Below are 115,242 nucleotides of genomic sequence, written 5' to 3'. Positions count from 1 at the left end.
CTGTACTTAAAACAATCGTTATAAGAACGCGGCACAGGAATGTACATGGAATGGCGATGTCTTGATGTCTCATTAGGGTGTATTGTAAAATATGGTGATGGGTTGATATACAAGTGGCCACGAATTAAAAGGTAAAGAAACTGCAGCCTATCTACCTTAGTGCAGTATACTAAACTTTTAAGGTTGGCTAATTTACATAATTCGGTTGGTGAATCAGTTCGGCGATATTTATTGAAAATAAAACGGGAAGCAAGTTTCTGAACTTTCTCAATTTTTAATTTGTTAGCCGCAGTGTAAGGATCCCAAACAATTTTGCCATATTCAATTACAGGTTTTACAAGGGTGTTATAAGTGAGTGTTCTTACATAGGGAGTTGCATTACGGATTTTGCGTCTTAGTGCCCAAATTGCTTTGCGTGCCTTGGAGCATACATTATCTAAGTGTGTATTCCAGTATAGGTCAGAAGTGAAGGATTAAGCCGAGATACTTATGCTGGTGGACTCTATTAACTGGTTTACCTGCAATGGAGTAAGGTTATATCATTATATTTTTCTTTCTAGTAACGACATAATTACGGATTTGTCAGAGTTAAGCACCATCTGCCACTTAGCGCACCAGTGTTCTATTGCATGCAGATTAGCGTTCAGTTCTTCTTGATCAGTTGGGGTCATAATTGTTTTATATACGACACAGTCATCAGCGAAAAGTCTGATTGGGACCGTGATAGCTTTTGGGAGGTCATTTATGAAAACCAAAAATAAAAGGGGCCCCAAGACACTTCCCTGTGGAACACCTGAAACCACAGGGGAAGAAGACGATTGAAAACCTTCGAGGTGTAGAAACTGTTCACGGGAGGTGAGGTAGGAAGAAAACCAGTGTGTTATTTTGGAGTTCCTGAATATAGCATTAATCTTTAGCAGCAACTTTGGATGGGATACCTTATCGAATGCTTTTGAAAAGTCCAAGAATAATATGTCAGTTTGGCCAAGGCTGTTTATTCCCTCGGAAAGATCGTGAGCGGTTTCTATGAGCTGGGTAATTGTAGAAAGGCCTTTTCGGAGCCCATGTTGAGAAGGATGAAGTATGTTATTATTTTCAAGATATTCCATAAGGTGTTTAAATACAATATGCTCAAGCAACTTAGAACATGTACAGACATGGCAATACCCTTAATATTAAAGACACATCTGTTCAATAGAGTCTGTGTTTATCAATTGTTATAATGGCAGGCTGTTCCAATCTGTTAATAATAATAACTGTCAGACTTTTCAAAGTAGTGATGTTGGCTAGCTTACTTGGCTGACTTATTAGCTGGGACACCATATATACCAAGTGTTTCTACGAAGATTTTAAGTTAAAATTTTTAAAAATCGGCCGCATATCACATTTCTAGTCCTTGAGCTGGTCCGCTCGAAGAGACAGACATTACTTGCAGAAATGGAAATGCATAATGGACTAACTATATATAAAAAAATAACTATTTAAGTTTTTAGCTAAATATTTTACGGCACATATTGCAATTTATAAGTTACCGTAACGACCGTAAGGCGCCTCTACTCGAAAATAATTCTATGGATGACATCATTTTCCAGATATGCGCCTCAAACAAAACGCCGTTTTATGCCTTGAAGCACAAAAGTAACTCGACCGCCTAAACGTATTTCTTCGCAAAGTTCGGAAATTAATATCTCGGAACTGGTGTGCGTCATCGTGAGAATTCGTTTTAATTGAATCCGCCTTCCCAACTTCCCCTCTACAATTTTCATATAGCAAATATGTGCCGTAAGATAGTTAGATACTTAATTAGTGCATTTTTATTAACCAATTGATTGTACATTTTGATTTCTCGTGCAGAATAATGTCCGCCTGTCTGAGCAATCCACATCAAGAATTGGAATTCTGCTATCTGCCACAGCTGGCTAAAAAAAAAGAAAAATTATCTGAGGTCTTCGGCAGAAACACCCGGTATCCGCATACGGCCGCTCCGGTGTGGCGATGCAAGCTACGTTGCTTGCTGTGCTTTGACATTTTACTCCGACTACGTCGCCGGCCTTCACCGCCGCGCGAAAGCTGTTGTGGAATTCCCCTTAACGGGGCTTCACTGTAAAGCGAAATAAACTATGACGTGCATGCCGTGGCATCGTGTGTGCAAGGCGAGCCACGTGGTCTCTGACCCTCAGTCCTATATATACGGATACAAATGGGTCACAGTTGCATACTTCTACGCCATGGCAAGCGTATCCGCATAACCAAAGCACACGCAAATGTACGCATTCCCCGCCTTCGTCTCGGAATTTGCGAGTCACGCAGGAAACTGACGAGGAAACGGAACCTCTCAAACTTGCGCTGAATTATGCCTGCCTCGGTGCGTAAAACTACGCAGGAGTTGGAACGTTGGCGCACTTCTCGCGGGGTGCGCGGTCGTTTGCGAAACGCCAATCCCCACTGGCACGAGGGATGGTTTCCGACAAGAGCGACCACCGTGGAAAGCGGTGCGCTTTTCCAGTGCGCACCGAATGCAGAGTGCGCACCAGCGTTCGCGCCTTTCCTGGATGTACCGTCACACTTTCACCGGCAGGTGCGGATACCAGCAGAGTTCTCTTGGCCGTTCGCAATGATTTAACGTTCGGCGCTCATGCCATGTATTGCGGCCGATGCATCCAACGAGTACGAGGTCTGTTAGAAAAGTATCCGACCTTTGGCCGAAGAAAAAAAAATGGCATAACTGAAGCGTTGGAAACCTAATAACCCTCAAAGTAGTCTCCTTGGGACTCCACACACTTCTCCCAGCGGTGCTGCCACTGTGGGAAGCATTCTGAGTAGGCCTTTTTCGGAATGGAGTTTAGCTCAGCTGTCATTGCAGCATATGTCCTCTCTTGTCTGAAATCGCGCTCCTTTCAATGGTCTCTTGATTTTGGGAAACAGCCAGAAGTCGCAGGGGGCCATGTCAGGAGAGTAAAGAGCCTGTTGAACTACAGGAGCCTGGTTTTTCGCCGAAAAATCTGAATCAAGTGCGAGGAATGTGCAGGAGCATTGTCGTGATGGGTGCGCCAATTTCCTGTTGACCACAACTGCGGTCTCTTGCACTGCACAGCATCACGTAGGCGACGGAGGACATCCGCGCCAATTTCCTGTTGACCACAACTCCGGTCTGCTGCGCTGCATAGCATCACGTAGGCGACGGATGACATCCCTGTAGTGATCTTTGGTGATCGTTTGACCCTGTGTTGTGTACTCGTGGTGTACCACAACGCGGGAGTCAAAGAAAGCAGTCAGCATCACTTTGACGTTGCTGCGCACTTGGCGGGCCTTCTTTGGCCTTGGTGACGTAGAATGCTTTCACTGTGACGACTGGGATTTGGTTTCCGGGTCGTACCCGTACACACAAGATTCGTCACCAGTGATTATGGTGTTCATGAAGTCGGGGTCACTGTTTGTGGAATCCAGCATGTCCTGTAAGACTTCAACACGAAGTTGCTTTTGCTCCACCGTGAGCAGCTTCGGCACGAATTTCGCCGAAACTCTCTTCACGGCCAAATCTTCGGTCATAATGGAATGTACAGAAAAAGTGCTTATGTCCACCTCTTCTTCACTTTCTCGGACAGTCACACGACGGTCCCGCATCACCACAGCGTTCACTTCGGCAATGGCCTGGTCATTTCGGCATGTTGATGGCCGACCGGAGCGTGGCTCGCTCTCCACCGATGTGCGCGGCCGTCTTTAAACCGGTTGTGCCACTCCTTAATCTGTGTGCTGCTCATAGCATCGTCACCGAAAGCCGTCTGAATCTTCCGAATGGTTTCCACTTGGCTGTCGCCCAGCTTCTGGCAAAATTTGATGCAGTAGCGCTGCTCCAGTCGCTCCGCCATTTTCCCTGTAATAAAAAAACGACGAGAGCACTGCGCACTACCCCACTCAAACGCTGCGTGGCAGCGACTGACGCTATCGACAGGCGGAAAAAAATTAGCGCATGCGCACGAAGGTTCAAGGTCGGCTGACGCAAGCGGGCTTGTTTCATATCCATCAGGTGTTAGCAAAAAAAAAAAAAAAGTCTGATGCTTTTCTAACAGGAGGCTCGTATGCTGCAATGGCAGTGAAGCGGGATAATTTGACCATTACGGCGATTGCGGCACACATACCACCTCGGGCTACATTTGATATGGATAGGCGCTGCAGGACGTTAGATGGAACATCTGGACCGCACATAGTGTAACTGAGGACTTCAACGCGCATCTCCCCGCCTAGGGCGGTATAGGAGGTCTTCAGACGCGGTCGACGCCTTTTCGACATGTATAGTACCTCGAAATAACCTGACATTTCTTAACGACGGGCAGCCAACCTTCTTCAAGAATGACCGATCGAGCGCACTAGACGTCACTATGAGCTCCGCGCAACTTATGTCTAAGGCGACCTGGTTCCCAGACATCGAAAATCATGGCAGTTACCACGTGCGGACTTACATCTCTTTGGGCTGTCCGACGCGGTACAAACAACGAAGGACGGTTCGCTGCACTAACTTGGAGGTATAGAAGGCTACAATTGAGGATTCAGACCTATCTGGGTCGTCGTGCGAGGAGTTTGTTGGTGCGCTAAATCGAGCAAAACAGAGTAGCACTAAACATCTGAAACCACCTCGAGCTCACTCAACGGCCGACATTGAGTGTGAGAAGCTCCGGGCGGACCTTCTGTTCCAAACTTGGTACCAGAAAACCGCTGTCAAAAATATGGAGCACTGTGCGCGGCCTAAAACCCCGCCAACTTAACTACATCCTTTCAGTACTGTTGCACTATCTCGTAACAACAGCGAGTTGGACGTGGCGGAGACTTTCTGCTCCAAGATCGTTGCCGCAGCGGTGCTCACATCTCTGCCCCAAGCTGCTCAGGATGTTTCGGCAACAGTGAGTACTATTGCAGCAGGCGAGCCTTTCTCGATCATGAAGCTGCTTGGCGCGTTGGCGTTGGTGAACAAGGCGACATCTCCTGACCCTGACTGCGTCAGCTATGCCGAGCTATCACGTTTAGGCGACAAGGCAAAGATGTGCCTTCTTACCTTATTCAATGCCAGCTGGGAGAGTGGCCACTTTGAACCTTGCTGGAAACGAGCTCGTGTTATCCCTGTCCTCAAGCCTGGCAAGTCTCCAATAGACGTAAACTAGTCGTCCGATCGCCTTTCTCAGTTGCGTCGGAAAGCTTGTGGAGAATATGGTTTGAGGCGCATGGACTGCTTGCTGGTGAGCATGTATGTGTAGCCTCCGCAAATGTCAGGGTTCATAAAGGGCCACAGAAGCATAGACAACTTGATTAGCCTTGTCAACTGCGTAAAACTCAACAAAGCGCGACGCAACGTCATTATCGGAGTATTCCTCGACATCAAGGGAGCATTTGATAACGGGACTCACGAGGCTACCTTATACGCTCTGAAGTTCGTTGGAGTTGGTGGTCGTATGTACCGCCGGATCTCAGTCCAGCTCACCGATCGGTCAGTCAACATGTCCACAAAAGAAGGTGGCGCAGCTCCGCACACAATGCATCGAAGAGTTTCCCAGGGCGGTGTTTTAAGTCAGACCTTGTTTGACGTCTCCCTTGTTGGACTGGAGAACTGAATTCCCACATTCGTGGAAATCTCTTTATATGCGGATCACATATGTATATGACGCTGTGGTCGCCACAAACGTGTGCTACGAGCAAGATTGCAGAAAGCTATCAAAAGTATTGAAAAATTTCTATTCGCACGAGTTCTAACGATGTCACAAGAAAAGTGTGCCGCAATTGCTTTCAAAACTATAGGCGTGATGCCTCATGGTACACGTTAGATGCTGGCACTCTCCCATTCACTATGTGTCAAGTCCTAAGTTCGAGATTTAAAAAAAATCGGGAACAGAGAAGCGATGAAGTCGGCAATATAAGCGGAAACTAAACCATATGCCACATAAGCGTCTGCATCTATATCCAAAAACCAACGCAAACGAAGCAGTCTATAATGTGGAGGTATTCTGCAAAGCTCGAAACCGGTACGTGTCCACACTCTCATTCCACGTCCGAGGTCTTCATGCTCACGCTCCCAGCATTGAAGCTCATCACGTGATGCTCAAAACGGACATCTTCGCGCTGTCAAAGACGTGGAGCCCGGAGCGGATAAATAATTGGAAGCGTGAGCGCGCAATGTAAGTGTTTTGGCATGGCAATATACAGGCTGTTTCAGCGACCACTTAAATTATTTTTTTTGTTGCCTGTGGTAGATAGCACAATTTTAGTCCATGAGCTGGTCTACTCGTATAGGCGGAGGTTGCTTGCATACACAAAAAAAAAATGAAATGCATAATCTACTAACCAAAATTCATTCATTAAGTTTCAACTAATTACCTTATGGAATATATTTACGATTTCTAGCGGCTGAGATGTCAAGGTGGATCCACTTGGAGCGAATTCTCTGAATGACATCAGTTTCAAGATATTGGTTCCCGAAGATTGCGGAGAAATGCATTGATGTTCCAACTACTTTGTGCTTCTGTTTTTTTCATTTCAGTGCCCCCCCCCCCCCCCCCGCACGCACACACAAAAGACACTGTTGCGGCGCAGCGAATTGTCGCATGGTGAAAGTTCGATTTGTTACTTCTTCTTTTGCGGAAAGTAATGGGCCACGGGACGCTTCTGTTCCGGATATTGTTATATTATTGCGATAGCAATTATATGGACACTCCAGGCGCATTCCTGCCGTCGCCGTCATGTTTCGTATAAAGTCCAAGGGCGATAACATCGTGACCGCGCGCCGCATCCTGTATGTGCGAGTGAAAGGGGGTGGGGGGATGGCATGGATCAGCTTACGATGGTGGCTCAGTCTTGTGTGCGCAAGGGAGAAAAGCGGGGAGGAAGCGCGGTGCCTTCTGTCGCGCGCGGTATATCGGGGGAGTGGAGGGTGGAGGGGCGGGCCTTAGGATTATGTGATCTGTGAATCTGTGATTGCGCAACATGTTTATTTGCCTTGTTTCACCCATTATATACCATGACTTTTTCTAGACACGTAGATTTATTGGAGACATATACGTATATTTAAATATCTTATTGCGAGGTTTTGTGTATACGTGCCGTGAATTTTGTTGCCAGTGACACTTTTTTGCCCTCTATCAAGCTGTTTCTTCACATTTGTATATTCCATCGTATCTTCGCATTTCTAATTTACGAGGACGAGTCAAATGAAAGTGAGCCAACCAACCCCGCGCAATAATGGTTCTGTTCATTATCTGCGAAGCATGCGCGTAGCACACAGACATCTCTCATTTACAAAAGTTACACGTAGGTGCGAGGATAAAGGTTCTTTAATGCTCTCATACACTGGGTTGAACATGGTTGCGTGCCATAATGGACGCTCCAAAAGTTCAACCGCGTGGTGTCGGTAGGTTTTTGACAGCTGAAGATCTTTCCTAAAAAGAATTTAGTCGCCGTATGGCTGCCGTGTACGTTGAACATTGCATTTCATTTGGCCACTGTGAAGCGTTGGAGCAAACGGTTCAAAGAAGTACGTGAAAGTTGCAAAGACGATCCAAGACCGGGCCAAAGCCACCGTGTAATCAATCACCCCCAACGCAACTGCAAACGATGATGAGCTGATTAGACAAGAACAGAGGATAAGCATCGATGAACTGGCTGAGCGTGTGAACATCAATCACAGTTCGTTTCATACCATAATTCCTTAACATCTCGGTTATCGGCTCTTGTGTGCGCAATGGATGACCAAGATTTTGAACCACCGCCAAAAGATGGAGAAGTTCGGCGCTACCTTGGGGACTTATCTGATCCGGTATCACAATGAGGGTGACGACTTCTTGTCTGCAATTGTGACCGGGAACGAATCATGGCGCCACTACTACGAGCCTGAAGACGGCAAAGCTTCCAGTGGAAACACTCGAATTCACCACTCCCAAAGAAAGCAAAGGCTGTCATTTCCGCCGGAAAGGTGTTGTTAAATTTTTTTTTTCGATCGTCAGGGACCTATATTGATAAAATTTGCTAAACCTGTAGAGACTATAAAGCTTTTCCGATATATTAAAACGCCGGATTGGCTGCTTGTCTCAATCAAGAACAAACGGCGTGGAAAATTGACGAATCGGGTCATCTTGCTCCACCAGAATGCCCGTGCCCACGTCGCTGATGTGGTTAATACAAAACTGGCAAAGTTCAAGTGGGAAACGCTGCAACATGCGCCATACAGCCCAGACCTGTCACCTTGCAATTTCCTCATTTTGGGGCAATTGAACAAAAAAAAAAAGCTAAGGGGAACCAGATTTGTATCGGACGATGACGTGAAAGAGTCAGTTACAGATTTATGAAGCAGCAACCCAAGGAGTTTTATGAGAGGGGAATCACGCGACTCGTTAGTCAGTGGGACAAATGTCTAAATGCTCATGGAGACTACTTTGAAATAAAGTACCCCGTTTGTCATATATTCGCATTGGCTCACTTTCATTTGACTCGCCCTCGTATATTTTGCAGAACTCCTGCTTTTTATATGCGCCCTTTGTTGCGACTATAATTTCGGTGCAATTACTTGCAATACACGACCGGGGACGGCTGCTTATGAGCAATAATTGGAACAAATGACAGCGTGACATTTCCCCTGGCCATTGTATATGTACAATAATAGGCGGTGGTCCCGGGTTCGAGTCCCGGACCAGGACGAATTTTTCTTCAACTATGAGGCTTTTCTTTCGAGGAACCCGTATGGGTTTCCTTTGTAGCAATTGCTACGAACGGGTGGATGTCTGATTTTCCCTTTATTCAATAATGTAAACAAGGTTCTTGACTGACAAAGTTTCATTAAAACATTTGTCCTCAACTTTTTCATTTCACGGCCTTTGTATTTTTCATATCAGCGGCATGCACTGCTTTGCTGGTTTCGAACTGATATAGTTCAAAAGTTCGTGTGATAGTTTCTTTACTTATCAAATGGACAAAAAACATGGAAGCATTGATGTCAGTTATTTCGGACAAAATTTTTGGGACATACGAGTGTATTATTTTATGAAAAAATACATATTTTACTTGTCTTGACAGTACGCAGCATTCAAGAATTCGTTTGCAGCATCTTTCGCAGTAGCAGTGCAGTTATTATTCATGTATTTGATCCCTCAACAAATTTATAAGGAGGATGCCGAGCTGCACCGTTATATATATGTGAACCACAAGTTTTTTATAAATTGCCTGGTAGATAGCACAATTCTAAACCTAGTGCTCATTACTTCGACAAGAAATCAAAGTGTTTAACTGAAAAATTAACTTAATTACGATAATTAAATGTTTCATTAATTACTTCATTGCACATATTTCAATCTACGAATTATGGTGAGTAAACAATTATAAATCGCGAAACAGAAAACGAGGAGGCGGGATTAAGAGAGAGGTAATCATAAAACATGTTTTTCTACATTTGTACAAAACACAGGAAATTAACTCTGGAATATGTCAATACAGGCAGAATGCCTTTTGGAGTCGAGCCTTGGGACAGTCTTTATTGCAGCAAGGCCGGGTAGGAAAAATGCGGAATGCTGCCTGGTATATATTTGCGGCCCGGAAAGTTGCACATGAATCAGAAGCTCTGGGCAATGTATAATGCTATGGACCAACTTACAGAGGAACAAAAGGTCTGAATTTGATATATTTGATATAGGGCTGGACTATGGTCCCCAGAATAGCAAAAGCGGGGCTAGAAAATAGATATAAATTAATTTTGGACCCGTTCAATGAAATAATAATAATAATAATAATAATAATAATAATAATAATAATAATAATAATAATAATAATAATAATAATAATAATAATAATAATAATAATAATAATAATAATAAACTACAGTGATGGCGGAAATTATGGAGAGTTGCAGGGGAGTTTCCGTCCCGCACCATGTTTAATTTACATAAGCAGCCTGCGTGCTATCATCGATGTCCGGGTGAACATCTACAAATGTACCCGTAGCCACAAGGCGTGCTACGAGGCTTCTACTGCGCTAGAGGGTGCAGCAGGCAACAGATCTTACGCGGAGAGACACGTGATGTACAGACACGCTAATTCAGACTGACTGACCAGTTTATAAAGCTGCATTGCTTACTTGAGTGCCAAGCTATATAAACGAAATTTAATGCCGCTCGCTTTCCCGCTCTTCCTGGATACCTCATCACTCAGCTTGACATTTCGTTGGCGTTCGCATTTGTCACGCCATATGTGTTTCTGACTGCAGCTTGTTCGTCCATAGCTTACTTCACCTTTCACATTAGGACGAATAAAAAAACAACAACAAATGGATGAAAAACAGCAGGGCACGTTGTATCCCCGTAGCAACTACTATAAGATGTCTCAAAAGCCGGCCGAGAGTGCGCGTACCGGCTGCATATTTTCTCGCCCGCAATTTTTTTTTCTTCCTTCGCTCTCTCCTCTCGCGGCCCCAGCAAAGGAGGAAGGAAAGGCGAAACGCACCGCTGCCTAAAAACTGGCCCTACTGCGGGGCAGCAAACGCGCGAAGCCGTTGCCGCGGCCGCGCTCGACTACCTCGAGCACCGCGCGCGCCGCCGCACCATCTCACCCCAAGCAGCGCACTCAAAATACGGGACTGAGGTGCGGCATCGCTCCGCCAGGGGCCGCTGAATGTTGTATCATCTCTCTATGTTTCATTTTTTTCTATCCTTACCCTCGGCCACCTCCAGCACACCAAACACTACGGACTTCCTCCTCTCCCACGCGTCCAAGCCAGCCAAAGCTTCCCGTGCGTGCATCCACCGCCGTTTGTTGTGTCTGCTGCTGCTGTTGCTGCTCCCCCTGGGCCGCCGCAGCCGTGCCCGTCGATTTCGTGTTTGAGGAGCCAGCCCAGACCGACGACGTCGCGACGCCGTGGCCGCGGCACCGTCCGCTCCTTCGCGAGGTTGAGCAGGGGGGCCTCATTGGGCTATACGTGTATCGTCGCGTCGTGGTACGATCTGCCTGCTTCTCGACGCGTCGCCGACCTTTCCTCCCATGGAATTATCGCCGGTCGTCGGCCTCTGACAGCTGGGTGTATTGTTCTTCGCGGCACGGTGAGTACACACTTTCTCCTCCCTTTGACGCGCGTCGCAACTCTTTCACATTGCCTTTCCCCTGCTCGTGTTTACGTATTTCGTTTCAGAGAAATATTTGACTCGCTTCGTAGGCGAAGGTTCTAGTATATTTAAGGGAGCAGCGTGTCGGCTCCGTGGGCGAACACGCCTACATCCCCCGAATATTCCCCGTTGTGGCCGAAACTGTTCGCCCCAAATATGCGACAATTTCGCGTGCCAACTTTTCTTTGCGCTCGTCACGGCCTGCACGCCTACAATTCCGCACCAAGAGAGGGAAATATTTGACGCGTTTCTTGTGGTGACAGCGAAGACTCCGAATCTTTTGAGAAGCCCCCCTCTGTCGCTGGAGAAAGGCGCTGTTTGTCCTCGAGCGGAAAAGGCGACTTCCGCAGCTGAGGCCAGCAGACTGGTGAAAAACAACGCGTGCAGTTGCTGGCCTCGCTGGGCCCGACCGACCGACTCGCATAGGAGGTTACGACCGCGCGTCAGCAGTGGCGGTGCGCGTGTTTGAGGATGCGGGGAGAGAGGGCAAAAATTAAAAAAAAAAAAATGTCCTCGGGCCCAGTATATCGCCTTGCCAAACGTCGCTCTCTCGTCGAGGGTCGTCGGCTTATTGCGATATGTCGCTGCCTACAGCGAAGCGCGCGCCGGATATGCGGCAGTACGTCGTTATCAGCATCGCACTGGGCAGTCGTGCCTGCCGTGCTTCCTTTCCGAGAGGGATGCAGAATGGAGAGAGGCACACGCGCGCCCTTTCCACCGATCCAGCGCGCGTGCAGAAGACGCTGGAGACTGCGGGCGCTAATGGTTTTTCCTGGTTAACAGATAGCGCGCAGCCGCAGCAGGGAGCGATTCTAAGTAGCGCACACTGCATTTTCTGAAGATATCGCTGCCGATTGCGATAACGAGATCGAGGTGGAGTATGCATGCAAAGGTGGCTTGTTACAGCAAGGCGACGTGTCATCGAGATATGATGATAGGACATTCACGCGCGTTAGCTGATTGTTGTACGAGTGTTACATGAAGGATGTCGGCAGATCAAGCGGTATCACCGATTGGAGGAAAGAACCGTGCTGCCGAATAAAGTGAGAGCTGCAAGCTAATTTCGGAGATATTCCTTCTGTATTACATTTCCTTCGTAACTGTAATAATGTCTAATAATAATAATAAAATTGATTGACTGATTGATTGACTTTTAATTTTTTTATTCCTTATTTTTTTACGCTACTAGCAATTACGGAATATTTCGAAAGCCGAACTCGTGCTCTCGCTTGGCGGCTGCGAAGTTTCGCGGAAGATGTGCAAGTTGAACTATAAGTGGGCCAAAATTATATAATGCATAGGAGTGAGCATGTCCGACTTCAGCGTCTCCCAACCGCAGGAGCATTCCTTGGAGGCATTAGAATCGAACGCTCAATCACTTTCACTAACCGAGCGCATCGTTTGTTGAATCGCGGTCAGCGGGTATATCCGCGTTATGTGGGGCAGAAAGAATGTAGGACGTCTATAGAGATGTTCTACTTCGAGCCCTTGGGCAAGTGTCTGAATAATACAATAGGAAACTTAATAAATATCTGACCATGACAGAAAATTTGCCGACGCTATCGCTCACGGCGGTTGAGCGCGTTTTGTGTGTGCGCTTGCGCAGTACCGCACAGCGCTTTAAGGACGGTCCCTTCAGCGTTCACAAAGCGCTTGTGTCACGACTCCAACGTTTATGAGCGCTACTGACCCTGCCTGCCAAATAAACCGAGTGGAGAAAATGAATTTGGGGTCTGCGCATTCGCAGTACCGCCAACCCAGATGTATGAGTCAAGACCAGAACATAACAAAGTGACACACTCGACATGGTCTGTCTGCTGAACGAATTGAACGTCGCCCTATCGAATGTCACCCCACTTTTATCTGCTGATTGCGCTCTCATCGTAATTATTGAAAACGGTTTCTGTTGCTGGGCGATTCTTGCGCACGTACAGACACATCCGCTCTGCGCGACCGTCTGCATCACATATATATATATGGAATGTGTGTGTGTGTGTGTGTGTGTGCGTGTGTGTGTGTGTGTGTGTGTGTGTGTGTGTGTGTGTGTGTGTGTGTGTGATGGCGTCGCCCAGCTGCGTTTTCGATTTAATTAGCATTTGCCGGTCCCGGCTGAGCAGTGACATGCTCGGCGTGTCGGTTCATTTCTGCGTTCCTGTTCAGACCATCTGCTCTCATACGTGGTGTGCGGCGCTCTTCTCAACTTTGCAAGCCTGCGCAGCGAAATTACTACCAGTCGGTGCGTGCACAAAGGTGGGTATAGACATTTACGGAAGGCCACGGGCGTGGTTCTCTTTCTGTTTTAATTAGTTAGCAAGCAGTCCGTTATCTATTAATAATTATTTTTGCCTTACAAAGCAATCGGCGCAGTCAGCGCGACACTGTTCTTTTTTTTTTTCCCCTCCGAGTGACTAAATTCTTCACAACTGACACGTATACGTACTCCTCAGCAGTCGAATACACACATGACGAGTGCGATGGTGGTCTCTGTGCACGTAGTTTCCCGAAAATACGACCGATCGGCGCCGTCTCTCACATTTAGACTTCGTCAATTTCATTCTGTTACCGCGCAGTTCGCTTATGATGAACGCGTCAATGCATTTTACTTCGATTTCACTCTTCTCGTGAAATATCCGCTTCAGTGGCGCAACACTATGCTACATGCAGCGTTGCTATTGTGGCATCGTCATCTTCACCATCATGATCATCATCATCCACTTTCATCGTCATCATCATTATCGTCGTCGTCGTCGTCGTCCGGTGTTAAGCAAAAAGTCAGGGATTCGGTGCCCGGTCGTCCCCGTCAATGGATCAGCGGCTCCATGGCCCTTCAAAAACTGAGTACGAGTTCGCGCATTCGATTAGTACAACGGGCCAGTCGTGCCGCAGACTAAACGTGAGAGTACTGAGATTTTCGTGCATGTTGAGGGACACTAAGGAGAAATTTTTTTTTACTTATGTTAGTACATTACCCTATATTACAATTTTTAAAAAAAATTAAAAAATAAAAGCCACCATTACCGCGGGTCGAGTCTCAGTAAGCCAGAAAAGGCACACAAGTTAAGGACGAGTGGCGACGCCACCTTGAAGTTCTCGCACCAGCCCACCGTGACGTCATGTATTATATGACGGCGTCTGTGCCGAATCGAGTAAATTTTTTATCGGTAAAGATGGGCTATATATATGCATACATCGCGGTGTAAAGGAGCCAAAATCGATGCAGAATTTAGTGAGCTTCAAGAGCCTCTACCGATCCACAACGGCCCCAATACGAAATAAAGACTTTTGATTGAAATCTGTGACTTCACATTGACGTGCAGCTATTACGGGCTATTGGCGCGGAAAAAAACGAACAAAATTTGTACCTTCATTTTCTTCTTCAATAATCGATACATTAACGAAAAATTTTATGAAAGCAGTACTTAGATATATGATAGTTTAGCAATCTAAGCTCGCTCAGTGTTTCCCGTTAGTGTTTCTTTAAGAAGGCGCAGTTTTGCCTGCACGTTTCCAAATAGAGTGATTAGAGAGTAAACTCACCGATGTCGCTGTGAGCTTGTATGATAACTTCAAGGTGCAGTCGCTAGGCATGCCGTTTTTATGGCAACTTTCCGCACTGATGCTTTGACGGACCGTTGGCCGTCTTTCACCACCCTGTCTAAAAAATATAATTTATGCCATAAACTATTTCCAAACTATGTGATTTCATTCATTTGTCGGAAATGCGCTGACTGTTATCGGTGAAAATGAAAACTAAGCTAGCTATCTTTAAATTTCGAAACAATTGATTTTAAAGCATTCTTTTCGTATATTCGGGCCATTTTGGCACTAGGGCCGTGCTGTTCGCGGGACTCGGAATAGGTTGTGTCTTTACTCCCTTTTAGGATGCAATGTGCTCCTTCTTTAGCGATAAGTAACTTACTGGAGGCGAGCCGAGCTGAGCTCACGCTGTCAAAGTCTGTGGAAACGGTCCGCGGATAGTGTTCAAATACAGATGTGGAAAACGGTTCGAATACAGTGTGATAGCGTGGCACACCAGCCAGCTGAACAGTCAGGTGTGAAGTCACTTTAGTCAGGTGACTGTCAGTTTAGCCAGGCACCACCGATTGTAACGTAGGACTAACGTAGATAAGCTTATCTATGCCCACAGTAGCTAACCCGATTAAACACTTTTTTAAAAAATTTGCACCCTTTGGGGCTTGTCCCACAACCATAATCGTCATCGGTCTTGCCCGCATTTCCTTTCTTTAACGTTGCGAGCCCGGTATTTCCAAGTCACGAACGGCATGCGCGTTATCAGCGTGACACAGCATTCTCGACATGAAAGTAGCGAGCGCCAAGCTTGCAAGAAAACAAACGCAAGCAAGACAGATGGCGATTATTGTTGCGGGACAAATATACACCCCAAATAGTGCAACCGTTTTAAGAGTGAATTATGGCTGAAACAGAAAGACAATTCACATGCTTTCTTATTACAAATCTATTTTATCTAAAATTTGTTTTGCAGCAGAAAAACGCTTCAGAAGAACTTCAGTTTGGCCTAGTTGGTGTTTACTGCATATCATATTGACCGCAAATAAAGACGGGGCAGCGGAAGAGAACACAAAAACGACAACGCCCGTGTCGTTTTTGTGTTCTCTTCCACTGTCCCCGTCTTTATTTGCGGTCAATATGATATGTTGTCTTGCAGCGCATGCTATCTACTGAACAGGGAGGTGGAATATACAGCGGTCGAGGCGGTTGCGATACAAGAAATCAGGGAGAACCACATAAAGCCAACAGACAATGGCGCCAATGAAAGTATAGGGCATGTTACATGGTTTTTAATTGAAATGTAGAAATTATGAGGCAAACTGAAATGAAAGTGGAAGAAAAAACCAATCTGCCGCCGATGGGAGTAGAATTTACACCCTCCGTATAAGGCGTGCGATGCTCCTACACTCCCAAATTTTCGCCCTTTGGGGCGTATCTTGCCACACAACGATAATCGTCATCTGCTTGCTTGCGTTTCCTTTCTTGAAACCGCTGCCCTCGCTACTTTCCTGTCGAGAATACTCTGTCATGCTGATAACGCGCATGCCGTTCGTGACTTGGAAGTAGCGGGCTCGCACGTTAAATAAAGGAAATGCGGACAATACAGATGACGATTATTGTCGTGCGGTAAGATAAACCCCAAAGGACGAAAATTTGTTCAAGAGTGTGCGAATCGAGGCATATGACGACGGCTGTTCTCGACCCGCTATCTTATCGGGTAATGTGTTCAAGACCTGACCGTGGAAGTGCGGAAAAATCTATTATGGAAAACATTTAGATGGAACTGCAACGCATTTCACGGCACCCTTTCAGCCAGCATATATAGAAACTCAAGAGATCAGATAGAATTCGTTGAACTGTAAAACTTATCAACAAGAAGAAAGTAAGGGATATACGAAATTATAACGTGGGAAAGATTGGGGAAGGAGTAAAAAAAGTAGCCGCAGCATGAAATCAGTTGCAAGGTAAAATGTATGCACTGAAAGATAAGCAGGGTAATGTCATCTGTAATTTTGATGATCTAGTAAAAGCAACAATTCTACACTGACACTGACTTGTACGGTAGCCAGAGCAGCCACGCTACCTTCATTCGAAGTAGTGATAGTAAGATCAGTAGAATTTTAAACTGACCTGTACTGTACCCAGAGCAGCCACGCTACCTTCATTCGAAGTAGTGATAGTAAAATCAGCAGAATTTTATACTGACCTGTACAGTACCCAGAGCAGCCACGCTACCTTCATTTGAAGTAGTGATGGTAAAATCTGTAGAATTTTATACTGACCTTGTTGAAATCGTACCGCTGGCACGAGTTGTTGGGGTCTCGGTGCTGACGCCCGTTATTGCCAATGGGTCGCAAGCCCCAAGGGTAGCGTTGGCCTGGCGGCCTGGGGCACTGGAAGCATCCGAAGGTCCCGGCAAAGCATGAGAAGACTGGTAACAAAACAACTTGTTTATTCTAACATAGCAAAAGAGCGGCCGGTCAGGACGACCGAAGTGGAGAGACGGGAGAGCACGTAACTCAACAGTACAAATCGGAGCCTCTCTCTTGGCGTCCGGGGGCAGCTGCTCTTATACTCCCGGCGTCGCGGTCCAAAAGGGAAGGAGGGAAGGTCACGGGATGAAGGTCACGGGACGGCGCAGCAGGAGCCCACGACGGCGCGAACTGTCGGGCCGAGAGACCTGCTGAACCGAGTGTAGTGACGCATCGCCAACCCTCACCCACACGACGGCGCGAACAGTTGAGCCGAGAGACGTCCAGGCTCCTCATTCGGGGAACTCCGCTCCCCGGCTGCCGCGCTTTGACAAGCGAGGGCACACACACACACACGCACACACGAAGACACGTGGCACTGAAACACGCCTGGACACGCTTGGCGGGTAGGCGTTGCGGCGGCGTCGAACAGGCCAAAATGTCAGCCGTTTTGAACAAAGCCCCGGCGTCCGTTGCATCCGCGCCGGCATTACCGCGCGTTGTAGGCGAAACGTAACAGACCGCCCCGCCGGGGGAAGGAGATCCCGAAGGTCAGGGGACTGCATCCGCTGTCCGGAGGGATGTCGCTCGATGATGCTCATAACCGAAGTTGGGCGTCCTTGGGCGTTTCTTGAGCGCAGCTCACAGAGAAGGCCTCGTTCTCACGTTCAGGTGCACACAGGACACTGCAAAGTGACTTCGGGAGAGTTGACATTTTTGTTCTCGTTTGCGGCAAGCGTTAGAACCACGCCAAAAGTCAACCGCTCAGTCAGCAAGCACGGCACAACCCTCACTAAGCCCTGCCAGGCTCTTTCCCCTTTTTTTTACTGCTGCCTAGTTCCTTACAGTAGTTTAGCAACACTCAGAACGCGTCCACAAATCGGAAAAATTGCACTAAAAAGCACATCATCACTTTGAAACACTACACAAAAGCAATAAGTTAAAAAAAATCCTGCCTCAGGAAGAAAAACATCAGTAACAAGCAATTTTGAGGCTGATTCCCACGTTAGGGGCTTCGACTTAAGCCATCGGCGTTACCGTTGAGACTCCCCTTTTTGTAACGCACCTCAAAGGAATATTGTTGCAAAGCGAGGCTCCAGCGCAGGAGGCGGCCATTTTTGGGAGAGATGGTCTGCAGCCATTGGAGAGGGCAGTGATCCGTTTCAATGATAAACCTCGAGCCGGCTAGGTAACATGACAATTTCTGAACGGCCCACACGATACACGCACACTCTTTCTCGGTGGCGCTATACGCCTGCTCACGACTGGTCAGCTTACGACTAGCATACAGGACGGGGTGTTCTACTTCTCCATTTTCCCGTTGGCACAGTACAACGCCCATGCCTCGCTCACTAGCATCACACTGAACAACGAACCCTTTTGTGTAGTCGGGCGATCGTAGCACAGGTTGGCTTGTTAGGGCGCTCTTTAGGGCGCTAAAAGCTCTTTCCTTCGTCTCATCCCAGACGACTGTTTGCGGCTCTGTCTTTCTTAGAGCATCCGTCAAGGGAGCCGCGATATCAGAGTACCTGGGGATGTACCTCTGATAGTAGCCGGCGACACCTAAGAACGACCGAATATCGGTCTTCGTGCGCGGTTGCGGGAAGTCTCGCACAGCGGCCACCTTTATTTCAGAGGGGCGGCGTCGACCCCGACCAATCACGTGTCCGAGGTAGACAACCTCGGCCTGTGCTAACTGGCACTTGGGAGCCTTGACTGTCAAGCCCGCATCGCGCAGGCGGGTTAGCACTGCCCGCAAGTGCGCCATATGTTCCGGCCAGGATGCGGAGAATATCGCTACGTCGTCTAGATACGGTAAAGCGAATTCTTGCTGTCCCCGCAACACTTTATCCATGAGGCTCGAAAAGCAGTATGGCGCGTTCTTCAAACCAAAACTCAAAACTTTAGGACGAAATGTCCCCATTGGTGAAATGAACGCCGCATACCTACTAGCCTCTTCTGTAAGTGGAACCTGCCAATAACCCCTGACAAGATCTAGGGTGGAAATAAACTGAGCGCTACTCACTCTCTCAAGGCGCTCCTCGATGTTAGGGATCGGATAAATTTGATCCTTAGTGATGGAATTAAGCCTGCGGTAGTCGACGCAAGGACGAGGTTCCTTGCCCGGTACCTCAACTAAAATCAAAGGGGAGGTATAATCACTCTCACCCGCTTCAATAACACCGAGCTGTAGCATTTTCTTTACCTCAGCCTCCATAATATCGCTCTGGCGGGGTGACACCCGGTACGCCTTGGATCGTACTGGCTCTGGGGAGGTAAGTTCTATGTCATGAGTAAGGACAGAAGTCCTACCAGGCCTCTCAGAGAACAGACCTTGAAACTCTTGTAAGAGCTGGTGTAGTTCGGTTTTCTGCTCAGGCGACAGCGATGCTTTACTTATTAAGTCACTAATGACTTGATCGGTGTCTTTCCTGTTCGTCACTGAGCCTAGTCCCGGAAGCTCGACCGGAAGCTCTTCTAACTTTCCCGCATCGGGAATTTCCTCTCCAGTATCTGGTGCCTTTAACGCTACAGGCTCAATTTTGTCCCGTTCGGGCGTGCTCTGAATACCAGCTTGCTGCGCCTCTGACCCTTTCTCATCGTTCAACAACGTCGGCCCCGCAACTACCGCCTTTGCAGCGAGCTCCCGAACCTTCGATCTGGTTAAGGCCTGAACGCTAGCCTCCCCAAACAAAAGCCCCTTCTCGCGCAGGAGGTGATCGGACCTGTTCGAAAATAGGTACGGGTACTGGGGGGGCAGCATAGATGACACTGCGGCCTCCGTCTCAAGTGCTCCGAAAGGTCCTTCAATAAGCACTTTTGCTACCGGCAGACACACGCTATGAGCTTCCACTGCTTGCTTGATCCATGCGCACTCGCCCGTGAACATATCGGGTTCTACGTAAGAGGGGTGAACTACATCCATCGTAGCTGCGGAATCGCGAAGCACTCGGCACTCTTTCCCGTTCACGAGGAGGTCTCGCATGTAAGGCTCGAGAAGCTTCATGTTCTCGTCAGTGCTGCATATAGACAAAAACACGACTTGTGTTTTTGTTTCTGGACACTGCGCCGAAAAGTGACCCGGCTTCTGGCACGTATAACAAACGCGCGCTTGCCTCGTCTCGAACCGCTTTCTGCGTTCGGCTTCGGCTGCCGCCGTCTCCTTACGTTCGGTCGGACACTGCGCCGAAAAGTGACCCGGCTTCTGGCACGTATAACAAACGCGCGCTTGCCTCATCTCGAACCGCCTTCTGCGTTCGGCTTCGGTTGCCGCCGTCTCCGTACGTTCGGTCGGACTGCTTTCACTCGCATCCGAACTACGTGTGTCCCCCTTTGCTCTCATGGGCGTGAACTTTGGCCTCTCAAACTTGGAGCCAAATTCACCCTTTTGACCGTCCTTAGCTCCGCGAGCCCGACGCGTCACAAACTCCTCGGCTAACTCAGCGGCTCTAGCCACCGTACTAACGTCTGGCCTATCCAAGACCCAGTACCGCACGTTCTCAGGTAACCGACTATAAAACTGTTCTAGCCCGAAACACTGCAGAACTTTCTCGTGGTCACCAAACGCTTTCTCTTCTTTGAGCCACTCCTGCATGTTTGACATAAGCCTGTACGCAAACTCTGTATATGACTCACTTTTGCCTTTCTCATTTTCCCGAAACTTCCGACGGAACGCCTCCGCTGACAGCCGGTACTTTTTTAGCAGACTCGATTTCACTTTGTCGAAATCCTCTGCCTCCTCTCTCTCCAAGCGAGCGACTACGTCGGCCGCCTCGCCGGGTAGCAAAGTGAGCAAGCGCTGTGGCCACGTTTCCCGAGAGAACCCCTGCTTCTCGCACGTTCGCTCAAAGTTAACCAGGAACAAACCAATGTCCTCTCCAAGCTTAAACGGCCGCATCAGGTCAGTCATTTTGAACAATACTCGTTCTCCTGCACCGTGTGCCTGACTTCCATTACGAGCGCGTTCCATCTCTAACTCGAGACGCTTCATTTCCAAAGCGTGTTGACGGTCACGCTCTCTTTCTTTCTCTTGTTGCTCTTTACGTTCGCGCTCATCTTTCTCTTTCTGTTCTTTAAGTTCGCGCTCCTGTTTCTCTTTTTGCTCCTCCCTCTCCTCAATGGTCTCAAGGCATTCCGACAGCTCGTCATCCTCAGCTTCTAACTCAAGAATAGCCCTTAGCAGTTCTGGTTTTCTGAGTTTGTCTGAGACATCCAGACCCAACTCTCTCGCAAGCTCCAGCAATTTCGGTTTGCGCAACGACTTCAAATCCATGGCTGCTCTGAATGCTGCTTTCTCTACTGCCTACTATTGTCTTGCCGCAAACTAACCCGGTAGCAACGACAACCACAATTACCAGCTCTGTTTCTAACACTAACAAAAGCCTGGCAAAACTCAGAAGAAGAAAGTCCCGCACTCACCAAACCTCGCAGCCAAGACTTCAGCGCAGTCGTTCCGCTGCAGGCAACCAGTCATCACACAGGGCTCGTTGCGCTGCTCCCGGATGGTCGTTGTGCTGCTCAGCATACAGTCAACCGCATCTCTTCGCTGCTGGCCTCCGTTGTCGCGATCCCACCGCTGGCAACCAGATGTTGAAATCGTACCGCTGGCACGAGTTGTTGGGGTCTCGGTGCTGACGCCCGTTATTGCCAATGGGTCGCAAGCCCCAAGGGTAGCGTTGGCCTGGCGGCCTGGGGCACTGGAAGCATCCGAAGGTCCCGGCAAAGCATGAGAAGACTGGTAACAAAACAACTTGTTTATTCTAACATAGCAAAAGAGCGGCCGGTCAGGACGACCGAAGTGGAGAGACGGGAGAGCACGTAACTCAACAGTACAAATCGGAGCCTCTCTCTTGGCGTCCGGGGGCAGCTGCTCTTATACTCCCGGCGTCGCGGTCCAAAAGGGAAGGAGGGAAGGTCACGGGATGAAGGTCACGGGACGGCGCAGCAGGAGCCCACGACGGCGCGAACTGTCGGGCCGAGAGACCTGCTGAACCGAGTGTAGTGACGCATCGCCAACCCTCACCCACACGACGGCGCGAACAGTTGAGCCGAGAGACGTCCAGGCTCCTCATTCGGGGAACTCCGCTCCCCGGCTGCCGCGCTTTGACAAGCGAGGGCACACACACACACACGCACACACGAAGACACGTGGCACTGAAACACGCCTGGACACGCTTGGCGGGTAGGCGTTGCGGCGGCGTCGAACAGGCCAAAATGTCAGCCGTTTTGAACAAAGCCCCGGCGTCCGTTGCATCCGCGCCGGCATTACCGCGCGTTGTAGGCGAAACGTAACAACCTGTACAATACCCAGAGCAACCACGCTACCTTCGTTCGAAGTATACACAGTGATGAACAGGGTACAGAGGCTCCTTCTATAGCTAGTGATAAAGTTAGAATGGCCTTGCAAGACATGACCCGGGGAAAAGCGCCAGGAGAAGGTGGAATAACAGACGATTGAATCAAAGGTGGGGTTGATAGCATGCTTGAAAAGTTTGCAGTCATTTATGCGCAATGCTACAAGACTTTAAGTGTACCAGACAGCTGGAAGAATGCCAACATTATACGAGCCCATAAGAAGGGAGACGTTAAAGAATTGAATAAATATTAGTCTCGTTAGCTTGCTTTCGATATTAAATAAAATATTCACTGAGATAATTTACAATTGAATAAGGGGAGCACTTTAATCAACCAAGAGAGCAAGCTAGCTTTAGGAAGGGATATTCTGCTATGGATCACATCCACGTCATCAGTCAGGTAATTGATAAATCTGCGGAGAGAATCAACTTCCCTGAATGGCTTTCATCGATAATAAAGAGTCATTTGATTCAGTAGGGACACCAGCAGTCATAGAGACATTGCGTAATCAAGGAGTACAGGAGGCATACGTGAATATCTTGGGAAATATCTGCAAGGATTCCACAGCTACGTTGGTTCTGCACTAGAAAAGGAGAGAGTTCTCTATCAAGAAAGGGGTAAAGCAAGGAGACAGAATCTTGACAGAATCTTTTGAATGTTATTCACAGCATCCTTTCCAGAAGTATTCAAGCTATTAGTCTGGGAAACATAATGAGTAAGGGTGAACGCCAAATATCTCGGCCACCTTCGGTTTGCAGATGACATTTTCCTGTTCAGCAACACTCCGTGGGGACGAATTACAACAAATGATTGAGGACCTCGACCGAGAAAGTGTAAGAGTGGGGTTGAAGATTAGTATGCCGAAGACAAAAATAATGTTCAATAGCCTGACAAGGCAAATCGAATTCATGATCGCCAGTCGCCCTCTAGAGTCTGGACAGGAGTGCGTTTATCTTGGTCAATTGATCACAGGGGACCCATATCATGAAAAGGAAATTTACAAAAGAATAAAAATGGGTTGAAGTGCATACGGCAGGCATTACCAAATCCTGACTGGGCGCTCACCGCTGTCGTTGGAAAGAAAAGTGTACAATCATTGCATTCTGCCAGTGCTAACATATGGGGCAGAAACTTGGAGGTTAACAAAGAAGCTGGAGAACAAGTGCAGAAGCGCGCCATCACTTAGGTGTGCGCCAGAGAAACCCGCACGGTCGATAATTAATCCACGGAGCTCACGGCCCTCCTCATATAGCGTCTCTTTTCGACGTTAAACTGCACGAACCAACCGTACGGGAAAACACGGCCCACTTGATCTGCGCTTGCAAGTCATTCATTATATTCACATTAGAAACACGAAACAACAGCCCTATAGTGCCCGCGCCGAACATTCGTCCCATTTTCGTGCCTTGAGCCGAGGTACAATTACTCGGCCCATGGACTAATACAGCGTGCGCGTCTCGCGCAACGAAGGCACTTTAACCTTCTTTGTTTGTTTGTTTGTTTGTTTGTTGTGTGCGTGTGTGTGTGTGTGTGCGCGCGACGTGCACTGCGCGTATCATTTCATTTATCATCACGCCCATATGGCGTATGTCGCATGCTAGTAACGCCTCCAGATTGTAACCTCTCCAGGATTCATTAAAGGTAGCTATCTTTCTCTCTCAACAAGTATTCGCAGAGAAACGCGGCGCGCGCGCACACACACACACTGTGCAACCTTGGCTGTGTACGATAAACCATCGGGAACCGATTGCCGCGGCACGGCCGGCGGGATACCGCCGCGTAAGTATAGTTGTTTACGGATGCCGACTCACGGCGTTGAGGCTTGCGCCTGCCACGTGACCTTAATAAGCGCATTTTCCCCCCTCTCACGTCCGCTCTCCTTGGCCTCGCATAAGGCTGATCTGAACGACGCAAGGTGGGCGGAAGTCGCGGCGGCGCACGGTCGTGTTATTCTTGTTTGTCCATTATGTACGTGGACGGTGTTTGTGCAAACAGCGTTCCCAAATCCGGAATTCCCAGATGAAAAGCACAAAGGCGCCGACGGCGTTTTTCCCCTTCCTCATTAAATGGCGCCTCTTTCCCCGAAGGTGTGATGTGTATACTATTTCTTCCTTACGCGCAAAGAAAGAAAACTGAGAAGGCTGGTGGACCGACGCCCTGTGGCGAGCTGGAAGGGGATGACGGGATGATTTCATAGCTTTTCATATGCCTTATTGCTGTACAGAACTACGAACGCGCAATCCCCGTGTAATCGCACGGCTGATACGGAAACCGGATATATATATATATATATATATATATATATATATATATATATATATATATATATATGCATGCTAAGAAATGCATGCTCGCCTTGCCTTAACGAGAAATTGGCGAATTCGTCGCCCTGGTTGACGACTTGATAAGCTGTACTCTTGTCGTAAGGCAGATTACGCGGGGTGATCGTTTTTAAGCTTCTCAGAATTTTTAAACGTTGCCTGTGGCAGATAGCATAAGTATTGCCATGGATTATTCGCAGATGTGGACATTACTGGCACGCGAAATCGGAAACACTTATTCCGCTAACTAACGAAAAATCACGAATTGTATTTTTAATTAATTACCTTGCGGGTCATATTGCAATTTACAAATTCTAGCCGGTGAGTTTCCAAGACGTGTCCATTTGAATTGAATCTCCACGATGACACCAGTTTCGAAATATTTCCCAAAGTCTGGGACGACTTACATGGACTTTCCAGTTACTTTTTTGCTTCAATGCATAAGATTGTCTCAAAAAGAAAGCAATAGAAACAACAGTGCATTTTTACGGCTCACTTCTAGGGTCACGTTATATATTACGTATCTCTATTATTACGGTATGCGATATCTATACGGGTCGGCACATAACATTTCGCAAATTGCATTTTCCTTCCTGTCCGGATGTCGCAGCGCAGGACGACCTTTTTCCAGCTTTCGATTTTAGACGGCGCCAGCTTGACGTAACAGTAATTTTTAAAAAAAGAAAGCATGTGTTGTGTTGAGAAAACTGGAGTCATATAGCGGTGCACCTAATTAGCAACAAATGAGATTTTGCCCGGCTGTTTCGCAGCACTCCGCCCCGCGCCAATTATCCTCGCTCGAAAACCGCATTTTGTTATCGAACGTCCTTAATTCATGATCACCCGAGCGATGTTACATCCTGCACGGTTGTACATGTGTTTCCCATGAGAAAGATTTGGACGTGATGTCAAAGCATGTATCGCGTACGCTAACTGAGATGTGTTGAGTCAAGCGACTTGTCACGCTCAACGTGGTCAGCATAGCAGCTCTCAGCCGGTTTCTCCTGAATAGACTTAGTTATACCTACGTGCCAGCCCCGAGTGGGAGTCACTGTCACAGAATGAGTCACAGCATCGCAACTATCCAGGATCAGACAATATAGGCTAACTGAAAACAGCGGTGATTTAAATATCGTGCTATTGTTCGGTTGGCTGTCACGTTCCTGATCCCACTTTACTATTCAGGGCCATGTTTTGTGGCGACCATTTGCATTTTATCGCTGTGTTCTTTCTTATAACTGGCTCGGACGCAACCGCACCGCCCTTATCACCGGGATCGGCCACATGGTCGTGACGGATAAGCAGAATGGGATGTCAAATGGATTCTAGCAAAATACGACCTTATACTTCGTTCCATATATAGCAGTCAACGCTGTAGAAGCTACGCAAAAAGTTTGGTCAAGAACAGTTGTCACTCCGCGCGTTCCGTCCATGCTTCGCTGCGCCGCCAACAGCGTTCGCTCGCGTGAGCTTGCATGTGAGGCTGCTCCCGACGGGTTGCAAATAAAAAACACGAAAAGAACAACAAAAATAAGAAGAATGACCTGAAACAACGCATTAGCAGCTGCATGCCACGGTGTGTTTGTTTCCAGGGATTGTTTCCAGCGTTGACTGCTAACTATGGAACGGAGTGTATAGATACTGCGTTCTCCTTGACTTCCATTGCCGCTCTTGTTCTCTTCTTCGTACTTGTGACGTTAAAAACGCAGCAGTTATGTTTATTGTATCGATACGTCCATTTTATAGCGCAGTTTTTAGGCGCCAGTTCCTGGGTTGAGCGTCGCCATCACTCGGCGTAACCGCGCGAACGCGCTCGTGCCACTGCTCGCGCGTTCATCGTCGTCGTCTTCTTCCACAGCTGGTTCTGATGACGATGGTGATGATGAAGACAGGGATCTAAAGAAAGGAAAGACGCTTGGTTCTGCAACCCGTAGCTGGTTCTGGTGCCTCTCAATTGCCTCTCATCGTGCTAGCGTTCCCATATATACTGCCCCTCCCTCTGCGAAGGCAGCTGACGGCACTGGCCCACTGCCACTCTATGCGCGATCTCGGTCTCAAATTGTTTGCCTTAATATACCGCGAAATGAAACCACGTATACAGCTGCGCTCAAATTTCGCATAGAGAGTAACGTACTTGTCGGACATTCTTTTTTTATTATATAGCTATAGTGGGGCGTGCAAAAGGTTTGTAAGACAGCAGCCACTACACGACTTTCCCTATGCTTTGTGAGACGAGCGCTGATTAGAGGTAGGCACGTCGTTCGCGTATATCAAAGCGTCTTCCTCGTTGCGTCTGATTGCCTGTTTATGTTGCTTCTTCGTAAGATAGGGCGAGCTAAAGTGGCGCTTGGAGTTGATCTGCCGCGCTGTGACGCAACACACACACACACACACACACACACACACACACACACACACACACACACGCACACGCACACACACACACACACACACACACACACACACACACACACACACACACACACACACACATATTGTATATATATATATGTGTGTGTGTGTGTGTGCGCGCGCTTGTATCGACTGTGCTTGACATTGGGGGAAAGATGCATCGACGAACGAAAGTACCCTGGAGGGTTGAGCCGAACTTCTCCCTTCCCGTACCCAGAAGGCCTTTCATTAAATATTTAATGATGCGTGGCTGCAGGTTAGGGTCTGGCTTGGAAAGAGCCTCTCGTAATGATGCAAATGGAGTTTGGCGGAAAGTCAACACCGTGGCGGTCACAAACAGGCGGAAAGCAAGCGGGCGACGCTGCCTCACGAACTCGCATAGCTTGGTAAAAGTTTTTCTTTTTTTTTTAGGTTAGGAGACGCAAGCCGCGTTGGGAGAAGCAAGCCACCGGCCATGCGAAAGAAACCCAAAGCGTGCACAAAAGTGCGCGATAGGCCCACAATGGAGTTTCTCTATTGATAGATACCGCAGCATAGATCATATATATCAAGGTTAGCCTTACTTAGTCTACAAATTTGTCAATATTCACTTAGTAATGACCTCTTCTGAGCTATTGCAACCACATTCCAAGCTTTTAGACACGGTCAGTCGCGGACGATAGCCGGGCGCCTGCTGCCGCTGCTTGGTGCGTGGAATCACTCGACGTCGCACTGCGCCTCATTGTTCGTCACCAAACCTTTGCACGTGTGGTTTGTGGGGTTCATATCCCCTAAGTGCGCGTGCACTTGGATTAGTGGCCCCAACGTGGACCGCACTCCGCAGTTCGCCGTCCAAGAACCACACAAAAAGCAGGAGGCCACCGTGACCTATAAGCGTTAATCGTGACTGCCGAGCTGACGTCAGGTACGGGGCTTGGACGACCCTGAATAGGAAAAGCCCATTTTCCTTCCGGCGGGAGAAAAGGGCATGAAGGCGGCAGGGCGGAGGTGTGAGGGTAAAATTCCCGAGACTTTTCGAGAGCTTCGTACTCGTTCTGCAGCTGCAGCTCTCTCGAGAGCATTTCATATTTCGTTCTGTATGCATCTTCTTTGGTCCTGGCCAAATGCCTGTAAATGTGTAGAATTAACCAGTCAATATTCGATCCTCTAGCGTCAGCTTCCCTTCGGCACGCTTCAACATTAGAGGTCGGTGAACGTTGGACGTTCCGGAGATCGACCTCGCAGAGAGAGCCATCGGGCGTCCAAGAGGAAACCTTCCGACCTCTCCGGTAATCCAATAACTGGTGGCAGCGATGAGGATGCACCTACCAACATTCTCAAGCAACAACTGGTGATGACGCTCAAAAGTCCAACTTCGGAGGCACAAGCGACTGGGAACAGCGGCCAGATGAACCGGGTGAGATGGTGTTATGTCTCTGCGGGAGAACGTGTGGTTTTTCCATTTGATTCGCCAGGCTTCAACTTATGGGGGTACATTTTGATTGCTCTGGGAATCTGACAAAGTTTCGCACAAATACCTTGAGGAAGCAGTTTAACCAACGTTCGAGGCACCCACCATGACTCTAAGAAGGAAGCGAAAGGAGGAGTTGTTGGAGTTGTGCTGGGAGCTTGACGTATATAGAAGACGCGGAGAAAGATCTGTAAAAGGCCGAAATCGCCAACAAGGTTCTCGAAAGCGACAGTGATCGGTGGGACATCGCGTATATAGTGAGAGTGTGCCTGAAGACTCGGAAGGAAATAAATTTGGCAGGATAATTGGCAGTAAATAGAGGAAGTCGAAAGGGAGATTGAGGAACTGAATGAAGAGTATAAACGAAAGCGCACGCAACGCACGCAACTTGCGAAGTCAAGAGTGCGGTTAGGTTGGAAGTCGAATGAAAGGCCAACACTTGTGAGTTGAGCAGCACGCTCATAGAACCCTCACCCCATGCATATACACAGTATGCAACAGCGCAGCGGCGAGGGCCACGGTACCCATATTTGTCAGAAGTTCTAATAAACGATATGAAAAGCACAGCTGGAGTAATGAAATGCCGACAGGTTGAACACATGCGCAAAACGTGCTCGTGAAAACCATCGGAATTGTTGTGCCAGTCTTCCAAATATAGTGCGCAAGGCGACCAAATAGTGACGCGCGCTATTTCAAGCTGCCTTTGTCGGGACCCTGGCGACGCGCCTTCCAATGCTCCATGCCAGAACACCAGTGTGAAAGTCACATGCGAAACGAAGTTCTCACGCGTTCGGGGAGCAGCCAGTCCTACTAATCTGCGAAATTGCAAGTCGTGAAAGTGTTCACACGCACCCGCGTGCCGCGCTCCAAGGGACAGTCGACGGCGGGTCCACGAAAGTGCGCCGCAAACGGAGGCTCGAAACCCCTCGTTACTACTGTCAAGCGCGATCGCTAACGTGACTCTAGTGGTCTTCTCCGCTCCCCCGTGCCATGTGGCAGTTAGCAGCGCCAGCTGCATGTTTATTCTACTTGCGTTGAAAATTGCGCTCCGCGTGCTCCGCCGAAGGCCGTAACTCATGTGGCATCTGCGAGCAACAAGCTCGTTGAGACGAAAGCTTTGTGCCCAGATGGCTGTCACGACGTTTTATTGCGATAGCAATTATATGGAAACTCCAGGCGCATTTCTGCCGTCGCCGTGAGGTTACGGCGCTCGTCCAAGATACAGCGCCCGCCCCGGTGTATCTTGAAAGTCATCTGCGACGGGGACAGAGTCAGGCCGCGCGCTGTGTTTTCGCGGCTTAGTTCGCGTTGATGCGAGACGCAGCACGAAGGTCAATTCGCTCGCTGCTGCTGCCGCGCTTCCTTACTCCAGCGTTTGGACAGCGAGTTTCCACGTTCATCAAGCGAAATGTGTTCATGTGTGCTTGTGCGCGCGTGACACCATCCTTGTTAATTTAGTTAGTGTGCCTATGTTTACAAGTTTATACTACTGATAAAACTACTGTCCTTACTTTGTGTAGCTAGTTGTCCACTAATTTACTATCCCAATCGATGCTTCGCCATTTGGGCGCAACAGCGACTTTTTTTTAGTTTGTTGTGCGGCCGCTTGCGGCGATGGGCTTTACATGAGGCATTACGACGCATCCGATGGTTCCGACGCTGACGCCCTGCGACTATAGGGCCATCGCTGAACAGGAAGATGCGGGTTCGCTCTCGGACCGTGGAGGACGAGGTGCGGATTGCAAGAAGCGCTCGCGTGCGCTGCAGTTTTGATTCGCGTCCGATCGTCGAAGTTAGTGCTGACGGCCACGAAAACTTCCTGCTATGTGGTGGTATAGAGACTCCAGGTTACGACCAGGTCTTGCTGCTCTCGGCCTGCCCCGGACCCAACCTTCTGTCAGGCCGAGCTACGATGTACCTGGACCCCAGCAGCAGGACGGGCGTCCCCTGGCACAACCGCCAGAAGACACACAACCACCGGAAGACCACTCGCCTATTTACAACTTCGCATCGTTATGCAATAAAGTTGCAGAATCAAAATGACAGCGCATCACTGCCGGAGCCTAAGGCTCATTATAACATAAAGGAGCACGACGCCTGGTAGACTTGCGCTGCTAATCCCGATGGCTTTCTCTCTCCTCTTTATACATCCTTAATTATATTACTGGCTTTAGCTCCAACCAATTTTTTTTTAATTATTGGCTTTTGTATCCAAATTTCTTTTGGATCATCTTTCGTGATGATCCGTCAATTCTTTATATTTTGATTGGCGTCTAAGCCCGTTATACCTCATGGTGGTGCGGGCCTTCCCCCCCCCCTTTTTTTTTCCTGTTATTTTTGCTCTGGGGGAAACAATAAAGCTATGTGGTGGTGGCGATAGTCATGATGTGGTGTTACAGCTCGTGTTTTCAGTAAGAGGGTGGTATCCCCTCTACGAAGTCCTTGGATGACAGAGGCGTTATAGGGGGCGGCCACTAAGGTGGCAGTGGCCCGAGCTTTTTCAACCTCTCTCTCACACGCACACTCACGCTAACTCGCACGCACGCACGCGCACACGCGCACGCGCGCACGCGCACACGCGCGCACGCGCACACACGCACACGCGCACACACGCACACGCGCACACGCGCACACGCGCGCACGCGCGCACGCGCGCACGCGCGCACGCACACGCGCACGCGCGCACGCGCACGCGCGCACGCGCACGCGCGCACGCGCACGCGCGCACGCGCGCACACGCGCACACGCACACGCGCACACGCACACACGCACACGCGCACACACGCGCACACGCACACACGCGCACACGCACACGCACACGCACACACGCGCACACGCACACACGCACACGCACACACGCGCACACGCACACGCGCACACGCGCGCACGCACACGCGCACACGCGCGCACGCACACGCGCACACGCGCGCACGCGCACACGCACGCGCGCACACGCACACACGCACACTTTCTCTAAGGGAAATTTCGGTGGGTCTGGTGCGTATTCGGGAAGAAAAGTGGTCAAAATACTCTGACGAATGCCATGCCACGGCCGAAACGTTTGAGTGTGTCGGAGTTCCTCAGTGGGTCGACCTCTCCATTCCCTTCCCGCTCCATTCCGGAGACTGGAAATTATCTTTAATTCCACTCCTAACTCCTCGGAATGAGAGATCGACCACTCCCACTCTTGAAATGACTCAGTTGAACCATTCCATTCCTTCAATTCCACTAAGTGAAACGCTTTCTCTATACTCTGCATGCGCTTGCGTGCTTCGTAACTAAAATGTACTTTTTAAGCCTTCTTCTCCTTGTTTTCTCTTTCTCTCTTGAAGGCTTAACAACGTTACAAATAATCTGACGTACAATTATTTCGCAGAAGGAACGTGTTTGTCGCCCGTTATCTCTGCTGTGCGTTGTTGCCTGCAATCTCTCTGATATCTACCGTTTTGAAACGAAGGCTTTTTGCGAGCACCCTTACAAAAAAAATTGTTGAAAGGTTATTGACGTATCATTGTTCAACGTCAACAAATGACCTTGAAAGATCATCGAGGAATTGTTGAAACATCATTGAGGAAATTGTTGACAAGTGTTGATAATTGGCCCGCGACATTCACTGGAAACATCATTGTGGCCTCTCAATTTGAAAGATCATTGGCATATCGTTGAAACTATGGTGTACTTCAATGCTGAAAGCCCATTGAAGCATTGTTGAAGATGTGTTGTTTGTCAATGTTGAAACCCAATTGACGTATTGTTGAAATGTGTTGTTTGTCAATGTTGAAAGGCCATTGAAGCATTGTTGAAGCTCAAAATTGAAAGCCCATTGAGGTATTGTTGAAATGTGTTGTTCGTCAATGTTGAAAGCCCATTGAAGCATTGTTGAAGATGTGTTCAGTCTCAAAATTGAAAGCCCATTGACGTATTGTTGAAATGTGTTGTTCGTCAATATTGAAAGCCCATGGAAGAATTGTTGCAGATCTGTTGAACATCAACACAAATTATGTTGAAATCCCTTTATGCCCCACTGGGTATTTAGCAGTTTAAACCTGCACTTACCTTAAAATACTGCTGAGCTATGTTGCATATGTTTGTTGGTATGTTTGCTGTGAGAGGATAGGGATAAAATTTAAATACAGCCGTTTTGTATCGCAGGCCTCTGTCACCCTGGGCTCAAAACATGCTCCTAGATTGCCTGTAATAAAACATATTGCAAAACTGCTAGCAGTACTGTTATGCCACTTTTTTCAATTGTCAGAGTGAATGGTCCTCCACAAAACCAAGAGCGCTGAACTGATGCAGACAAAAACCATTTTTCTAGGTGAACTGTTTATTTGTAACCAAACATCTGTGTAAATGTACAACCATTTGTAGTTTGAGAACATCAGAAACTTCTTAAAAACTATTGCACAGTACAAACTTCCTGCAGCTTGACACCATAACAAAATTGAATACTGAAGGTGTAGTATGTGTGGCCCTCAAGTAAAACACATTTCCCAAAAGAAATAAATTTTAAAAAATAGATACCTAAATAAATAAATGTAGAAGCAGACTGACATGACTGTCAATAAGAACACTCAAAAAAGGTACTTGCTTTCTCTATTAGGGAGCCAGTGGTACTATTACCATGGCACGATTTGCTTGAGCCCACAGCACTCAAATGAGACCTGATATGCAGGGTGGTTATCTTTAAGTTTCATGGAATTTATTAAACACGGACTGTTGCAGCTAACATAATTCTAGATACAGAGTGCCAAACATTACTTGCATGAGAAATCAAGACACCATAGTCAGCTGATTAAGAAAAACTCAGTTCCTAATAAAGTTTTTACGAATTGTAGACGGTAATTTTACAAGGTGTATGCACTAAGAACGAACTTCCAGAATGACACCAGTAACGAGACACATGCCATCAAACTGGCTGTAGAAATGCACTGCTGTAGCACTTTTTTGTTAACAAAACGCACTGTTATGCATTGAAGCACAAAAGTAACCGGAATGCCCATGTATTTCTCTCACATTTATGAAAAAATCTCGCAACTGGTGTCAACCTGGAAATTAATTTCAAGTGAATATGTCTTTCAACCTCACTGGCTACAATTTGCAAACTGAAATATGTGCCGTGATGTTTAAGTGAATTAATAAATTTATGAGAATCAGTTTAATGTTTCCATTTCTTGTGCTAGTAATGTCCACCTCTGAATAATCCAGCTCAAGAACAAAAATTATGCTACCTGGCACAGACAACTTTAAAAAAATCTGTAAAACTGAAAAAGGACCACTGTACAATCCTTATTTGTTGGTTGAATGGTGTGTGCCAATTTCAGTAAACCTTACATACTTCTGAAATATGGCAATCACAATAAGTGATGCTTATGGGAGCAGTTTATTATGCTGCATTGCTGTTACATGATACAGTTGCGTTTTCTGCCATGATAACGTTCCTGCGCAGGTCATTCCATATCAAGCGACTTATTCATATTAACTACTTCAGATTTTTATATGAAAAAAAAAACTATTAGTGATGTGCTGGAATAAAACAAAGTTACTCCTTTTCTGAGTTCAATTTTATTCACTGTCACAAAAAAATAACGAAAGAATTCAGAAAAAGATGGTTTCATGCAAACATGAAAGGCACATCATCGCCATTACCGGAGATTTTTTGTTGCATTTTAAATTTAAGCCGACTTATACCTATTAATTTTTACTCATGTATTTTAGATAGCAATAAACCATGTTTACAAAGCTATGTAAAATGCAGTTTTTACTGAACTCTGATAATGGCACAGATGCACTTGCAGGTGTGCGATTCCATGCCGAATCGACCAGTGTTTTTTTGACACCACACATATAGCTGAAACATTGCCATGTGTTTACTAGAGTTCAAAACTCGTTACCCACTTTTATTAATTTTTGCCAGATATTTTGTAGCATTTTGGTGACAGTTTAGTTTTCCTGCTCAGCTGAGCTAGAGGACATCAATCAACATTCTTTTTCAAATGCACATTGTATTGATCAAGGCCTTCAAATGGTGTGCGTGGAAATACGGTGAAGTGATGCAACTGCCAAAATAGCCAATTTTTCAAATATTTGAATACTTCAATTGCTTTTGGCACCGGCAAAAACGAGTCAAATTGCAATCCGTTAGATTTTTTTTAGTAACGAAAAATTCACAGGACAGAACTTAAATACAGAATGGTAGCCCAAGTGACATAGTATAGCAAAAAAATATGTGCCGCTTTGAAGGTTGAGCTGATCGCCTGTAAAAAAAAAACAAATTCTAATCTTTTGCAAGAAGCTTCATGTTGAAGGAAAAAACAACTTTCGTAGTTGGCCAAAAAATATGTTATACATTATTGGATAGCTCTACATGTCTGCTATGCATGTGTGAAGTTAAAGAAGGCATTATTTTTAAATGCGAGAAATTCTTTTTTGAAATTTTGTCAGCACCGACTTTTCTCGGATGTGCGCACAGCTTGCCGGCTGGGAATGCACACGACAAAGCTGGCTTTGTCTCCACACAGATGACAGAGAAGCGGTGTTAGGGTCTGCATTTTATTGCCAAGGGCCACCTGCTATAACGCAACGAGGCTTGTGTTTGGTGTGGGCCAGGTAAACCATACAGCCATTGCACATAAACTATCAATACGAGGTCTGTTAGAAAAGTATCTGACCTTTGGCTGAAGAAAAAAAAAAAAAACTGGCATAACTGGAGCATTGGAAACCTAATCACCCTCAAAGTAGTCTCCTTGGGACTCCAGTCACTTCTCCCAGCAGTGCTGCCATTGTTAGAAGCATTCCGAGAAGGCCTCTTTCCGAATGGAGTTTAGCTCAGCTGTCGTTGCAGCCATAATGTCTTCTCTTGTCTGAAATCGCGCTTCTTTCAATGGCCTCTTGATTTTGGGAAACAGCCAGAAGTCGCAGGCGGCCACATCCGGAGAGTAAGGAGCCTGTCGAACTACAGGAGTCTGGTTATTCGCCAAAAAAGTCTGAATCAAGTGCGAGAAAAGCATTGTCGTCATGGATGCGCCAATTTCCTGTTGACAACTTCGGTATCTTGCGCCACACAGCATCACATAGGCCATGGAGGACATCCCTGTAGTAGTCTTTAGTGATTGTTTGACCCTGTGGTGCGTACCCGTGGTGTACCACACTGCGGGAGTCAAAGAAAGCAGTCAGCAACACTTTAACGTTGATGCGCACTTAGCGGTCTTTGGTTGGTGACGTGGAATGCTTCCACTGTAATGACTGGGATTTGGTTTCCGGGTCGTAAACATACCCCCAAGACTTGTCACCAGTGATTGTGGTGTTCATGAAGTTGGGGTCACTGTTTGTGGAATCCAGAATGTCTGTGAGACTTCAACACGAAGTTGCTTTAGCTCCACCATGAGCAGTTTGGGAACGAATTTCGGTGCAACTCTCTACATGGCCAAATCTTCAGTGATAATGGAATGTGGATAAAATGTGCTGATGCCCACCTCTTCCACAATTTCTTGGATAGTCACACGACAGTCCCGCATCACCACGGTGTTCACTTCGGCAATGACCTGGTCATTTCGGCATGTTGATGGCCGACTGGAGCGTGGCTCGCTCTCCACCGATGCGTGGCCGTCTTTAAACTGGTTGTACCACTCCTTAATCTGTGTGCTGCTCATAGCATAGTCACCAAAAGCAGTCTGAATCTTCGGAATGGTTTCCACTTGGCTGTCGCCCAGTTTCTGGCAAAATTTGATGCAGTAGCACTGCTCCAGTCACTCCGCCATTTTCCTTGCAATAAAAAACCGACGAGAGCACTGTGTACTACCTCATTCAAATGCTGCGTCCCAGCAAGTCACGCTATTGGCAGGCAGGAAAAAATTCGTGCATGCGCACAAAGGTTCAAGGGCGGCTGATGAAAACGCACCTGTTACATATTCATCAGGTGTTCGCAAAAAAAGGTCAAATACTTTTCTAACAGACCTCGTACATATTAAATACGTGAGGGAATCCTGCAGTGCTAAAAGATATGGTTCGTGCAGTTTACAAAAAGAAATATCAGCTATTATGTAGACAGTAAATCCAGAAAGAGCGCTGATATTGTTTATACAAAGCATTTTAAAGGGCATGTCGCAGTGCAATGCAACATAGAGGGAGCAGGACACTTTGTGCCCTGCTCCCTGAAGCCCAATGACGATGCAAGTAGAAAACACCTTCATAATTAGGACTGAAAACCTACATGAGTACGAACAAATTCTTGTGGTGTTGTTTGCTACCACTGTTTTAGAGCCGGAACATGCTCATCTATAAAAGTCATATGTGCCATGTTTAGTCTGATGTGGTCAGACACCATTGGCAACCACTTCTTGCGTTCATGTTAAAAAAATACGAATTGAGACTGCAGCTGCAGCGCTAGACGTCACCTGCCTTCGCAATGATAAAAAAGGCAGTCAGTTTGTTGAATAGTTCTTGTGGCTAATTATATTAACAATATTTCCTTACTAGATGACATGGCTTCATATATTTATGCTATATTTATGCTGTATGTGTGATCCACAAATCAACATTATAAAAAATAATTTATCGCACTTAAACAATAATACCTTTTTGTTACTTGTCACATGTATAGCAGACATGTAGGGCTGTGTAACGATGGGCGACATATACTTTTGTGCCAACCACCAAAGCTAATTTTTTTACCTTCAACACGAAGCTTATTGCAAAAAATTTGAACTTTACAGTTTTTTAGCTGATCAACTGAACCTCTAAGGCTTGAAATATTTTGCAGCTATCCCAAGTCAACCAGTCTGATTTTATATTTATTTTGTGCCTTCTGTATTTCCCTACGTTAGAAGAAAATTCAAACTTTGCAAATTTTGGCACTCACACCACTTCAGTCTCTTGACATGAACACCATCTGAATATTTGGATCATACAATTTCCCTTTCAGAAGAAACGTGTATCAGTGCCTTCTAGCTTAGCTGGGCAAGAACAATAAATTTTTGCCTAAGTTCAAAAAAATTTTTTGCGAAGGAAAATAAATGGGGAGCAAGAGTTTGGAGCTTCAACTATATCTGTGATGGTCAAAAAAACGTTGGTTGGTTGCCCTGGAATGACTCAAGTGTATGTACGAAAGCAAATTTTCTCATTGTACCTACTCAAAATCAAGCAAACTTGAAATGGTTTGCCATAATGGAACAGTTCTTGACAAAATTGGGTGGTTTGGCATGAAATGGCTTAAGATACTTAAAAAATATATTAATAAGGAAACACTTTCCTTACTAGAACCATATCAAAAACTAACATAAAAATGTAGTGAACTATAACAAAGCACAGCACTTGTATTCTGGATTGAGCAATCCAATGTGGACTTCTCAGGAGACTAGCATAATTAACATAAATAAAATTAACATAAAAATGTGAAGGCATAGAAAGGCACAACATTTGTAAGCTCATTTGAGAAATCCAAATTGGGCCCTTCAGGAGACTAACACAGAACATAAAAATGTCGAGAGTTACAAAAGCACAACACTTGTGTTTTGGTTTGAGCTGTCCAACTTGGGCTCTTGAGAGGTTATTGGTCCCATGCGAGAAGCGAGGCCACAGTTCTTTACATAGGGCATGTTGGTACCAGGCAATTTGCGACACGTGAAGCCTGCAAAAACAAGAAGCCAGAACAAGTTTTAAAAAGCAACTTCCACATGCAAAAGAATGGCATGCAATCTGCCCTCGTTATAACGAAATTGATTTATGTATTTGTGTTGCTTTAGTCCAACTTTCCACGGGTACAGCTTTACAGCATGACCATTTAAATTTATTCAGTGCGGCACAGGACTCCACTAAGTGTCAAATGCAGGAAAGGGCAAAGAGGAACAAAACACTGTAGCAAAATAACTTTATGAATATCCTCAATGTCAAAGATGTGAGCTTTGCTTGCTGAGAAACGAAATGGTGAAACAAATTCATGTCGTTCATAAATAAACCTGAACTGACAACTAAAATTATTTCTTGTAACTTTCATAATTAAAATTTGCTGCACTTCACTGTGCTTTTCCATGCTCCAAATACAATACTGTCATGTCACTACAACTGAGTGTAGCTTCATTTGATGTTAGGTTTCCTGAGTTCACATGCAATCGGAATGTACTTCTCGCCTTACAATGACTTAAGACTTTCTACATTAAAGAAGACACTGCTTACAGTGAAGTATGTTTTCTGCCTCGACGACTGAATTACTGTTCTAATGAGGATTCCGTGTAGTGCACCAAGCTGCTTAGCATGACACATGCAGAATGTGACAGAGACGAAGAAATGCCATCTTTTAAGAGCCATATGCGATAGGACTGACTTCTTTAACCCTTTTAGGGTTCACTGCCGTACATCTGTGGCTGTGATGGAACGTTCTGAAAAAAATTTGCCTTTTCAGAACAAAGTGTTGCCTAGCATCCCACTGGAGGTGCTGCAACCTTCTGAGACTTCTAGAAAATATTCTTATAGTGCTGTCGCTCCTTGGGTTTCTCCAAAACTGATTTTTCACCTAGCTCCTTGGTGTCTGTCATTGCAGTAATTTGGGAGTGTTGCCATAAGTTTTTTGTAAGTTTCATTACACAAAAAAATTATGCTGCTTTATCCTGCATAAAAAAATAAAACATGTAAAACTGCAAATACTGAAATGGTATTGCCACTTTATTGTTATTTAAAAATATTATTTACCAGTTTATTTTCTCGGAATGTCACTCTGAAGAACTTAAATCTGCAATAAAAATATTAAGGGTGCGCGAAAAGTGATTTTTGAGGCTGAACCGAATAATGCTAGAAGCAAATCAAATAATGGATAGTTTCTGAATAATGAACAGCTGATATCACAATTAATGTAAGATGAGGCTCACATCCTAGTATTATTAAAGTTAGCAAGTTTCTGTCATTGTTATGTTATGAAAAGCTGTTTATTAAAAGCACAAATGGAGCAGCAGAAAGTTTCTTCACATGCACAGGACTCTTCAGTAAGCATAAATGATTGCTGTACAGCCTCTAAAGTACAGCTACTGAAGTAACGTAGCCTGGTCTGCTATTACAAGTTGTTACGTTTTATGTCTACACTATGTTATTGCAGGTGAACATTTACCGTACTTTGGCTCAAGTTTCATGTTTTATTGGTGTTTCGAAATATTAGAATAATACTCGCATTTACAAATAGTGACCATTCAAAGACTAATTTGAATAGGACACTATTCAATTCGAAAGTTTTGAGCATTTGCACACCACAATATTTATAACTCCTAAATTAGAGAGGCATATTTCTCCCCAAAATGTGATCCTCAACCGGCTAAACAAGAGCGACAGAAAAGCCCATTCATCTTTTTGATTAATTTAAGCCCATAATCTACTTGGCAATGGTTCATAATAACCCTGTTAACAGGTAGGTGAAGTAAGGAAGCAGGAATCAATTCTAACAATTTCACAATGGGAGTAGTGGACATGTCCGATGGTCTGTAAGAAGCTTTATACATTAGGCCCCAAGAGCCTATTCTGAATTTATTGAAGTATATGGGGGAAAGCCACATAAATATTTTTTTCATATCTTAGAATACAAAGTGATAAAGTGTGCATTAATAAATACGAGTCATAGGTTAAGTGCTTAGAATGAGCAAGCGCCCACTAAACATAGTACTGTTGACAGCAATGCTTGCAACTCTGTCCATGTTGTTTCTTTGATTGAAACAACCAAAAGAAAATTGCCACACCACTCAGGTTCCCTCTGCTAAAAGGCTGCTGTCTGGCATCACATGGACCTCCTTCAATATAGGAGCAACCTTAATTCGATGTGGTCTGTTAAAATTGGTGAAACTACTGTTTCACATCTCAGAACCTGGAGAGCTGTTTTGACTTCTGCAATTTGGTGAACATGCTCCTGCTCGAGCTGAGCAGTAACCACACTTGAGCATACCTTCTCCGCAATTCGCGTATTAGAATAACATTTTCAGGCTAACTAAACATGTCCTCCATGCCAATAGATTTGGAGCGTGCTTCACAGACAACTATTCCTTGCAATGACAGCCAAGTAACACTGCTAATGCGCAAATGCAGCTCATTTTATGTGGTGGAGCCACTAAAAACTTTCAGCAGTGAAGGCAGCTTTTAAATTTTAGAAGCATTTGAGTATGGCGGCATTACGCACTTAAGATCGTACGAACAGTCACTCCAAATAGTAGGCTACTGTCGCATACAACTGCACACACGGGCTACTTGAAAGTCGTTTGTTATGCCAATGGCAAGTTCATAATTTTAGAAAAAAATGTGAATGTAAAAATGCAACCAGAAAGGATATATGGTACTTGCCTATAACAGCACTGACTCTGGTGGGGTCAAGAGCCTTTTTTGCCCCTTGGTGTTATTTCCAAAGCCCAAATGGCCCATGAGCTCCTCCTCTGTGAACACATGGTGAAGCAAGGCCCTTGCAAACTTTCCTGGTCCACCATGGCAGGCCATGGTAAACTGTGCCAGGATAACCTTCTCAATGTGCACTCCTTCAACCTATGTGAACCTGCATGTTTAAGTAAATGTTAGCAAAACAGTTTTAAGCCTTTCAAGCACATTCACACAACAGCCCTACTGCAAATAAATTACAAAAGTACCTGTTGCAAATCTAGATTGCTAAACTTGACTTCTTACAAGCTTCTTATGCTGTCTGGACGCCACATGTTTCAGAAAAACAATCCAGCACAAACAAGAATAATAAACCAAAGTATCCAAACATCTAGTACTTGAAAAAGGGGAGTACCAGCGAAACACAAATGACACGCACACAAGGAAACGGCATTAGACAAGGACGGACGTTGGGACGGACCAGCGTCCGTCCCTGTCTAACGCCTTTTACGTGTGTGCGCGTCCTTTGTTTTGCTGGTACCCCCCTTTTTCAAGTTCATCACGCACCAACTGGCCCAAGAGCTTGCCCTAATGCACATCTAGTACTATTTATTGTGATTACCATTCTTAGGATACTTCATATTTTCAGGTGTTTGTCTCTATTTTCCCATCCATTTGTGCCAATAGGTAGTCCATGGTCTAATGGGGAGATTGGGCTGCTATGTTAAGGGAAGAGTTCAAAATCAGCCGTTGGAACAGCTTGGGTGACTGGGTATGCGACCCTGGGCATATGCCACTTTTCAATGAATCTCCTTCCTGCTATCTTGGGCAACTGCTGCTGCTTGTGTTGGCAAGCAGCATTAGGAGCTCAAAGAGGGACATGATTGTCAATCATTACTAAGATTACCACTACACGTCACGTTAGCTTGCTGTGCTGCAGAAGTAATATGTGAGATTCCACTCCACTGTATGAAATGTACATAAGCTGCAAGGACAGTATGTGCCAACCACCACCTCAATTAAATTAATCGACTCGCAAAGCACAGGCTGCACAAGATCACGGAGTGAACTCAGAAGTTTGTGGACAGTCAGTTGATATCCATGTCAGGGACCTCTAGGGAAACTCAGTCATTTCCTCGATGTGCATCATCGTGCCGTCATACATTGTATTACAATTCTGTCTGTCTCGTTGTACCACCGTTCTAATAGTCATCACGTATCACCACAATTCAAAATATAAATAGACACTTATATCTACTGTTTATTTAATCTTTATGGAGAATACTTTGAGCATGAGTTTTTGCAAAGATCATGAATTCTACAGCTTAAAGGAGCACTAAAGCAAAATTAAATTAATTAAATTCTGGCGTTTTAAGTGCCAAAACGACAATCTGATGTTTAGGCACGCCTTAGTGGGGAACTCTGGACTAATTTTTACCAAATCAGGCTGCAAGGTACCTGGGCAATTTTGTATTTCACCTCCATCAAAATGCGGCTGTTTGATCCTGTGACCTCGTGCTTAGCGGAGCTGTGCCAACACCCCTAAGCAACTACGGCATGAAAGCACTAAAGAGAAAAATTATTTTAGATGTATCTGTACATGACCTTCCTACAATTCAAGAGATTCACTCATACCGTGACAAGAGGCTGAGTAAACTGTAAAAGCAGCAAGAGGAAAGATTGGTGGCAGTGCTGCCTTGAAGTTACCACACCCGCTTGCTGTGACGTCATGAATTTTGATGATGTCTGTTGAGGTGTAGCAATTTTTTTTACAAATAAAGATGTTCTTCATCGTATTCCAAAAACCCAAAATAAAAAGCGTCAGGAACTTTTACAGAACCAATACAGCCCAAGTTTGAAAAAATACTTGGAATCCATGATGTCACAATGAGGTGTCAGCACAAAGATTTTGGGGTGATACTCAGAAAATTGAACTTTGTGCTTTATTTTCTCTAATAATCAAACAACTACCAAGAAAGTTACAGAAGTAGTTATTTAAGACGATGCTTTATTTAAGTTCATTTAAGGTGTCATTAGTGTCCCCTTAATACAAAACAAGGAATGCACTTGGCTGCGTAATAGGTTAACACGCATCACTGGTTCTCATTAAGGTAGGATTATCAGTATAGCAAAGGGCATGCACTAGCTGCTCCAGAGGGGAGCCCTTCCACTTCCCCTCAACCTCCCAATTTCCAATTTCTTTATGAGCAGTGATGCAATTTCTGTATCTTAACGAGACATAATGCCAAGGAGATTAAAAATGCCATGCTGGCTACAGCATGTGGTGACCGGCACTTCACACCATCCAGCTCGGCATCAATCTTTTTGGAATTTGGCCCTTGAAATGCAGAAAGCCCCGATCGCTGCTCGTTCTTCAGCCAACTTTCTCAAAGGGTGCTGCTGTTCTGGTTTGATACCTCTAGCTGTGCACTGCTGTATGACATAGGTCATAATACCTTCGTTCTGGTAAAACTAGAAAGATGTGCACTCATGCAGACCACTAATGTCCACACTAAGTTTCTGAACGCCCCTCTCATATCAGGCATATACACTGAAAAAGGCACATTCCGCGTTTAATATGTTCACAAGTGACAATGAAATTCACTCCCAGTCCCGGTGCAGTTGCAAAGTCTTTAAGCTGCGTGCTTAAAGGCACCATGTCTCCTAATGAAGGCACTCTGCACCAATTGATCACTGGAGCAAATGCGTTGCAGTTGCATCAGCAATGTTGTTGTTTTTTCTGCTTCCTGTAATACATTTTCACGGTATCACTGTATTTGATCATCGTGACGCTACAGAATGGATGGCCAAGGAATTCACTTTTACCGTTCCAGCTGGGGCCTCTCCCAGCTCATTTGGAATCTGAAAAAAGATGTCACTATTAAAACGTGAAGCCACGATGCAGCAAAAGCGACAATCAAAAGAGCTACGTGGACCATTAGGCTGACATAAATGGACTGATACAAATGACTAGTCATTGAATACACTAAAGTGTGGCCGCTCTTGCCAATGGCAGTGTGAGCTTGTCAAAAAATTTATTTCACATTCCTCTAGTTACTTTAAACATTATTTCCACGCATCTACTTAACTGTTATGGCCACATATTAAAGGCAGCTCCTTCATATAAAACCAGCGTTACATTCTTTTACTCTCCGTCTACCTGATGCTACTGAAGTTTTGCTTACTCTCAAAGAAAGAATTTCACAGAACTGCTCTTTCGACAAAGCATTATTCCAAGCTTGTGGCAAAGCGTCGTGATTTAGTTCACAACGATGCGCTCCCCTTTCAATCTGTTCACTCTATAGTGCTCTGATTCAAAGCAAAAATTGCTTTTCGACATAACTAGCTACTTCTATGGTCACAAGAAACAATGCTAATTATTGATGTTTATGTTGCCGATAACGTATACATGCCGCCTCGAAACACAGTGGGACGACAACGCAGATATGCCAGGCATCTCGTTCCTTTACTGATTTTAAAACTATTGTTAAATCAGTTACTGAAGCGGCGCGAAAAGCTGCAATTTCACGAAATTACATTATTTTGAATGTTGTAGGACCTGGAGTGCCATGAAATCTGCCTTTCCGTGAATGCAAAGAGCGCCTACGCGAAGCCGTTTGGGCGAAGCACTCGATGGCGACGAACGGAGAAGATGAAAAAATAAAGTTGAATGCGCGCGACCTGGGGGAAAACAAAACGCACGCGGTTGGCAAGGCGTATAACTCGATGATTTCGCAGCACTCTGTGGCATCACCCCTATTGTATCTCACGTATCGCATGTACACCCTTGAAATTCTTTATTATTATTGCGCGACAGCCTCCTCTGTGTTTTCCGATCGCGCGAACATCGGCCGCACGGCGTGTCAGATAGTGGCCTTGAAGCACCGCGGAGTCACTCGATCCTGAAGGGAACAGCGCAACAGAACACACTTTCGCCAATCCCACCGCACCCCCCCCCCCCCTTTTGCTGAAAGCTCGCTCACACGCCTTGTACTAGCGTGGCGCAAACGAAATATCTTCGATTACAGTACAGATCGGATGGTTTCACGTCGCATTGTTTTGCGCTCATTAATAAGGCTAACTCAATCGGTGCTCGAACACCGTATCAGAAATCATGGCGTACAACATGCCCTGTTTTAGGTGGCACCACATAGCTGCCTTACGTCACCACAAGCGGAGTGTAAAGTTAAACCAGGACAAAACTCCACGTTATCTACCACAAATCTAGTGCTGTACACCCCATTCTCGCAACGGAAGGATAGTACTAGGAATGAAAACTAGAAAAGAGGCGCGCGGAAGACACGCACAAGCGCTGAAATCATTTCCCCGCTTCCGTTCACCGCGTCGCAATGGACGAACAAGGGGAATTCGAAACACTCACTCACCCTTGATGTCGCTGAGTCGGAGGCGATCATGGCGATCTTCGAGGCAACAAGTCCATAAAAAGCGAGCAACACGCAGGAATATTCCAAAGATGTCACAGCGAAGCACACAAAGAACACAGAAAACGCAGGAAACTCTCAAGCTAACGGCGTCCACGAACTCGCCGGAATGCGCCAAGCACCAACAGCGCAAACGCGCAATCATACATGTACACTCATACAAATACACGCTTATATTATCATAAATTGTACCATTGGATAACAAGTTATGTAATTTCATGTTATTACTGAACAATTGTTACGATTTGCAAGTGTATAAAAGTCTATTGCTTCGCTTCTTTGATGAACTACTTTCTTTAGCGCAGTAACGCAGTGCACCGGCCGGAGCTAATGGCATGCGCGTGAAAAGGCGCCAAATTCAAACGTCACAAACGCCGCGCTAATTTGTGCGCGCACAGTTTTCGTCGTTTGGATTAAAAAAAAAAAAAAGTAATGCGTGCCGCAACCATGCGAACTGAACTATTGACCAGAAAAGTACAGAAACGTCGCTGTTTGTGCTTCTTATTTCGACGTCATGGCAAACTGCGGGCGGTCTGTCGTCCCATTCTTTAAACATTTGTGCGTGTGCTCCTGCGCTGTGCGATTTGTCACCGAGAACGTATAGCAGCGCAGATTGTGCTTGGTGGCCGAGCAGATTCGTAACACATTCGCCAGCACCCCGTCTAGGTCACAGAAAAGAATTTGGCCTCCATGTGAAATATGAGCACCATGTCGTACATATCGGCCAAGCTTTTCGTTTCGTTCTGTATAGCGCGCTAACGGGTAAGCGAAACGCACTCTGTAAAAACGATGTTCACTCCTTTCTCCGCCGCACCCACCGTGGTGGCATAGTGGCTGAGCTGTTGCTCTACTAACCCGAGTGCTTGGGATCTAATGCCGGCCGCGGCGGCTGCATTTCGATTGGGGTGAAATGCAAAAACGACCGTGTACTGTGCGTTCGGTGCAGGTTAAAGGACCCCAGATGGCAAAAATAAATAGGGCGTTTCTTACTACGGTGCGGCTCATAATCAAAGCGTGGTTTTGGCACGTCAAACCCCAGACTTGAATTTTGTTAACGTTCTCCGCCACCTTGACCATATTTAACATGGAGGCATGCAATGCCGTTTCCTAACACAGCCAGGGCATTGGCCCCTTATAATGGACGCCGATGGAAATGCAGGATGCGTCCCATCATCGGTTGTTTGTCACTGCTTGTAGGGACGTTTGTCTTCTGAAACTGCATATATATATATATATATATATATATATATATATATATATATATATATATATATGCAGGGTGTTTCTGCTAACTTTAGGCCGAGTGTAAACTCTATGACGACGCGACTAAATGCATGTTGCTCCCTTTGGTATGTAGCGTGTCGCGCTATTTGTGTATTTTTGCTTAATTAGCTAATTAGTCAAGCATAATTAACCAACTTCTGAAGCTTAAGGAAGTTAGGAAAGAAATTCCAATTAGAAAGTTGCAGAGCTGTTGGCAACACGTCCGAATAAACAGTTTCTGTCTTTCTATCTGTTAAGTATTATTGTTTTTCAGCTTACTGCGGGTGCTCGCGAAATAGAAAAAGCACCACGTGACATATGCCCGCCTGCGAGTCGTGATTGCACTGCTCCTAAGCCTTCTGCGCACAAACGAAAACATACCATTTAACCGGTGTGAACACCCGTCTGCTTATCGCCATCATGAACCGCAGCGAGGGAAGCACGTCGCTGGCGTCAATACCACAGCCAACGCCTTCGTCACTGCCCTGTCGCCTTTTAAGCGGCAACACACCCTGCTCGATGGTATGCTCGTTTGGGAGCGCTGCAGGCACGGCGCGCAAGCGGATATGTCAGGTGATATTTTTTCTATTTCACGGGCATCCGCAGTAAGCTGAAAAACACTAACACTTAATAGATAGAAAGTGAGAAATTGCCTAACAGGACGTTTTGCAAAGTGCTCTAGAGCTTTCTAAGTAGAATTTTTCGCCTAACTTTGTTCCTTCAGAATGGCTAATTTTCTTGACTAATTAAGTACTTAGGGAGAATACAAGAATAGCGTGACACGTACAAGAGTGAGCAACATGCATTTGGTCGCATCGTCTTATGGTGCATCGGCATATTTTTAAACTCTGAGTAAAGTTAGCTGAAACACGTGTATATACGTCTACGGTTCAAGTAACATGAAACAACACCCTGTATATATGCAATGGTGATCAAGTGATCAGTAAAGCAACATATCTGTGCAAAAGACGCACACATACATATGTGCGTGTGTTTTTCACATGTACTTCGAAACTCAATATTGCTCGTGACTCAATTTTATTCAACAATAAGTTAACAGCATTTAGTCAACGACTTTGTTGTTGGAAACTACTCAACAATGGTTCAATAGTCAATACTATTCAACAATATGTCAAGAGAATTTAGTCAACGACTTTATTGTTGAAAACTACTCAATATTGGTTCAATATTACTCAATACTATTCAACGATATATCAACAGAATTTAGTCAACGACTTTATTGTTGGAAACTACTCAACAATTACTCAATAATACTCAATACTATTCAACAATATATCAAGAGAATTTAGTCAATGACTTTATTGTTGAAAACTGCTCAACAATGGCTCAATAATACTCAATACTATTCAACAATATACCAACAGAATTTAGTCAACGACTTTTTTGTTGTGAATTGCCCAACAACTTTACTGTTGAATTATTGCCTGTGGTTTCAATAATTGTTGAGGTATTGTTGAAAGGCTATTGAGTCAACAATTCGTCAACAATATGCCAACAACTTTTCAACAGTCATTTTCATAAGGGCACACCCGGACTACCTTCACTGTTGCTGGGCGCTGCTGTCTAGCCGAATGGCTCATACTTGAAGAAAAAAAAAAGCGAAAAGAAACCCCCGGAATTACTCCTTAATGATGGAATCGAGCCTTGGTCCCCCAGCACAACACCCTGATGCTCTAACCATTAGGCCACAATGACTTTCTTTTCTTTATTGCATGAAATTATGAGTAGTTTCATTCCGCCACAATGAGACTTTTAAAAGCTTAAGCGTTTCTATGCATACTGTTTCTTTGCCTATTTTATCCCTACAATGTCTATGCGTACATTTCTATACCAATAAGGAAACCCGTCCGTCACGTAGGACGATCCCTTTCAAGATAGGGCCCGCAACTGCGAGTTGAGCGAATTGAGCTTCGTGCTGGCTCTCGCTTCAACGCGAACTAAGCGGCGAGAACACAGCGCACACGAGGCTATCAGCACACGGCAAACTCTGTCCCCATCGCAGATCGCTTTCAAGATGGGGTCCGCGCGGCCGCTCCATACGCAGCTTTCGCCGGAGTACTGTTGATCACGGTTTGCACCGAGAGGAGGCAGCATCATCGACCACATCTACGTCCGAGGTCTACCAAACGTGACACGGTTCAGTTACGAGACGTACTATACGTACAGCACGCATTGACCAGTGCTCATATTGCTGGAAGCAGCGGCATTATTCGAACGCACCGTAATACTACAACATTATCGAACATTACTACTAGGATAGGGTAGGATAGGATAAGTTATCCTTCTTCGATGGCGCGTACCCACTGCGGAGGATTGGTCAAGATTTGGATGGTATTTGGAAGATGTTGGTCTACTCGCCTGTTCTTTGTCGTCTTATGCTGGTCTCAGTTAACGTTTCGGTATAGCAACTGCGCTTCTTCGATCGTTTCACGATTATTTCGCGCAATTATGCGAAACAGCAGCATACGCGAGGACGAAACGTGTCAGGTGATTAGTAGCAAATTCTTACGCATCATTTAGAAAACTCCCACCGGAGGTTCTGCGCGTAGTTTTTTTTCTTCTTTATTGCATGGACATATGAGTAATGTCACGCGAAAATTATCTACAATTCATTTAGACACACGCACTAAAAAAGTCACTCCGTTCATTGCGCTCCGATCCGATAGCGGCAGCCGTGCCGGAATCGAACCAGGCGACCTTTACATTAGCGACATTGTGACAATGCGCCTGAACCTCCACGGAGAGCTGCATAATAACAATAATAAAAAAGAACAATACAGAATGACCCCAGTTTTTGCGACCACCTGAATGTACAAAGAATGCAACCGGTTTAGCCAAATGTTCGCTAGTTGTTACCGTTCATTAGAATAAAATGCTACGAGCTTGTGTTTTATCGATTTCCAGTGGTCAATCCTAAAGACGGCAACATATATAAATATATATAGAATAGAACGGAGAGAGTCTTTTGTTTTCATGAAGGGTGTTTTTCTCATTGATTGATATGGAAACGCTGTGTCATGCCGGCTAGCCTTTGCACATGCAACAAGCTTTTTGTCAGACACAAACAAAATAAAGGAAAGCAACGAAGTGCAGTGAAGCGCAGTGCCGATTTTCTCCCAGGTATTTAGAGATGTACATTTTCCGAAAGCTTTAAAGCAGAGCTCTGGATAACCCGCTAACACGTCTGTATGCAAGCACATTAGAAGGTCAATTAGCTTTACCTCGCGCCCCGCCTTGCGCTACAAATCTGCAGCCGCTAGACGCCCGACGTTCGTATATGCCGAGGCTTTCGGAAACGGCGATGGCGTACTATGTGACCTCGACGCGCGCATGCGCGCAGAATGCCACGTGGGAATTAGGCGACCCTCGCGTTGCAATGGCGCGGCCTATCAGCCGCGGCGAGTCGACTTCCGAAGCGCGGCTGCGTCAAATAAAGGTCGTCAAATAAAGGTCGCGGTAGACAAAGCCACAGGCGACGCACTACTTCGCTGTGTGAGCGTGAAGGAACCCACAGCGCGGCGTTGTGCGTCGTTTGTCGGGGCGCCGAGTGAAGCTGTTCGACGCATTCACTCGGCAACTCGGAAGACCTGGCGCAACATCGAAGGCGCGCGTTCGGCTGTTCAGAAATCCGAAGCATTTTTGAAAGCAGGTTCTTGGGATGCGCGACGGTATAGGTGAGACGCTTGATTGCCGACAAGTGTGTTCTATATGTACGTACATAATATAACGTATAGCGGTCGCATGGGGACCGCATTTTGAAACGATCCTTTCTCGATTGTAAGCTAGATTCAACTGTACGGCGCGGCGGCTTGCGACACGCCGCGGGTATAATTCCGTACGGCGCGGCGGCTTGGGAGCCAATCACGGATGGCGAAACGAGTAGAAAAGTGATAACATTCATTACAATGGCATGGCACCAGACTCTGTAGCGCTACCCGAAAGCGTTACAGCGTCTCCTGCCTTCTTAAGTTGTGAAAGCGTTACGAAAGCGTCTCCAAGACGAGAATATAATCATGCACATGCTGAGTCTGCAAATGGTTCGACGCTTCAGTGTCGATATTGACAGCCTATATATGCGACTGGGTGTCGAACCTAACGAAGTACTTTTTTTTTTTTTGATGACATTGACGTCTTTCGGGACTACAGATGGGTCTGGGTTCGTTGGATCTGGGTATGTGGCCACTTTTGTCCCGTCAAATTACACGATTTCAGGCCTTTTAGGGAACGTAGGACAGCTGAAGAGGCGTAGAAATTTAGCATGTGACGAAAAAAGCTTAGAGCTATCTAGGGGTCACTAATAATGCGTAATTAGGGCAACGCTGCTAAGCACGAGGTCACGGGATCAAATACCGGCCACGGCGGCCGCATTTCGATGGGGGCGAAATGCAAAAACACCCGTGTACTTAGGTTTTAGTGCACGTTAAAGAACCCCAGGCGGTCCAAATTAATCCGGAGTCCCCCACTACGGTGTGCCTCACAATCAGATCCTGGTTTTGGCACGTAAAACTCCATAATTTAATTTTTTAATTAACTGGGACAAAAGGTCGAAGTGAAACCAAGATGCGATTGTTCAAATTGCGCGCGCCTAAAACAGGAACTGGAAGTGTGCCATTACTCAAATGAAAAGTATGGGCCGATCCTGAAGGTAAGAGAATTAGCCGACGCCCTCTAGCAGACGCCATCATCTCCTTGCATACAGTTGAAAATTTATTTATTTATTTATTTATTTATTTATTTATTTATTTATTTATTTATTTATTTGTTTATTTATTTATTGTTCGAAATACCTCCCTAAAGGCCCTCCGAAAGAGGGTACTACATAGTGTCATAAACGCAACGCGAAAAAATACGCGACGAAATATGCACACGACTATGTGTAGTAAAATCATAGTTGGGATGAAACCAAGTTAGCACAAAATTTGAAGAAATTTGAAAATTGAAACACATAGAAATAATAATAATAATAATAATAATAATAATAATAATAATAATAATAATAATAATAATAAACATGGTACACTAATGCGCCCAAGAATACATTGTCTTTTTTCGATGTTAACCCATGCTGACTCGCTTTTCTTTAAGTACACTGGACGCTTAGACTGTGAAGTACTTGAAGGTGTTTCGTAATTATCGTATTTAGGAGAACAGTGGTTGACAGGTGGATATCTGGCACCAGAAGGTAGCCTGCGATACAAACAATTCATTCACTGGTCAGCAGTGGAGATAAGCAAGAGGCGTTTTGAATATTGACGAAAAGAAAGCAGGGAAGAGATTGATAGAACCTGAGTCGTTACAGGCATAGGTAACTTATACAATATAGATATAGAGATTTGAATGAAGAAGGAAAATATTGAAGAGAAATAGGCAAAATGCTAGACTGCTACGCACGTCATCATCATCAACCTATTTTTACGTCCGCTGAAGGATGAAGGCCTCTCCCTGCGATCTCCTGTTACCACTCTCTTGCACTAGCTGATTCCAACTTGCGCCTGCTAATTTCCCAATTTCATCACCCCACCTAGTTTTCTGCCGTCCTCCACTGTTTCCTTTCCATGGTACTCTTTCCGTAACTCTAATGGTCTACCGGTTATCTACACTACGTCACGGCGTTCCCAGCTCCATCTTTTTTTCTATTAATGTCAATTATAGAAGACAGCGGCATTTGCCCCTCAATAAAGGCGCACGCGCACGAGCCTCTGCCAATGGGCGCGCACTCTAGACTGACGTCATGAGCCAGACGGGGAACATGCCTGGCAGCCCGCTCTTTGAACTGGGCCGGGTTGCGTCAGCGGGACTATTTCTTTAGGCACTTAGGTCATCGGGCGGGGCCTCTCCTGCCTTCTTAAGTTGTACCCGAATATAGAATATCGCCTATACCCGTTGGCTCTCCGATCCGCATCGCTCTCTTCCTGTATCTTAACGTTATGACCAACATTTTTCGTTCCATTGCTCTTTGCGCGGTCCTTAACTTGTTCTAGAGCTTCCTTGTTAACCTCCAACCGCTATGCATGTATGTATATATTAAATTCTGATTTGCTAAAGCAGGTTGGGGGACTATTTGTCGCGGCTCCGTTTCTAAGGGGATGCCCATAGAAATTAGCATCAGCATTGCTCCATCCGTACCAGTCGCGAGTTGCGGCTCACAGCGTGCGTTTCTGTCCAATTCCGTTTCATTAACGCGTGTGACTACGTCGTTCCCCGAGGGCTCTCTAGCTGAGGAATTCATTCGCATCGTATACCTCGCCTGTGGAAGTGAACTGGTGCTGACAGGGAGTGATCCGGAGCGCTCAGCATGGAAGGAACACCACGGCCCGTGACTTGTGTGCATTCATCCACAATTCAGCTCGGCTCATTTAAGTCAACACGCAGGCACCAGGAGGAGGAGGAGGAGATTTTATTGAAGAGAAAGGAGGAGAGGTCGGTCTGGAGAGCGTGTCTCTAGCCTGCTACTCCTCACTGTGGTAAGGGGAAGGGGGAGATACAGGGAAAGATAGGTGGCAAGTGGTGATGTTCAGATACAATGAGCTACTATATGCACGTTGTCCAGTACGCGAATGTAAGCTTTAGACACACTATAAACGCAGGAGTAATCTTGTCTATACAAAGCGTTATCGCGCAAACACGTTTCGCATTAGCTTCACGTCACAGGTCTTATAGACGACCTTCTAAGCCAGTCTCGCATAGAAAGTTCAATAGTGGTTTTATAGCGTTTTGGGCATGGTCAACTCTTCTCCGCGCGCCTAATATCTTTTCTTCCGAAAAGGGGCAGGAGTCCAAACAGTTAACACTAAACTTAAGGGTCAATCGCTCGTCCGCTTATCGAGGGCACACGCAAAGTATGCGATCTATTGTGTAGGGAGTGCGACACACGCTACAGTCAGGGTCCCGTTCCCGCACGCAAGTTCTTTAATATTCGTCGCAGAAAAATGCTTCAATATACATAGTATGCACGTGACGTCACATCCGCTGTTGTCGTCTGCTTCCGCTACATTCCGCCATCTTGGGGAACCTTATCAACAGGCGCGCGCATATATGCCTATAGGTTCCCCAAGATGGCGCCGCCGTAAACCGGAAGTCGCGGAGTATCCTTGAATGATGTACGTGCATACTATGTATAGTGAATCGTTCGCGGTGCCGATCCCGCCATCGAGTGACCTACAATTTTAGGCTGTTTTCTCGCGTGTTGTTTTGTTTGCAAGTCATTTTGGAGCGTTAGCTGTCTGCCATACCGATGAAGACGTGAGAGTATATGTGACATTACCAATAAAATTATGCTCAAAACATAGCGCCCATGACGTACTTCCGACTCTTGCAATCGCTTTCGGCTCATGCAGCGTGCGAAATCATGTTTATAGCCTTAGAGATGTGATCTTAATGCGATTCGCATTCTTTGCCTACTGCAGGCACTATCCATCTAGCCTCTTCGCCGACCCGGTAACACAAGTTGTGTGCTAGTGGTGGTGATGTCGTCGTCATTCCAGCTTCGTCATCCGACTCTCGTCATGCCTTCGTCATCCTACATTCGTCGTCATCCCATTGTCCTTGTAGCGTCACCGTCATGCTGTCTTCGTTATGCCATATGCATCGTCATCGTTTCGTAATCGTCAACCCGTTGTCGTCACGCCGCCGCTGTCGTCATACCGCCTTCGTCATTCCATCAACGCCATTCCTTCTCCGTCGTTCCTTCGTCGCCACAGCTTCGTCGATCATTATATAGTCGTCGTCGTGCCGTCACGGTCTTGGCCGACCCTGGCGAGCGAGTGGCGCAGCAAAGTGGGCCGATCCCGGAGACAGTGCATGCCGCATGCATACAGCGGAGGCAATAGAAATCTCAGAATGACCACTACATATTCTAGATAAAGGTGTCTTCAGGAATGCAGTGTGTCGTTACATTTCATGAATGCTAATGGAATTAACGTCGACAGTCATCGCGGAATTGTTTCTGCCGGAATTTCTGTTACTCGGACGAAGCCGTCGCTGGGGCGCGAATGTGGACGCCACCGGTATAACGAGTCAGTTGCAGCACGCGCTTGCGGTACACGCCTCGGGCGGTCGACCGTGCACGCGGTGCGCTCGCGGCAACCATCGCAACGCGCAGTTTCGCTTTTTGCATGCAACCTGGAGGCCCGGTGCGGCCGACGAGGGCCACGTGCGTTGGTGCGTGAGCGCAAGCTGGAACCGCCAGTCGCAAGCGAATGTATATATGCAAGGACATGCGCAGGGAGTATGCGTCCTTCACGGCGCCGCTTACCTGGCGTGCCATTTGCGCGCAGTTTCCCCTGCATATACACATGATACTCTGAGCCTGTCGCTTGCGCTTTGCCGCGTTAGCTGCCGCCGTACACCGGTGAAGGCACGGAAGTATATGTGAATGGAGCAATGAAGTATATAGCTTAGTACGTCAGTATATGAACGAAACAAAAAGATCGGAGTAAGGTGCGGTGTAGGGGGAGCGGAGTGTCGTGGGGCGTGAGTAGTGTTGAAAGAAAGTGGGAACTTATTGGTAGCTTTTCTTTTGTTTGTACCACCGGGTGTCCGAGGGCTAGCTCGAGGGTCTATACTAACCGAGCTATGGCGTCCTCTTCTAACACCAACCCTTCACAATATCCCCCACGAAATTCCGTCACTTCCTTGTTCATCAGCGCGGAGGCCGCAGGAAATACCCGCCGTTGGCGAGGAAGAGGGCACCGATTGGCGCAAAATGCAGACCGGGGTATTTCCCCATCCAAATATGCTAAATGCCGTGTATCCCATTTGCTATGGGGCCACAACTACCCTTGGTGCGTTGGCATCGCACAATAATGTAACCTGGGAATGCACTAAGCGTCCTCATAGGCCAAATAGCAATGGCTCAATGGGGCAGTGGGAGGCACAGATATGACTTAAGTGACTTTCTTTCCAAGTTACCAATATACTACTCGCAACCATGTGAAACAAACAGTTAATGAAGCCAAGTAAGGTACAGGGGAAATTATTTGTAATTTAATTAATTCAAGTGCAGAAATTATAAGGTAAATTAAAATGGAAATAAAGAAACTTGCGTGCCGCCGGAGGGAGCTGAACCGGGGCGTGAGGGTTCGGCTCCCAGTCGCGCCATGTTGTTTGCGCACTTCAATTTCACTCTACCTTATCACTTCTACACTTCGTTTAAAGCTATCAATATATATTATCATATATATACATGTTGTTCGCCCACTTCAATTTCACTCTACCTTATCATTTCTACACTTCGTTTAAAGCTATCAATATATATTATCATATATATATATGATAATATATATTGTATATGATAATATATATTGTATATGATAATATATATTGATAGCTTTAAACGAAGTGTAGAAATGATAAGGTAGAGTGAAATTGAAGTGGGCGAACAACATGCCGCGACTTGGAGCCGAACACTCACGCCCCGTTTGAGCTCCCTCCGGCGGCACGCAAGTTTCTTTATTTCCATTTTAATTTACCTTATAATTTCTGCACTTGAATTAATTAAATTACAAATAATTTCCCCTGTACCTTACTTGGCTTCATTAACTGTTTGTTTCACATGGTTGCGAGTAGTATATTGGCAACTTGGAAAGAAAGTCACTTAAGTTAGCGAGCCTTTAGTCACCTTAACGGTAACTCGGTCTTTTCGGACCCCTAGCGACATTTTATTGAATTTTTAATCACTCAGTAACTAGTAAATTGGCCAGGTAAAATTCTTCAAGGGACTTTGGTTGAGTTCTGTGCCTCGCCCCAATTTTATCCCAAAGGTGCATGGTACATGCGCCTACATTTATCGCTACTCCTAAGGACATGCCGAAAAGCCTATCAAGCGCCATGTGGGTGCATCAAAACTGCTTTATTGGACAAACCACAATGCCTAGACTAGCACCGTGTTATCAAATCGGAGGTGGCCCGCCTTGGTGGCCTACAGTGGCTTTGGGGTTGCGCTGTGAAGCGCGAAGGCGCGGGATCGCATCCCGGCCGCGGCGCGGCTGCATTTCCATGGTGGGAAAAAAAAAAGAGAGAGAGAGAGAGAGAGAGAGAGAGAGAGAGAGAGAGAGAGAGAGAGAGAGAGAGAGAGAGAGAGAGAGAGAGAGAGAGAGAGAGACCCGTGTACCGCGCATTGGGTGCACGTTAAAGAACCCCACGTGGTCGAAAATAATCCGGAGTCCCTCACTATGGCGTGCCTCCCAATCAGATCACGGTTCTGGCGCGTAAGACCCCGTAATTTAAATAATTCTCGTGAACGGTAGATACCCACGACCATATTTAGTGTTCGCGCGGTTGAATTTGACAGTTGTATTCGAAACTATAGTGCACCATGCTCGTTCGTATTTAGGTTTGGCCTCTGTATCTTTTACAACGATGTCGGTTGTCACTGACCGGTTCACGTGTCAAGTAACTCGTGTTGCGAGAAATGGCATTTCATCGGCGAACGATATGGCGCCATGTTCCAAGGTTATGGACGGGCCCTTGTGGTACTGGTATGTGGCAGTGTGTACTCTGAAAAAGCTGCGCCGTTTGTTTAGGCACGTACCAAAGGTAGTAATGTGCAGTTAATTAATGTTAAGATAGATAGACAAAGATTGTATAGTTCGATAGCCTATAGCAAGGGAACAAGACTTGGCAATTGGTGGTCAGCTTCCTAAAGTAGAGGACACTTAGGTATACTCACAAGGAACCGGCTCATGGTAGACGTAACATTGGGTTGGAGCGCATCATAGACCACGTCGGAGCCGTTTACGACAGCTAACCAATTTCCTTCAAAAGAACGTGTACATACATTATAACCAGCTCATTATACCAGTATTAACTACAGGGACGCGTAATCTGTGGGATAAATAAGCTCAACAGAAAGCTAAGAACGGCGAAATGAGCGATGGAACGTTAGATGAAAGACGGCAGCAGAGAAAGCGCGGGTACAAGACGATATTAAGAAGAAGCAGAAGTGTAAATTACGCAGCTCACGTAATGCGTAGCAGATAAGCGGATTTTATAGAATAACAGAACCCATATGTCGAGGGAAGGGAGACAAGATTAGGAAATACGAAAACATAGTACGGTGTCGGTTGGCGCAGTACAGGGATAATTAGAGATTGTTGGGAGAGGTCTTCGTCCTGCTGTGCACGGACATTAATTAGGCTGAGGATTACGAGTGATGAATCCCAGCGAGTCGCGCAAGCGACTCCACTGTACCTTGGCATCGTCAGCAGAGCACATTTCTTGGACGTATGCTACTACGGCAGGGCGCTGTCGCTGCCCAGCCGTGCTCGCACAGTTTCTCTGGAGACACGCGCGTCCAGCTTGGGGCGACTGCTGCAGGATTGACGGGGAGGAAGTGTTGGCGCTGCACTTGTGCACAGACTGCATTTTGTCTCTCTCTCTCGCCTCGTTCGCAGTGGCGCGTCCGGGTAAGTAGGCCACGCGGTTTATATTCAGTCACGGCCTTCTCGCGCACCAGACGACGCTTCCGCCATGCCGGCATGTCGGCCGTCTGTCCGTTTTCCCTCCACGTGCCCTGCCCGACGCTGTTTCCGCACACCGCCGCCGTGACGTCACACCCACGTCACGAACGTGCCGAAGCGTGTAATCGAGCAAGCCTTGAGGCGGCCGAAGCGGTAGACCGTGGCGTCCCACCAACCGTGTACCTTATATGCTGTGAGTGCGCAACGGCCGACAGGTGTCGCGTTTATCAAATAACTGCCCACGAATAACGAATGAGTTTGTAATTGTCAGTGTTACACTTGATTCTGATGATGATGATGTAATTATTTGCCCGCCGAAAGAAAGTTTTCTTTGGCAGAGATAAATGTAAAACGAAAGCTGTTAGGAGCTTGATGAAACGCGCAATATCCTGGTTCCATAGATAGCGCGAGGAGAGATTCAGAGACCTACTTCTGTATCCATTGCAGTCGCTTTGCGTGAGTTTGTCCGGTCGTCTAACCACTCCAAGCTGTCAGGAGATGGTTTTGTTTGATTTATTCTCTTGTAGAAAACAGGAAGTGTTTGCCTTGCAAGTGCATTACCGGTATTTGCGTCTCTCTCTCTCTCTCTCTCTCTTTTTTTTTTTTTCTTTACATCATACATTGGCAACGCGTAAACGTCGGTTAATTCATCTTTTTTTAGAACACCGGTTTTCCGCTAATCCTATATGTCCTCGTACATTTGCTCCACCACCGCGACTCGACTCACCGGCAGCGCTAAGGACTTAGGAAACGAGGAAACGAGCGCGCGTATTTGTTTGAAAGTTGATGACTCTTTCCCGTAAGCACGTCATTAGCCGAGCCAGCGCTGGTCTTGTCAGTTCGCCCTTGCCTGATGGGGAGGATGTGCTTTGTCCTGAGTATTTCTGCCAATTCAATCAGGAAAGCGACGGACGTAAGTTTGGAAGTCACTGGCAAGACAACACCGATTATCTATGTATTCAGGCTACGGCGAAATGAGTCGTTAGACCTCGTTGAGCACCAGTGCTGTTTTCTGCTACGTTGATAGCGTGATCTGACTTATAGGTTTGTTTACGGCGTCTGAAAAGTCAATGTGGATAATAGTATAACCTCTTTACCTTTGACCAAAGCAACTACATACATGTATATTTTTTTATCAAATGTGTGTGTAGGAGAGGTTGCCATCGTGAGTGATGCCCGCTACGTGCTCCTTCTCTCAGCCAAACAGTACAAATAAAAGATAGATCGTCTCAAACAAACGAATGAAAATTCAGTGGTGATTTAGCGACAAATGCAAGAGAAATGCGTCGCATCTCTTTGAAGTCCAGGATCCATGATTTAAACGTGTTCACTGCATTGCAAAGTGTTGTTCAGGAGCTCAATCGACGTCCTCTCTCTCTCTCTCTCTCTCTCTCTCTATATATATATATATATATATATATATATATATATATATATATATATATATATATATATATATATATATATATATATATATAATGTGTGTGTGTGTGTGTGTGTGTGCGTGTGTGTGTGTGTCCGTCTTCCCACACTTTCTACCACTTTGACACTGCTAATGCTAACGCATGAATAAAGGACCCGGGCAATATGTAATAAAGATAGGCTGGCTAAAGCTAACACACGAACGAGATAAAATATCAACATAAAAGGTAAATAAAGGTGCGAAACCGGTAACGCAGAGTTCACAAAAAGCTGTGGAGTTCCACAAGTGCTCTTGGGGCAAAGGAACGACAACACAGTAGTGAAAACAATCACAAGGTCATTTACTGCACCTTTCATACACCATTGCCTGCTAGCCAAATTGCTATCCACAGAACATGCCGATGGGGGCGCGACAAATCTAGAAGTCCGACTCACGGCGACTGGATATCGATCGAATATGTTCCCGCCGTGCTGGACCGTGAACACCAATGCCTGGTCGTTCGCGTGTGTACAGTCATGCGAGCGGTGGCGCATTCGAACGATCGTGTTCGTCCATTCCGGTATCCTCTTCATAGGCCTTGCGAGACGGTCTCTCAAAAGCATGGATCGGCGCACGCGCGGAACGTCGCACGCTTGCCGACATGGAGGAAGGAAAAAGTTGGGAGGGAGAATTACGTCACGCAGTCAGTCTTGGCAAGCGAACGCTCCGTGAAGCCCGTACATTTGCTCAGAGGCGGCCCAACACGTAACCTCTTGCGTCGAGATCACGGAGCAAGAATCGAGATTTGCTGAGAGGTTTGGTTCTCATTAGATATGCTAGTAGTTTTTATTCGGTGCGCGCTTGTTCAGCTGGCCTGCTGTGACTCTGCCTGCTGAGCAGGAACACCAAAACCGACCGCGCACTTTGACGTGCGATCACCTGTTGGGTCGACAGGCTTCACTTCAATCGCGTTGCGCGATGCTCCCTCCTAACCTTTACCTTCCTCCATGCTTGCCAACCCCGACTCAAAGAGGAAGAGCCTACTCCCAGTCGCGCCCGACCAACCCCGCCGTTAGGTGGCGCTAGCAACGCAACACTCGCGCCATCGCTCGTGATATGCTGCAACCACACCGACTGCTGCCGGCGCTTAGTTACGAGGAGAAGCCGGATTACAGGAGAAGCAAGAGCCATGCGGCGAAAACATCGGGGGACGCGTGAGAGTCGAGCATCCCCACAAAGTTCAAATTAGCACACTGTGCGTAGCTACACACAAAATTTGCACAGCAAGTAATGTCATTTAAGGTTATACAGCAGTCACTTTCAGTTCACCGGTATTCCAAGGAAGCACACTCTACAATACAAGGTTACACCACAGGTTGTAACAAAATCAAGATCAAGGGACACTGCGTAACTGCAGCACAAAACCGCGGAAAATAGTCCACGGAGGACAAGTCAGAGCATTCTCTGCAATTCTTTTCGTTTTCAAAAGTTATTTAAAGCGGTAACCGCGCGCTTTTTCAGTTCGACTGTTGGATATGACTCCAATATTTTGTTTTTCTTGTTAGAGCGACCGTTTGTCTATGGTATACAAATTATCTCGTAATTTGTTTTTATGCTGAGCATGAATACTGGCGTGCAACAAGAGGTATTAGATATCTTGTTCGGATTCCGAGCAAGAGCACATAGCAATTTCGGCTCGTCGTATGCTGTGTGAAAAAACGCTTTGTGTACGCAATGCCTAGACTCAACCTGTGTGTTACTGTTTCCAGTGAACGGGTAACCGCTAATGCAATATTGAACTGCATTTTTTGGGTCAATCTGAAATAGAACGGAGTTTCGAGCACAGTTTTCAAACCATCTCTCGCTAATCGGATTGACAGTGCGCGTCGCGCGTGCTAAACTGTCTGGCTATGTATGTTGTTTGGAACGCCGCAGGGACTAGGAATCCACTGAAATAAAATTTCGTGTTGCCAGTATATCGCCTCTGTGTAAATCTTTTGTGTTTCATATACTAGAGCTTGATCACAGCTCTTCATGCATGTGCAATTAATGCTCAATAAAGATGCCGGAGAGTCGCTCAGGATGACTCATTTGTGTGGGTCTGGCTGTGTGCATATGAACGTCAAGGCTGACATTATGGCGTAGGAGGAGGAGGAGGAAAGAAATAGAGAAGGCAGGGATGTTAACCATGAAATGAGTCTGGTCGGATACCCTACACTGGGGGACGGGAAAGGGGGAATATAAAGATGAGATAGAAAGGGGGGGGGGGGGCGTTTGCGCACGCGCGCGGAGGGCCTCACCATGTCAAAGGCGTTCCCACAGACCAGTCGCCCTCAAGAAAGACAAAGGTGCCCTCACAGTTTTGTGGGCTGACGAGCCATGGGGTCGGTCCTCAAGTAGCGCCTGCACGGACAACGGCCGATCGTCCAGTCGTCGTAATGCGATAGTGTTTGTCTTTCCGACTGTTTATCTTTCCGTAGACGTGACATGTGACGTCTTGAATCGCAGTGTTACTCCTCTTATCGGTATAAACGCAGTACCACCAGTACTGGTCGATGAAGTCGATCCGTCAGTATATAGATGCATACGTAGCTACTCTATTTCTCGTACAACAGGAGTAAGCTCAGTGGCTTTGGTGCAGACGGTGGTAGATCTGACTTTTTCTGAAGTCCTGAAATTCTGAGGTGTACTTCAGAACAGCGCATACACCATGGAGGAGACGCCGGTCTGGCAGCAAGTGCGTACTCCGATGTAAGCGAGGCACGATATGCAATCACAAATATACTGTATGACATGCGGGGTCTTTCTATGGTGAGTCCGGCGAGGTAGTGGGAAAGAGTCTGGAAAGAGCACGCGGTATGATATCGTCTGCAGATAGCTATGAACCCAGAGATAAATCTTGCCACCAAGGTCTATTGCTTCTAACGCTTTAAGAAAGGCTCCGTGGGTGAGATTATCATAAGCCCCTTTAATGTCTAGAAACAAGGCAGCACACAAACGTTTACAGGCCTTCTGGAATTCGACGTACGTTACCAAGTCGCCAACGTTGTCTATAGAAGTTGTGCCTGAAACCCGCCATCGCGTCTGGATGAATTTCATAGTGCTCTATAGGTACCACTCAAGACGCGTGAGAACCGTCCGTTCCATTACTCTTCCTACACTCTAAAGAAAAGTTTACACCCTTTGGATTGTATTTTGTCCCCAAACAATAATCGTCATCTGTCTTGCCCGCATTTCCTTTCTTTAACGCTGCGAGCCCGGTACTTCCTAGTCACGAACGGCTTGCGCGTTATCAGCTTGACACAGCATACTCGACAGGAAAGTAGCGAGCGCCTAGTTTTCAAGAGAGGAAACGCAAGCAAGGCAGATGATAATTATTGTTTGGGGACAAGATAAGCTTCAAAGGCTCTGGGACCAAAGGATAAGCTCCGACTTTTTTTAGAGTGTACATAACTAACAAGCGCGATGGGATGTCCAAAGACGACTTGCCAGCTTTGAGGAGCGGAATCAGGCAACTTGACTTCCATTCCTTGGGAAACGTGTCAGTCTGCCAGGAGTCGTTGTAGAGGAGCAGGAACGCCTTTCACCTCGTTCTCGTTCACCAAGCTTGTTCACCAAGGTTACACAGAGCGTGGTACATGTGGTTCCATCTGGTCCTGGCGCTGAGGAACGCCAGCATATAAGCAAGCGCAACTTCTATTATAGTTCTTCCGGAGAAAAAAGGGGCACTCCATGCGGGGACCACGTGAGAACGGTGAGTGGTCACAATATTGCGTAAAGCTCTGCTGTAGTATTGAGCTAATGACGCTTGATAACTTGAACGTTCTCTGTTTTCACGTAGAGGGCACGCTGAACGCAGACGCTGAACTTTCAATCTGACACGAGCCATCAGTGTAAACATGAACGTAGTCCCTGTAGGCATAGCGGATATGCCACAGTGTTAAATGTTTGGTAGCTGTTTTTGGTGGATCACATTTATGAGAGATGCCCGGTACTTTGGTTGAAACCTCTGGAATTGATAGTAGCCATGGAGGATATTCAGCTTCTGCTGGCGAAAACTTATCTGGGACAATGCCTCTTCATTGTTGGTTTTGTCTCTTTTCAGCGAGGGTAATCGCCGCGAGCGCTCAGATGGGTAGCAAAGTTAGTTAGTTAGTTAGTTAGTTAGTTAGTTAGTTAGTTAGTTAGTTAGTTAGTTAGTTAGTTAGTTAGTTAGTTAGTTAGTTAGTTAGTTAGTTAGTTAGTTAGTTAGTTAGTTAGTTAGTTAGTTAGTTAGTTAGTTAGTTAAAGTTTGAGTTGGAAAGGCGGACATCTCCTTTCACATCTGAGCTTTGAAAAGGTGCCATAAGTACAAGTCCCTGCTTCGGTGAGTTGACCAAAGTATACAGGCGTTTTCGCGCTTAATATCCTCGTTGGAACACCTCTGCTGGAGTTGAACTCGTGGCCTAGATCTGGCTGGCCCACCAAGACGGTGTGATACGTTCCTAACTAACGTGTCACCACATGCGTGCAATAACAATGTGCGGCTGCGTGATTTTACCTTTTCCAACGGAGGAAAACTCACGGTTCTGCTGCGCTTCAGTACTTCTGATGTCGTGCGGGCTTGTAATAAGAACACGTAAGCGCGATGACTTTTAGATGCACATAAACACTGTAGGTGGCCTCGAGTCACGCGTATAAATAATCCTGGCATATAGTTAGTTGCTTAGGGTGGGTCTTTTGTGTCATAAACGCAGTCTGCCGCTGTATGGCATCGTGCACTGATAAGTGTTATGCGTTGCATAGTACACGTTAGCGACAGCGCTAGCTGGGGAGTTCGCTATTGCTATTGCGTATGGAAACTGTACAGTTGTTGAGCATACTTGCGGTCGTCTCAAGCATAGTGTAGGAGCGTCAGCTTTTCATAGACACCCAGTTACAGTAAGCCTGTTAACACGCATTGAAAAACTTAAGCGCGCTGCATGGTGGCATTGCATGTTCCTACCACCGCAGATGTCCAACCCTTTCACAACTTCATCCCTCTTTATTATTATTATTAGCTAAGAACAGCGGAACCAGACTATCGTTGTCCACCCCGCGTACAAAAGAAATAAATCTGAATTCAGGCTTTGCGCATGCGCAGTATCGCCGACGTTGCTTCTTTTAGTACTCTAAGCCGCTTGCGTCCGCTATTTCTGAAACTCCATAGCGTTTTTAATATGAGGCACTTCATGCGTATAACATGATTCCGGATACTTCACTTTTAATTACCTCTGGCAGGCACTCTTTCTATATTACGAGTTTACATATATTACATACGGTGTGTTACGTATTGTATACCGTGTGGCCGATAACGAGACCTATAGTTCGCTGGCTAAGCTCCAGCCACCTCGAGTGAGCTGGTAAATGGCGCGCGCGGCGCGAACGACAGCTTTTTTAACCGATACGGGCATTGACGACTTATCTTTTTTTCCCCCTCAAGCAGATACTTGTGATACACGAACAATATAAGGAACACGAACGCTATTGGAAGATTAGCTTCATTGCTTTTATTTTATTGTTATTCTTTTCTTGTGAATGACCGTGTGAGAGAAGGGGCAGAAAATTTATAAAAGTGATTTCTGCAACCATATTTAAAACTTTCCAATCACTTCTCCATTCTGTTCTATTTCGTATTTTCCATGGTGGCCGGGCAGTTTAGTTGTACACTGATACTAACGATGACCACGGCTTCTCCCTGTCCGGTTTCCCATCCTATTTACATTAAGTTACTCACAGGTTGTGATTGATTGAGTGAATAAATAAAAAGTGCTTCCTATCAGCTGTTCTCCTGGCCGTATTTGATGCCGTTGGTTTGCCCTGTTTTTCTCGAAATCAGACGGTGTTGACCTTGTATCGTTCCTTGAGCGGGCCGTCATAGTAAGTCACGCGTTTCTTTTTGTTATTTCTGTTATTTTTGCCCTAGTCATTCGGTGCGAAACTTAATTCACTATTTTCGGGCATAAGCAACAGCTGTGTCTCTGACAGGAGTCCGTATCGCAAAGAATCTGTTGTCCGGCGTCAGACGTCGCATCGGCGAAGTGATTTTTGAAGCACACATACGCAGGCCGTTCACGTGACGCAAGGAATTCACTGAACTAACTGAATTTCTCAAGCTGAAATACGGGGGAAAATCGTAAAGTACGACTTACACAAAACCTACATACATGATAGCTGTCGGATTGTAATTTGAAAATTCGAGAAAACATAATTTTGTTACGCGAAAACTCGGAACAAAGCCTTTTTTCAGCGTTTCTACAATCCACAGACCGGCCGCGGCGTCCGCCATTTGCGCGCGCCGCCGCGCGGGTGTCTCGGGGGCCACGGAGCAGTGACCCGGTTCCTTGCAGTACCTTCAGCTGGCGCTCGCCTCCACCGCATCGCGGCCCACGCAAGAGGTCGCGTTTCTACCACAAAGCCGACCTTTGTGCATAGCGTTCGCGGCCAGCGTTTCCCGGTAAACATTACGGTTACATACGCTGCTGTTGCCGGGAAGCGTGAGTAGTAGTCAGGGATCTTTGAATGCTATCGCGTTCCACTCTTAAAGGCGAAGCTTAAGCGTCCTCCAAATTTTTAGATCAAAACAGATAGATAGCGGTGTTTGCTGTGAGTAACCGCTTCCGTGTTCATAAATAAGGCTACACTGCAACATGCCCGTTCAGCCACCCTTGCACTGCAAACTTGAGCTTAACTATTGGGACTTAAGCTTCCTGGGAACCTCATAACGGCCGCTTTTTAAAGTTTCAAGTCCAGGGTTGCTTCAGCCAATTTTTCGTGCACATCGCTCTTTATTTACTTATTTTCAGTTTTTCTTCTGAAATATGAGATATGCAGCATACTTCGTATGCAACCTTCTTAGTGTTTTTTTTTTTCACCCGTTCGGCACGATATTTGTATAGAGCCAGACAATTTTCCGTTACGGTTTCGTAAGCTCCGACTTGCAGAGGTCTTTTGTTGTCTTTGCCCAGCGTTTCATTAATCCAAATCACGCGGCCGCAGCTGGATTTACGACGAAGTGAGCCTTTGTTCAGGCACAGAGGGGGACAGTCACAGTCTGTTTACGCCGGGGGGCTGAGCGCATTTCTTGCATGGAAATAAGTGGAACAACGCCGCTTCTGAATCTCGTATATGTAGAGTCGCGTAGTGAATTGGGCAGTTTCATAATTCTGTAAGTCGTGCTGCAGTATGGATATGTTGCTTCTGCGTTCTAGCTGTGATCTTTTCCCCCAATATAGCGTTGCACGGACTGGTGCTATATATAGCAAGTCAGGAGCTATAGTTGATGCGAACGGGCGTGTCCCCACGCTCCGCCTTTCTTCGGCAGAGTATCGTATCGTAGGCTCATTTTCGAGTACCGATTTAGCCCCAGAGTAGGTCTCGCGATTTGCGCCGCAGTGACACATTATCTTATCTATCGTGTGAAAGCCTCTAAACCTACAGCTAGAATAGAACTGGCAGAACTTTCTAAGTTAATCAACAAGCGTAAGACAGCTGACATAAGGAAGTATAATACGGATAGAATTGAACATGCTCTCAGGAACGGAGGAGGCCTAAAAGCAGTGAAGAAGAAACTAGGAATAGGCAAGAATCAGATGTATGCGGTAAGGGACAAAGCCGGCAATATCATTACTAATATGGATGAGATAGTTCAAGTGGCTGAGGAGTTCTATAGAGATTTATACAGTACCAGTGGCACCCACGACGATAATGGAAGAGAGAATAGTCTAGAAGAATTTGAAATCTCACAAGTAACGCCGGAAGAAGTAAAGAAAGCCTTGGGAGATATGCAAAGGGGGAAGGCAGCTGGGGAGGATCAGGTAACAGCAGATTTGTTGAAGGATGGTGGGCAGATTGCTCTAGAAAAACTGGCCACCCTGTATACGCAATGCCTCATGAATTCGATGTACCGGAATCTTGGAAGAACGCTAACATAATCCTAATCCATAAGAAAGGGGACTCCAAAGACTTGAAAAATTATAGACCGATCAGCTTACTGTCCGTTACCTACAAAGTATTTACTAAGGTAATCGCAAATAAAATCAGGAACACCTTAGACTTCTGTCAAGCAAAGGACCACGCAGGATTCCGTAAGGGCTACTCAACAATAAACCACATTCACACTGTCAATCAGGTGATAGAGAAATGTGCGGAATATAACCAACCCTTACATATAGCTTTGATTGATTACAAGAAAGCGTTTGATTCAGTCGAAACCTCAGCAGTCATGGTGGCATTACGGAATCAGGGTGTAGACGAGCCGTATGTAAAAATACTGAAAGATATCTATAACGCCTCCACAGCCACCGTAGTCCTCCATAAAGAAAGTAACAAAATCCCAATAAAGAAAGGCGTCAGGCAGGGAGATACGATCTCTCCAATGCTATTCACAGCGTGTTTACAGGAGGTATTCAGAGACCTGGATTGGGAGGAATTGGGGATAAGAGTTAATGGAGAATACCTTAGTAACTTGCGATTTGCTGATGACATTGCCTTGCTTAGTAACTCAGGGGACCAACTGCAATGCATGCTCCCTGACCTGGAGAGGCAAAGCAGAAGGGTGGGTCTCAAAACTAATGTGCGGAAAACTAAAGTAATGTTTAACAGTCTCGGAAGAGAACAGCAGTTTACGATAAGTAGCGAGGCACTGGAAGTGGTAAGGGAATACATCTACTTAGGACAGGTAGTGACCGCGGATCCGGATCATGAGACTGAAATAATCAGAAGAATAAGAATGGGCTGGGGTGCGTTTGGCAGGCTTTCTCAGGTCATGAACAGCAGTTTACCATTATCCCTCAAGAGAAAAGTGTATAACAGCTGTGTCTTACCAGTACTCACGTACGGGGCAGAAACCTGGAGGCTTACGAAAAGGGTTCTACTTAAATTGAGGACGACGCAACGAGCTATGGAAAGAAGAATGATAGGTGTAACGTTAAGGGATAAGAAAAGAGCAGATTGGGTGAGGGAACAAACGCGAGGTAATGACATCTTAGTTGAAATCAAGAAAAAGAAATGGGCATGGGCAGGACATGTAAGGAGGAGGGAAGATAACCGATGGTCATTAAGGGTTACGGACTGGATTCCAAAGGAAGGGAAGCGTAGCAGGGGGGGGGGGGGGGGCAGAAAGTTAGGTGGGCGGATGAGATTAAGTTTGCAGGGACGACATGGCCACAATTAGTACATGACCGGGGTAGTTGGAGAAGTATGTGAGAGGCCTTTGCCCTGCAGTGGGCGTAACCAGGCTGATGATGATGGTGATAATGTGTAATGTGATAACGCCTATAGCTTCTGGGCACATTCGGCAGCCACCGTTCCCGCGCTTTACACAAAGGTGACGCCGACTGTGTACGTGGAACTGTACGGAAGTGGTTTACTCATGTTCTTGTCATCCGATTTCGTGAAATTTGACACTAAATTAATCTTTACCTCTGTGTTGTCGCAGACGACGGCAACCTTGAAGTGTTTTTTTCGAATCAAGATTGCGTGAAAATCCAGGATACAGCAGCAATATTGCAATGTATACTGCGCGTGCTTGCATCTTCACCTCTTCGTTTAGGCATTGAAATTTCGTTTCTGCCACGGCAAACATCAGGCGATGGTTTCTTCTTCCACGTACACTGACATGCAGCTTTTGGCACCTAACAATGGCACTAAAAAAGTCTCGTAACATATCAGTATACACCACCACCACCACCACCACCAACAACAACAACAACAAAAAAAAAAAAAAACGCAGTGCCCTTCCACTCTGGGAAGGATGACCGGCGAAGCTGCGTATGTGGGCCCCTTAAAATTGCACCTCCGCCGCGGGTCGGTCCGGCATTGTACTATATTTCGGGATCGGCCTACGTATGGGGCTTATTGCCTGCTTAATGCCTGCTTAATGCCTGCTTCACTTCCGCTGAAGGTCGGCCCGGTATTGTGCTATCTTCGGGATCGTCCCATGTACTGGGAGTGCTTAACGCCGGCGTACGTCACCTCCGCCGCAGGTCGGCTCTGCTTTGCACTATCTTCGGGATTTTTTTCTGCACGCGGACACGACAGTGAGGTAAGTAGCCCTTAACAGCTTCGCTGTAAAAAGTCGCAGTTTCACCCGAAAGGAGAAGCACCGATTGCGATAGCAAATTGGTAAGCAACTATACAAATTAAAGATAGCGGTTGTATTGGTCATATAGCCTTGTAAATCTTCGCTTACTGACTAAATTAACAAGCATGGTGTCACGCGCGTACAAGCAAATATGAACCTATATCCCTCGATGTCAGCGCACACTCGCTGTCATAGCGCTGGAGTGACGAAGCGCTGCAGCAGCATCGAGCGAATTTACCTTCGTGCAGCTTCTCGCCTCCCACAGCGCACGCATACGAAACTATCAGTACTCGGCGCACTCTGTCCCCTTCGCACATCGCTTTCAAGATAGGGCCCGCGCGGCCGCGCCAAACGCAGCGGCCACCGGTGTATCCATAGGACGAACCCCCCCCCCCCCCCGCCTGGCTTGCGCGCGATGGAAGACGGAGCGCTACCTCCCCGCTTACCTCCCTTGCGCGCGCGAGATTGAACCGCCATTGTCGGCTCACTCTTGCACGCTTTTACTTGCACACCCAGCATACGGCGCGCGGTGGCGATGTTATCACACTTGGTCTTTACACGATGAGCAAAACGTGAACAAGGTGAATGCAGGCTCCTGCATTCACCTTGTTCACGTTTTGCTCATCGTCTTGAATTTCCATCTCCCGCATTCCCCGTCTTTTCTCTGATATTTACGCGGAACATCACGACAGCGACCGAAATGCGCCTGGAGTGTCCGTATAATAGCCATCGCAATAAAACCAACATGAAAAGTAATTATGTCCCATACAGCTGTATCCGGGCCTCGGGAGGATATAGGCGCACCTGTACGCTTGCCGGTGCGGCTTTCCAAATTGTCAGCCGGTGCACTGTGAAGGGCCGCGTGACAGATTGTGCAAAGGAGAGAGACAGCCTGTCGTGACTAAGCAAAAACGCTTAGTCATGGCCGTGTGACGATGCACGAGCTGTCAAGACCCCGTCGGGGACAATGCTCCATGAATGCCGATCCGTGTGCAGAGAGAGTGGTATGTGTGAGAGAGACACTTTACATTTAAATTACCCATTGCCAGAACAGCACGTCGCCGTCTGAGTCTACGTGTCTCGGATCCCCGGCTGTGCGCCCGAGGCGAGACGATTGGATCGCTGGTCCACCAGCAAAGGCCACAGTGACGGGCGTACATCTCTTGCTGAGCGACGTACGATCGAGCTGTCTTGAATATATATGGAACAGTGAATATTTACATTGGCAAAACCAAGGGCCACGGTGCTTTGCGGTGGTTTCCACGAACCTGCGTTTGGGGAACAAACGAGAGACTGTTTAGCGGCTGTCTCCTCACGGTGAACAAGGCTGCATGCGGTAAGTTTAATCGCAAATCAGTGCGTATGAGGTGTTTACTCGTATCGTGTGCACGTGATCACCTTTTCCCTTCTATCGTGTCCTTCGCCGCCTCTCGTCTGGGCCCAATGCTTCGCGCTGATGAGCCGTCGGTTCAGCAACGTTCGCTAGTACAGGTATACGCGACTCCGACACGCCACTGCTCTACTTCATCGCGTTGCTTCGGATGTGGCACTGCTTGCACTACCTATGGTAAAGTTAATTTTTAAAAATTCTAAGGTTTTTGCTTGCCGAAACCACGATATGATTATGGGGCATGCCGTGCAGGGGTACTCCGGATTAATTTTGACCACCTGGAGTTCTTTAACGTGCACCCAATGTACGGTACAGGGGCGTTTTTGCATCTCGCCCCCATCTAAGCGCGGCTGCCGCAGCCAGGATTTGATCTCGCGCCCTCGGGCTGAGCAGCGCAACGCTAAAGCCGCTATACGCCACCACGGCGAATGGGTGAAGTTAAAAATAAGAAATTTTGACAATTTTGTGTATATATAGTATATGGATTCAGTGAAGCAACAATTTACCCTTCTGGCTGAATTTTTGGAGCAGCAGCAATGTCTAGCTATAGAATGCGCTAATCCAGGGGCTATATAACTCTTGAAATACGCGTACTTTGCTACTATAGTAAAGCAATGAAGGGGCCTAGTTGGTGAACGTTCATGGTTATATTGCGCTTGGTTTTAATATTAAGTGAAGGACAGGACGTGGACGGACGTAGCGCAATGCGCTACGTCCGTCGTTTGCGCTACGTCCGTCCACGTCCTGTCCTTCACTTAATATCGTCAGTGTAAAACTAAGCGCAATATAACCATGATTGTTACTATAGTCTGTAATCCGTGTAAAACTTTGACTGCCAGTAATTCATAGCACAGACGTTCTTTTCAGGTTAAGATATATCATTGACCCTATGCGATCCTACTCCGACACCCTTAATCCTCCTTTATTTTCTTGCTTCGGAAATCTGTCTTTGTCCCTCTAATACAAGGATAAGTTGCAAGTGCACACGTATTTGTTAGTCTTATACGAAATCTAACGCAGTACAGTAGCGCGGTCCATGAATGTGTTCTATGTCGATATAGCGATGGGGCCTCTCGCACGGTGGTTGGCTAAGACCGTTTGCAATATAGTCGGGCAGGCTAAACGTGGCTCTGTCGGGTACACGTAAACGCAACAGAGTGCAGTACCTATATGTTCTTATTGCGTGCAGTGCAATTTCTCTACAGGTAAACAGCGTACATAGACATAGCGCCCGGGCTGCAAAACATCGTGGAGGAATGTGCACGAGGTTACAGCTCAACGCAGCGGGTGATAGCGCAGCGACCTGCTATACACGCGCCGGGAAATGACTGTTTCTGTTGCAGGCAGTTTTTGGGCAACCAGGTGGCGATAGCGGATCGCAGGTTGAGAGCAGTGCAGCTACACGGCGCGAAGGAACTTGTTTTTCGAGCGAGGCGTGCGGGACAGCATCGACGCGCTGCATTCCGACACGGGATAAGCATACCGACACGCAGTTGTTTGTGGGCATGCAGAACGTGACACAGCTGTCAAGAAAGAAAGAAGCACCCAACAGTATTAACGTAAATGCGTGCAATCGATCCCCCACGTAGGTACGCACTCCGCTTTGTGGTGGTTCTGTCGTGGATCAGGAGGTCGAACCGAGTGAATCGTTATTGCCTGATCGGTGATTCATCAGCCAGGGCTTTTTCTTTTCGCCCGTTACGTTTTGATTCACACCTTTTCACCGCTATTTAAGGCGAAACCCTTAAGTGGCTCGTTGCAATAGCTAATACCCGGAAGAAGCGCCGTCTAGTCCTGTGAATCAAAAGAATATAGTCAGGAATGACTCGCACCCTCGTAAACAAGCAAAGATACAATGGCTGAATATGAATGAAGAAACGAAAGAAAGAAAGAAGGAAAGAAAGAACGAACGAAAAAAAGAACGAAAGAATGAAGGAAAGACCGACAGAAATAAAGAGAGAACGAAAGAACCTTTAGGTGCGTTAGGTGCTCGCATGTGTCGTTGAGGAGGTCGACCTACAGCGCCATACGTTTACTTGACACGCGGCTCGTTATGTCTAGCAAGAAGTCCAACCCCTCCGATGGTATAACGTGCTGTGTAACTTAATGCATTACCACGTGTGCAGCAGGCTTTCGCATTCACGTGTTACAGGAGTGTAACATGCTGCCGAACTTTTTTTTTGTCTTCTTCACCTCTCTTTCTTCGCTGTGTGCTGACCTGCATCGACATCTAGCTTGTTTTCAGTGAAAGTCGTGGACGATCTAACTTACAGTTAATATTGCCTCACGGCTGAAACGAACTGGACTTCTTATGCATACTTTTGCCAACCGTATAAAATGAGGTGAAACTCGTGTACCCCCCTCAAGCAACTTGAAAGGCAACTCCCAAATTGCTTTCAATAAGAGGCTGCATTGGATAAACAGACATGCCCAGCATAATAGTCTTTACTGATCGATTAGATAACCCAACGGCGCGGAACCAAACAAGAACAGGAATAACAGAAGTCACACATAAAGCACACACAAGGGCACCCATGTGTGTAATTTATGTGTGCCTCCTTTTACTCCGGGTCTCGTCTTTGTTCCGCATTATTGACGAATCTATTAGGGCAATAAGCCAACTATACCAGACACTAAGTGTTGTTGTTAATGAGGCTAAATTTACTATACTCACGGAATGAAGCGCGTCAATTTAGGACTAACTACTTCACATATACTTCCTTTTGCGTAGTCAGCAGTTCACGTGACATCGGCGTAATGTTGGCTTGCACACTTAGGACAGAGTCCGCATCACCTTTATCAGAGACCATATTCGTAGTGGCATGACACGGCACACACTATATATATATATACATATCGAGTGTTCTACTTTTAAAGTTTTCCTGCCGAGTTTCATTGCGCGTGCCTACAACGTTTAAAGCTTATTCTTATTTCGAACCGGAATACACATAACGAGTGGTCGTTGCTTACAAATAATTTCGACGTTCGTTCTCGTATTGCGCACGACTCACGTTGCAAGTTCCTATATACCACAAACGTGGTATATAGGATGTGTTACTATTAACTACCCATTTAAATATAATTGTAGCGCGTGTTGACGTCTCTTCAAATTATTATACGAAATTTGGATCCGGTGAATGAAGTTGAAAGTATCGCGAATACACTCAAGACGTGGCGCCACCTGCCCTACACTGGCTGCGCCGTGACGTGCCCAAAGACCGAAATGTGCCAAATTTTCTTTTCAAAGCCATTTATTTACTTTGTCTACAGGAACCCCCTCGAGAAATTTGACGTCAATCCGTGTATTTTGTGGCGTGTTTTTATGCTTTGCGCCTTCGGCCATTTTTGGTACCGTCTTTCGGTCACGCCGACTACGTAGGCGGGATTTCGCGTGATTATAATGCCTTCGCATTAATAATCTTGCAATTTTTTTGTCTCGGTTTTCGTTCATTGTTATTTTTTTTCTGATTGAGAGATTGACGAGCACGTCACCTTCCTTCGACAAAACATTGCGCCGCACGAGTAGTTAGTTACAGGCTCTCTGATACCTGGCGCAGATCGGCGACACTGTACGCCAAACAACATCTCCATCCTGTCGTTCACTGATGTCCTTGATATCCTGGCAACAATTGAACTGCTGCCAATAGCTTCCGTTGTGTCGCCTTGCGTGGCAGTTTTCGTCCGTGTGAACACGCGCGTTTTTTGACAGCGGTTCGCTCGAGCGGTTTGCATGCACGGCACGCGTTGACGGGGTTATGGCGTGTTTCGACGAGCTGCAAAGAGAGTCGTTCTGCCCCTGCAGATTTGGTTTGTTTCCCCCAAGACACCAAGGCCACGGCTTTATATAAAGCTTTGCGCAATGGCACGCTCGACAGAACTGGCGGGCGTAAATATGAATGGCCTTTGGCAACATGTCCGTATTCGCTCGCGCTGTGTTTCTATTCTTGACACGCCTCCTTTCTCTCGCTCCCTGTTTTGCTTCTGTACGCGGACGAGAGAGGCGGAAGATGGAGTTGTAAGGAAAGTTTTGCTAAATGCAGGAACCGATGGCGCGATTCAGCAGGGGCATCACGAATCTCCAAGCTCCAGCGTCGGATGCACGCGATGATTAGTTAGCAGTGTCGCTGCTTATGCACGTGCGAGGAGCCTCGTCGAAGCCGTGGTTGCGACTCCAACTCATTGAGAGGAAAAAGTTTGCTGAGGAACGGCGTCGCAGATTCCGTCAGGCGCTCGCCGCTCGCACGTGAAGGTTTGCTGTAGAGAAGTGCCGCACAACGCGATTGCTCCGTGAACGCGAGCACCGTCGCCGCGCGCATCGAGGCTCCCTGGATCGTCGCTCTTGTTGCGGCGGGCGCTATCCTACCGAGCGGATGATTCAGCGGCACAGTGTTGTACCGGTCGTTCACCCGCGTCCTCCCCCTCTTCCCGCCTTGTTGGCGTGCTGGCGTCACGCCAAGCTAGGGCCAAGGTTGCGCGCGACCTTCGGCGCGAGCGCTTTGGCCTCTGGATGAGCGCCAACGAGAGAGAGACTCATCGCCAGCCGAGTTTCCTGTCGTAGACTCTCTCCTCTCACTCGGAGAGAGCGCGGTTCCGAACAAATGAGGCGGCGCTTCGCGACGAAAATTCTCAGCGTCCAATGCCTCTCTCATTGTAAGCACGGTTCAACCCTTTTCTCTTTCTTTTTTTCTTTTTCGATCATGTCTCCCCCTGTACTCCGGCCGACGTGCGTGTGTACGTTTGCTCTCCTCCTGCTCTCTCTCTCTCTCTCTCTCTCTCTCTATCTCTCTTCATAGTGTCACGTTCTAATGCAGTATAAAGTAAAATCGCTCGCCCGAGTGATCTTGTCCTTTTCCCGGTGGCCGTTGCCAAGTCCTTTCTCTTTAAACACCGCGAAATTTCTCTCGCGGAAAAACCGGGTTCGCGTGCGAAAGCGAACTTTCCTTACGCGTCATTTCTACGTCACGCTCTTTCTCTGTGACTATCGCGCTACGCGATCGACGGGGTGATCCGAGGAGGGCCTTCTGGGAGCACTTTCCCTTTGTTAGTAAAAACAAATAAATAAAAATTATCCGTTTTGAGTTGGAGGGTGCTTGATGTGCGACCATTGTAATCGGTCGTCTGTCGGATAGGTCTCCTCTCGTCTGCGTGTGCTCTGCTGTGTGTGTTTGACCCCTGACAGTATATCGCAAGAAAAGCAATCGTCTGAAAAAGTGCAGTGTGGAGAAAACGCCGGGTGTGACACGTTACCGCTGTGACAAACGTCGTAATCGTCGGGAGGCTGCTACATCAACCGAAGATAGAGGTATATCCTTGTTCAAATTTTGGCTTGCAGCAAAAGGAAACGCTTATTTGCGAAGGCTCAAAGCCGGTCGAAAACCTGTAGAGCGGCGCCACCGCGAAAGCCAAGATGATTCGTTATGTCTCGGGTGGTGTTCCTGCTTTAAATGGCCGTGCGCTTGCAGTATAAGTGGCGACGTAATTGACTTCCCGGTTCTGCAGGCATTTACATAATGCCGCAAGAGGGACTATGTAAGGTACGACGGTTAAGGAAAAGAAAACCGAGCCGAGCAAGGGCAGAGTTAAATGGACTGGGTACATTAATAATTAAGGTGTATTAGTAAATTACCTTCGCAAAATACTAAATAGGCCAATCACACAGTGAGAAGAGGTTTGGTAAGCCAAGAACGATGCATAAAAAATTAAAGATAGATGGCGACGCTGTGTTGAAGTTTCTGCACAACACCGCTGTGACGTCACGGATTCTGACTGCGTCTGCGCGTGGATTAGTCGATTGATTACCGGCAAACGTGGACTAAACTGTATTTCAAAGAAGACAAATGCTTAACATAGCAACCCGTCGTGGCTTCTTATAGTGGAGTTGGCGTCGCGCTGCTAAGCACGAGGTCGTGGGATCGAATCCCGGCCGCATTTAGATTCTCAAGTTTCCCGCATTAAATTCACCGCATTTAGGTGGTCAAAATTAATTCGGGATCCCCCTCTACGGCGTGCCTCGCAATGAGATCGTGATTTTGGTCCGTAATACCCTACAGTTAAAAGAAATATATATAAATAAATAAAAATTGGGCAGAACGTCGCTTTGGCTCGTAAAGCCCAAGAATTTATTTATAGTGCGACTATAGCTGCTCATTGTTCCTGATATTTGCACGCCACTCACTCCTTAGTTGCCACCACCGTGTTCCGTACGACGAGCAAACGCAAAAGTGACCTGGGTGTCTTATCAACATTAGCGCGTGAAAAAAAAAAAAAAAGACTTGTTGAAACGTATTATTGTGCACAGCGCGCACGTCCCTTTATAACCTTGTAGTATAGACACCGACGCGCCGAGAGGACAATGCGGCGAGCTCTCCGCGCGTCCTTCGGTGCCAGGGTTATTCATCGCGTGAAGGCAGCATCCGCTCGCCATTTCTATACAGTGTTGCTGTACAGGAGCCTGAACATGCCGCATCGTCTCATGTTACTAACTCCAATTAACGGTACGCAAGCAGCGCGCGAACACGGTATTTAATCCAGCACAATGCGTTGGCGGGCTAGTTGGTTCGAATCCACGGTATTTAATGTGCCTGCATGTGTTACCTTGAATCGATCTCTAACGAGGTCTGCATTGCAATTACACTAGGCAGTTAACAATACGGGGATTTAGGTGTACCGCTCCCACAGCTAGGGGGTGCGAAACGCAAGGCGTGTATGTACAGAAGAACGAGAGCGCAAAATGAGTACAGAGGAACGCAAGCAAGAATGGGGCGCGGGGACTTTTGGGCTGCGAAGATGTTTGAGTGCACTACACTTCTGAAACTCCGCAATCACACAACATTGCGCAGGCTCTATATTACAGCGTCACGCTTAGAACAGCAAGTGAAGGTCAGAAAACTCTTCTTGCCGCGTACTGTATGTTGAAATGAGACCAACCAACATACGTGTTATGCAGGATTAAGAGGGGAATCCCGTTCGAGCGGTAATTGCCAGGCCGTGGCCTCGAGAGGCATTTAGGTTGGTAATGTATAATACTGTCTATGACCTTGCCGAGAGAGGTGGCTGTGGTAGCTTCCATACTACCAGGTGCACGAATCGTATTGCGTTGTAGCAGTGTGCGTGTGTCAGCTTTGGAAGAAGGCCATGAGAACGAGTCTTTTATTTGAAAAGACGATATGAAAAAAAAAAATTACCTTAACAACGTTCGTACCAGTTGCCGAGTACCAAACACACTTGAACGGTATAGAACTCGATAAGTCTCAGTTCCGCGGTTTTTTATTGTGCGTCGATGGCACCACTGTTTCGCTTTCTCGGAGGTTTTGGCAGTTTTTCATGCCGGTGATTCAATTTCTCATTTTAAAGGGGAGATGAAATTGACATCAGAACAGGCAGAGAGGTCAGCCCGATGTGCAGCATTCGGTAGCTAGTTGAAGATATGTTTCAAGGCTGCGCACAAACCACACGAAGTTTGAAATTTATTGTACACGCACCGTGGTGGCTCAGTGGTTATGACTTATCGCTGCTGAGCACGAGGTCGCCGGTTCGCTTACCGGCAGCAGCGGCCGCCGCAATCTTGATGCGCACGTAATGCAAAAACTCCCGTGTACTTAGGCTTAGGTACCCTTAAAGACACCCAGGTAGTAAATATTATTCCGGAGCCCTCCACTACGGCACGTAGCTCCAGTGTTGCTTTGACGCGTTAAACACAATCAATCAATCAATCAATCAATCAATCAATCAATCAATCAATCAATCAATCAATCAATCAATCAATCAATCAATCAATCAATCAATCAATCAATCAATCAATCAATCAATCAATCAAAATTTGCCTTAAGGTAATTGCTTTGGTGATATTTATCCCGGTCACATAACGTTTCGTCTCCATCATGCACGTATATATTAGTTCGGTCATGCCTCGGCACCCCCTCTAGCCACCATAGCACCACGGTGTTTTTACATCGAGCTCGGCACTCCTTTCAAGGGAAGGAGGGGAGGGGGAGACGTAACATTAGGCTGGTAGGTATTTTCTTTCCAAGCCCTGTTCGCACATCTGTGGCAGAATAAAGGACGATTATTAGCAGAGAAAACTGAAGGCGAACACTCCATTTCTAAATTTCGCGCCTAATCGACGGCGGCGATAACCAGTAATATGAGGCGTCGGGGATTCAACGTTACCTTCCCATATTTGGAGCTGTATTCTTCCCTCTATTATTCGGGGAAAGCTGCCAGGCTGGGTTTGTGTCCGCTTTTCGAATGCAATTTAATTTCTGAAGGGGAAGAATTGCTATCCCACCCAACCGTTGCACGTAGCTATACAAAGGAAACCCAGAGAGGTTTCTCAGAAAGAAAGCTTCGCATCTGAAAAAAAAAAAGAATCCTCGTGGTCCAGGAGCACGAATTTCTTCTTACAATGTGAACCTCCGTTTATGAGAAGCCCGTGTGGGTTTTCTTTGTAGCTTCGTGCTACAGTTGGGTGGATGACAATTCTTCCCTTTCGTAAAAACTTTCCTCCAATTTGCGGGCTTCCGCAGAACTGATTTGCTAATGTAATTCCTCGTCGTTCATAAATTAGCCCCAAACAGACGTAAGCAAAGATACGCTATATCACGCGGCGCTTGTGCGATAATTTTATGGCGGCGCAGTAGAAAACTATATATAAACATACAGTATATATAGAAAACCGGGTGAGTTTGGTGCATTTGCACACTGAAAGAAGCGAAAAAATAATGTTATGCAGATCCAACGCACATCTTGGTATCTATGTGAAGCGAAGCTTCCGTGAAGCTGCTAATCAAATGCTATAGGTCTCCCTATTTTATACCTGCGTCCTTGGCGCAAAGTGGCGCGCGCACCCTTGCTACGCAGTGTGACACGCGGCGATTTTTTCGAATAACTGGTTGGCGGTGGCACAATTGAAGCGCAAATGCGAGTATGACTTAGTGCAAATCCAGTCCAGAGGCGGCTGGTGCACTGAACTTCCTTTTAACGCGGTAGCGTTAAAGGTCTCCGTGTCGCAGGAAATCCGGTGTCGGCGTCCGGTGTCCGGCGTCCCGTGAGCGAGAATTGCCGTATATATTTAGTTATGTGTATGTGCCACGCCTTGCTGCACGACATGCGGTACGTATGTGCGGGTTATTGTGCCACACCATTCTATCACTAAAGTTGCTCACATGCCTTGTCCTATATTATTGACAAGGTTATTCCTCGGAATTTTGAGAATGACAGCCCGCAAACAAATGTCGCGAAACAAAACAGCTACAGCGCATGCCTTTTATGTTAAATATTCTCAAACTGAAATATTAAACGTGCGAAACAATCCTGAGAATGGTACAATTTTCCTGGCGCGGCTGTGCCCAATCTCCGGGATCTGCCCACGCAAGAGGCGGCGTTTCTACCAGAAAGCTCGCCTTCGTGCATAGCGCTCGCCGACAGCGTTTCTCGGTAAACATTACGGTCACATAAGCTGCAGTTGCCGGGAAGCACGAGAAGTAGTCAGGGATCTTTGAATGTTATCGCGTCCCACTCTTAAAGGCGAAGCTTACACGTCCTCCAGATTCTTTCTGTGCTTGTATTGTTCACTGTAATAAAGGAGAGAGAGAGAGAGAAGATTGTGGCCTAAAGGTTAGAGCATCGCGCTGTTGTGCTTGGGGACCGAGGTTCGACCCCACCAACAGCAGCAGCAACTAATAACAAGTATACGGTCAAGGAAGTTTCAGAGGGTCCGCGAGGAAAGCTTCGCCTTAAAAAAAAAAAAGGGGAGGGGGAAGAAAGAAATGCCAACACACGAAACGCATATTGCCCTCTTCTGCGCCTTATCTGCTCCCCCGCCCCCCTACCCATTTGTTATCGCACTTTTTCTTTCAGGACGTAATAGTTATTTCTGTTGACCTTTTACAAAACCTGTATAACGTAGGCAGAGCACCGCGCTAACCACTGTCGAGATGAGAAAGGGAAGAAAGGGTCGAGATGAGAAAGGGAAGTTGGAATAGAATAGTATCCAGGCCCTGTAGTTGGTGACTTGCTCGCCACTGAGCGCCATGCCCGAGCATTTGCAGTGGCTGCCATCATAAAGCCCGGAGAGGTGTTACCCCTTTCCACCCCCGCGTTTCCATCCCAATATCCGACGCCTCTGCAGAGCTCTAGCCGCGGGGTAAGCTATCTCAAAATCACATCGTGACAGCCGACACATCCTGCCTTTCGCCTGTCTGCCTTTTGTTTACACGCACACGGGGTCGACCAGGGTCACCGACGCGTGAGCGGGACTGCGCCGTTATCGCAGAGGGCGACAGGCCGACCCAGCGTGCATATGCACGCTGGCGTGTCGTTAAGGCTGGCGTTGTCGCCACGCGCTGCCGCCAAAGTGTCACAATCGTGTGACTGCGTGCACTGGCGAGTGGCGTGGAGGGAGGATTGCGTTTCTCGTTAACCGAGATCATGGCGCGAGCTCTTTTCTCTTCTTTTTTTTCTTTCTCGGCGGAAAAAGGATACGGTGCTTCATTTCTTTGCTGCAAAAAAAAAAAATTCGAGGGCTCGGAACTCGGGTTTGTTCTGTCCTTCAGTCCGTCCGTAAACTTGGTTAGGCCCTCAACCGTCGCCGTAAAGCGAAAAAGAAAACAGAAAAAACTTCGCCCGCCACCGTCACTGGGATTAGAAATGTTGGAACACGTTTCGCTGCGGCAATGCGGCAAGTTGGGAGCTGGACGCCTCAACCGGTGACAATATATCGCGCTGCTACTGCTAGTTTATGCCGGATTTTGCGCCCCGTTACAGACTGAGAGTGGTTGCGTTTGTGCGTGTATTATTTGGTATATACTGTAGCGAACGAGGACGTACGTTACATTTTATACGGGCTGGCTTAGATTTACATACGTAAACTTAGGTTTACGCATCCTTAGATTGCTTGAGCTCTTTTCCGTATGCTACGAACTCATATCTGCTGCAGTTGACTATTGTACTTGTTTCTTCATAGTGTATATATTTTCGGGCAACATAGTTTTTGACGATTATGTTCTTGTTGCCATTGTATCCCCAACTAATTGCACTACTACTGCCCCTGCAGACATTCTGTGGGCTTCATAGGGGCTTCGTAGGGGCTGCAGTAAGAGGCTGTGTATATAGATACATCGCACGTGCCACATTGACGTATTATCCACCGCATCTGCTGAACTACCGCTTATAAGCCGGAAGCATAAGCAGGTATACAGTACTTATAAGTAGAAATGCCCTAGTAGAAAGGCGCAGCCTTCGGCCACGACGGTCCTCGTCAGTGCAAGTCACCCACACGCGTAAATCTTTCTGAAAATGCCTCGCAACGTGGAATTCGATCTTCTACATTACCGAACCTGTCGCCGTGACGTACAGTTGCGATCTGTGACGATATTGATCTATAGGAGGAAATGGCGCTTAATTCTGCAACCCTCGAAGGAGCACGGCGAAGCGTGCTCCTTTAAGGATGTGTTTTTGTCTGTGTTATTCTTTTGTCCTGTTTCTGATGGCGCTACGCCTCTTGCCTCCGTCGCTGCGCTCAGTATACCGCCTGGTACCACAAACAAAGAAGAAAAAAAGTGTGAGAGAGTTATATAGATAGAGAGAGAGAGAATGAACACATTGTACGAAACCGTCTTCGCGTTACGGGCGGGCGGTGGCGTGATGTTGCCAGACGGGCGGTCACGTCATCCGCTCGTGGACAAGCGGCGACCCTGGGACAGTGGGCGCGCGACGAGCCGCCTGGTGCATGGAACGCCCTAATCACGCCACGCTATTCCAAGGGCGGCGACCGTAAACATGCCGCAGCTACCATGAAAAGTGCTTTCTTTCTTTTCCTTCGTATCTTTCATCTCTTCTTTTTTTTTCCATGCCCCCCCCCCCCCCCCCCCATTCTTCTTTTCACTCTCTATACGCGTATCTCGGCTCCCCCCCACTTTTGCGGACCCGCGCTAGATCAGCACCCACTCGAAAGGAGTTGGAGCGTCCGCTCGCTCCGGCTTGCTCGGCTGCCGCAGAGCGCGCGTTCCCTTCGAGCGTGCGCGGGCTAGAGCCGTACTTGTGGATGTTTCGGCTTCTTTCTGCTGTCACGCCTGAACCGCAGTTTCATCTTCAAAACCGCGTGAGTCGTGAAAATTTGCGCCTTGGGTATCGCAAGCTATGTAGCGTTGAAAGGGTCTACTGGTTATTGCAATGCGTATAAGAGCCGTGTCTGTCCATAAGTTTTGCGTAAGAAAGAATATCTGCAAATTCGACTCTCGATGTTGTGTATGATACTCCGCTAAACACGTAACATTCTCTTCGTACGTTGTAGCTATGCCAGACATTGCATTTTACACGGAACAGAAATATAGGTATTGGCCTGTGGCAACGTTGTAAATCCGTGTTAGAAGAATACTGCCGGCGAAGCATTCATCAAGATTCGTATTGATCTGGTGAGTTGTTCTAGCGAAACGTGGCCACTTCATTAATGCGTAAAAGGAAGAGTTGTGGGCGCATTACGTATCAACAAACTTGCGATACTTACACAGTTCTCTGAAACAGGCACCAGGAAAAGCACCCGGAGCGTCATTTACTTCACGAATACTATGACAGCAACCACCTGAAAGAAAAGTTTCGCGGTAAAGATAGAGAGCCAATCCATTACAAGTGATGGAATGTTTCATAGTGGCCATAAGTTGCACTACAGCTTCGAATTGAAACCACGAAGCTGTTCTTTACATCCGCTTTTGCAATGCCTAAAGTATGCTCGAGGCACTATAGCGCAGCGTTAGGTTGCATTGAAAAGGAAAATGCAAACACATTCTGCATCACAATGTCTCAAACCTTCGTGGTTTTATTACAGAAACTGAGAACTGTTCGCTTCGTGAGTCCATAAAAGAGCACCTCGTATACCCGCCTCATAAAGAAGACACCACAACTCACATGAATTCGCTTGATTTTTGACGCCCACTGGTGAATAATGATACCTTCAAAATGTCCCATACTACTAATGAATGAGGCGTCGGTGTCGCCTTCTTGCTGGCTACGGTCCAAAAGACAATCATCACCAAAATATTTGGGTCGAGCAGCGTGTATCAGTTCGCCAAACAGATTCATCATGTATCTTCCTCAACCAACAAGCACCAACAAATTGCTCAAGTGAGTTGAATGTGTAGCACGGAAAAGGGAATAAATTTTGGTACATTCCTTTCCGTGTGCTGCAAACAGCTGTAAGCTTCAATTAGCTTTACTTCAAATTACCGCTACTTAAAAATTAAGCGACAAAGAACGGCCTAACTTTGAGAAGCAGTTAAAAAGCAAGTGGTGCTGGCAGAATCTAAATTGCACTGTTAGTTGAGTCCTCGTGTTACTGCCGAGCGTTTCTGTGAAGAAATGCAAAGATTTAAAAAAATAGCAATGCGTTACTTGAAGAAAACCTAGTGCATATTGTTTACAATACGGTGGAGTAGCTGCCACAATTTTTTTCGTTACTGGTATTTAATTAGGTAGTTATAATTAAACCCCGCGAAATATGGAGAACACCACGTGACTATATATATATATATATATATATATATATATATATATATATATATATATATAATATGGGAGGGTTGCAACTGACGCTGGTCTGTTTCTTACCAAGGCAGGACGTATGTTGATTTAGCTCCTGGACAAAACTTTGTAGTGTGGTGAGCGTGGTTCGTTATGAAATAAGGCGGAACGTAAGCTTATACTTACCTATGCCGCAAAGAGTCTGGGATGAGCCAAATGATGCTTCGCACTAAATAATGGTACTAACGAAGCGACTATCTAAGTGGAAAAAATTTTTTGACAGTTTTGCCCGAAATCGGAGCATTGTATAAGTTATAGCAAGGCCCGTGGATAAGGCTCAGCGTTGCCCGTCACAGAACGTTGGCTATAGATGGTGATCGTACCCGCGGTCGTCGATGGTACACGAGATAAGACCGAAGGAAAGCCGTCGGCGTTGGTTCGTCGTCGTCATAGGGAAAGGATTACATCAATTCAGCTTGACGGGTCACGGCGGTGCGATTTGCACACAGCTGCCCAGCGGGATCGCTAATCTGTGTGCGCGCAATGATCACGTGTCAGCAGTGGAGGGCCAGAACACCGCCCTGGTTCTGGCAGAGCCAACCGAGCGGCGCGTGAGGCTTTCTAATCCTCCACGCGCGCGCCGCGCATTCGTCATCGATAGCAGAACGGCACGACAACGCCGACAGCGACGGCACAAATGCGCCTCGAGCGCCCTTATAATTGCTATCGCAATAGATGAGTGAAAGTAACGCCGCAGGAAATAAGCACCGTGGGTGCCCATTTTCAAGCGGCTCCCACAGCATTAAGTGGGAGCTGTTTGACAGTGAGCACTCACGTGTTGCTTAATATTCTGCGACATCACTTTGTCTATCTCTCTCTCTCTCTCTTCTCTGGAATTCGGCGCGTGCATGTCGGCTCGTCGCATTTGCATACGAAGCGAACGAAACGTGCCTTAAGGTAGCACATCGATTCCATATACAGGTTGTTTCACGTAACTTGAGCCACACCTTAAATATACGCAAATGCCTCGTAGCTGAACCGAAACAAGGTATTGCTGTCTGTTGTCGCTTGGAGTTCCTCAGATAACTTTTGCATCCCGCCGAATTACATAATTCGTCCTAATTAATTAGTAAACATCTTAGTTACTATAATTAGATGAAAAGCGTCAAGGAGAATATTGTAGAGAAACATAAAAAACTCTCGATACAGCTTTCTGTTGCTCAATAGGTGCTACACAAAAGTGCTTTTCCGAGCATGATAGAAGCGCGCGAATACACGCAAAATCGCGTTCTTGACTTGAATTGCGGTCTTGCGTTCTTGACTAAATTATTCCTCAGAATTTTTAGACTGGCAGCCCACAAACAAATGGCTTGAGACATAACATCGTGGCGCACGCCTTTTGTGTTAAATCTTGTCAAACTATTAAATATTAAAAGTGCTATGGAATATCAGTGCTCAAACGTGAAAGTGAGGTAATTTTACTGGCGCGGCTCTTTACGCGGGCAGCGTAGTGGCACCTGTGCGATGTCATTACAGGTCCTGCAAGACGCGTTAACGCTTTTAAAAGTGCCAGAATATTGGGCGCACCCTCGTGTGTGGAGACCGCGTTAGTCGGATCCGCGTATAGTTGGAACACCGTACGAGAAGTTCAAGCGCGACACTATAGACCTTGCCGTCACAGTCAGTGCTTCGCCGGGAAACTGCCTTTCGTTTTTAAAGCTTTTAGTATCGATGCCTCCTTGCGGTACGTGATGGTAGCTCTCACTCGCCGATCGTATCGCAATAAAGCTGCTTACCCTTCTTGGGTATACAGAAAGAGGAGGAAGGGGTGAGGAGAGACATCCTCGAAAACCGTTGTTCAATGCCAAATACTTCTTGTTACAGAATGTTCGCAAAAGCATAACCCGTTTTCTTATGCGTGTAAATATTTGTTCAGCAAATGGTTGTCATAGCCAACGCGTGACTCCGCTTGAACTGAGTACCACGCATTTTTGGCAGCCATGCTGTCGATGCGGATATATCCGTCAAGCTCCTTTCTGAGGTGCCAGTCTCCTCCACACTTCCAGTTTCTCTCTCTCTCTCTCTCTCTCTGCTGTGTCTGTGTCTTTCTCTCTTTCTTTCTTTCTTTCTTTCTTTAATGTTAAGTACGTTTCTGTTGCATCCTGTGTTCGAAAGAGCGGAAAGGCAGAGCAGCGTCGGTGACCTTTTACTTCGAACCTGTCAAGCCCCATCTGTCCCCAATAGTATCGGCTATTGTCGTCAGCGCAAATTGGGTGCTATAAAATCGGGGACGATTCCGAGCAGTGCTCGCATAGGCTCGCCGGCGTTCCCTCGAGTTTTATAAAACGGTGGCACCGTCTAATTCGCTAACGTTTAGCCAACGGTTCTGTTCGTACACGGCCAAGTCCTTGCTAATGTGGTCCCTTGCATCGTAAACTGTCCTGAGCCGTTGTCCCAGTACGGAAAGAAGCCTGTCGCCTGAGACTTCTTTGCCACCCCCGTTTCTGCTTTGCAATTGTGATTCCGATTCGGAATAGTTTCGCTGCCTGTGTTGTTGTGCATGCGGCGTACGCGTTCAAGAATATGAAAAAGCGTGTGGACTGGTCAAGATCACCATGCATGGACGAGAACGTGGTACGTGTCATAGTAGTAACAGATGTAGTGTTTTGCTGAGAACGTGTAAATTTCCGGTCTTAAAGGCTCGTGTTCTCGTTGTTTCTCAGTGCAACAGCAACCACTTCCCTGCATTTGCACTCGATGATTGTCATTTAGCCTTTCTTCGCTATACATAGGAAATTGGGGTTAGTTATTCATGATCGGTAAAACAACATACTTGAAAAGCATTTCCGTGCGAGTATAGACAAGGACAAAAGGAAGACGTAGACACCACAGTGCGCTCGCTAACTTTAACTGTTCGACGGAAATTCACACGCTTATATACCATGTGTTCATTCGGCATCACTTCTTCTACAAACGTGACACTATACTCCTACTATAAGGCAATACACGGCTGTGAGTATAATAGTTTGTTCTTGATCGTGAAAGCCAAGTTGCCCTGCATAGTTAATAAGAAATACACACCAAGTAAAAACGCGAAGACACGCAAGATGATGTGCATCATGTTGCGTAAAATAAAAATCGATTATATATATATATATATATATATATATATATATATATATATATATATATATATATATATATATATATATATATATATATATATATATATATATATATATATATATATATATATATCATAACAGCTGCACTCGAAGCAACATAGTGTGACCTCGAAGTATTGTTCACTGCAGTCACGGCCTTATATAAGTAGTTACAAGACTTCATAGTAGGAAAACAGTTCACTTTCAGTGTGAGTCCTCTCGCACCACCAAGAGACTGGAGTCTCTCGGATGAGCCATACGACAAACGGATCCAGTTAAACACGTTAGGAACGTATATGTGTTTTGTGCGTGTTAAAAATACACTTAACTGAAAAAAAGCCATGTAACGCCTTCTGGAAGCTTTAATATACATAGATGCAATCAAGAAATGTTTTCTTCACGAAAGGTCACGTGAGAAGATAAGACATAACATGCATAAAAATTGCACTATAACGATTCCTGAACACAACTTATATGACCATAATTATTAGCATGAACTAATGCGACTCCGTAACACAATAGCTTAACTACTTGTCGAAGCATGCCTTATGCCATTGGCTTCACTTATTTCCCGGCAGCAGAATAAAGGATTATAGGGTAATAAATTATCAGGCGCATAGATAAACAACCATATGAACAAATAAATCAATAAATATAAGACACGTACAGCAACATCTCAAAAGCGCGAAAGGACACGAAAGCAAATAGGAATGAATAGCTTGAATTGTGTTATTTAGCAGCTGATAAAGCACAGGACGAATAAAAATTAATATTGAAAATGCATAGCATAGACTATGGATAGCTTTATAAATAGCGCAACCAAGCGCATTTGCGTATCCGAAAGCCTCACCCTGCTTACGCTGTTATGTGGCACATTTCCGTATTCTTTGCATAACTTTTTGCGTTGTTTTCTAAGTCGGGTGGTTTGCTTGAGCCTTGCCTCACTTCACTGAAGCTTCTCTCACTGCCTCCTCGCCTCGTATACTTAGGGCCTGATAACTTTTGCCAACCGAATAACTCATGTATGCTTTACTGTAGAAGCTCCCGGCCCACTTCTTTCTTTTATCAAGACTTATCCCCACGCAGCGTTCATGAAGGCGCACCCCTCTATTAGAACGAGGGCGAACAATCTTCCAAATCACTCAGTTGCGCCAGATGAAGAAGGCAGCCGTAAAGAACCATGTGCGATCGCGCACGTATAATATCATATGTAGTTCAACGCAAGTCAAAAATATCGTGACGATGCACTTCGCATTGCGTTGTTGCTCACGGCGCTTACTGCGACAGTGAACCTCTACTAATGACTTCTCCGAAGATTCGAAGTTATATGCGCTAATAACGGAAGACTTCACTCACCAGTTCTGACCGATCAGGTCCCGGGACCAGGTCAAACGCGCGCTCGGCAAGGAGATCTCGCGTTTTTATCCCTGTCGTTGCGTTGACAGCGTGAATACAACACACTCCAAGAAACAACGTAATGCATGCTTGTAACATAGCAGTAAGGACGAGGGGCAAGTCGCGACAGGACAGGCGCTTGTCCTGTCCGGTCCGCGGGCCGTATCCAGTTTTTGGTAGAATCATTGGTGGGTGCAACGGTAAAGGGCGAGCAGGGAAGGCTGCGAACTTCATGTGCGCTGCCTCCCTTCCCGGGCTTTCCTTCAGCGCCTCCAGTGTTGCAGATTGCGCAGTCGCCCCCGCTGCCGCCGCTCTTCATAGTGCCAGCGTTGTGGCGGCCAGCGCTCGGAGTCATCCGGACAGATGTTTACAGGTTTACATGGTGCGTTCATTAGATTATATACGCTCGTTATTTTAATTAGTCAGTGACTGTTTAATACAATTTATATGACCGATATAACTAACGTATATACTCATGTAAGGGCCGCACATTCTTGTCTCGATTTTGACGAGCCGTACATAGAACCGGGTTATTTGAACTATTTTTTTTTATCTACGTGTATGAAATCCGCCGTAAACCTCCGCGATCGTCTCATCTCGCCATCTAGTAGGGACGCGCGAAAATTCGCTGTTGAGAGCGATGGGAATCAGCGCACCGAACGCGATTGCTTTTCGGTTGAAATTTTTTTTTTTTTAATATTGGCTGTGAAGCTGGGGGTGCGGCTCTTACATGGGTGCGGCACTTACACTGATTTATACTGTAAAAAATTTCCTTCGTGTAATTGTTTTATACTTCGCTATCGCTAATACTGTTTCGCCTTTCATGCGAAAATGCAGCCTCCTTTTTTTTTCTTTTCGTGAGTCGGAGTATAAGCGCTGCTGCGCATGACTGCTATTGCTTCTGTTACTCAAGTAATATTGCGCAAAAAAAAAAAAAAAACGACACGGACGTAACAGAAGAAGACACACCAAGCGCTCTTACGTTCGTGTCGTTTTTTTTTTTTTTGCGCAATATTACTTGAGTAATGGATTATCAACTTGCCCGGAATGCTGCTCTCCTATTGCTTCTGATTTCGACTGAATAAGGCTTGGCCTCATTTCCGTTACGAGTGAATTACATGTATATTTATGACCTCTGAATGCAAGTCGCGATGCTTCCATCCCTAGTAAATGTTGTAAATTATTAGAGGAGTTTTTTTTTTCTTCGTGAATCGTTAGCATTGCCTACTGGAAAGACAAGCAATGAAATATAATAACAATAAAAAATATAATACCTCTTGTCCTGTGTATATATTTAAATATATTGTGTTTGTGCATGGTGTTCGTGATAGAAATTTAAAAGAAATGTTGAAATTAAAAGATACGGATGAGGTAGCCGCCGCTGGTGCTTCTAATGCGCTTGTCTTATTGTCAGGATTTAGAGAAATAAAGCGAAAGTATGAATGAAAAGCTGTGCACGTTCGCACCGACAATGATGCAGTAAGCTTTTAGCCACAATAAAATTTCAAGTGACAAGATAGAGGCAACGGGGGGGGGTGGCTCTGCTCCCCCCCCCCCCCGGAAAACTTTGGAGGGGGCTATGGGCCCCAGAGCGCTCGCGTAGTCGGCGCCCATGGCGTTTGCTTCTGTTACTTCTCTTGCAACTTTACCCCCATTTTTTTTTTTCGTCTTGCCTGATCACAGTGCTTAAAACGAGGAACACGACGAAAAGAAAAAGAGAGATCATGGTTGGAAGTAAAGCGGTGACATCTACTTAATTCACTTACTTCTCTTTTCGGACGAAAAGAAACAGTCACATATAGTGCACACATCATCTCATAGTGTCGCTTCTTGGAAGGGACAAGGTTGCGGCATGTTGGTTATTCATCGTAATGCATGTAACATAGCGCAGTAAGGACAAGGCACAAGTCGCGACAGGACAAGCGCTTGTTCTGTCGCGACTTGTCGCTCGTCCTTACTGCGCTATGTTACATGCATTACGCTGTTTATTGGAGCATGTTGTATTCACGTTGTTAGCGCAGCGAAATGTGACACAGCGCACAAGTGCCTTTGCGTATATATAATCCATTGAGTTTCGTTGCTGTGATCTGTAGTTACGCCAATCCAACTCTCCCGGTTTTCTCTTCTGGAGAAAGCTAAAACGTAAACATATATAACGCTATATATATATATATATATATATATATATATATATATATATATATATATATATATATATATATATTAATGGCCATCTCTCTTATACCCGTGATGTATACGTTCTCGCTGAAAAACGGATGTCCATTTCTGTCTTCCTCTCGTATAGGCCTGACGTGGTCGACATCATGGCTTCGACCTCGAGCAGCGCCAGGCGCATGCTGAGGCTGGCCAGCCAGCTGGCCCGGCCTGCGGTCAGTGTGAAACCGGCGGCGGTGGTCTCGGCCCACTGCTGCTGGCCAGTGTCGGCCCCCGGTGCCATTGTTGCTCTGCGAGGTTTCAGCAGCGGACCGCCGTGTTGCCAGATGCAGACCACCGAGCTGTACCGCGAAGAAGCGATCCCGCTGCAGAAGGCCGAGCAGAAGGCCACCGTGGTCCACGAGGGACCCTACAAAGAACGGCACATCACGGTGGGTGCCGCACTTATATACGACGCGTCTCGTGGTATAGATATATGTCTGCCTATCAGCCCGCGAAAGACAACGAACGCAGGAGCACAAAACGGACTCCAGGGGCGCTGAATTTAGGTTCTTAGAACGAAAGGAAGCTGAGTAAGTTGATTGAATCTAGAATCGAAGCATGCCGTTGTGGAGAGCGTTACAGCACGCAGCAGCACAAACAATGGGATATGGGACATGGATGAAACGCAGCTTCGAGGTCAGTGCTCATGGCGTCCGTTTTACGTTCCTTGTACGCAATGTCTTTCAACGATGACACTATAACTGAGCCATAATTGGTGCACGTGCAAACGTGATACTGCCCTCAGCAGTGGGAAGCGACATGATTACGAGATGTGGTGTGCTGTAGATACCCATTATTGTATAAACTCTTGTGTGGTTAAACTGCTCCGTGGCACTCTACGCGTTCAGTAGTGTGTCTCTCTATGTGCTGCCACATTTAGTCGTAACCATATGAAGCAAACACACACTGAAGTCAGAGAAAGCAAAGAGAAAATTATCTGATATTTAATTGAAATAAAGACACAATATTCCAATTAAAGATGATGGTTATATTTTATTAGGTCTTTTATTCGGGGGGGGGGGGGGGGAGGAGGCTTCGTTGTCTGCCTGCTTGATACGCTCGCAACTAACAACCAAGTCCCGCGGTTCCCTTACTCCCTATACGTCTCATTTTTGTGCGTGTGACGCGTGCGCGCATAGTGCGATGCTCTGCTGTGAATTTCTATGTAGCACCACGTTCTCTCATGCGCGGCCTCAGCTCTTTTGTTTCCCCAGATGCTTCTGTTGCTTTCTAGTCAGAACTAAATGCCTTTTTCATTTTCTCCTTCCACTGTACTGTTGGCCAATCACTCCCCTCCTCCTCCATAGTGGACATGCGCCATCAGTACACGGAAACCAAACCGGTGTCTGAATGCAACAACCTGCTGATATGTCCCAATAATGAGAGTGCCAGAGAAATCGCTGAAGTCTGCCGATTTATATTTCAATTATTTATTTTTCATGCTGAAGTGAACAAGGATCACAGCGTCAACCTCTTGATGAGGTTGAGTCTGCTTGATTTATTTTGTTTTTCAGTGCGACAAACTGTCATACCTGTAAAACTAATAGTACTGAGTCATCGATACTGCCGTGCGGTCGTAGCAAGCGCAAGGAATGACCTCGATCCACTTTTTCCCACTTTGAGGCCACCACGACCCCGTGCAGGTGGAAGCTCGCGACGCGTGAAAAAAGGCCCTGCTAATGGTTGGCGCGTGTGCTTTGCTGCTCGTTCTGCAACGGTCATCTTTCTTCCATGCTATACCAGCGGGAACGGTCTCAGATATTTCGTTCAGCATTGGAGAAACCGAGGGAGAGCACGTTCGTGCTCGCTTTCTTTAAAAAAGCCAAGGTAAAACGCACGCGAAAAGATAGTCATTTATATCGTTTGTTTCTGGCTTTTGTATAGTACGAATCTTTGACGCAGAAACATGAAGGATAACGCAGAAACTTGAAGCTAACGACCGCGTGACGAGCAACGGAACATAAACTGATAAACATAATGTTAAGAGACCACAAGACGGCAGGATGAAATAAAGAGCAAACAAGGGTAGCTGTTCAGTATACTTCTTCTCATCTATAACTACACGCAGTGCAGTGAACGCAACAGGGCTCGTGTCAGGCAATTAGCGTAGGCAAGCTGCTGGCTCCAGCCAAGGGCCCATTATATATATGCGGTCATGGTGCTCCCGCGGGGCTTCTTTTCTGACTGCGCCATGCCTAGGCCGATTGGAGGCGGTCAACGGGAGAGGTCATCTGGTTGCGTGATTTGTAACCTTCCGTTTCATTTATTGCGATAACAATTATATTGACACGTGTACTTGTTTGTCTTTATCGGGCGACACGTTTCACCGCCTAACAAATGTTATCGTACAGCGCAGGACGCGCCTGCATTTATCGGAAGTTTCTGGAATGTTATCGATGCTTCCATCCGCTGTCTGTGACCGAACCTTGTGCAATCTGATCGCATGTGTGCGCGACGCGAGTGATGTAGAACTTTGTGGAAGGCGCGCGGGTCCCAGCGATTACTCTGGAACATTCGACGACTTATGTATATAAGCCGACGTGCTTGACCCGCTGATCATATTTTCGACGATCGCCGACCGTGTTCGCCGCTATCGTTGTGCTATAAGTGTAGCCTGTTTTTGTGGGCACAGGTTCGCCCAATAAAGGTTAGTTTTGTCTTTCACAGTATTGCTACTGTGTACTTCAACGTTACCACCACGTGACAATATGGACACTTCCAGGCGCATTTCCGCCGTCGCCCTGGTGTTCCGTATAAAGACGAAGTGCGACAACGGCCTGACCGCGCTACAGTGAACTACAGTACGAAACTACTTAACTACAATACACTGTATAGCCGCGCGCCGTATGCTGTGGGTACGGGTGAAAGCGTGCGAGTGCGAGCCGAGGGTGGCTCTATCTGCGCGCGCAAGGGAGGGAGGCAGGGAGGAATCTTGAGAGGTGTGCGGTGGGCACATAGTCTAGGTGCGCCGAGTGCTGAGGGTTTCGTGCGCGCTCTGTTCTCTCCGATTAGTTCGCGTTGAAGCGAGAGGCAGCACGAAGGTTAATTCGCTCGCCGGTGCTGCCGCTTTTCCTCACGCCAGTGTTTTGACAGCGAGTGTGCCCGGTCATCGAGTGAGAGGTGTTCATGTTCGCTTGTGCGTGCGCGTGGCGCTATGCTTGTTAATTTAATTAGTAAGGGAATGTTCACAAGTTATTGAGCCGATAAAACGTTTATCCTTACTTGGTATACCTGCCTAATAATTCGCTATCTCAATCAATCCTTCGCCTTTCGGGCGAAACTGCGACTTTTTTATATTCTTATAATCATGTGGCGCGCCGCCTAGTGACTGATCCCAGCGATAACGGTGGCGCGGCGGCGTGCGAGTCATGCCTGCAGGAGCCAATGGCGAAGCGCTAAAGAACAAATGAAATGGAATGTTAGAAAATACGGCCTGTATACTTTCCTATCCCGATTAGAGAACACGACCCATGGCTTTTGCTGCGCGGCCCGGACCACGGAGATGGTGAGATGGAGGAGTACTGAGATTAAGATGAAGAATGCAAGTTGTGCAAGCCACCTATAATGTGTATAGCGCAGATAAACGTTGGTTTATTGCTATAACAGAATCGGTGCCATCAGAATGTATACAACCAGAGCCGATAACAAGAAAATTAGACGAGGAGAAAATTCGCAGACGAATAGGATGGAGTCGGCTGTCGTGAGATTTGGCGTGACCCTAAATTTGTACGAGTTTGTACGAATGCATGTTCACCGTAATGGCGCAGGGAAGACGTACGATGACAGGAGAGAATACGACGCATAAAATGCCAACTAGTTTTAAGTGTAAGCTAAAGTTTAGTTTGCAGTTAGCGCCTGCCCTGCCCGAATCATTTGTCTTCGTCTTCCTTGCGCATTAAGGATAACAAGCACAAAACGGGCTTATTGGAGGTTGATCGGTAGAGACTTTCTTCCGGCAATGATGATGATTATGATTATGAATTGTTTGTTTTAAATAATGCATGATAACAATGAAAGAGGACCCCCTCCATAATAATACTAGTGCTTGCTAAAGGCATTTGTGTAGAGGGAATGCTATGGAAATAGGAGGGGGCACCCTTTAGAGGGTAAGCGGGCACTGTACGCCTAGCGCTCAGGGAGGGGACCTGCCAGACCACAGCATTTGGACTGGATTGCATGCAGGTACACACGTGCGCCGAACTCTTCCGCGAGTGGAAGCGCAGCCGGCCCGGCTACAAGTACGTCAACGAGGCAGGCATCAGCGTTCCGCTCACCTACATCCACACGGGTCTGGACCGCCAGGCGGCTCCCGACGCACCTGTCGTGTTCGCGGTGCACGGGGCGCCCGGCACGTATCGGGAGTTCGACTCCCTGACACCTGTGCTCGACGCACAGGGCGCGTCGGTCATCGTGCCCACCTTGCCAGGTACGATGGCAATGCCAGTCGAGACTCTATAGAGACTGGTTCCCGAACAAGAGGGAGATTTTCATGCAATATTTTGGCACTGGACCAGAAGGTGTCACTGGCGCTCCTGATTGTCTGACGAGAGCTACAGTGTGTGCGCTCCAGTGCTACAGTATTTGAAATACAGCATGTGGGTCTCTTTATAAAGCTTTATCTCGCCAATCTACAGAATGTATATGTATGTACATTTATGCACAAGGTAACAGGGTGCCTATCGATAAGTTCCGTATATACTCCTTATGTCAAAGGCTGACTGTGACAGCCTATACGCATATCGACAAGGTATGCAGCGTTCTCGTTTTTTCTTTCACTCAAAAAATTAGTTTTTCTTTCTTTTTTCGGTTAATATATACCGTTCTAGGGAACCTTAGTCAGTTTCTTTCAGTGGATAATTTTCAGCGTCGAGCGTACGGTGTTTTTTTTTTTGTGTGTGTGAATATCTGGTTCACGTATTGACGCTGCAATGTGCTGCATGACTGCAAACCTTGCTTTGCCAAGCGGCGATGAGACTACGCAGTAATTAAGAGTGAACGCATTTGTTACTCAAACACAAATAGAATGAAACATTATTCTATGGAACTCCAACGAATAATTAAAAATGATTATGCAGACACGCCACCGCGTGAGATGCAGTTACCCAGTTCAATTCATCCACCGCAATGGCCGCAGCCTAGGCTCCCCCTAGCGCCAATACTCTCGTTTTCTTGCAGCGACAGGCAAAACTGGCGAATAAGTAGAGAAAGAAAAGCCGCAGTTTCGCCCGAAAGGTGAAGCCGCGATTGCAATAGCAAATTAGCAGACAGCCATAATTAGTAAGGATAGTAGTTTTATCTGTCGTATAAACTTGTAAATACTCGCTTACTAACTAAATTAACAAGCATGGTGTCAGCGCGCGTAGGCAAACATACATACACCACTGTCGATGACCGCGGACACTCGCTGTCAAAACGCTGGCGTGATGTGCGGCAGCAGCAGCGAGCGAAGTGACCTTCGTGCTGTGTATCACTTCAAAGCAAACCGAGCGTCGAGAACACAGCACACGCAATGCTACGAGCGGTCGGCCAACCTAGATACTGCCCCAAAAGCAGATCGCTTTCAAGATAGACTGCGCGAGCCCACCATATACGAAGTTACTGTCGAAATACAACGCCTCCCACCTGCCCTCCCTCTGGTTCCTTGAGCGCGACGGAAGACGGCACGCTTTCTTTCCTTGCGCGCGCAAGATTGAGCCGCGATCGTCGGCTCACCCTCGCAAGATTTCGCTCATACATACAACATATGGCGCGCGGCCAAGGTGTTATCGCCCTTGCACCGACAGCAGTGTGTCTGGAGTGTCCATATAATTGCTATCGCAATAAAATGTAGCGACAGGCTGACGGGAACGAAGGGGTGCGTGAGTTCGACGTCGCCAGGTTCCTTGCAATGGAACAAACGCATCTTCGCAGCAACGCGCTGGTCGCTGTCTTAGTTCTCTGAAAATTTTGCTTTCAGTGGCGCTCCCGAAAATTGCAGGTCGTCAGATCTGCTACATGATAATTAACCGCGGTTGTTGCACAGATTGAGTCATCGCGGTTTCCGAGCGAGCACTTGGACTCGAGAACTACTGCTTAATCATTCGGAACAGTAACGGCTTGTATCGGTTCTTTCTTCCCGTAGATTCGAAAAAGTGTTATTAGCCGTGCAACACGATGAGGAAAACGAGAACAAGGTGAAAGCAGGAACTAACGTTTCGCCAAGTGGACAACGAGAACAAGGTGAAAGCAGGAGCTAACATTTCGACAAGTGGACTTGCGTACAAGTCCACTTGTGGAAACGTTGGCTCCTGCTTTCACCTTGTTCTCGTTTTGCTCATCGTCTTGAACTTCTATTTCCCGCCTTTCCCGTGTTTTCCCTAGCCGTGCAACAGAAACGTATATTTGACAATTTTTAATGGTGAATTCTCGAACCGAATATGAATCGGATAGCGAAGAGTATTCGATTGGAGTTAGAGATTTCAAATATTCACACGCCCCCAATAAGGACAATAAGAGGTACTCCAAGAACGTCCTTACACTTTTTAATAACTATTGTTTTTAGGGTTTCTGTTGCATTTGTATGAGCAGGCAGTCAAAGTAAGATGTCTCAATGTTTACTGTGAGGGTGTAATGTTTGAAACATCGGTCGTGCTTTACTCCATGTGATGGACATGCAGAAATAATAATAATAATAATAATAATAATAATAATAATAATAATAATAATAATAATAATAATAATAATACCAAGGTGTCGTTCACATAGTCCAATAGTGCCTGGCTGCAACTTTTATATTGTAACTTTTTTTTTTACATCGTGCCTGTGACTGGCACGATCTAACGTCTCCTACCCACACATTTAATGAAGAGTGAGAGAGAGTTTTAGTGACGAGAAATTTACGAATAGTAACAAATTAACGAAGTACACGCTGAGCATGATTTAAAACCAGAAACGTCACTGCAAAAAAATAACTTTCAGTGAAAGCGGCTGCATCGTGCACGATGTCCCACGATGTGTTTCCATATATTGTTTCGCCCTGTCCGTTCCAGATTTGAATTTCAGCATGAAAACGCAGAGCTTCTGGCACTCGGTAGAAGAGCGGACGGACCTCGTCAAGAAGTTCCTCAAGGCCATCAATGTTCGAGAGTAAGCACGACTGACTGACACCTTTGATCGGAAAAAATGCTATGCTGAAGCTGGGTAAACATCAGCAGGCCTTCTTTCCCCAACCTTCCTCTGTTTATGCACTTAGTTCGCCCCCTGTTACTGCAGATGGAACGCTTCCATGTCAGAACACCCCAACCATAATATCTAGAGAGTTTTGTCAGGTTCTATGCCTCTAAGAAACCTAAAGTACACTTAATGGAATTGTAGTTTTAAAAGCATGTCCGGTATTCCGGTATACGCAATGCATAATACTGGGTTACCGGTAAAGCGATTTCTTTAGTTACTGGACGCTGGTAGCGACATCTTGTTGCGCTTCGTATATACCACAATGCCTAAATAATAGACGCGTTTTCGTGGTTCACGAGTGTTCTTGTCGGAAAAGAATCAGTGACGTTTCACTTCGTGAATGTGGCTTTCGCGCAATGGTATGGGTGCTGTTTCCTTTTTTGTGCGTTGAACCGCATTGTCGCAAGCCTCCTAGCACGTTCTTCGGGAGTCTCCTTGCTATGCCTAGCTAGCACCTTTTGCCGGTCTTGTTCAGCTCGTGCCCGGCGCTTGCCGACGACTGCGGGGTTGGTTGACTCGGGCGCGGTCTGCCGTCGCTTGCGTTGCTGCCCCGTCCTTCTCGCTCGGCCTCTCGATCGCCAGACGAACCCAGCACATCCGTAGCCCACACAGAGCCCGTAGCAACTGCCAGAAAAGGCGAACCCAGCGCGCCTCCACCTACACTCTTCCTCCGCAACGCTCTGCCTCTTTCTTTTTTTTTTTTTTTTTGTGCGCCCGCACGCTCCTCTTCTCTACCTACAGGCGCTCTCCTCATCCAGCGCGCTATTCCCTCTCACAGCTCGGCGGCCTCCGACTTAATCTCGCCGATTTCACAGATGGGGCATGTGCGCTTGCACGTAAAAAATAAAAATGCAACGTGTTTACGATTACGCCGCCGCCGAAAATTTACATTAGCAGCGAAGTAAGTACACTTGATTACTGCAATAACAGCTCTGTCTGGTTAAGCACTGCTGCACCAACTTGGCTGCTCACGTTTACGCCTTCGATAACCCGGTAATCCGCAAACGCCATTGCGTATGCCGGTATACCGGAAACGCTAAACCAATCTATTAAGGCGCGCTCACACTAGCGGGAGACTTCCCGCAGCGGCACAGCGTCAACGTCGATGCTGCGTCGCAGCTGCTCGGAATGACGATCACACTGCGCGCGTTTTCTCGCTGCGGTTGTCTTGGAATGTAGAGAGAGGAGGCGTTGAGGGAGGACCCTAACGAGCAGAGAGGGAAGGGAATAGTCATGTGACACCAGATTTCCCACGTGGCCGTCTTGACCGTCTGCTAGCTCTCCTCGCGTCGCCCTTTTTGTCACGAGGATGGCTGGTGGCAAAGCAACCGCCCAGTGTCCCGCAGCACGCGCGCAGCCTCTGCCTCCGCCGATGGGGTCACTGAACTGGAACCGACGTCACGGTTCGCGGTCGGCCCCCATTGGCTGTTCTCGTCAGCGGCGCGGGAAAAATAGGTACCCGACCCATCGCTCTGCGGGACGGCACAGCTGCCTGTCTGCGGGAGAAAAACCTGTTTGTGCGGGAGGCTGCTCGCGGAAAACGTTCTGCGTTGCCCGTTTTCCCGCCACTGTGAACGCGCCTTTAGAGACTTTTAGCGTGTCCGGTATTGCGGCAAGCGCGGGCGGTTTTCCGGTTTAGCGGGGGCGTAAACGTCAGCGGCCAGATTGGTGGCGCCAGCTGGTGGCGCAAAGCTCAACCACACAAACACAAAGCTAATTACTATATTCTGCTTAGCTGCTGGTTTAAATTTTCGACAGTGGTGTAATCATGTTCACAACTATGCCGCTGCCGAAAATTTGCACGAGTAGCGAAGCAGGATATAGTGGGTTACTGCAGTTTTAGCTCTGTGTTTGTCCGGTTGAACTATACACCACCAGGCGGCTGCACCACTCTGGCCGCTCACGTTTACGCTCCCGCAAATCCGGCAATCCGCCCAAACCGCTCCCGTTTACCGGAATAGCGGACAAGCTAAAAGTCTCTATTAACTTCTGACGTATGACACTGTCCGTATATGTATTGCTCTTTACGCCGTCTATGGAATACCGGAACACGGCCCGTGACGTGGATGACCGCATAAGCTCTCGTAGCAACATCTTGTGGCACATTAGAACATTTTCGTGTGTCCGGTATTCCGGCAAGCACGGGCGGTTTACCGGTTGAGCGGGGGCGTAAACGTGAGCGGCCAGATTGGTGGCGCCAGCTGGTGGTGCAAAGCTCAACCACACAAACACAAAGCCAGTTACTATATTCTGCTTAGCTGCTGGTGTAAATTTTCTACAGCGGTGTAACCATGTTCATCATTACACTGCTGCCAAAAATTTACACCAGCAGCCAAGCAGGATATAGTGGGTTACTGCAATTTTAGCTTGGTGTTTGTCTGCTTGAACTCTACGCCACCAGGCAGCTGCACCGCTCCGGCCGCTCACATTTATGTCCCTGCAAAGCCGGCAATCCGCCCAAACCGCCCCTGTTTGCTGGGATAGCTGACAGGCTAAAAGTCTCTATTGTCCATCTTGTGTTGCATATGGGTGTTCTCGTCGTAGGAAAATAGGCACTGCGTGTTAACAATTATGTTCCTACCAACAATATTTTTGGTCATTGCAATGTTGCGATTCAATACTCTGTGTCCTCTGATTAATCTCCACGTCATGAGATGGCCAACGCAGTTGCTCGTGTTCCCGTTTACGCGGCATTCAGTAAATAGTAGCACTTACACTGACAGTTTAGAACTCTCTATATTACAGTTATCCCACACTCCTAAGAGAAACAGGTTACAGGCAGGCTTGTTTAGTGCACACGAGCGCTTCCCTCTTGCAGAATATAAACACCTTAGCATACGCAAGAGCGCAGGCGCAGAACCAAGGCGTGGCTTGAAGCCCTTTTGCATGCAGGACCATTAACGTCCGAAAAATTTTTGGTACGCTGTTTCTAGAATTCCCTGCTGCAGTGAAAATATCCATTTGGGAATTTTTTTTGCTCCAATCATAGGTTTTCTTTGTGTGCACCACTGCGCATGTATAAATTACAAGCTGTCCTCCATTTCTTTTATTTTTCAGGATCGACATGATGATCGCACACAGTAGCTCCATGTATCCAATGCTCTGGCTGGCGTTACGAGAGCCGGAAATCAAGATTAAATCACTAGTGTTCATCGCCCCTTCTGGCTGCCGGAGAATCACGTAAGTCTCGTCTTTACAGGGTTTATGTACGTACCATATCTCGAGGTCTCTTTCAGAAATTGGCAATGTAGAGGGTCCTTCGCAATTTCTCGTTACAACTGAAAGGAAATTGACAAAAACATTTGGTTGCTCCCGTTGGGCCTGGAGGCCGCGAACTGGAGGCCGATGTACGCATGACAACACATGTCCGATTTCTTTATATATCTATATATATTTTGTGTCATATGTTAGTGACGGCTGCCAGACGTCAGGAAGTGTGTGCTTCATACTAGCCGTCTACAAGCTGCAGTTATAATTATATATTTTTATTATTAGCGCTAGGGTACGTATATGTGCTTTAACTTCAGGGTTGGAGCCCACTGCCATACCCGCCGCTGTGGCGTTCTGCTGCTGAACCTGAGGTTGCGTGTTCGATTCCCTGCCACTGTGGCTGCATTTTGATGGGGGTGGAATGCAAGATGCTTGTGTACTACAATTTAATTGCACATTAAAGAAACCCAGGTGGTCAAAACCAGGGCCCCCACTATGGCATCACTCATAAATGAACTTGACTAAAACACGTTGGTGGGCTAGTTAGCTTGAATCTGTGCAGTTTAGTTACATTAAAGGAGAAGTGCAACAAAATTTCACTTTGGTTACATTTGTTATAAGTAGCATATCCCACTGAAGTAGTCTTATTGAATCTACAGGAATGATAATTGCATAGTTTTCTTGTTAGCAGCCTTTAAGCAGCACCCAAGTCCTAAGCAGACGACACCTGCACCTGATGGTGTCTGCTATGACGTTAGTCCCAGCATGTAGCCTCCATGATTTTTCAGCATGCCGTGGGTGCCACCTTAGCTCAGAAGTCGTGCCCAGGAGAAGTGCTAGGGCAACTTCTAGCAACCCTAGCTACTTTAGATGCACATTAGAGGTCTGGCATGTGTCACTTGTGGCGAGCAGTAATGGTGGCAAGATTTTTCAATTTCGATCGTTATCAAAAACGGCTAGTTTTCCATGCTTTTGGCGATGCTTCCGCTCAAATTTAAAACCTCAAATTTTACACGTAGGTGCCTGTATGTCTACACTATTTGAAACGAGGTGTTTTTACACAGCCCAAAATTTCATTACAGTTTCTTTAAAACCTGAAATTTTTTTAGCAGACAACGTGCAAGGTATTTCCATTTGCTAGTTATCGCACCAGAATATTGTTACACGAATAAAGGATTGAGACCGGAGACTATTTACAAAGTATATCTACAAGGCGTAGCTACAGCGCTGGCCAGTTCAGCCGACAGCTCGAGAGCCAGAGAGCGTTCGTCGTCTTCGCCGTGTGCCCACGTGCATCGGCCACAAGAAACACGCAATAAGCATGTGTCATTATCCCCGGCGGCAGAAGCACCGTCCCGGTGTGTCTAAATATTGGTGACAGCAGGAGAGTAGTAGGGTTTCAGGTGTGCGACATGCACAACGTCAGTGGAATTCGGGGCAGATGCGGCACTGGTGCTGACTGGGGCGATTTCGTACGTAACTGGAGTCACGGCATGCAGCATTCGATATAGGCCTGTGTACCGAGTGTGTGCGCCTGCATGCATCGGCCACAAGAAACACGCAATATGCATGTATCAGTATAATCCTAATCAATACGAAGGCCTCTCCCCGAGACCTACAATCATGCTCGTCCTCCATCAACTAAACCAACCTTGCTGCATATTTTGTAATCTTTGATACATCCAGTTCATCTCTGAAACATGCAGTGTGCATTGATGTACAGTGCTCACGGAATGAAATGCGTCAATTTAGGGCTAAGTAGTGCGCATACTTTCGTTTCAACCGGCTGCAGTTCGTGTCACATTGATGTAATTTTGGCGCGAACGCTTACATCGGAGTCCTCGTCACGTTTGGTGACCAAATTCCTAGCGACATGACATGGTGCTCTCGCGTAGTTTGCACATATGTAGGGTTCTACTAAATGCTCCGTGTCCTATTTCATTCCGTGAGCACTGTACATCAAGCTAGGGTTCATTCGTAAAGATAGGCGTGAAGTCGGCACGGCATATTCTCGAAGATCTGTTCACGACAGGTTTTTTGTGGGATGGTGTCTTTTTATAGCAGCCTTATTGTGTGTAAGTATCATGTGGCAGTGCAGCGCAAATACTTCTGGCAATACACAGGTCCTCACTTCGATCCAGTCTGAGCAAACAAAGTGGAGTGTACTGGCACTTAATTACTGACAGTCAGTGAAGTACTGTAGTGTGAAAAACGTTGCTTGCTTCTATCATTGCTCAGTACTGTATTGTCATTGCAAAATATCATTAAAGGCAAACTGCGACAGATCTTTAGACTGCGTAAAAAGCCTATAGATTTAGATATTGTATAGATAGAGAAGGCCTTTATGACTTTTTAGTGGACTAAGTTCTGGACACTATAAAATTCTTCATGTTGGCGTTTTGAGTCAATCAAAAAGGCCGCAGAGGCTTTTCTTAAAAAGAAAACGTTGATTATTAGTGCCGGCAAAGTGAATGGCTGAAATTTATATGTACAGCACTACGGTTAATAAGGGTTGCGTAGGTACACTGTCTTACTACAAGGAGGCTGGTGATGCAATGTGACTAAACCTTTTGCAACAGGCAGGCATAGCCATATAGGTTGAAAGGGACACTAAAGGCACATATTAAGTCCAAATAAAGTGATAGATTAGTGCTCGAGAATCTCTAAGGTGTCAATATTATCACGAACAGAGCCTTTATAATAGAGAAATTGAGGTAAATGCAGGATATGATTAGACTAACCTGAGACATTCGAGTACTTGCACGATGATGAAAGCACTCCTCAGTTAAATTCTGTCACTAATACTCAACCGTTCGTTCCACAGAACATCCTTGTATTGTATTATAAGAAAAAATAAAATGCTACTTGTCCAGTTCTGTTTCACTTTTAGAAAAAAGAACCCATTGAAATTTTCCTCAACAACGACGCAGGCGGTCGAAAGGTTTTATTTTCGCTTTACTCCGCACCGCCCACGCTTTCACGTTTCAGTAGTTATCCTGAAGTGCTGCACTGGTTTTGCTGGCTCACGAAACTCGGACAAACTGCAAGTAGCAGAGAATTCAACTTCCATGCGATGTCGCAGGATGCCTGAACGGTCTGCGCTACTTGACCGAAAAGAAGCTGCAGCAGCGAATCCGTCGTTCTGTCGTGGCTCGGTGCCGCTGTCTGTTGGGCGCCATTTTGCTCACCGACGGCAGTAAAGAGCGGCGATGCAACGTCACCACTCCCTCGGTTCGGTGGCGAGAGATTTGAATTTCGAAAAAAGTATTCGGACCCTTCAGATGCAATTTTCTCGTAAACTAAATCTTTTCTTGGCAAGAAACAAGCGTTACGAGGTTTCTGGAATGGTATTCAAACAGTCCACGTCGACTTAGTGTCCCTTTAACTGCACCATCTGTGTGGCTTTGCGCCAAAGAACAAGATTGGTACGTAGCCCTTGCATGCATCTAGCATTTTACACACAATGATGAGTCTTTTCATGGAGGAAGGAAAAAGTTAAGTGAGAGCATTATGTCACACAGCCAGCCTTGCCAAGCGAATGCTCCATGAAGCCCATACATGTTTGCTCAGTGGTGGCCCCACACGTGACCTCTTGCGTCGAGATCATGGAGCAGGAATCGAGATTTCCTGAGACGCTTGGTTCCCAGTAGCTATGCCAGTAGTTTTTATTTGGTGCAGGTTTGTTCGGCTGCCCTGCTGTGGCTCTGCCTGCAGAGCGGGAACACTAAAACCAACCGTGTACTTTGATATGCGATCATGTGTTGGGCCACCAGGTTTGGCTTCAATCGCATTGTGCGATGCTCCCTCCTAATGTTTTCCTTCCTCCACGAGTCTTGTCATGTGCCACATGCATACAGCTTCATGATCCTTTCCTTATATTCAGTTAGATCTCTCGCACATGGAAATATGTTTGGCGTCGTCATATATTCCTCGGTTACACTTGACAGCGCCGTGAGCCTTGCCATATGTTGTGTCTCGGAAAGGTCACGAACGGTCGCGGCCAGCTTTGCGCATTAGCACACCCTGGGTTTAGTCCATAGGAATATAGGCCAAGGACACCACGCGTCGTGCAATTGTTGGAAGCCTTCAGTTTAGGCCCGCCATGTATTATTGGCCTTTTTTGTTTTTATTCCGACCCAAAAATTGTTTTTCTTTCTTTTTATTTTTTATTTTTTTCATGAATAGATTTTGCAGGGAAATTTTCGCCGGCTTTTTTCAGTGGATAACTTCTTGCATCTTGCGTGCCATGTTCCCCCCCCCCCCCCTTTCTTTTCTTTCTGTTCTTTTTCCCCGGGGCATATATCTGGTTCACTAATTTTATTGACGCCGAAATATGCAGCATGACTGCAGATAGATACTGCGTTTCAACAGTAGCATCGATTACAAAGTTGACAGAGTACAAAGTTCACAGAAAACAAAGATTACAGAATAACACTTCTTTAGAAGCAGTCTAGTGAAGGCACAGTGACATGCAGAGATGCAGTATTACTATGCACGAAATATGAGTTAGTACGTTTCATATTTGAACACTAATGGAACGCCACTTTATTTATAATGCAATGGGGATAACAGGCTTCATTGTATAATAGAGAAGAAAAGAATGAATGGCTAAGTACACACTTTCGCCCCTTCTACGTTTTCTCATTGTCCTTGCATTGGCAGACAAAAAGGAGAAAAAGACCCACTAAAGGTATTGCTTGGCCGGCAAGGTTGATGGGCATAACTTTATTCTTGCCAGGTTATAAGCTGCATTGCAGCACATCTACTCTAGCAGGTGTGGGCCAATCGGCATCTTAGTTATCTGTAAATTTGCTTTTGTTGACCTTTTTCTGTTAAATCCAAATTCCAGAAAACAAATTCGGTGTACCTCTTCCGGTATTTTTTTTTTTCTGTCTGAATAGAAGAACGCTGAACCCTAGAAGAATAAAATTTTGTTTTGGTTGAGGTTTAATGTTTGTAAAGTTAACCTCTGTTTCAAAGCTCCAGCTGCAATAAGTAACGGGCAAGTGATGTGCAGACATGTGATAGTCTAAACACAAAGACGGAGTGGCGAACTTCTTTTGCAGGAGTAATTGCTTGGAGGGTAGCAGTAATGTTCACTCTGAGTGGCCACGAGCAGAGTAAACACACTCCATATTGGGAAGTGTGATAGTCCTCGAAAATGGAGTTAACATGAGATGAGCGGTTACTCTTGCTTAAAGGAGTTGCCAACACTTCCTTTGTTCTTACTGTGTATAATAATGTGCTGTACAGCACTTATATATGTGTTGACTCATTCAGTAAACAGTTGCTATTTAAGAGTGTTCTACATTGTTGTCCTTGTCATTGTTTCCTTGTGAATCTCAGTGCTCTGAAAAGCAATGCACACCCTATAAGGAATATGTTTTCTCTTACTAATGGAGTTTTCAGCATTCCAACATGTCTTATTGGAAGGCATGCTTTATTTATGTACTGTGATTTGGCTCGCACTATTGAATGTTGTCTTCTTCGCTCGCATACTATTCATATGGGGCAGCTGTTACCATGTGCCGAGTGTGCAGGTACTGTAGTTGAAAGACTTTTCATTTTGCCAACGTCTTTGTGTGTCCATACCTGCTGCAGGCAGATGAACCCACACTGGCTGATGAAGAGCTTCGACGAGTGGTTCCGGGTCCCCTGGCTTCAGGATTTCATGTGCGGGCTTGCAGTGTATATCGTGCGGGTACTGGGAAAGCCCAACAACAATCAGATGAAGGGCACCATCCTGTCCATGATCACTGTTATGAATTCCAAATACGATGAGGTATGCATATTTAATTTCAACTTTCAACATTACATGAAAGCTAGCTACCACAATGTGATTCAGGTAACAGCTCTGCCCTGAATCTATAGCACGAGTGCATCACACCACTTGTCTGGAGACAAGAAGTCTTCAAAGGATGCGTGAAGCAGGCATACATAGGTACAATACTCTACCAACACTGGCCAGACATGCCTATAAGTGCTTGGGGACTGCTATGTTTGACAGTATGAAGCTCTGTGTTGTCTGTTGCTGTCATGGCTTTTTCAAATGTGAAATGATGGCTTTCACTGTGTCATAAACACAAGTAAGCAGTGTTGCAGTGATAGGTTATGTCTCAAACCCTGCTCCATATGGTAGCGTGGCAGAGGCTTCAGCTTGAAGAAATCAGAAGCTCAGAAGTTGGGAAAATGATAACAAACAGGTTTACTGGCACTTGAATAAAACTTATTTACATTGTTGAATAGGAAAAGCAGAAAGAGGTCAAGTGTTTAGCAACGAGCGTCTGGATGAGCCTTGTCTCCATGGCCCAGAGCAGCTTGTTACAGCTCTTTTCCGACCCTCCCTCCTGGCGGTAGCCAATCACATACAGGTCATGTCCCTCCAGGACGACAGCCAATCAAGAAGCAGAAACAACACTGTTGCAGATGGAATATCGGAACGGCGGCCCCACCAAGTTCCAGCGAGTGCAAAGGCTGAAAGAAGGCTTGGCAGTGGGAATGAGAGAGGAGGTCTTTTACTCACAACTGGTCTTCTCCGCTGTTTCACAGTATAGAGCAGGCAGCAGTTTGTGGCAGCTTAATTTCTTCTGGGAAATGCCCATGAGTCCTTCGCGTCATCTCGGCTCCCCCGGCATGGCAACTCTTCCTTTTGTTGAGCTTCTTCTCTGACGAGGGCAACTCGTGGGAAAATTAGCAGTGCTCAGCATCGCATGAAAGCTGGCCTCCAACTTAATTATCCTCCCAGCATGGTTCTCGCATTCCATTTGTGCACGTGACAAACAGCATGTTGTCTATGGCTGTAATAACAGCAGTATGCGACTACAGTGGTAAAGCATGTGCCGCGAAACTGGTGGGCAGCAGTAGTCTTCTGCCATTTGATTCTATTGCAGTTCTTTTCCTTTCCCCACTTCATCAGTGGTCGAGTGGTTCTCCACATACATTATATTACCAGGATGCCCTGGTAATAAATGGTGGATGTTAAGAAAGGAATAAAACTGAGCTAAAGGAATTGCTATGTTATACCAACCTAAAATACATGCATTATAGTTTTTAATGTGAAGCATTCTTTGTATCATTTCAGGCACTTTGCAGTAGGTAGGTATAGATGGTTCCTGTCTCATCTCGATTCGGGCCCTTTCAATAAAAAGAAATGCATGACCGAAAGTACAATAAAATCTCATCCTTCAGTACAGCAGCCTGATGCTCTAACCATTAGGCCACGACCGCTGTTTTGTCTTTGTTGCTAGGCCATGATGGCACTCATACTTCACTTGTGCCAATGCCAATTATGGTTCTTTGAGATGTTTGGTGGGTGCGTCACATGCCAGTTTCTTGCATCCTTCTCTCGCGACAGCTAGTGCTTTGAGATGCTGTTTTAAGAGTGCACAGCCTTCTGGATCAGACCACATTCCCCGATCCTTTCCTCATAGCAGTGAACGCTGCATAGACGCTGTGCAACATATTGTGGCGATTTTATGATTAGCCCAGTTCAAGCAGGTTTGAACTTTTCTTCACTATGGAGTTCGGATGCTACCGTTGTTCAAACATAGACCACATGACATAGACGTTACCTTTGTGCACACAGCCTAAGAATTAAATAACCTTCCTTCTAACACCTACCTCATCACCAACATTTCTCATTTCAAAACTGCTATTGAAGAAGACCATCTGTCAAGTCATGCCATTTTTCTTCGTGCCCACCCCTCATGTAATGTCCCAATTCTCGGTTGCTTCGAAACATTACAAATAATGAATGAATAAATAAATGACATACAGGTACGTACAATTGCATAACACTTATAAGTTGCATGTGACATCACAATCTGTTTTATTCTTGCATATGCCCATCCATTACCTATGTAGAACCCAACGATTAGCATGTTGTAAACTCGCATTGAATAACCGAAGCAGAAATAATGTCATCGCACACATGCTTGTGTCACGCTCATCTTATACAAACACATTAGTCCACCTAGTCACTCTTTGCGAAACTCCAAACTATGCTGGATAGCCAGATACCAGCAAAAGGTTTCTAATTCAGATTTCCACAGTGTACGGGATCTGCATATATATATATTTTTTTTTAGGTTCACATTACACGCAGCAAATGGGTCTCGGAGCTACTAATTGCAGCTTGATGCATATCGATGATCAAGCTCAGAGGCCAATGAAAAGCAATCCATTCTGCAGCATCACAGATGGGCCATGCAGTCATGATGCCATGTTATGATGATGGCATGGTTATAGCATGGTGCTTTTTCTCTTTGTAGCAAGCAGATGTAAAAGTTATGTCCTAGCAATGGTAAAACAAATGACCAGAGTCATACTGACAAGTTCCACCATGAAGTGCAGATCTACCTTGCAGCACACATGCCATGCTGCACACATCCCATCCCATGAGTGCTTTTTGTGTCAAATAACTGCAGACAGCCTTTGGAATTATTTGTTTGCACAGGAGGTCTGAAGTGTTCTGTAATTGAGCCTTCAATCTGTTTAATAGAGTCATTATAGTGACTCCAGCGAATTGCTGAACTGTGCAGGCAGGGCCCATGGTGTGCGAGTTGAAACGGCGCGGAGTGCCAATGCTGATGCTGTATGGTGAGCGGGACAAGCTTATTGATGCTGTGATCAGCGAGGAGATGGCTGCCATGATGGGTGTGCAACCAGCTCTCATGCACGTCTACAATGGCAGGGACGACAAAACCTCTGTCTTATTACAGTCTGGTAAGCACTGCTATAACAGTTCTGGTATGGCAGTGACCACCAACCACAACATATTTGTAGTGGAAGGTGGAATAAGGCAAACTGGGCATGTGAAACTTCTGTGACTGCTGCATTCGTGATTTTTGCTTGTGCTACTTACTGCTCACTATTGCATGCTCACATCTCGATGCATCAGTAGTCCCCAATTAAAACAAGAAGCTGAGCTGTAATGCAGTGATTTGGGCTTGTTGGTATGACATTGTGAGGCTTATAGCGCATGAAAATACAAGGACGAAAGGAAGACGTGACACACACAGGCGCTAACTTGCAACAATCTTTATTTCGAAATAAAGATTGTTGCAAGTTAGCGCCTGTGTATGTCACGTCTTCCTTTTGTCCTTGTCTTTTCACAACCTATAAGCCTCACAGAAGCCAAGCCAGTGCAAGTTCTGCATGAGGCCAGCAACTTAAGGAGTGAGTGAAGCACTCAGGAGGAGGGTAAGTTGGTGCGACCAAAGCTTTATAACAAAGTACTTGGGGCCTCGAACATCATTCGTTCTACAGGTTGCTTCATTGTAAAGGTCATTTGCTGCACAGCTCAGAATATAACCAGGACTGAATCATTCATTATACAGGTCCTTTCATTGTAGAGGCATTCGTTGTAGAGGCACTCGACTGTGTAGGAAGGGTTTTATAGGTAAAAGCTGAAGGTGAGTCAGCATGTTTGATGTTGGCTTGGATGAACAGCAACCCAGCAGTAAAGTTCTGTACAGACGACTGCTTTGTTGGTACAGAAAAATCAGCATTTTCAAATATGGTGTGGCGAAGCTACCGCTGATTGATGTGCACTGACAAAGAATGTGGCTGCGTCAGGACACATACGAACCCATTTGTGAAAGAATGCACTTGGCGCTTGGTTAAAGTGGGCACATTAACCTGCTCCTTACCCACTGTGATGACTCAGTGGCTATTGTGTTGCTCTGCTGAGCATGATTCTTAGCCACAGCAGTCATATTCCGATGGAGGCAAAATGCAAAAGCGCTTGTGTACTGTGCTTTGAGTGCGTGTTAAAAAAAAAGCCGAGGCAGTCAAAATTAATGCGGGGCCTTCCACTACAGCATTCCTCTCTCCCGAAACATTAAACGCTGCATTTAAACTGCCGTTTTCGAGACCACCATCAATGTGTCCACAATGGTAGTCATTTCACTCTATTTGCAATTTGAACAGTGTACAAAAAAAATCTGAGCCCATATTTTCATTTGCTAACTTTCGGGGACACATATTGTGTCACATGATAAAAATGTTGTCACGTGGTGGTGACGTAGAAGAACACAGTAGCAATACTGTGAACGACAAAACTAACTTTTATTGGGGGAACCTGTGCCCACAAAACAGGCTACACTTATAGCAGCACGATAGCGGGGAACACGGTCGGCGATCGTCGAAAATCTGATCAGCGGGTCAAGCGCGTCGGCTTTTATACAGCAATCGTCGAATGTTCCAGACTAATCGTTGGGACCTGCATGCCTTCCACAAAGTTCTACACCACTCGCGTCACGCAATGAAATCAGATAACATAAGGTTCAGCGACAACAGACAGCGGATAGAAGCATCGATAACTTTCCAGAAACTTCGGATACATGCAGGCGCGTCCCGCGCTGTGCGATAACATTTGTTAGGCGGCGAAACGTGGTCGCCTGGTAAAGATAAGTACATGTTTCAATATACAGAGTGATGACGCATTTGAACAAGAACTGCTCTTACAATGTGCTTATGAAAGGTGTACCATTGTAATCGAATCTGCTTACATTGCTTGCCAATTGGCGCTCACTGAAAGTGATCAATTTAAAATTCAGCCAATAGCGAATGTTTTAGACAGGCAGCTGCGAGAGTGTGCACAAGACACTGGGCTTCTAACAGCAACCATTGTGCTAGTATAGCTTGTCATGCTTATGTTAAAGGCACACTAAAGAGAAAAACAAGTCTAGCTGTATTAGTAAATTGCCCTTCTACAACACCAAAAAACCTACTCTTGCCTAAGAGAAGCCTTGATAAGCCAGAAAAGATGCAAAACTGAAAGATGGGTGGCAACACCACCTTGAAAGTTTGTCGTGTCATAGATTTTGACGGTGTGCTCATGCTTAGGTTATTTTTCATTAGTAAAGATGGGCTATATTGTATATTGTAAAGGTGTCAAAAACTGAATTTAGCAAGTTTTGTGAATTTTATTGCACCACAATAGCCAAAATTTTTAAAATCCACGCAGAAACTCCTGTGGTAGTTGTCTAAGTATGCGTAAGCATTGTGCCACTTGCTCATCTCCACGCAGCTCAGTGTCATTATCTGTGTTATGCCACTTGATCCGACCACTATAAACCCTTATCAACCCTCATCGGTTGTTATCAGCCTTATCAACATTATCAACAATATTCGCATATCGTGTTCGATAGCAGACACGATAAGGCAGGTTTAATTAAGATATTGTTCATTACGGCACTCAAACCCATGACCATGGGTAGTAATAAAAGTAAAGTTAATTAGCCACAGTTAAATAAGATAAGAGTTAATTGAGGCACTCGAACCCTCGACAGTTGGTATTAAAGTGAATTAAGGTTAATTAAGTGAAGCTGTCACAAAACTACCACTACATTTGCTCAAGGGGGTATGCAATGCTTTATTGAAATGTATGCTGTTCTGGGCATTGTAGGGGTGATTTCAATGAATGTATGCACTGTTTGCTTCACTTTGCCGAGTGCTTGTAGCCTTTGCCTTACGTGGGTTTGAGCCATTCCATTTTTTGCTTGCTTACAGGGGTATTAGCTATTGCTTAAGGGTGTATCATAGCCATTCTTTGTCTTGCGTGATCGAGAAATTTCTCATTGGGTAGGCATAGAAATGCTTATGCATATAAAAGAATACTTTGAAGTTCGTGGTGTAACACTGCAACTAAAATGTTGCACTATGATGCAGTAAAAAATGGAAATATGGCCTTATTTTCCTCTACTAGTTACTGATCAAATGATTCTAGCATTAATTGTCATAATCAGTCCCTTTAGTGTCCCTTTAATGGTGCATGCAAAACTGCAAATAAGTGCTGGAGGGTGAAAAGTAAAACATTCTGACAACTGTCATGTGTTTTTTAGTGCAGGTCTCCATTATCAGCTTACTATTCAGAGATTCGGTTGCCATACAGGGAAAGCATGATATCATTGCTCTCATACATGCCAAGTTACTTAGAATTTTATCTCTAGAGAGTTTCTCATAGAGTGACAACTCAACCTTTGCTTGAAACAAGAACATTTCATTTCATGGAACACTTTAGTAATTATGTTGGACTGCACTTTAAATACAAAGTGTCTGAGAATACTCGAAGGTTGCTTATTTTGTGTGCATTGATTTCCCCCTTCTCACCTTCTTTATTTCCAGGCAAACTCGGTGGCAACTGTGAAGTAGTCTGCTTCAAGCAAGGAACACACTATGCATTTAAGAAGTACCCAAACATTTTTAACAATGTTATACTTGAGTTCTGGAAGAGGAATCAAGGCAGTTGTACTTGATTTAGTGTATGGAATTTCACAGTGTGTTCTTTTTAGATAGCAATCTGAGTGGTGCCTTCAGATTTGCCAAACATCTTCAAGTGTTTCTGTGAGAACATCTGTTCTTGTGCAATCGTTTTTAATGCCCATTTATTTGCACAAATGTGTAACTTAGTTCGGCCGGAGCAATCCGATTGCAGGGGCACCTCAACTATGCACTTGCTCCATATTAACAGGCCATGCTTGTATTCTCCACTAGCACCAGGAAATGACACAGTCAAGGAGTTTTGGTATGTGGTTGTCGCCACGACTTACGCAAGTTTCTGCAAGGCTGTGCCTATGGTAGCTAAAATGTCTTTCAGACTTTTTACTTACAGTTGGGAACCTTCAAGAAAGCACCAGAGTAAAAAAAAACCATGAAAAACCCCAATTTCAATTAATTCTGTGGACAATTATGAGCTCAAGTGTTTGTAGGACAGTTGAAATCTTACAGTGCTGTATTTGTTCTGTGATCATGTTGTTTATTGGCAGAGCAGAAAGACACTACGGCCATCCACTCGTATGCAGACGGCCGTGACGATCATGGCCAACGCTTGCACCATTCTTCTAAACATGCAATGTTGCCAAGAGTGCATGGTTAGAAATGCAGGGATCAATATTCAATGATGCTCTTACTAAGTCATTCATTTATCGAATGCCACCTGAAGTGATACACAGCATCCACTGTGAATGTGGGCATATTTAAGATAAACACTAAAAGCCAGCAGCTACTGTAAACCAATGCTTATATACTACATTGTTATCTTATCGACCAACATAATTAAATGAATTTGTTTTACTGTGTTGTCACGCTTTCTTGATGTGCACAAAGGACGTATTCCATTACAAACACTGCACTTCAACAATTCACGCATATTTATGCCCACTCAATTTCAAGTTGATCCACCAAATTGAGGAAGTTGGTGGCACTGTAGACCAGAATCTGTTACTCCTGTATGCATTACAAGCATGAGCGTTTAATCTAGACCCCAGTCGCCAGCTCTCGGCACAGCCTGCACTGAGCTGCCAATATGATGACGGGGTAGCTGATGACAAAGCCATGCTGAGTGAACACTGGTGGCAAGCACACAATAAGAACAGGCTAAACATTATAATGGTTGGTTTTTCCTTCTTTCCACAAGTTCCTGCAGTCCTTGGCAAAATATG

The 115,242-nt window shown here is 46.2% G+C and overlaps 1 protein-coding gene and 1 long non-coding RNA gene across 4 annotated transcripts; one reads left to right on the top strand and one right to left on the bottom strand.

The window, feature by feature from the left end:
- The first annotated feature begins 10,692 nt into the window (after positions 1–10,692).
- LOC126537142 (uncharacterized) lies at positions 10,693–114,875 on the top strand. 3 transcript variants are annotated; one of them, XM_055073738.2, is made up of 8 exons: positions 10,693–11,063; positions 91,464–91,764; positions 95,558–95,801; positions 98,404–98,500; positions 101,645–101,767; positions 107,399–107,579; positions 110,338–110,521; positions 113,927–114,875. In XM_055073738.2, the coding sequence occupies exons 2-8, from the start codon at positions 91,483–91,485 to the stop codon at positions 114,055–114,057; spliced, it is 1,242 nt and encodes a 413-aa protein (XP_054929713.2). In that variant the 5' UTR covers positions 10,693–11,063; positions 91,464–91,482; the 3' UTR covers positions 114,058–114,875. The 3 variants fall into 3 exon arrangements, with proteins under 3 accessions (XP_054929713.2, XP_054929712.2, XP_054929715.2); XM_055073737.2 differs by lacking the exon at positions 10,693–11,063 and adding an exon at positions 71,011–71,030; XM_055073740.2 differs by lacking the exon at positions 10,693–11,063 and adding an exon at positions 76,231–76,386.
- Positions 40,898–46,398, bottom strand: LOC140217099 (uncharacterized). The gene is made up of 3 exons (XR_011893598.1): positions 45,391–46,398; positions 43,832–43,867; positions 40,898–41,183 (listed from the first exon to the last, which is right to left on the bottom strand). It is a non-coding gene; the product is annotated as an uncharacterized lncRNA (long non-coding RNA).
- Positions 114,876–115,242: the final 367 nt, after the last annotated feature.

This window comes from Dermacentor andersoni, chromosome 4, assembly GCF_023375885.2.
Source record: "Dermacentor andersoni chromosome 4, qqDerAnde1_hic_scaffold, whole genome shotgun sequence".
In the NCBI taxonomy this organism is placed as follows: domain Eukaryota; kingdom Metazoa; phylum Arthropoda; class Arachnida; order Ixodida; family Ixodidae; genus Dermacentor; species Dermacentor andersoni.
The sequence above is the reverse complement of the archived record's forward strand: the minus strand, read 5'-3'. Positions and strand labels throughout refer to the sequence as shown.

Excerpts from the sequence above, each read along its gene's own strand:
- LOC126537142 (XM_055073737.2), top strand. Across the intron at positions 107,580-110,337 it reads TGAATTCCAAATACGATGAG|GCAGGGCCCATGGTGTGCGA; the intron begins GTATGCATATTT and ends TGAACTGTGCAG. Across the intron at positions 110,522-113,926 it reads CTCTGTCTTATTACAGTCTG|GCAAACTCGGTGGCAACTGT; the intron begins GTAAGCACTGCT and ends CTTTATTTCCAG.